Source organism: Ranitomeya variabilis, chromosome 6, assembly GCF_051348905.1.
Source record: "Ranitomeya variabilis isolate aRanVar5 chromosome 6, aRanVar5.hap1, whole genome shotgun sequence".
Taxonomy (NCBI): Eukaryota; Metazoa; Chordata; class Amphibia; order Anura; family Dendrobatidae; genus Ranitomeya; species Ranitomeya variabilis.
Window position 1 is genome coordinate 51,079,288 of NC_135237.1, and position 144,179 is coordinate 51,223,466.

Genomic DNA, 144,179 nt, shown 5'->3' on the forward strand with positions numbered 1-144,179 from the left:
CCCCAAATCCTAAACTCATAACTTAGGCTATGTGCACACGTTCAGGATTTCTTGCAGAAATTTCCTGACAAAAACGGGACATTTCTGCCAGAAATCCGCGGTTTTTTTCGCGTTTTTTGTGCTTTTACTTGCGTTTTTCCCCAATGCATTAAATAGAGGGAAAAATGCAAAAAATCCGCAAAATTAATGAACATGCTGCTTTTTTTTACCGCGATGCGTTTTTTTTCGCGGAAAAAAATGCATCATGTGCACAAAAATTGCAGAATGCATTCTAAATGATAGGATGCATATGTATGCGTTTTTTATGCGTTTTTATCGCGAAAAAAAGAGAAAACACCTGAACGTGTGCACATAGCCTTAGTCTCAAAAGGACAGCTCAAATCCATTTTGTTCAGACAAGGTGGCCTGCCAGATCAATGTGTTGTGGGAGTCCCTCCAGTCTGAATTGGGGCCAGCCTGCCAGAGTGTCAGCCGTGCCCGCTTGTCTGCCAGAATGTCAGCTGTGCCCACCTGCCTGCCAGAGTGTCAGCAGAGTCCACTCACCCTGATCTGTCTGCATTCCAGCCATGGTTGCCAGTACTTGCCTATGTATCAGCTGAGCGAAACAGTATATCTACAGTACTTGCCTGCACCTGGGGGTCAGCGGCCACGGCCAAATTCTGCCCTGGAGTGGTACATGGCAGAGACCTGCCGTACAAGCCTGACCTCACCACTAGAGGCTCCAGCGAACATCAAGGTAGCTGCTTAGTCACAACCCTCTGGGGTAAGCCTGGCTTATGGCACAGTGGGGCCACAATCCTCACTCGCAGCAACCAGTCTGGGTGTGAGTGTTACAGTGAGGACCAGGCACAATGCCCAATGTCAGTGAAAGGGGGGTTACAGCAACTATTGTGTCATGTATATCTAACTTATTGTTATGGCATTATGCTGCTATGTACATATGCATATACTGTGTGATTTAGGACTGTAAATAGTTAAACTTAGGAGGGGCCAGCTGTGGATAAGAAAGGAGTATCTCCTGGTTAGTGGTAGTGTAGCCAGGGAGCTCGGATAGGCCAGGAGGGCCAGAGAGCCCAGCCAGTCCCGTAGGGTCCGAGAGCCCGAGGCAACGCAGTGGGTCCCATAAGGTTCCAAGTGAGAAGCCCAGCCGTCCAGGGTCAGTGGGCCAGAAGTGCAGTAGTGACAGCAGCAGTGAAAGAAGCAGTGACAGGGGTAGCAAGAGCAGGAGCTACAGCAAGAGTCACGACAGGACAGTAACGCAGGTCGCTCCTACAGATGTGGCAGTTTGCTACTTGGGCAGATGCCCTCATGTCTGTGGCGAAACGGACAAGGGAACTCCTAAGGGTAGTCAAGCCAGACAGGGAGGACACTGCGGGACCGTGCAGGACAGGACATCCCAGGTACGAACTGGAGGACATAGGGACGAGCACAGGGAAAGTGAAGAATGTGAACGGTGCAGAACTCTTTATTGAAGCTGTAACTGATGTGGATGTGCTGCGATTGCAAACCAGTAAAGTTTGAAATGGACTCTGTCTCTTTATGCACCAACACCGGAGAAGAAATGTCTCTGTATTTAGGAGAGGAATTGGAGAATCAAGCAAGTGAGACAACGGGACTGTATATATGTGATGTGGCTGGTCAGGGCACGCTAAAGCAGACACCAATGTGGGCCATGACTGTGGCCTTTGCTGACACTCACATCAGGACCAGCCATAATGTACAATGCCTCATGTCAGGACCAGACACAATACTCCAATAAAAGGATTATACACCATGACCCTTCAAAAAATGATTATGAAACCTGGAGATGGAAATTATTCTGTTCATCCAAGGAGAAACGATACTTCTATGTCATTTATGACGCATCTGATTCATTTATCGTTATTCCATAAAAAAGTGATTTATAGTGAGGCTAATAGAACATCTTCAGTTTGCTAATGATGGTGAAATGTTTAACCCTAAGTGCAGTTTTTTCCTGCTCCCATGTATTATACATTTTATTTAAAATCTTCTCTATCTTACATGTTCCTTATATTATAGTAAGACTTCGTTCCAGCAGATAATGTCGCCATCTGCTGGACGTTAATGTAGCGTGCATATTGCTATACTGTGTACTATTACAATTTCTTTTCCAATGCAGTTGAACTGTTTTTATACAGCTTTTATGGGCTGTTACTTTACATGCACAAACCTGTAAGGAATATATAGTTGTGCAAACTTTATGCAGTAAAAGCATCAGCATTAAGTGTCATTTAGTAAATGCCTATATGCAAGTATGCAAATTGCCTCTTCTGAAATGCAAGTACAAATAATTGCTTGTATTAAAAAATACTAGAATACTTTGCTTGCTCGATTTCTAACAAATTGATTATATCTGCTTACAAAGAGGTATTCCAGCTTAAACAAGTTATCAGCTTCCCCATGTCTAGGTGATATCTGTTGATAACTGGTGAGGGTCCCACCTACATAACCCATACTGTTTTTCACAGTGAGTTACTTGTGACCCCTGTTCTTCCCTGGCTGCAAGGTTGTATGTGTAATGTACAGTGGGGCAAATAAGTATTTGATCCCTTGCTGATTTTGTAAGTTTACTGACATACAAAGACAGGAACAGTCTATATTTTTAAGGGTAGGTTAATTTTAACATTGAGTGATAGAATATCTTAAATAAAAACTAGAAAATCACATTGTATAAATTATATAAATTTATTTGCATTTTGTAGTGAGAAGTATTTGATCCCTCTGGCAAACAAGACTTAATACTTGGTGGTAAAACTCTTGTTGGCAAGCCCAGCAGTCAGACGTTTTTTGTATTTGATGATGAGGTTTGCTCATATGTCAGGAGGAATTTTGGTCCACTCCTCTTTACAGATCATCTCTAAATCATTAAGATTTTGAGGCTGTCGCTTGGCAACTCAGAGCTTCAACTCCCTCCATAAGTTTTCTATGGGATTAAGGTCTGGAGACTGGCTAGGCCACTCCATGACCTTAATGTGCTTCTTTTTGAGCCACTCCTTTGTTACCTTGGCTGTATGTTTTGGGTCATGATTTTGCTGTAAAACCCAGCTACGACCCATTTTTAATGTCCTGGAGGAGAGAATGAGGCTATCACTTAGGATTTTATGGTACATGGCTCCATCCATTCTCCCATTGATGCGGTGAAGTAGTCCAGTGCCCTTAGCAGAGAAACACCTCCAAAACATAATTTTTCCACCTACATGCTTGACAGTGAGGACGGTGTTCTATGGGTCATAGGCAGCATTTCTCTTCCTCCAAACATGGCGGGTTGAGTTAATGCCAAAGAGCTCAATTTTTGTCTTATCTGACCACAGCACCTTCTCCCAATCACTCACTGAATCATCCAGGTGTTCATTGGCAAACTTCATGTGCCTTCTTGAGCAGGGGGACCTTGTGGGCACTGCAGGATTTTAAACATTTATGGTGTAATGTGTTACCAATGGTTTTCTTGGTGACTGTGGTCCCAGCTGCCTTGAGATCATTAACAAGTTCCCCCCTTGTAGTTTTAGGCTGATCTCTCACCTTCCTCATGATCAAGGATACCCCACGAGGTGAGATTTTGCATGGTGCTCCAGAACGATGACCATTGACAGTCATTTTGTATTTCTTCCATTTCTTACTATTGCACCAACAGTTGTCTCCTTCTCACCCAGCGTCTTACTTTTGGTTTTGTAGCCAATTCCAGCTTTGTGCAGGTCTATGATCTTGTCCCTGACATCTATAGAAAGCTCTTTGGTCTTGCCCATGTTGTAGAGGTTAAAGTCTGACTGATTAATTGAGTCCGTGGACAGGAATCTTTTATAACGGTGACTATGTAAGACAGCTGTCTGTAATGCAGGTAACGAGTTGATTAGGAGCGTCTAACTGGTCTGTAGGAGCCAGAACACTTAATGGTTGGTAGGGGATCAAATACTTATTTCTCACTGCAAAATGCAAATAAATTTATATAATTTATACAATGTGATTTTCTAGTTTTTATGTAAGATATTCTATCTCTCAATGTTAAAATTAACCTACTCTTAAAATTATAGACTGTTCATGTCTTTGTCAGTGGGAAAACTTACAAAATCAGCGAAAGATCAAATACTTATTTCCCCCACTGTAAAGAAAATGTGTCATCTTTAGCTTTAGGCCTTTTAGAAATCATTTCATCTGCAACTTGCTTAACTGTTCACAAATTCACAATAACAGTAATTTTGACCAGGGGATTCCCAAACATTTACATGCCACTGTAACTCTACCTGTACATGGTTATTGGTTTACACATATGTGTGCGCATGTATTTGTGTTTTACTTTCATCCAAAGACGATACAAGAAATAGAATAACACATCCATGTCTTGCACTAGCAAGCATTATAAAGTCAATATGGGTGCAAAATTGTTCAGCTATAGCTGAAGCTAAAGATTTTGCAATGGCCCTCACAGTCCTCTGATATGAACATCATTGAAAATCTGTGGATAAACCTCAAAATGGCAGTGCATGCAAGACGACCCAGGAATCTCACAGAACTGGAAGAATTTTGCAAGGAAGAATGGATGAAAATCCATTAAAGAAGAATTGAAAGACTCATGGCTGGCTACTAAAAGCATTTACAAGCTGTGATACTTTCAAACGGGGGTGCTACTAGGTACTAACCATGCAGGGTGCCTCAACTTTTGTATCTGCCCATTTTCCTTTTTGTGATTTTTAAAAATGTAAATGATGAAAAAAATATATTTGACCTAAAATACAAAGGAAATGTGTCACCTTTAACCTTTAGCCCTTTTAGAGATTATTTCATCTTCAACTTGCTTAAGTGTTCATGATAACAGTAATTTTGATTTTTTTTTCGTGCACAAACTTTACATGCCACTGTATATAAAGATAACCTACATCATAAACAAACACAACCATACAGTCTGCTGCGTGTAAACTCTGGTTAACCCTCCAGGATAACCATTGTAAAACTATTTGGGTGCCACTGGCATTCTGCCTGCATGTTGCATTGTGAAAGACGCTTATCATGTGAGTCATTATTAATGGAATTTGAACATAAGTATTAAAATAGCTCACACTTAAAATTGTTAAAAGTTACTATTCTCTCATGACCCTACATTCTCTCCAGCTTCAGACTCCAGGCTGGAGACAGCATTAAATAAAAGTTTTCAGGAATTTTAGATGAAATATCTCAGGGCTTATTTACAGTCTGCTTACAAGTACGGTAGCCCAGACTTTAAGGCAAAACTCAGCCATTCAAGTCTATGTGTGTGTAAAATAAATCAGATTCCATACGGACCATCAGCACAGTATACGATGCTTCTTTAACACCCTGATCCTGGTTGAGAAAGACTTCTTATATTTTGAGATGAAACGTCGCCACATATGGGCTAATCAAATTTACTAATTTTGTAAATATTTTCTGTAGTGCTTCTATTTTGGGATTATTTGTATTGGAGCCAGTGGTTTTGTGATTAAAGACTTATACCTGTGCATATTACATATTTCTGCTATTTATCTATCTATCTACTTAATCTATCCTTTTTGTTTAGCTTTCTCATCAGGGAGTAAGTAAAGGGCTACAATAATTTTAGTTACCCCCCTTCCCTTTGGAAAATATACCAAAATATCCCAAAATATCCATAGTCATCAACTATTGTGTTTTATTCTGCTTAAACAATACAAAGTTTGTTCTAATGTGAAAACAACCAACCAAAATAAGCAATAATTGATCTTAAATTAAAAAAGAATACTCTCCTCCTCAGTTCCCTTTTCAGATCTGTTTTTTGCTGCTGTTCACACCTGGCCTCTGCAATCAAGGTAACGCATCTCTTCAAGAAAGTCTCCAGTTTGCCTAAACTACACTGCTATTTTGCCGTTAACTCACTGCAAGTCCAAATTTGCATACTGCACTGCTATTAACTATTGCCCAGAGAGAAGATACCAGAATACAAACCTTTAATTAACTGCATCTCTGCTGGTAGATGACAATTTCCAATATTTCCAATACAGTTCCTGTGTGTATCCACACAAAATGCTCTGCTTCATCTGTGCTACCTGTTCCGCTTATTTTTCTGATGCCCTGTACACACTGCTTTCCTGGTCCTTGCTGACCCACTTGACATCCGTCAATGTGTCACCTCTGGTGAGCAGTTAACCACAATACTGACAATATACTGTACATAGTGAGATAGCTTCAAAGTGCCTCACAGAATATGAATACATTTCCATGTAGTGTTTATGCTGTCAAATCTGTCAATTTTTTTCCTAGTATCTGTGGGCTAAAAATCTGCAGTGTATTACAGAACAATGGAAATCTTACCAAAGGTCATGCACGTGTTGCATCAAATCTGTTGCATTTTTGCTCTGCAGTTTTTGGTTATGATTTTCAACACTACAGAATTTCCGCTTCAAAAGATTCAGGTTTAATCAGTCTATTGGAAATATACCCTAAAGCACAACACTTGCCTGCACCGCTATGATCCTTCCTGTACTGTTATCATACCAAAGATTACAGGTTGAGTTACGTTACACAATAATAGCTACGAGTGATTGGCATATACTGCACGGCAAAAAAACCTCTAGCCATATACCCCAAATACATGACCCAGACGTGCACCATAGTTTCTCTTGTTTTTTTTTTTTTTTTTACAAAAATCCTAGACAACAGCTATCTTTTGGCATATCCACTCCATAGAAGCCTATAGATATTTAACACGGTACCAAGATATATTTCTTTCCTGTATAGATATTTATGTAATTTATGTTGGTAGCATTTACCAGCAAAAACACAAACATAGTGCAAACGAAGTGTGAACATAGTATAAGCTTATTAACAGGAGTTGGTACAGAAATCATGGAGTCCCATGGTAGAAGTTGTAATTGAGCCTACCACAAGAAAAATAATTACTACTCAGCAGGGACCCAGAAGAGCATATCCCACAACTTTGCAGCCATTATAAAGTAGTTTGCCTCCTACTAACACCCTAGATTCCCCTTTCATTGCACCCATAAATAATGATGCCAACAAAAGTGCCACACAAACACTGTGTGATACTCCCACACTGAATTCCTCCACAATACCCTCCACACGCACAGTATGATGACCCTACTATTCACTATCTCAACTCCCCGTATGGTGACCCAAACTCAGTATGGTCCCCCAACTGTGACCCCCAAAGAGCCCTACATGTAGTATAATGGCCTCACACCTCACCAAACTGCATAATGGCCCCCCAGTAGCCTTCCAAACAGTATAATTGCTTACACACAGCCATTTACATAGTACGATGGACCACACACAAATCTTCACACTGAACAATTACTTGCATACAGTATAATGGCCCACGCATAGTCCTCAATAAAGTGTAAAGTCTCCAAGATAGTATAATGCATAGTCCTCAATATAGTATAATGCACCTCCATATAGTATAATGCACTCACCATAGTCCTCCATATAGTATAATACTCTCCTAATGGTCCTCCATATTGTATAATGCACTTCCAGTAGTCCTCCATACAGTATAATTCACCTCCATAGTCCTCCATATGTTATAGTGCACTCCCCATAGTCCTCCATATATAGTATATAGTATATGCATCTCATAGTCCTCCATATAGTATAATGCTTCCCCATAGTCATCTATACAGTTTAATGCACCCTATAGTCCTCCATATAGTATAATGCACTCCCCATAGTCCTTGATATGGTATAATGCCCTCCCCATTGTCCTTTATATAGTTTAATACATTACTCATAGTACTCAGTATCGTATAATGCACCCCGTAGTTCTCCATATAGTATAATGCATACCCCATAGTCCTCCATATAGTATAATGTACTCCCCATAGTCCTGCATATACAGTATAATGCACCCATAGTCCTCCATACAGTCCATTTCACTCCCCATAGTTCTCCATATTGTATAATGCACTCCCCATAGTCCTCCATATAATATAATGCACTACCCATAGTCCTCCATATAGTATAATGCACCCCATAGTACTGCACATAATATAATACACTCACCATAGTCCTCCATATAGTATAATGCATCCCATAGTCCTCCATATAGTATAATTCACTCTCCATAGTCCTCCATATAGTATAATGCACCCCATAGACCTACATATAGTACAATGCACTGTCCATAATCCTCCATACAGTATAATAATGAGCCCATAATCCTCCATATAGTACAATGCACTCCCCATAGTCTTCCATATAGTATAATGCATGCCAAAGTCATCCATAGAGAATAATGCACTCCACATAGTCCTCTATATAGTATAATGCACACATAATCCACCATATAGAATAATGAACTCCCCATAGTCCTCTATACAGTATAATGCACCTCATAGTCCCCCATTTACTATAAAGCACCCCCATAGTTCTCTATACAGTACACTGCACTTCCCATAGTTCTCTATATAGTATAATGCACTCCCTATAGTCCTCCGTAAAATATAATGTGCCCCATAGTCCTCCATATAGTATAATGCACTACCCATAGTCCTCCATATAGTAAAATGCACCACATAGTCCTACATATAATACAATGCACATCAATAGTCCTCCATACAGTATAATGAGGAGCCCATAATCCTCCATGTAGTATAATGCACTCCCCATAGTCGTTCATATAGTATAATACACCCCATAGTCATCACAGAGTATAATGCACTCCCCATAGTCCACCATATAGTATAATTCACTCCCCATAGCTCTTCATACAGTATAATGCACCCCATAGTTTTCCATATAGCATAATGCACCCATAGTACTCCATATAGCATAATGCACTTCCCATAGCCTTCCATGTATTATAATGCACTCCCATAGTCCTCCATATAGTATAAAGCACTCTCAATAGTTCTCCATATAGTATAATGGCTCCATAATCCTCCATACATTATAATGCCCCCATAGTCCTCTATATAATATAATGCACTCCCCACAGTCCTTCATATAGTATAATATACCCCCATAGTCCTCCATATAGCATAATGCACTCCACATAGTCCTCCATATAGTATAATGCATTCCACATAGTGTCCATATAGTATAATGCACCCCATAGTCATCTACAGAGTATAATGCACTCCCCACAGTCCTCCATATCATATATTGCACCCATAGTCCTCCATATAGTATAATTCACTCTCCATAATCCTCCATATAGTATAATACTCTGTCCATATTCCTCCACACAGTATAATGTATCTCATAGTGCTCCATATAGTATAATGCACACCCCATAGTCCTCCATACAGTATGATACACTTGTCATAGTCTTCCATATAGTATAATACACGCCCCATAGTCCTCCATATAGTAAAATGCACCCATAGTCCTCCATATAGTATAATACTCTCCCCATATTCCTCCACACAGTATAATGCATCTCATAGTGCTCCATATAGTATAATGCACACCCCATAGTCCTCCATACAATATAATACACTTTTCATAGTCCTCCATATAGTATAATACACGCCCCATGGTCCTTAATATAGTATAATGCACCCCCACACAGTATAATGCATCTCATAGTCCTCCATATAGTATAATACACTCTGCTTAGTCCTTCATATAGCATAATGCAATCCCCGTGATCCTCCATACAGAATAATGCACTCCACATAGTCATCCATGTAGTATAATGCACTCACCATAGTGCTCCATATACTATAATGCACTGCCCATAGTCCTCCATGCAATATAATGCACTCCCCATAGTCCTCCATATAGTATAATGCACTCCTCATAGTCCTCTTTGCCATATAATGCAATCCGCATAGTCCTCCATACAGTATTATGGCCAACACAATTAAAAAAAAGTTAAATACAATACTCACCTCTCTTCCTCGTTCCCTCACTGCTCCGGTCTCTGCAACGAGCGCTCTGAAGCGCTACACATCTCAACGCTGAAGCGTCAGATGCCAAAGAAGAATGATGGAGGAGGACGCATCAGCTGACACTTCTGCTTTCATCATTGTTTTCAACTGTATTGGCATCCAAGATTCCGATACAGTTGAACGTGCAATGAAGGGCAGGGGCAAGGGAGGACCCAGCGTTTATGGTGGCACTGGGCACCTCGGCTCACGGGTCCCATAGTAGCCTTGTTGCCTACCACCATTGGTAGTACGCCACTGCTTCCTAAGGGATTATTTCAGGTACATGCCAAAATTCATCCAAATTTAGTAAATGAAGGGTGCTTCCTGGTGGAACATGCTCACCATGCCTCATGTTTTTTTCATTTGTCACTATGAATGAAGTATCTTTTGAATTAGGGTAGAAAAACGTTTGAGTGCTTAACTAACAAGGCTCATACTGTAGTATAACATTACAGGACACACAGAGGAAGCAATTTATGAGTAATCAATCAGGGAGGGAAACGCGTGGGCGCTTGTATTCTATCCTGGACTTCCAGCAAGTGAAGGAGTTGCTGTAGCATTTTATTTTTCTAAACTCAGGGCAATGTTAACTACCTGAAGGCATCAGAAGTTCATGAGTTCACTGCGGTCGGTGATTCCGTAGGTCTTCCTACTACAAATATTACATTATTATAACTGAGGACATCAGTTAGGGTCATGGGGAAAACTTAATCACATTCCTGTGGTTATATCAACTATATCAAAGAGGGCACCAGTAAACTTTATATGGTACAAAGAACAGAGGAAGAATTAATGTGGTTATATTGCATTGAAAAAAAATGGAAAGAAGGGAACTTGAAAAATAGTATTCATCATGACATCCATTCCATATACTGAAATAGGGGTGTAGGTCAGGGTTGCCAACTTTATTTTCTCTGCACAGTTTCTCAAAAATAACGGACTGATCTCTTTTTTTCCAGAGACATTGGATGATCACAATAAATCATTAAGACTGTAAGTGATACATGTCTACAGACCACAAACCTTATATCAAGACATCCGCTGCCTTCACTGTGAACTGTAATAGTGGGATAAATATGGTAATAATAATTATCTTTAAAAGACTCTCCAGCTTAAAAAAAAAATCATGAACACATATGTTTTTTTTACGGACATGGGAAAACTCTGGTGCAGATGTAGGGAGCGCAAAGGGGTACATACAGGGGGTGCAGAAGTAGCAGTTGTTCTTAATCCTGGTACCTAAGGGGCCCATAGGCTACTCTGCTACCAAATTAAAGGCCAGTGATAAAGTGGCACAAGATGGGGGGTTGTGACAGATTTTGCATTGGAGTGTTATAATAAATCTGCTTCTTAATCTATCTCTACTTATTCGCCTGAGGATTATATGTTGCTTGCTATACATTGCAGGGCATTTTGCTATCATGGCTAGTCATAGGCATGCAGGATAACATTTCACTTCCCGCTACAGAAGAGTCGCCCCTGCCCATAATACCTTTATATACACTGTTTCACTGTTTATGTTCATTATACGGTTTGTCTTTATAAGATATTTTATAGGTAGCTATACCTATAAACATGCACTCTCAATTTCACCAAGCATTCATGCATTTCTAGGTGGGAGAAGAAAAATAATCTGCTGCCAGACCGTTCGAGCGGAGATTTATCTTCTTTGAGAAAAGATGGATATTATACTGAAATTCAACATGCCGATTGTTCTTTCTACCTGACATCATCTGTTGCATTTGCAACATAGCGGGGGGCGGCAGCCATGGGCGAGGGTCTTGTCTCTTATGCCCTGGCATGTTTCATGAAGGTGGGAGCCCTGGCTGGGTGTGTGGACTTGTGCTGAGAGGGCACTATGCCTGTGCAGGCCGTTTGTAACCAATGTTGTTGGTTTGCCAGGGCCAGATGTTTCACAGTTCAATGAAAGAGATCATCATTCAAAAATAAACATTTCATTGAATGGGAACTTTGTAGGGAATATGTACAAGAGATAGCGAGTACACAGTTTCCTTTAAAACTAGAAGCAATTTCCACACAGTTTCCTTCTTTCTTTTCTCTATTTTTTTTTTACCTTGACCTTTCCTCTTTACTTGTCCTCTGTCTCCACTGTTTCTTTCCACTTCACCACAACCCAACTCAAAACAACAGTCCTGTTTAGCAAGAGTCATTTACTTAAGCAACAGCTCGGCATCTTCTTTCCCCATAGGGTGCCAATATGGACAATCCTCTATTACTGATGCTCTGGAACTCCCGCCCAGGCACTTTACTCATCTTACATACTCAATCCTGTTGAGGCCCATTACATTCTCTGTGCCTTTCTGCTATGTGTCCTCTCCCAAGACCTGTCTTCGGTAGATCACTCTGTCTATCATTCACTTTCGCTCTGGATCTTGCTATCTCTTTGCTTTGGTCTCCTCTCGCCTCAGGGACACCCCAGAATGAGTCTCTGCTCACATTGGACCTCAAGTCCTCTCTCTATGTACTCCAGTCAATATGTTACTCACTACCAGGAAGTAGTCTCTGATATTGTTACATTGGCCATCCCTCTCTGGGGTAGTCCCAACTCTTGACTCTCACTGTCCCTGTCAGCTGCCTGTTGCTGGGCAGAATACAGCTTCATCACTAAGAATGAAAATCAATACACATACAAACATCTTTAACGCATAACAATATTCACATTACACACCACAACATCACATAACATTATGCTTGATCCTTCAAGTGGAACATGGTGTCATGTCGGACGCTGTTCAGACCAGGTCGTTCGACAGACAGCGGTAATTCCGCTTTTGACCACTATGTGCTCTTTGGCGTCGGCTAGGTTTTATCTAGATGGTCCGGGGTTAATTTACCTGGTGCTCGGATTGGAAGCTGGGCCATGCCCACTGCCTTTAAATAGTTCTCCTGAACATTGGGCGTCGCCAATTATAGCTTCTGTCTTGTGCGTGGTTATCTCGGTCTGGAGTGGTGAGCTAGTAGTTGGAGTATCGTTGCTGGTGGTGTATTTCCCTTTGTCTTATTTGCTCCTTCCTATATTTGTATTTGTTTTGCTCTTTGCATTTATAGTGTATTCCTGAGTGACTGCGGCGTGGTGCTTACTTTTCCGTTATCCTTGTCTGTGCTAACTGTGGGTATTGGAGTGTGGACTCTTCACTGGGTGGTGGGTGGTAGTTTCAGCCTAGGGTTGAAACAGGAGATAGGGTGAGGGTGGAGGCTCAGACATGCACACCATTAGTGTAAACTCTGAGAGAGGGTCAGTCAGGGTTTCCCTAGTCTGAGGGAAATCGCAGGGGCCCAGGTTTTTGCTCTTTCCTGCCTAGGTCTCCCGTGACATTATAATCGGCCAACATTATTTCCATGGATCCCATGATTTCCATAACCCGCCATTTGGAGGCGCTGTCCAAACAGGTAACTGAGTTAAGGGGGGCAGTGCAGCAACAGGGACTAGCAGTGTCTAATGTGCAAGCCCGAGTTACAGGTAAAGTTGCTGAGCCTAAGTTTCCTTTGCCTGAAAAATTTGCTGGGGAACGCAGTAAATTTGTTTCTTTTTGTGAAGCTTGCAAACTGTATTTCTGTATGCGCCCGATCTCCTCCGGTAATGAGGCTCAGCGTGTGGGCCTGGTGTTGTCATTATTAAGCGGGGATCCCCAAGCATGGGCGTTTTCTTTGCCATCTGATTCTGCTACATTTAACTCGGTGGAGAGTTTTTTTTCTGCTCTAGGACACATTTACCACGATCTGGACTGAATGGCTCTAGCAGAATCTAAGATATGCACTATTTGCCAGGGGGAGCGTGTTGCAGAGGATTACTGTTCTGAATTTCGCCGCTGGGCGGTTGACACTCAGTGGAATGAGCCTGCGCTGCGGAGTCACTTTATTCATGGAGTTTCTAATAGGGTTAAAAAAGCCCTCCTGATGTACGAGACTCCTGCTTCACTAGATTCCGCTATGAGTCTTGTTGTCCGCATTGATCGCCTTTTGCGTCAGGGGGATCATGAGACGCGGCCTGTGGGTGAAGGTTTAGGTTCACGTGAAGTTGCTGCAGGTGAGCCCACAGAACCTATGCAAATCGCAGGGGTATCACATGTTAAGAATCAAGCCTCTGTACGCAGGAAACAGGGAGCCTGTTTTTTCTGTGGTAAAACTGGTCATTTTATTAATATCTGTCCTCTGCTGTTAAAGAAAAACACAACGGCGGAAAACTTCTAAGCTCAGAGGGTGTGGAGGAGTCCAATCTGAGCTTATGTATATCCTCCTTGATGGTTTCTCAGTGCATGCTCCCTGCCAAAGTTGTTGTCGCTGGCAGAGAGCTGTCAATCACTGTTTTTGTGGATAGTGGTTCTGCCACAAATCTCATTGATGAGGAATTTGCGTGCACTGCTGGTTTTAGGATTGAAAAACTGCCTCATCCTATCCGCGTGGTCACCATCAATTCTGCTCCTCTCCCACAGGGGGAGATTACTGAGTTTGTGGCTGAGGTTAAACTCCACATTGGGGTTCTTCATTTCGAGCAGGTTACATGTAAGGTGCTCAAGAGTCTTCCAGCACAATTGGTTCTGGGTTTTCCATGGTTGTCTACACACAACCCAGTTATTGACTGGAAAACTCAGGACATAATTCAGTGGAGTGATTTCTGTCAGGAGAATTGCTTAGCCACATGTGTTTCTGCTGTGACTCCAAGCGTTCCTGAGTCACTTCAGGATTTTGTGGATGTGTTCTCTGAAAAGGGTTGTTTAGAGTTGCCACCACATCGCTCCTATGACTGTTCTATCAGGTTTAAATCAGGGGCCAAGTTGCCTAAAGCAAGGATGTTTAACATCTCCGGTCCGGAGTGACAAGCGCTAAAAGATTACATTGCTGAAAGTTTGAGCAAAGGGCACATCAGGCCTTCGTCCTCACCAAGGCAGCAGGGTTCTTCTTCGTTAAGAAGAAAGATGGTGGACTACGACCGTGTCTGGATTTCAGGGAGTTAAACCAGATTACGGTTCGTGATCCATACCCTATGCCATTGATACCGGATTTGTTCAACCAGGTGGCAGGAGCTAAGTGGTTTACCAAGCTTGACCTCAGGGGGGCGTACAACCTTATAAGAGTCCGTCAAGGTGATGAGTGGAAGACGGCTTTTAATACCCCTGAAGGTCATTTTGAAAATTTGGTGATGCCATTTGGGTTGACAAACGCACCTGCAGTGTTTCAACATTTCATAAATGATGTGTTCTCGCATGTTTTGGGGAAGTTCGTTATTGTGTACCTAGATGACATCCTCATATATTCTTGTGACCGTGATACTCATTTAGATCATGTCAGGCAGGTGTTACAGCTTCTCAGAGAGAATAAGCTATATGCAAAACTGGACTGTATTTTCGGTACAGGAGTTGCCTTTCTTGGGCTATATTGTGTCTGCTTCTGATTTTAAAATGGACACCGCTAAGGTGCAAGCGGTGCTGCATTGGGAACGGCCTGATAACCTAAAAGCACTTCAGCGGTTCCTTGGGTTTTCTAACTACTATAGGAAGTTTATCAAGGATTTTTCTATCATTGCTAAACCGCTAACTGACATGACTAAAAAGGGTACCAATTTCTCCGTTTGGCCTGAGGCTGCTGTGTGCGCATTTGAATCTCTTAAAAACAGGTTTGTTTCGGCTCCCATTCTGGTGCAGCCAGATGTATCGAAGCCTTTTGTTGTAGAAGTCGATGCGTCTGAGGTTGGTGTGGGGGCAGTGTTGTCACAAGGCTCATCCTTGAGCGGTTTGTGTCCGTGCGCCTATTTTTCCAAGAAACTGTTGCCCGCCGAACGTAACTACGATATCGTCAACAGAGAGTTGTTGGCAATCAAATTGGCCTTTGAGGAATGGCGACACTTCTTGGAGGGGTTGGTTCATCAGGTTACGGTTATTACCGACCATAAGGATTTGCCTTATTTGGAGTCTGCCAAGCGTCTGTCCCCCAGGCAGGCTCGCTGGGCATTGTTTTTCACGTGGTTCAACTTTGCTGTCACTTACAGACCTGGTTCTAAAAACACTAAGGCGGATGCTTTGTCCAGGTGTTTTCCGGGGAAGAGCCTCGGGAAGATCCAGTACCCATCCTCCAAAAGGGTGTTGTGGTTTCGGCTCTCACTACCGAGGTTGAGGCTGAGATTGCCGAGGCCCAGGAGGAGGTACCATCTGAGCTTCCCGTCAACAAAACGTTTGTACCGCTTCATCTCCGCTTAAAGGTTTTGGCGGAGCATCATGATGCTGTCCTGGCTGGTCATCCAGGGGTTAGGGGTACCTTGGAGTTGGTGTCACGTCGGTTTTGGTGGCCCAAGATCCGACAGGACATGGTCTCATACGTGTCGGCTTGCACCACGTGCGCTAGGACTAAGACGACCCGCTCCCGTCCTGTTGGCACACTACTTCCTCTCGAGGTACCTAGTAAGCCATGGACGGAAATCTCCATGGATTTTATCACTGACTTGCCCTCCTCAGCTGGGAACACGGTCATCTTGGTGATTGGAGGAGGTATCGTTCCATTTGTAGACTCTATTCATAGAGTAGTCTTCCGTATACCAACAATTTTTCAGTTTTGGTTTTGATGGAAGTCCATTCCGTAGATATATGAGCCCTATACACGCCGCTGACACAGCAAGGCGCGGGAGCGCTGCTTATCCCCAGGCAGGATCAGGTAACCAATCTGTGCACATACTCTCACAGATACAATTTATGTCCCTATGGGCATTATGAAGAGCGCTTCCCTTATACAAATTCTACCTTTCATTTCTACATGGGTTTTCATCTCTTCACAGAATACTGCATAACCACTGGGCCACCACCCACATACATTATATGAGCAGTACTACAGCTATAGGTATTATATCACTCTACCAATTTACTCCCTCTTATGATATGGTTGGCACTTGTATTAATCACGATGCTATTCCTTGCGGCCATATCAGGGCTCTGCGGGATCTCTGTTCTATAATCTGCACTCCAATATCGACTGTGGAAAAGGTAATATACGTTTTCTTATGTGCATACTTAAAGTGATACCAGTCCAACATGATTCATATGATATTGTATATATATTCTGTACATATATGTCCTTTCACTATGTATCATTTTTTGACCACTGGGAATGATGTCATGGTTCTTATTATTTCTTATTTTTATTTTTATCTACACATTGTCTGTTCTCAATTGTTTTTTGATACACGCTCTTTGTTTTCACAGCGATGCAATGATTAAGGCTCTGGTGGAGCCGAAACGTCTGTACATATCGCATCCTACCTTATATTTCTGTTTTGCTCCCGATTATAATTTTGATTAAAATAAAAGTTTATAAGCAATTTATACGATCTCATTAGAGTGTGCGGTGAAACCATATTCAGTAGTACTTGGGATCAACTGATCCATTACACCAGCACCTCGCAACTCTGACCGAGTGGACGCTAAACTTTATCTTTAATGATCAGACCGAGCGTATGAACCAAAATTTGGAACAGTACTTACGCTGCTTTGTTTTGGATAACCAGGAGGAGTGGTCGAAGTTTCTTCCTTTGGCTGAGTTTGCCATCAATAATCACCGCCAGGAGTCGTCTGGGGAGTCTCCATTTTTTTTGTGTTTACGGGCTTCATCCTCAATTTTGTACTTTGAGTCAGGGGGGCTCTTCCGGTGTCCCGGAGGAAGACCAGTTAGGAGCACAATTATCATCAGTCTGGAGGAGAGTTAAACAGCGCCTGTTGAGTGTGGGTGCCAGGTACAAACGTGTGGCTGACAGTAGGCGTGTGCCAGGTCCGGACCTGAGTGTGGATGATTGGGTGTGGTTATCCACAAAGAACATAAGACTCAAAATATCATCCCTTAAATTGGGTCCACGGTTTATTGGTCCATTTAGGGTCACCGCTGTCACTAACCCAGTAGCGTACCGATTGGAGCTTCCTATGGTGTATAAGATACATAACGTGTTCCACAGGTCTCTTTTAAAGAAGGTGGTGAGTTCCGTGGACGCGGCGCCTATACCACCTCCAGTCTTGGTGGATGGTAATTTGGAATTTGAAGTCTCCAAGGTGGTTGACTCTTGTGTAGTGCGCCGCACCTTACAGTACTTGGTACACTGGCGTGGTTATGGGCCTGAGGAGAGGTCCTGGGTACCAGCCTCAGACGTTCATGTGGATCGGCTGGTCAGGTTTTTTCACCGCCGCCATCCGGACAAGCTGGGTCCTATAAGCCGTGAGGGCCCTGGGGTCCCTCGTAGAAGGCGGGGTACTGTCATGTCGGACGCTGTTCAGACCAGGTCGTTCGACAGACAGCGGTAATTCCGCTTCACTATGCGCTCATTGGCGTCGGCTAGGTTTTATCTAGATGTCCTGGGTTAATTTACCTGGTGCTCGGATTGGAAGCTGGGCCATGCCCACTGCCTTTAAATAGTTATCCTGAACATTGGGCGTCGCCGATTATAGCTTCTGTCTTGTGCGTGGTTATCTCGGTCTGGAGTGGAGAGCTGGTTGTTGGAGATTCGTTGCTGGTGGTGTATTTCCCTTTGTCTTATTTGCTCCTTCCTATATTTGTATTTGTTTTGCCCTCTGCATTTATAGTGTATTCCTGAGTGACTGCGGCATGGTGCTTACTTTTCCGTTATCCTTGTCTGTGCTAACTGTGGGTATTGGAGTGTGGACTCTTCACTGGGTGGTGGGTGGTAGTTTCAGCCTAGGGTTGAAACAGGAGATATGGTGAGGGTGGAGGCTCAGACATGCACACCATTAGTGTAAACTCTGAGAGAGGGTCAGTCAGGGTATCCCTAGTCTGAGGGAAATCGCAGGGGCCTGGGTTTTTGCTCTTTCCTGCCTAGGTCTCCCGTGACACATGGACAATATGTCCATCTCCTTACACATATATGTAGTTAGCTGATCCCACAGAATCTGCTGATTAGGATGACTTGTCTGTAAGTTCACTCCTGCCTACTATTATTATCTATGCACCCAAATTTTGCTCAAATCTGCCCAGATTGAGATTCAGCCGATTCAGTTAGATTCATCCAGGAAATTCTACTTATATTATAATATGTTATCAAATTGATTTAGCTCCTCACCTGTCTCTATTCTGAATCTATAACAAGGCTGTGTCGTGTTCTTGAGACAGCGCTTCAATGGATGTCTGTACTAAACCAGTACTCACACAATGAAACTTCATCAAATAGCTTGACTCGACTGCAGAGGAACGTATGAAGATTCCAGAAGAAGTTTATTCTCAGGCTGAATTCTTGAATTATGCATAATAGTAACAGCAGAAGCTGCAACAGCTGCAATAGGTAAAAAGACAATTCTGAAGCATTGATGTACCGGGATGAACCTCAGATGAAGATGGTTGACAAACACTAACTGAGGAAAATGGGAGGGGTTTCTTACATCGGAGCTGGGCTACAGGGAGAGAAACGGGACAAACTTCTAAAAGGCAAACTGATTGCATAGCAGAATATTAACAACAATACAATGATACAACACTGTATGATTCCCAAGTCATGGGACATGACAGTAACTGCCTGGTCAGCTGCTGCCCCAAAATAATACCTTTTTTGCATAGGTCCAATGTGCCAATCATGAGGAATCTAATGTACAAGCACTTGGAAGAAGTATTGACACCCCCTTGTGCACTTCCAGACAGATTTGCATATGGCTTCCATACCAGATTTCACATAACTGGCCCATCGGATCTCTATAGAAAACTTTTAATTTTTAATTTGTATTGAAGGACAAGCATCTACACAGCCATACCACTACTCCCAGATATAAAAATTAGCTGGAAATTATTAGTACAAGTGTGAATATTAATTTTATTAAGGATGATGCACATTTGGAGTGGTCCGTGGGGGTCATTCTGAGGTCCACAAAATGGTTAAATGATTTGAATATGTATTACTTCAGTATACATGGATCTGTACACATTACATAGCTTTTCTCTTCCACACGGATCCACCCACCATGTGCCAACCCTTCCCGGTTGACCACCCTTTAAGTTATTACTGTCAAGTCAGTAGCAGAACTACTTAGTATCTCATCAAGTCTTAGACTTGTAGTCACCCAGGCTTCACTTTATTGCTCCCCATAGCCGTATTTCCACATAAAAGTGGAGTCCTAGGAAGCAGAGATTAATATTTGTAAAAGCTTCCATTCATTTCTGTCCGGTTACTGGACGTGGCTTTTACCTCCCCATCCTGACATTGTTGGTGTGTTATTGTGAGGCTCCGCTCTACATAAATACTCCCTTTTAAGTATTTAAAACCTTTTATTTGCAGAAGCACTTAACGCAGCTAGAAAGTGGGAAACATTTGAAGTCTGATTTCCTGTTTCTTCTCAAAATGTTTTTCATTTTTAACAGATTCAGCCAACTCCCGTCCATCGCTGGAGCCGTGAAATGCTTAATCAAACAAACTGAAGCACAGAAGCCTCATTCTGCCCGAGCTGCCGCCGAGTATTAAACCTGACCGGCAAACATACCGAACTGTGTGTCTCATATTAAACACATCTCAGGGAAATGCCAGCTTGTCTCAAGACTCCGACCTCAAGAAGACGCAAGGCGCAGGAGACCGCCAGATTCTCTCCATCTATGGAAATTAAGAAATGCCTATTTTATTATATAAGGCATTCTTGTAAGACTGCGGCAGACATCCTTCCGTCGTTTTCTCAGAAATGTCTTGTGCTTTAATCAAGATTCTCCCCAAAAGCCTTTCTCATAGAAACAAACAAAATTCGGAGCTTTAGAGCTGATAATAAGTTTTCCGTTCATAGCAGGACAATAATCCGTATTATTAACCTTGTGCATGCCACAGATTTATTCCAAAACTGAATTTCTGATTCTCCACTTCGGACATTTCCTACTTGTCGGAAGGGATTCTCAACAACAAACTGATCACATAGTGTCTCGCTATAATCAAGTCGGATCCTCAGTTACTTTGCAGCTTCATAAAGGGGTCATGAAACATTACACAGTTGTAATTCATACGAATGGGTTGTCTGTGTAATGCATGATAAGGCCTCCAAAAAAGTAGATGATCATTGTAACCATTCTCCATTCTGACAACGAGATGAGGATCCTTTATTAACTATAAAAAATCTTCAGCATATTTTCCTCGACACCTTGCCTCATTACTCTATTATTCAACCTGGGAATGTATGATTACATTAACAGATGAGTGTTACAATTTAAGTGTTTAAATTGGACCTGGGTCCTCACTTGTATGTTGATCAGATGTATGGGCCCTTATAAAAACATGGATCTTCACAGTCCCCCCCATGTAATAATATCTTCTGTCCTGTCTCCTTCCTGTAATAATGTCCCATGACTTGGCCCCTTACAGTAATACAGCTCCCCTCCTGGCCCATTCCAGGAATCATGTCCCTTTTCTGTGCCCCTTTCTTTAATAATGCCTTCACATCCAATAACAATGTCACCCATCCTGGGCCTTTTCCTGCTGTAATGGCCACCATCCTGGATCCCTTCCTGATATAATGCCCCTCCCATTGTTCCCATTCCATAACAATGTCTACCTGATATAATGTCCCCCATCCTGGGCCCCTTCTTGATATACTGTAATGCCCCCCATCTTGGGTCCTTTTTTGATATAATGTCTCTCATCCTGAGTATTTTCCTGATATAATGTCCTCCATCAGTGGTCCCCTTCCTAGTATAATGTCCCCCGTCCTAAGCCCCCTTCCAATTATATAATGTCCCCCTACTGGCCCCTTTCAGTAATAACGTCCACTCTTCTGACCCCTTCCTGTAATTATTCCCCCTTCAATCCTAGACCCCATCCCATAACAATGTCCTCCATCCTAGGCATCTTCCAGTAATAATGTCCCTTGTTCTTCTCCAGGCAATGCATGTCATCATTTGGCATGGACCCGGTGCCGGTTGCACCCTCTGCGACCATGATCATTGCACCTTTTGGTGTTTCCCTACGGAGATTGACCTCAGTGTGCACATGAAAAGGTCTTAAATAATTAGGAGACCTATTGGGCAGTGATGTCAATAGTGGGAATCTCTGTGGAATATGTTGGTGCTGTATAACAATTGGGAATAAATAATACACCTGTTATTAAAGCTATTTTGTACTCGGATAGCAATAAACTACTGCTCCGTTTTTCCCCACTCTCTTCTCCATCTTTGGTGCCTGTTATCAGATAGCAATGACTTAAGGGTACAGCTGGCAGGAGACTGGTGGATCACACGCTTGGATGCCAAAAGGTGGACACCAACACACCATTTTGCCTTATCCATGGTATCTAGATACATGACTAGGGCACCAAACTATATTTTTTGCCCTGGGTATAAGAAATACAAGCTACAACTTTGCAAAAAAGCTGTGAAGTTTAGGGCTCATTCAGACATCAGTTTTTCATCATACTGTATTTCACAGATAGCACTCGTACCTATGATTGTCTATATCAGTATTTCTCAACTCCAGTCCTCAAGACCCCACAACAGGTCATGTTTTCAGGATTCCCTTAGTACTGCATAGGCGATGGAATTAATGCTTAAGCAGGTGATGAAATTATCACCGGTGCAATACTAAGGAAATCCTGAAAACATGACCTGTTGTGGGGTCTTGAGGACTGGAGTTGAGAAACACTGGTCTATATGGTAGTTCACCTGTCCATTTTTTTGCTCGGTCTGAGAAGTCTGCACAAAAGCATAGAGACTTGTTCGATACTGAGCCACCGAGTGTTGGATCAACCTTGCTAATTGTTAGTACATGGATCTGTGAAAAATCCGGACAGCACTCGGATGCCATCCTTACTGTCACGGGTTCCTTCTCCAGTATCACACAAGAGCGAGAGATGACTGAAAAGATCCAAGAACCTTTATTTACGCAAAAATACAAAAGGTCCATATATAAGATCCACCACACTGAGGATACACTAGTCCAGAACACAAATGCAGTTCAGTAACAGGATAAAAGTCCAACAATCCAGCAGAGGATAGCATAGTCCATATACCCTTCTTTCTCTCTGATATGCTCTTCACATCATGGTTCCACACATGATCTGATCTCTGTCTCACCTCCCTGATATTTACAAGTCCCTCTCCTCATTCACAGGTTAGGGGGGTTGGTCACTGGAGCTCATTGTTTCAACAAGCTAGGTCAACATGTCATTAGCATATTAGCAAACAACATTATTCACTGACCCTGTGGAGAGATAACAATACAGAACTGTGGGGAGAATATCAGATGGCAAATAACAACTCATCCTACAAGAGAACACCATGAAAATAAGTAAAATATAAATATACACAAAAATGATACCCACATAGCATATCACACCATCACACTTACCATGTCTGTTTTTCACAGGCTGATAGGAGAAACTGGAAAAACATTTTTCCCATTCCAAAAAATCTGATGTAGCTTGGATAATTTTTCTCGTTAAAAAAATGACTGACGTCTGAATGAGCCCTCATTCTGCACATCATTGATATTCGCTAATTACACCAACCGGAAATATAAAAATAATACCAGGTTACTGCATAAACTAGAAAGACTGATGGCCAAAACAGGGAGAAGGGGGGTGAATAATACATAGGCACATAAATTGTAGACCACAACTGTCTCCATTAGGACTAGTGGCACGTACACCAAATCTAGCCATAAGGCTGCAGTCTCCAAATGTAGTGCGAAAAGAGTACTTTTCACCTCCATTGGGGTACAATGCACCATATATTTTTTTTCTCTCTGTACAGGAAAATGCGGGCAATTGCTTCCTATACACTGGGCAACTGCAAAAGAGAAAAAAATCTGAATATAGCAAATTTTCACTAATTGTCAACTATTACTTTTCTAAGTCTTCTGCTCATTCCGTGATTAGTTGAATAAAGTACAATATGAAATTGTGAATTTGGACATTTACTCATGATAAGCTTTCCTCCTACATCCTGTCTTCAAATTTCCGAAGTTTTCTCTTACTGACTGTTAACTTATAAATTGCATTTTTGAAGGTTTTTGTACATTTTTTCCTCTGGTGGATGTGAGACATTAAGGTTGGTCTTACTCGTAAATACATGGCGTTGGAGTTTCCATCTTTATGAGCCTGTTGGGAGACACCCACTCAGACCCCACAATAAAATGTATATGTTTTCTATCTGTTCCTTCTTCCTGACACATGAAGATGGAGCCAAGAGTTACACAATAAGTGCCTTCATTTTGATTTTTTTTGCATTGAATTAATACCAGCCCACACAGCCATAGGTCATCCTGCAACAATAACGTGCAACCAAAATCCACATAGTTTTATAATATTTGGCAACGTGCTCCAATTGAAAGGATAATGTTGTTTTCTTATCTTTATTCATTCGGCATCTGGAACTATTTTGTGATGTTATTGTTTATTAGGACCGCACCACCCACCTTTTCAGAGATTTGATACAGTAGAAAAAAAAAAAGGATAAAGCCACTGTAATAAGTCGATTATTTTCTGGATTTAGCTACATATATGTGGAATGCTATACATAACAAAGAGGTCAATCAATACAGTATTACCAAACTGTAACACATAACACAGCACCATCTATTGTGCTAAAACAGTCCATAACACAAGCCTGCAGCTGTTGTGCATTCCAATATGCCCTTCTCAGGCCATTAGGTGCAGCTTCTTCAGCAGTTCCAAATGTCTCTCTCTGCAATCTATGGTTTTTCAAACATATTTATGGCCATGTCCTCAGTGGTCCTAATTCTTGGAGATTCCAAATGGAACTTCACATCAAAATGCTTGGTTAACTCTATTCATTAGTGTGAGTGCCAGACATTCCTGGCTGGATAGAAAGAAAGGAGATCCACAGATAAATTGCAGAGTTGTTTTGCATAGAAAAGTCTCCCAAAAGATATGGTGCAAAAGGAGAAATGCAGTGTATTGGGCCGACGCGTTTCAGCTCTATGTTCAAGACAAAACTACAGAAGACGCTAACAAGCAAAGTTGCCTGTTAGGCCTCTTACACACTTCCGTCTTTTAGCTCCCGTCAAAATCCGTCGATTTTTGAAAAAACAGGACCCTGCAAATTTTTCTGCAGGATCCTGTTTTTTCCCCATAGACTTGTATTAGCGACGGATTGTAACGGATGGCCATCAGTTTCATCCGTCGACCACTGGATCGGTCGGAAAATTGCTGTACGTCGGGCTGAGAAAACGTTCAGAGGAACGTTTTTTTCTTCACATCGGAAAATCGCTCAGCGACTGGTCCTGCGCTGCCCGTCGTCGGCTCTAATGGACACCTATGGACGCAGGATCCGACGCTGACCGTCAAAAACAGCAATCCAGCGATGTATCCCGTTTTTGTATTCTGAGCATGCCTGGAAGGATTTTCTAGTCAGGGGAAAATCTCTCTCTCTCCAGAATTTTATACATTGAAATTCAGGCAGCGCCTAGTTCAACGCATCCGTCAGGAGACTGGATGTGTTACATCCGTTTTTCACTATTTTTAAGACATCCGTCGATACGTTACATCGATGCATTCTGATGGCCGCCTGCCGATGGAAGTGTGAAAGAAGTCTTAGGGTACCGTCACACATTGAAATTTCCATCGCTACGACGTTACGATTCGTGACGTTCTAGCGATATCGTTACGATATCGCTGTGTCTGACACGCTACTGCGATCAGGGACCCTGCTGAGAATCGTACGTCGTAGCAGATCGTATGGAACTTTCTTTCGTCGCTTGATCACCCGCTGACATCGCTGGATCGTTGTGTGTGACAGCGATCCAGCGATGTCTTCGCTTGTAACCAGGGTAAACATCGGGTAACTAAGCGCAGGGCTGCGCTTAGTAACCCGATGTTTACCATGGTTACCAGCGTAAACGTACGTTTTACGTTTACGCTGGTAACCAGGGTAAACATCGGGTTACTAAGCGCGGCCCTGCGCTTAGTTACCCGATGTTTACCCTGGTTACCCGGGGACTTCGGCATCGCTCCAGCGCCGTGATTGCAACGTATGACCGCAGTCTACGACGCTGGAGCGATGATTATACGACGCTGCGACGTCACGAATCGTGCCGTCGCAGCGATGAAAATTTCAATGTGTGACGATACCCTTAGAGTCTTCTGTAGTTTTATCTTGATAAAGGAGCTGGTACAGCTTTGAAACGCGTCGACTCAAGCTTTTCTCCTTTTGCACCATATCTTGTGTGATGACTTTTCTATGCACAACAGCGCAGCAGTTTATCCATGCATCTCCCTCCTTCAAAACCATTGTTCTACTGAGGATTTATCTTTTACACATGGAGCAACAGCAACTGAACATACACACCATAGAGGGTGTATTGACTGGGCTTACGGTACATTGATTTTAGCTATTTTTTCAACGGTCATCTGGTCACTGTCCATTTTCTTTTCTGTTCTCATGTCCAGTGTTGCCATCATATTAAACTGAACTCAGGATTTCTTTTTTCACAGTGTATATGATGAGGCCTATACAAAGCTTATATCCAGCTATTAAGCTGTCACATCTTTACATCTGGAGCTTGAGTTTTGTAGACAAAATTGAAAATGGCCAAATAGTAGAAAAAATTTAAAATGGGTTATCTGGGAAAATTACTTAAATCATGGCCTATACTTTCTGATAAAAAAAATATATTTTCACTGTGAGACCAGAGACATTTTCTTTCCCTGATTTTTTCCATATTACTACTGATCAAATATCTATTCTGCATATATCAATCTATTCAACATCTGTTAAATAGTTTTCTAACTAGTGAACTTCCCAATCCATATAGATATCTATCGAATTAATATCTAAAAATTCTTGTTATCGGCAGACGTTTTAATATCTTTTTTTTTCTTTTTAATTTTCGCATCTAGTATTATACATTACTCTACTGCCATCTCCTGGTAGTAAATGTTCTTGCATCCACCATACCAACAGTTCAAGCAGATAAGTGTTTGGGTGTGTTCACGTGGACTTTTCTGACATGGATTTTGACGAGTTCAAAAATCCACTGTGAAAAAAAAAAAAAAAAAAAAATTCACTGCCACTAGGTTCTTCAAAAGCAGTAAATTAATAAAAAACAAAACAAAAAAAAAAAACATTCTCCCTCAACCTCACTCAGAGTAAATTAAAACTTTCTGTTAAGAAAACAAACGGGTTCTTTAAACCCTTCCTACCATGGCCAATTTCCTTTTTATTGTTTTAGTTTTTTCCTCCCCTTCTTGCAAGAGCCATAACTTTTTTATTTTTCTGTCCCCATAGCCGTGTGAGGGCTTGTTTTTCGCAGGACGAATTGAACATTTTCACTGACATCATTCATTGCATCAAGCGAAAAAAAAATTCCAAGTGTTTAAAAATTGAATAACGTGAGATTCCATAATCATTTTTTTTTCGGTACTTTAATTACCACAGGGTTCCCCAACCTGTAGCTCGCAAGGAGGAGGACAAGCCATGAAGAGGATAAGGCTGCCTCCTCCTCCATTCTGGTGACGACATCCCCTCAGTGTCGGGCTGGCTCTGCCCCCTGTGCCCTCACTATTGCAGCACAGTGAGGGCACACCGGCAGCCACACAACAGAGCAGAGAGCAAAGGGCCGAATATGTGCTGCCTCCATGGCTTATAAAGTGAGCGCAGACACAGACAGCCGCCAGCAGCAGCAGGCTAGTTCTGTCCATGACATGTAATGCTGCTGACAAGCTCACTGCCATCATGGCCACTAGGCCGGGGTCACACTTGCGAGTGTGATGCAAGAAACTCACTCGAGTCTCTTGCATCAATACCCGGCACTGCCGCCGGCACTCGGTACCGGAGCGTTCAGCTGCATGTATTTCTATGCAGCCGCATACTCCGGTCTCGAGTGCCGGCGGCAGTGCCAGGTATTGATATGAGAGACTTGCGCAAGTGTGACCCCGGCCTTACTAGCAGTCACTGGAAAAGCCCCCATTAGTTTAGAAAGACAATTGTATGTTCCTCATTAAATACAGCACTATTAAAAAGTAAAAAAATAAATAAATTAAAAAACTCAAAGCACTTTCCAACATTAACCCCTTAGTGACAGAATCAATTTTGTACTTAAAGACCAAGCTAATTTTTACAATTCTGACCACTGTCACTTTATGAGGTTATAGCTCTGGAAAACTTCAACGGATCCCACGGATTCTGAGACTGTTTTTTTTTTGTGACATATTGTACTTCATGTTAGCGCTAAAAGTTCTTCGATATGACTTGCGTTTGTTTATGAAAAAAAAAACTGAAATTTGGCAAAAATTGTGAAAATTTAGCAATTTTGAAAATTTTAATTTTTGTTCCCTTAAATCAGAGAGTCATATCACACAAAATAGTTAATACATAACATTTCCCACATGTCTACTTTTCATCAGCACAATTAAGGACACAATTTTTTTTTTTGCTAGGACGTTATAAGGGTTAAATGTTGACCAGCAATTTCTCATTTTTCCAACAACATTTTTTTAGGGACCACCTCACATTTGAAGTGAGTTTGGGGAGTCAATATGACAGAAAATACCCAAGTGTGACACCATTCTAAAAACTGCACCCCTCGAGGTGCTCAAAACCACATTCAAGAAGTTTATTAACCCTTTAGGTGCTTCACGAGAACTAAAGCAATGTGGAAGGAAAAAAAAGTAAGACCCTTGATCTCACAGGCCTCTGTACCCTGGAGTCATCACATGACCTTGAGGTATCATGGCACCTTTGATTACGATCGTGGGTGGTCGATCCTATCAAAGAGGGTCTTTTAACCACTTACATACAGAAGTCTCAGGGCCGATACCGCAGGGTGTCATGCACAGCTGTCACCGGTGGGAATTTCGCCCGTGGGGCTATTCACTTATTTCCAGATGCCGTTTTAAAATGGCGGTGAGAGAATAAGGTCCCTTAACGACCGCCGATACGCACTAAAATAGAGATTGTGAAGGGGTCTTATTCCTTTTTAAAACTGCATTCGGGAATAAGTGAATAGCGCATACAGAGAACAGCACCACCATCACTAGTGGAGCGCTCATCATCTGGGACTCTATAACAACGCCTTTGCTTCCACCCAACATATACTGTAAATAACGCGACGCGACATAACCCATTTTTACAAAACATAACATTCATTTTTGTCATTTTATGTTTGATTCTCATTAGAAGGAACAAAGAGCGAGAGATCCAGTCCCGATGTCATGTCCGTAGTGCTGGCCCGTTAATGGTCCTTGGATTCACAGTAACATCTGAATGTCCGCTCATGTGTCCTTCTCATGTGGGTCCGAGCTGTATTGTGGCCAGTGAGTGTTATACCCCCTTCATCTACTGACGTGACCCTCGTTCTACAATGTTTCCGTTCTGGATCACGGTGATTTCTTCTGCGTTCTGAATGGTGGACAGGTGGTGAGCGATGGCGATACATGTGCGACCTTCCCCAGCTTTGTCCAGAGCTTCCTCTACAACCTGAGGAGGGGAGAAACATTATATGGTTACAGATACAATGAACAGAACAAACAGATCAGGACAGAAAAGCATAAAAAATAACAGGGACATTTCAATTTCAACTATTGACCCAATTGTGGTGCTTTTACAGCTTTAATAACTCTTGGCCGCACCCTGGCTGACAGCTATTCTTCCTGCTGTTGGTTCATCGATTGACAAGTAGCTAAGAGTTTGGTCTTGTGTAGACAAAGTAACCAATATTGGTATGCACGTCTGGCAATACCAAGCGCACTTCCAAAAATTGGGACTGATGCATACTCCGACCAAAACTGATCGCTCTGCCCAAAAAAGCAGATCTGCCATCAGATTTCAGAATAAAAACTCTTTACGTTATCATCGCACCACTCCTTCTGCTGCTGGCTTCCTACAGCTGCGACTCTGCCACCTGTGAACACGCTCAACTGCCGCTGCTCTCCCCGGTAAACTACAATCGGACTATAAGACACACCCCCATACCCCCGTCCCAGTTAGCTGAGAAACACAGAATTGGTCTGAACATTATTACTATTATTAAAGGCCTTATCTGGGACTTTAGGTGCGCTGTGGCCCCTTTAAAAAGAGAACGAGTAGGATCTAACATTGATGTCTTAGCCTAAAAATAGACAATCATTTTTAAAGCGTACCTGTAGTTTCAGATAACTTTTCAAAATAAGCTGCCATGTGTGCATATGAGGAATAACAATTTCTGGCCATTATATATCCGACATTTTTCACTCATTTCCAGTTGTCTCTGAGCTACTGGGTGGAGACTAGCTGCTATGATGTCTCCTACACACAGCACACACAGACATGAGGGATTGATTTTTCCTTACCTGTCTCTAGGTAGCACATGTCCATAAGCAGCAGCTGCATGGAGGACATTATTTAGTAGTAGTGAGCAGTGTAGATGTGAATCCAGCATTGTCTTTCTGCTCTCTCCCTCATTCTTCTCTCCCCTTCATTTTCTCTCATTTTATAGCTGTAAATTGTAAACAGATAGTCCATCAACACAGATTTTGTTAGTTTTTAGAATGGATGGTGAATTTGAGAGGTGGGAAGAGAGAAGAAATTAAGAAAAAAGCTGATTTCTGTACTAAGATAAATTACAAAAGTTTCTTGTATTCACTTGTACTACTGATTTCTGTTTATGACATTACAGAATTATTATTTTAGAGGTTTTTGTTTTTTTTCAACTTGCAGAACTATACTGCATGTGTATGGCGTAAAAAAGACAGCAATTCTTTGGTATACCATACACACAATGTGTTCACAAGTTAAGGCCTTTACTCTCACAATGAAATGAATGCCAAGTATTGGCGACATGCAGCATGGCCTCAGGAGGTAGGTATATACAGTACAGGCGTAAAGCATATAGGCAATACATACCGGACCTGCATGTAGACACCGGCTTTGGTAGAACAACCCCTGCTGCAGAAACGGCTTGGAAAATTCCCTCCAGGTTTACTCTCCGGTAATTTCTCGGATGAGGACTGAAGTCACGCGTGTTGATCGCATCTCTTTTTGGACACAAAGGAAATTGGTTTCTACCATCTTCTTTACACTACAAGAATCAGGCAAAAAGATCCTTGACATCATCAACTGTACAGCAGCATTTCTCAGCGTTCCCCCACAACCCCTATGGGCTCTGATAGTATTTTTTGCTGCCTTGGATTTGTCTTCAATGTGATACACATGCAATCGTAAAATTTCAGTAAAAAACCAAGAGGGTCAAAAAGTCCTGGTCTCTAGGAGTACGGTCAGCACATCTGCACGGTGGATCTATGCAAGGCATACTTTATCAAGCATTACAGAAGAGCAGGCCAATAATAACTAATACTTACTTGTCATAAATACGGATTATAAAGCCAACTCATTTCTTGTGGGAAGACACTCTTACAGCACAATGCCCCTGAGACAGCCAAACTGGAGGACGCAGCGCCCTGTAATAGATACACAGGTACTACCATCAGTGATCTACATAGGTCGCCTACAGATTGCAGAGAGATTAAAGAGGTATTAAAATGGTTAATCAGCAGGAATCAGCACAAGCTCTGATTGCTGCTGTTAGAGGCAGGTGCTGGCTGTATTACAAGGTCGACACCCACCGTGAATGGAGTCGGGTCAGCTCCTACTGTGCACCCGGAATATGCTGTACATGTAAGGCGGATGCACAGAGGGGGCTGACGTAGTCTGGGACATTTAAAGTAAACATTTTTGTGATTAGTTTGTGCTAAAGATCAGTGCACTTAACGAGAAAGCATATTTGTATTAAAGAATAGTTTTGTGTTACCACAATCTGAGAGCCGTAACTTTATTTTTCCAGGTTATAGCGGTCTTGTATTTTGCGGTTTTTATTGGTGTCCACACAACTTTCTGATCTCTTTTCGTTCCAGCTTTTTTGGGGAACCGAAGTGACCAAAATACTGCAATTCTACAATTCGATCAATGTTTTACTTTAGCATTCACAAGAAGGAATAAATATTATACTTAATTAATTTTTAAAGCCAAAAGTTATAGACTCGATGATTCCAAATACATTCATTTTTTTGATATTTTTCCACTTTCAGGAAAATAGCGGGTGATCTGAACTTTTATTATATCTATTTTTTCCTCAATTTTTTTAGTCCCCCTAGTGAACTTGAACCTCCGATCGCTTCTCCAATAACATAGTATTGCAGTCTATTCTAAAACTGATGATCTCCTATGAAGCGCAGACGCTACTTCAAATTTGCTCCAAAAATACATCAAATCAGGGGGAAAATGAATAAAAACAAAACGCACAAAAAATACAATCATTACAGCACCTTGTTATTGTGTATTCTGGTATTGACACCTGTAGAAAACGTGCTGATAAAAAGCAGCTGAAAAAAATACAGTTTATAATGCAAATTGAAAATGCAATTTATAGTATGTGTGAATACGGATTTAGAAATTGTCAAGATATTGACTATATAACACATCTCTCGAGCCAGAACCAAGCACGTGGTCCGCGTAGATGTATGATTTATGTCATCAAGGGGACAATGTGCTTTCATTTAGATTTAAAGGGTCACTACTCACTTTCTTCTTGTTAGATCTCCAATTGTTTTACAAATAGAGGGATATTGGATAAGCTTCGCTTTCCAATGGCAAAGAGGTATGGCAGATAAGTCAGATGATGGATTCCGGCGGTGACCAAACAGACCCCAGTTACTTACATTAAGGCTCATTGAGGTTTACCAGGGTAGCCATTATATTGAAAAAATATTCTGGTCAAAAACAAACTAATCTACGATGGAAACTCTGACACCAATGTGAACCCAACAATCTCATTTCAGGGAAACCCCAGCTACTCGCCATTGTAAAACCTCCAGGGAAGAGTCGATGAGCAACATGTTGTCCACGTAATTCTCATCAGCAAAGTGTAAAGTTCTTTTAGCTGGACAGTGGATATACAACAAGAGAAAGATCGGCGTTACTACAAAGCCTGGACAGACATTACAGTAAATCAAGGATACAACAAAGAATACCCAGCTTTCCTGTAAACAATCCATAGGTAAAATCTGCAACACAGAGTCTACCATGGACGGGCCAGCAGTTCTGTACATAGATTAACCACATTGTAGATGTAGAACCTAATCTGGATTTTAAAACTCTAAAAATGCAGGTGTCAAAATACATTTTTAGTTCATGGCATTTACTCTATACAAAAGATTGAGCTCAGCATTGTCCGCTATGTTTGTGCTCCCTGCAACCACCACTAGATGGAGCTGACAGAATCAGTATGCAGTAAGCTCCCATGCTCCCTCTAGTGGTGGTTGCAGGCAGCAAGAATATTGCGTTTCTTGTGCAGCAGGATCTGAGCACCTTTGCTTCCAAATTATAAAAACGTAAGAGCCATAGAATATTTTTGATTGCATTAGGGACCACTATAGTTTCCATCTGGTGCCCTGTGTCAGACCCACACATATCTGGTATTGATGACCTATCCTAAGGAAATCTATGTACTGGACAGCCCTTTACGGACGTTCTACTCCTATGTATGCTGTATATGATAAAAGGACTGGACACTGCTACATCAATTAATGCAATGACCCAGGAGTTGGTGACTTACCACTTCAGCATTGCTCAGGTCTAACGTGTCCCACATGAAGCCCTGAAACAGAGCGTATGGCTCATGGTACCCTCGTCAGGGTCGAACGGACCATAACAAATTACAATTCCATCTAAAATGAAAAGGCCAGCATTAGAGAACAATATACACAGATCCACAATGTAAATTATAATGTCCTCACTCCAGCCTATGGCACATGTTCTCAGTGGCATGTAGTATATTTTAGTATAGGATATAAATTCCACTGTAAAACATTATGTCCTAAACTCAATCTTAAAACACATCCACCTGTGTAAACAAATAGAAACACCATAATATTTGTGTTTACAGTTAGTATCTTGAAAAAGGCATCTCCATGGTAACAGACTACAAACAAAGCCAGTGTAGTCTGATTTTGCAGTCACGGTGTAAGTTCTACAATGTGGTGGATAAACCCAAATGTTTCCTACCAGGGTGTTCGAGTTGTAATTTTCAGTATATTAGAGTACCAGCTAGGTGGATGAAATGTTACTAAACTAAAGTTTACTCTTTGCAGTGTATACTACGAAATTCAGAAAATATATTATACTTTTTGCTAAAGAGCGATCCGAGAATACACCAGACACATAATTTATGAATTCTGTCCAATTCTTAGATAGCGTAAACTTGGAATAGACAGTCTTAAAATGTGCCAGACTTATCATAGCTGCTATTGCGCCTTGATTAATCTGGTATTTTTACCCCCATCTTTTCTAAGTTCCCACCTCTTATTTTTTGGCTTTTTTGTTCCAGAGATTTGGGCCAAACTTTTTGAGCAGAGTGTTCAAGTGGTCCATCAAAATCACATGTTAATGTATGTAAAACACATAATAACAAGCAATGGATGAATTTGGGAGTCTCCTGGGGACAACTTACTTAGTTTTGGTACTGGTTGTGAATCCCAAAACTGGTTTTTGCATTTGCTTGCCTCGTCAAGGTTCTTCTCTGGACCCTGACAGGCGGAAAGCAGCTCCATGGCTCTATGAATGTCTTGGAGCTTGTGTATTGGAATAGCGACGTTCTGTAGAGATGACAATATTCAGAGGTAAAACACAGATACTCACAGTAATCGTACACCTGCTACATACAGCACTATGAAGCAAGCTTCGGGAGCGGGGTTCAGGGTTGCTAATTCAGTTAGTAGAGCCAGACGCTTTATTGTAAAGAGGAGCCGTCACCAGATCACAAGCGGAAACTTTTTGCTCTTATTTTATTCCTGAGTATTACATTCTTTGTTTTTTTATTTTTATAAAAAAAATCCATCACACGGTTCCGGAGATATAGGCGTTTTATTAAGTGCTAATTTTTATGGATTTTACTTTTGTTAACAGAGTAATAGAGCAGAGAAGTCTAAACACACCCCCCCAAGGAACTCTATGAGCGGCATACCCTTGGCAAAGACTATAACAATTAGAACTATATCAAAAAGCCCAAATCTCTGGGGAAAAAAAAAAACAGTACTTACTCATACTCATGTTGACAGTTTGTAATCCTGTATTGTTGTTTTTTTATATAGTGCATGTTTGAGAGAGGTCTGATTGACCGAAACGTCACATTTATATGCACAGTACTGGAATGACTGTATACAATAAATTCAAGATTTTCTATAATTTTTCAGTGCCAGATTCTTCTCTATATATACACTCAGGGGAGAAGCAGGAATACAATAAGAGCAAAAAACGGTCATTTTAAAGTGGTGACAGGTCCTCTTTAATGGTGTAGTTGGGGCAGGTGGTGCGGTAAATTTTGCCTATGCCCCTGATTGATTTGATAGAATTAGAGGGGTTCTCTCATATTTTTATATTGCAGTCCTCCACTGTTACTAGGACGTCCTTAGAAGCCCCAGTTGCAGGGGAATATGGTGAATAGTTTGTAACCCTTTTATCTATTTTTTTCTGAACTTCTCTGTGCTTATTTATAACCACAGATCACAGGCCACATGGAAGTTGGCCTGAACTTTGGTAAAGTCATAAATCAGATGAGTGAAGATCAGAAATTCTCCAATCAGTTTACAAACTTTTGTGGTGGAGGTTGAAAGTTCAATATCTTTAGGAAACTTACGTGATTGTGAGAGGAGAACATCTACACCCCATGCAGATGTACCTGCTCACCACAAGATTTTGCATTTTGGAATTAACAAGAGGGCAATCTACCTCTGAAGGCTGCTGTGTCCTAATTTCTTGAGACTCAGATGCATAGTCCGACTTGGTGTCCTCAGAATTTGGCTTTTCCCGTTATCAGTTTTTTTTCTTTACTTCTGTTTGATGAATATTCCAATAGAAAAATGATTATTACATGAAGTATTTATACAATGAAAACCACACAGTATAAAAAAATATATAAATAAATTATATAAGCTAAGGATACCTTTGTCTTGTCTGGGTGCAGAGACCCCACGGACCACTATAATTAATGGGCAGAAGTGACTTAATTTTTCCTCTTCAGACTTCATCCTTTGCAATGCGGTGGCAAGAAAACGTGCAGCTCGTACAAATCCTGATGTGCATCTGTAGGAAAAAAAATGGCAAAATTCGATTTTTCTTTTACTACAAGAAAAAAAATACAAGTAAAATACTGTTTTGTGCTGCGCCTGCCATATCTTTTTTTTCCATTGATAGAGCTTTTTTTCATTACAAACTTTAGTTAGTTTTTATTGGCACTTATTCTGGGGTGAAAAAAAGACTTTCCTTTTTTTTTTTTTTTTTTTTTATAAAGAAGTGAAGTGTTCCAAAAAAAAAGAAATTTTGACATTTATTTCACAGTATTAATAATGTGTTTTATTTGTTCGGACTGTTATGAATGAGGTGATAAGAAATAGCCCTTTTTTACACCAATTTTATGAATGAGGTGATAAGAAATAGCCTTTTTTTTTTTACACCATTTTTTTTTCTGGGTCAATAAGCTACAATATTGTAGAATTTGTAAAATTATTCACCCATGAGGCGCACAAACATGGATAGACGTCAGGAACTTCATTAGATGCCATGACAGTACCATCAGCATACTGTTGTGGAAGGGGGGGACCTGCACGTGATGGAACAGACATCTCTCCAACCGCCCATATGCTGCTGTCACAATTCACTGCATTATCTAAGGGGGTTAAACTACCGTGTTCACACCAAGCTCCAATCCCAGCAGTTACACACAGCCGGCACCCACAGAGCATGAAGTCTGCTCATCTCCTGACATAACCGGTGTATGCACGTCGTAAGTCACCAAGGTTTTAAAATCTGCACTGTAGACCAATTTCCGCATGGATTTTTTTTTCCACTCCATGTGGATTGAATTTGTTAAATCCTCATTCACTTTACTGTCATTTTTTAGGTACCACCCGCTAACCCAGATGTAAAATCTGCTACATATTTACCCCTATATTGCGCCCATGCAGGAAACATGGGTACATATAGATATAAAAAAAATTATTTCCCCACTTTGTTCATTAATATAGTAACATCCATGCATCCTGTGTAATATCTGGGGCTCTCCTGTGAGCAGTGAGCACAGAGCCATCTATATAAACAGATCACACATCATGAAGTACCCGGCACGTGACACCCAGAAGAATCCCATTACCAGCCACAGAAGTCCTCACGCCAATCATACTAACCCCAGTCATGCTTTCGGCAATGTGACAAGTCACAATAGATGATTTTTAGCAGACGTTCAGCCTCTAGCAACGATAATCCATCTACATCTAACAGGGTCATCCCATCACACAGACATAATCTGAGCGATCGAATAAAAGTCTCAGATCCGCTAATGAAAATCTCCAGCAATCAACTGATTTTGTTGGCGGAAGTTACTCTCAGCTACTTGTTTTCCAAGCAGCGGCCACTACAGGGGAAATGTGGTATTACATCCGGCCATTCCTATAGAAGGCACGATAAGCATACTCACATTCTCCAGTGATTACTTCCCTAGATAAAACCATTGGGATTTGCCAACTAAAGGTATTTAGGAATTCATTGCTAATGACAGTCTAATGTGTATAGATGATTGTCAGGGGAGTTGAGGATCCGGCACGTCCAATTTCAGACTGCAGATCATTTTACTATCTAAAGATAAGTCTCTGGAAACATCGGAGCATTTCAGAGAGAAACGTACCTGAGTGGAACCATGCAGTCAGGCTCCGAATCACAGGCTTCTTTTAAAACAATGTGGCTTCAGACTCTATATTCTGAGAGCCCCAAAAAATTTTCTTTCAATTTTCAGTCAACAGAGTTGTGTGAAGGCTGTTATACAAGCTGACATTTTTATTGGTGCCATTTTAGGCTTCATACAACTTTTTGATTTCAGTTTATTCCATTTTTTTGGGGGGGTGGGAGGTGAGGCAACAAAAAACAAAATGGAAATTCTTCCATTTAGATTTTTTTTCCCTTTTGGCGTTCGCTGTAAGGGATTATTATTTGTAATTTTTATTATTTTGCCCTGATACCAATATCATAATATATTTTATTTTTTAGATTTTGTTACTTGCTCAATTTGAAATGGGAGTGGGGTAATTTGAACTTTTACTTTTCTTTTTTTTTATATTATTTAAAACAAATATTTATTGATCATAAGAAGCTTGAACCTGCAGTCTCACCTGATCACTTATACAATACACTGGTTGTATATTAATATAGAATTATCAGTCTTCTATGAAGCCAAGACACAGGCTTAAGTAGAAAACCATAACCACCCTTCAGCAACCTGATAACATTTCGTGGCTGATAAGCATTGGAAATAGTGGTGAGCGAGCGTGGTCAGATAAGGTGTTATATGAGCATGCTCATGGGCTAATTGAGTATTTTTGGTGCCCTCGAAAAAATGCTTTAGTTGCCGTGGCTGCATGTCTCACAGCTGATCGACAGCCGCAACACATCGAGGGATTGCCTGGGATTGTCTCCCCTCCTATACACCCTCCACCTACCTTCATCAACATATAGTAACGTGTTTTTCCATATGAATAAAACTCACTTGTCACCACCCGACTGTTTATATGATAATTATTGAAAACCTATGATACGGATTAGATTTTGTAAATCTTAAAATCATTCAATAAAAAATTATTAAAAAAAAACAAAACTTACGTTTTCTTTCTTTTTTCCGTTTTTTCTTTACTCTAAAGTTTTTGTGCTGAAGCAACAAAAAAATGCTCTGAGGAGCCTAAGAGGAAGCCAAAAAATGATTAAATAGTGTATAAAATGGAGAAGAAAGGACGGGAGGGTTAGTGAGTATAAAAGTCAGGAACTGTAAAGGGAAAGGCTTTTCTCTCACTATGGGACTTATAGACATTTATATATTGGTTTCTTCCATTAAAAATATAAAATATAGTATAAAGATATAAAGGGAACACACAACGTTTATCTACCCCTGATATTATCAGCCTCAGTGTAACAACATGTCACATACAACAATGAGGGAAACTTTTCCTTACTTTGATGGACGGTTCAGTTCTTCTTCGTAGTCACTGCTGATGTAGGAAATATAGAAGAAATGATCAGAAATAAATAACATGTAAAATAATAACCAGGAACAAATCCTGGTCCCATAAGGACACAGACAATAAACATAATGTGTGACCCGTCTCATCGACTTCACTATATGATATAGATAGATGTCATTACTAGTTAGTAGCTCATTGTATAAATCTCACTGTCACAGGCATCTGCATGGGGACAGATCTCCTGACTGTGTAACTACCAGGACGGAACATTAAATACTTTTGCATCTAGAAGACAGAAATTAGGACATAACGTCCATTTGTGGGAAGAGGGTAAAGAACCTACATGTTTCTGACTTTGGTCCTGTTCGTTCTCCTGAAGAATTTCGGGATCCACCATTTACGTTTAGGTCTAAACAAAATCAAAACAAACAAATTGAGATACAGACAGTTCACATAACATTCTGAGGATATATACATGTTGTCCTGTGTAATGTCCGTTGCTTGTGTCACTGTATGATGTCATCGCTCAAAACTCCAAGGTTTCATTAGAGTAAATGCAGCCGTGATCGCTCTTATTACTTACTGGATTGGCTCTGTGTTGGCCCATGCTGAGATACTTAGAAAATATCATCTATTCTCCCCGAGAATCTGCTGTCAGAGGATATATTAAATATCTGAGCCCCAGTGTGTTTAAACCACATTTAGCGTCCACATGTCTGTCAGTACTGTAGTGGTGAGACCTTGCTTAATTTATGAAGTGCGTGCAGGGGTGTAACTACAATAGGTGCAGGGGATGCAAACCTCAGAGCCTAGGAGGCCCAAAAAGTATTTTTGGCCTGTATAAAAAGACCATTGCTATAAAAAAAAAAACTTGAATTAATTGGGGGTCCTGTTGAAGCTTTTGCATTGGAGCAAACGTTATGCCATTGGGTGCGTGTTTCCAGAAGTACAAGCTAGGCGCAATGTATGGGTACTACAACGTACTGGGCACTACAATGTGTGGGCCCTACAACACCTATAGATAAATCCCAGACTGGGGTCACTTTAGGCGGGGATTCTGCTCTTCTGGCCTTTAGTGGAATCTGCAAACTATTCTACAAAAATGTGTTCTCCAAGAGTCCAATAGCGCTCTTTCCCTCCCAAGCCTCTGAGCGTGACTAAGCAGTACTGTACAGCCACAGATGGGGTATTCCCAGGTTTAGTAGAAATTGTGTGACACATTTTTGTGTCTTTTCTACCCATTTCTTCATGGTAAAATATGTTTAACCATTTTAGAGTTATTACCATATAAAGTGACGCTGATCAGAATTCTAAAATTTGGCCTGGTCAGGAGGTGAAAACAGGCTTGTGGATCAAGGGGTTAAAGAAACCCTGTGGTCATGTTTTTACATATGGAAGTAGTGGTACAGCTGTGTAGACGCTTGTCTGCCGATGAAAGTCTAACATCCTGTGTGTGCGCTGCCATGATGACATACAGCGCGTTGGTCTGCCCGATTGAATCATCAGGATCTTGGATTTGGTGACTATATAATGTTTTTTATTTTCCGTAAAACTTTTGGTGTGACTGTGGGGTCATCATACAGTGGGGTCGACTTCCTGCAGTTAAGGCACTGGCTGTCAATCAGCATGAGATCAGCAGTCAAACCCATCAACAGATCAGAGCGGAAAAGAAGCCGCCGCTCTATCGACACTCTGTGACCGGTCTGTGCCAGCGAGGATTGGGATCGGGCACAACAGGCAGGTAGGTAGCACGTACCTTAATGTTAGTCTTTAGGCCTATAGTAAAAGAAAAGGCCCTATATGCCCTTTAAATGGTGGCACTTGGGCACTGATTAGAAATAAATGGCATATTTAAAGATGCAATAAATGGCAAAATGGTACATAGTTCAGTGCCTCCATAGCGCCCACTTGCCACTCATTGTTCATTTATTAGTGCTCTTAGACATTGGTGTGCTATGGGAACAATAAGTTAGAAATTGGCATCCAGTGGGCACCAAACAACATAATGATACTAAAGGGCGAATGGTCACTTAGGAAACATTGACTTCAGTAGCCATTTTCTATTTATTATTTTATGTTCTTCTCTTCATTACCTCTTTTCTGACCAGCTGATGTATAGTGACCCCTTTCGTGCCCTTCCATGACAGACAAGTGCCCGATGTGGGGCAATAATTGTCTGCTGGGCCCCAATGTGTTACGACACAAAAGGGCATTAAATGAGCAATGAATTAACACTTGTAACTTGATAATTCTCTGTCTCTTTTCTGAACAGAAAAAGTGTTAGAAATTATGGAAAATTTAGCTTCTCACACAGAATAAAAAAATATATATACATTTTTTTCCAAGATTCTCCCCAGTCCTGGTCTATGGGTTCCATTAATGCAAATTCTGCAATAAAAGTTCTAATATCTTACTTGATCGATTCTGTGCTCGCCCAGGCTGTTTTTACATATTTCATTGACCTATAAAAATTTTAAACTTTCATTAGAAACAGTGATACATAAGAAACCTACAGAAAACCTCATCTATATAGTGTGTCTCGTTAATAAATACAAAGACAAACGGTAACATTTAGGGGAATAACTATATAGAGTAAGTATGAAAAAAAATAGTTTTATGGGATCCGATGCTGCCAATTTTTAAACTTTTTAATAACTGAGGACTTCAAACACTGAAAGTCGTGCACCATGATTACCCCAATCACTTACACCAGTGACTCCTCACTAGGCCATGCCATCTTGATATCACATCCAAAGCGACTGAAATAAAAAAACACAGCTCTGGTTAGAAGAATTGATGGTTAGGAAGCCTACGGATAAAATTATCTGACTGTACACAACTGCTATATATTCAACTTTGAGTAACTTTTTCCAGGAGATTCGGATGTTCTGGGAGTGGGGTGAGTACGTTATAATCTCACTATTGCTACTTACAAACTGATGGATTTATTGCTGTCTTCTTCAGATGTTTCATCGAAATCCAATTCATCCTCTTCTTCTCCTTCATCCTCATCTTCCTCACTATTGGATATATAACATAGACTCTATGTAGCAATTCTCATAAATTACCTTTTTTATAATCACTCATTTTATACGAGAATTTTTTCTCATAAATTCTGAATTTCTATCCATCATCACTGTTATCTTCCAGTTTCCAAGCATTAGCAGAATGAAGGATGCATTTATGGTGGACCGTGTATGGAGGACATGAAGGGTTTCATAAAACTCCCAGACATGGTCCATGAACACTGCTCTAAGGCCACATTAACACATTCAGTATTTGGTCAGTATTTCTCATCAGTGTTTGTAAGCCAAAACCAGGAGTGGGGGAAAATGCAGAAGTGATGGTGTTTTTCTATTATACTTATCCTCTGAATGTTCCACTTCTGATTTTGACTTACAAATACTGATGTAAAATTCTGACCAAATACAGAATGTGTGAACATGGCCTAAGAAAAAGCCTCAGTGTTACTCACAGCAACCAATCAGATCATCTCTCTCATTTTAAAGGAAGCTGAGATTGTGAAATCTGGATTCTGATTGGCTGTGATGGGTCACGCTGATACTTTGTCTTAGAAGAGTTTTTATACGTGAGTGTCCCCGTGTCTGCTGATGGTGGCACAGTGACCTTGTGGGGATATGAAATCCTCATGAATTTCCTACAATCTTTTACATCATTCCCCCTTGTAGATGCATTAATTATGGAAATAAAAATATTGGGGAACCGTACTTATTACACGAACTTACAGAATTGTCTCCAGACGAGGCCAGCGGGACACTTCTCCAAATTTATTAGGCCTGTAATAGAAGATACAGCTGTGATTAGAATCATTAACACCTTGGCTAATATGAAGCCTATAGAAATATTGTCTACTGTATATAATCTGTCAGATAACAGCATGGACACAACCTCTAGAATCTACATAGCTCTACATCCGCATAGATTGTGCTGCACAGTATGATTATCCTTTAATCTGAGGCTCCAAGACAATAATTCGTTGGTCAGAAGTCCGGGTGAGTTTGTGGCATTACCGTAATTCGCTAATGACCTCATTGTTATCCTATGGGGAAAGGGATGAGCAACACTACGAAGAATTCAACGAGGTCTACGTTTTCTATTAATGAAAACAATCGTATCCTTCATATGGAAACAATCCATGAGTGAGACCAGTAATGCCATGATGCCATCATTATGGAGTCCTCCCCTTACTGGTGCACACACTACTCCTATATGAATGTGGTAGGGAAATGGAATAAGATAAATACCGGAATACTGGCTCTGCGTCCTTTACTCTCTGTATCCATCTGTTAAAGAAAAAGCCAAGGAAAACAGTGACTAATATTACACAAACATATTTACCAAAATGGCAGGAATATAAATGATACTATTGAGCCTTAATAGTGCAGACATAACTGTGTATTATTACAGGGAGAATATAGGAGAATCAATAATCCCAGTTATATCAGATACATACATCTCATCTGGATATTCCTCCTCCTCCTCTGCTACCTTCATCCTATTAAATAGTAAGGAAGACAATGAACGATATTACACATACACATTTACCAGAATAGTAGGAAGATAAATTATACTATTGAGCTTTAATAGTGCAAATATCTCTGTATATTATTACAGGGAGAGTATGGGAGAATCAATAATCCCAGTTATTTCAGATACGTACATTTCATCCTGATGTTCCTTCTCCTCCTCTGCAACCTTCATTCTATTAAATAGTAAGGAAGACAATGAGTATTGATTGTATCTGCTCCATAGCTGATAACAGAAGTGTTGTGCAATACAGGGAGCAACCACCAGAGGGCGAGAAAGGGAGCTTACCTCAAGCAGTGAAGACCTGTAGAGCCTGAGCAAACACTGCTAGGGAGCAGTAGAGTGGTCGTACAATCCAAGTCAGCAACAGCCGGGAACGCAGTCTCAGAGGGGAAGGCAGAAGCAAGGTCAGAAACAAGCCAGAGGTCAAAAAGCCGGTCGGGAGCGCGGTAACAAGAGGACGAGACGAAAGAACAGCCAGAAACACGCCAAAGGTCAGAGCCAGACAGAACAATCCAAAACAAGAGCAGAAGACGGATGGGTAGGTCAGAAGTCAAGCCGGGTCATACACTGTGGGGAAACAGTCACAAAAGAAAGTTAATCCCCGCCTGACCAGGCCGGGAAACCGAAAGCAAACCCCGACCTGGATCATGACAAGAAGATCATCAATGGTCACTAGAGGGTTTTTATAATCAGATATAAACAGTAGTTATAGAATAGAGATCCATCTTATAACATACTTGTCTATATTACAGTAGCCAAATCTGGGACATTTAATCCAGTAATGTCTCCCCAAACCGCCATGGAAAGCCCTCCAAACATGACCCCAAACACTGGACTTCGGCTGGATTTTGCCCCTTTTACAACACCTTCTGGTGCATATTATACTGTAACTATTCTGTTTGGCTTTTCCTGCCCTTCCACTAGGCCGCATATATGTTTTTGGAAAGTGTCAGGGCTGGTGTAAAAAAAGCCAGAAGGAGCTTAATTGTTTTTGGTACCTTGTGTTGCATCATGAATCCAAAGTTGTACATTTTATGAAAGATGAATTTCCCCTTATGAATGAATTTCCCAAAACTTGGACAATATAAATCAGCCATGTCTGAACTTGGCCTTAGGGTAGAGCCAGACGATTGTATAACTCGGAGGAGGATCACAGCACAATGCTCAGAGTGGCCGGCAGCTTTCCCGACCAGAGCGAGTATTTCTATGCAGCTGTCATGCTCAGGTCCGCAGAGCCAGCGGCCAGTCCGAGCATTGCATTGCGATCCTCACCTGAGTTATGCGGCCGTTTGATTCTTCCCTAAGGCTAATGTTCAATGGTAACACAGGGTCACCTGCCATTGTCCTTCCTCACACAGAGTTCAATGCTTCTCAATGGGCAGGAGATTATGGGTGACATGGAAGGTGACTCTCCGCCATCATGTGGCCCTAGTCTATCATAGAAATTGTAGATCTAGGTTAAGTAAGAATTTACCTTATTTTTCTCTCAAATAACTCTCACAAACTCACAAAATCCTAAAATGAATGGGGAAAAAGAAGAATTATAGTAGACATCAAATTTCATTTCTGTATTGATATTTGTGAGGAACTGAAGGGGGAACAGTCGGGTTCTGACACCTCATCTCATTAACTAAAGGTTCACTTTTAAATATCAGTGAAAAAAAATCTATAAGGGGGAAAAAGACATCCAGACATTATGGGGTTAATACCTAGAGATAAAGAAAAAAGTAACAGAACATAATAAAGCACATAAAAAGAGAATAATAAAACCTTTACATACACTTCACTGCCAACAGAATCCCTCTAGTGAGTGTCCCCTCGGCAGTTACCGTGATGTCACCGTGTGATGTCACCCCATTCCATGGATTACTAATCACTAACTACTAATCAATATTATGTAACTGTGATTAAAACGTTAGAAATAAAGATTTATAGCACTAACTTCTATATTTCTAATGATACTTTATCCATACATAACGATGTATTGTACCCATGTATGGATGGTGGATACAGGGACGGAAGGCCGGTTGGATACATGACACATTTTGCTTATCAGATAAAGAAAAGTTCAAATAGTAGAGAATGAGGAAAATGATGAGCGACAGTCACAGACACGAGGGAAATGATAGGACATAAATCAGGAGCTAATATAAGGATGATACTCACACTCCACTAACTGTAACCCTCAGAGGAGTTCCGTTCGGCAGCTGCTTATATATCACCGTCACAACATTCCGTGACCTCATAATCCGCAATCACCTGCAGCCAGTGCAGTATACATGGAATGCTCTTCTAACCCCTTGTGGACACAACTGGTTTTAGCCTTAAAGACAGACCATTTTATTTTATTTCTATTTTTAATCATTCCATTGTACTATTTTTCCTTTAATTTAGCATTATTATGCCTTTTTTGTGTGTTTTTGTTTTCTATTTGCTAATGAGGATAAACTAAAAGAATACTCCAAAATGTGTTAAGTGAATAATAATTCAGAAATAAAAACAAATAAAAAATAAGGATATTTCGTACCACAACATATGGAAAACGCCTGATCAAAATATTAAATAAAGTCAAACAGTAAATGTCTTAATTAAATATATATCAAAAAAATTTTTAACTTCTAAGAATGGAGGTTTTTTTTGCTCACATCTACTTACAAAAATGCAATAAAAAGAGATCATAAAATTGTAATTTCCCCAAATAGGTTTTATTTTTTTATTTTTTTTTTTAAGTTAGCATGCCACACTAAAGAAAAAAAAAAAAACCCTCATAGGGGTCAATTGATAAAATACTAAAAATAATTAAAAGTCGCAGACAATAGCAACACAGAACTGTTTTTTTTTTTTGTTTTCCATGAGTTCCAATTTTTTTTTCATTTAAGCTAAAAAAAAAATATTACACTTTTTAGGTATCTCTGTAATTGTACTGGGCTGTAGAATCATATTGCCAGGTTATTTTTACAATACAATGAACATCATAAATAGAAAACTGAAGAACAAACAATGGTGGAATCATTACATCACCGCTCATCATTCCCGGCTGTCGCGCTGCCCTGTGTGTAACCCAATGACTGAACTGCTGTAACCTTACCGAGGACACCAGCGCTCATCACAGCCGCCGGATCTCGCAGAGTGCGCTGTGAGACCTGGCAGTGGTTACTGTGATAATCTATGGAGCTTCATTCTATGAATGAAGTTCCATAGGTTTTGAACAAAAGAGTCGAGGATCGTCGTGGGACCTCCATGTGGACTATGGCTGATCAGCGTTTCTTTTTTTTTTATCTTAATAAATTGGAAATTTTCGGAGCTTTTCTTTCAAATAAATATTTTTGTGTGTGTTGTTTCAATCTTTTTACTTCCGTATCAGTAATGGGGGTGTCTGACAGACTCCTCTGCATTACTAACACCAGGGCTTGATGTCAGCACCGGCTACTGACATCAACCCCTAAAATCTTACCCCGATTGTCAGTGCACCAGGGCAATAGGAAAGAGCAGATGTAAAGCACCAAAGTTAGCCCATCTAGAGTGATGCGCCACTATTGGGGCGGCTGCGCACTTGTATTTTTAGGCTGGGAAGGGCAAAATAACCAGGGACCTTCCCAGCCTGATAATATCAGCCCGCAGCGATCTGCTTTACTTTAGCTAATTATTAAAAATGGAGGACCTTACGTCATTTTTTGTGTGTTTTCCTCCATTTTTTTTTTTTTTTATAACCAGCAAAGGCAAATCAGACAACTGAGAGCTGATATTATCAGATTGGGAAGGTCCATGGTTATCTTGCTCCTCTAAAGGAGGAGCAAGGAGTCTAAAAATACAAGCCTACAGCTGTCTGCTTTACCTTAGCTGGTTATAAAAATGGGAGGGACCACACTTTCTTTTTTTATTATTTAATACGTTAAAGGGAATATGTCAGGCGATTTTTTTTTAAAACTATACCAATAATATCCTGAAAGAGGTCTTTGGCAGCCCTTTCAAGATATGTAACTTTTATTGCTCTCACTTTTCTGATTTTCTTGCTGTCAGCACTAGTTGAGTAGATGTAAATTGAAAATGAACATTCCCTGCTCCCCACGGCCACCTCTTGGCACCGGGTCAGTAATATTAAAAATCTTCTCAGGCGCCGAGAGGTGGGTGGGAGGAGAGTGTACTGAGCATCGCGTCACAGGGTTTTCTTTAAGACCTGATGCAGCTGGCTAATCACAGTAACGCCAGTAGCCAACATGGCTATGGCATTACTATATGTGACGGACAATCACCACAGCTGCAAAACATGCGGGACGGGGACTCGAGCACCCGCAATACTCAAATCGAGTTAAGATCGTGAAGAGCAATGCCAAACACGCTCGCTCATCAGTAGTCGCCAGATCTCTTTACAGAAATGCAATAAAAAAGCAATCAAAGTTTTAATTTCTCCAAAATAGTATCATTGAAAAAAGTCAGCTTGCCACACTAAAAACAAAACCAGCCCTCATAGAAGTCCATTGACAAAAAAGTTAAAAATTTGCAAGTGGCAGAAAATATGAAAAGCAAAAAAAAAAAAAGTTTTGAGTTTCTAAGTTCCAATTTTTTTTTTTCATTTAAATAAAAAAAAATAAATAAAACTTTCTAAGTTTGGCATCGCTGTAATTGTACTGAATTGTAGAATCATGTTGCCAGGTCACTTTTACCACACTATGAACAGCATAAAAACAAAACTGACAAAACAATGGTGGAATTGCAATTCTTTCACAATTTCACTGCCCTTGGACTTTTAGTCCCGTTTTCCAGCACAATGTAAGTAAAAATAAATGAAGTTATTCAAACTGCAACTAGTCTCGCAAAAAACAATCCCACGCATGGTTTCGATTGACAGAATATAAAAAGTTATGGTTCTTGGAAAAAGGGGAAGAAAAAACATAAGAGCAAAAACTGAAAATTGCACTGTTGGAAAGCGTTAAAAGTGTACTGATCCTTTTACAAAAAAAAAAAAAACTATAGGAAAGCCTGCTGGTCTCATCCCTGAAAATTAAAATTGCTTTTGGTGCTGACAGTTGTCTACTATGTCCAGGAATGGTCAGATTCTCATCCTTTCTAACTTACCATCAACTTCTTTTGAGTAGATGGTTTCTCTTCAGCAGCATTCTGCCAGTACTATATGTGCCGGAACTTCCTAAACTTCTTGAAAGCCTCTCTGTGATCCATATTTAAGTAATATGCTTGTTTATTCATTATTAACAATATTATTAAACCACACACAATATTGTATATTAGAAGTTTTTATTATTTTTTGCAATCCGATACACAGATTCACTTAATAGGGTACACTCTAAAACGAATGGAACACTTTTCATATTCATCATACATAGTATGATCTCACTTTCCGCAGTGTCTGATCACTGTCTGACTTCTTTCCCATCAGTAAGCGATATTACCCTTCTACGTGTCATTGATGCGATCAACGCAACTCATGTCATCGCCATCCTCCATCATCCATGAGGATGTACTACATGCACGTTTAGACATAATATATCACATTTCACACATAACATTTATATTTAGGAACCTGCTCCTGTTCTACAATCATACGTTCTTTCGCAACCAGTTTTTATATATTACGGCAGGAAAAACACAAAAATATACATCATAATACAAGCAGTGCTGAGGATAATGGATGTGTTCTCATATACATGAATATTGAGTAATTTAGGCTCCGTTCACACTGATGTTTTAACACAGAAATATTTCCCATAAATCTCATTGACGGCAATTGTATTTCATGTCATCAGTTGGCTTTAGTTAGCCTCCATTTGTGCTTTACTATTTTACTTAAAATTTAAAAAAAATCATGACACATCCACTAATATTTCACATATTTCAGGCCTTCAAGGCATCTTTTAAATTATTTTTTACCCATGTTGGAGAGACTTATTATTTGGCCAAAATTGCGGCATTAGATTGGCGGGTTCGGCTGACTTTAGCGAACGTGTATGGGGGCTTTTAAAATAGAAAATGCACCAATATAATCAAACCGTGTGATAAATATTGGCCGTTTTAGCAAAATCAGACACAGAATTTTTTTTTTTTTTAGAGAAAAACAAACATAGCCAAACATTTTTAATGCACGGTCAATTTTTGAGAATTCCGCCCACACTTTTGTGTTAGACATATTGACCCTTTTCTTTTTTAATAGCTTATTATTATTTATTAGTATTTATTTTATTTCATTATTTTTTTTTTTTACTTCACATTTCCCCCTTTAGCAGGGGATGGTTAAAAAAAAAAGAAAGAAAACACTTCTACCTCCTCTTGCTGGTGCTCAGCTATTATTTTTTTTACATGACTGCAGAATAAAACCTCTTATAGGCAACAGCAAAAACACATAAGAACTGTCGTTAAAGTGGGATCCATTTTGATCCATTAACGTTGGAAAAAGAAAGTTTGGCGTAGATGTGAGCGGAGCTGCATGTAAAGGAATATATATTGTGTAAAAGTAGTAAAATGTTGGGTACAAAGAAAAACAAAGTTTTGTTTTTTTTCCGTATTCTTATTTCACACTTTTACCCCATATTCGTCGATTTTGCCCTTTGGATACAAAGCCGCTTTTAACAGTTTAATACGAAATATAACAGCAGAATTTAATCGATGTTCCTTCATTGCCTACGGATATCAGTCATTTTTCTCCTTCATTTACTGACATTCATAGTCCGCAGTAGGAGGCCCGCGCACAAGGTTAAAATATCCAGCAAGAGCGCCCAGGTCAATGGACAGAGATCGCTGTCTTCTCTGCAGATCCGACTCCTCGCTTGTGTACAAAGAAGAATCTATAGAGAAAAAAAAAAAGTGTCAAAAGAAAAATGGGACTAGACAGAAATAGATGAAACTTTCTCCATAATGATTAAAGTTCAGCTATACTCAGAATCTGGCAATGAAGGCATTACTGCAACGAAAATTTCTGCAGTCACTCCGGTGACAGCAGATTGCAAAATCAGGACAGTGTGTACGTGCACGGCCAGGACTCCCCACTATTGCCAGCTTTAGTGGTCGTCATTTAGCCACAATTATGTGATTTGCATAATTGCTGTCACCAACCAATTTACTGCTCATCTGCTTCTTTCAGTAGAAGATTAAGAGAAGCATGAAAAATGTATAGTTAGCACATGACCACCAGCATACAAATCACATACGTGTGGGCACATGGATGGCCACCAAAGCTGGCAATAGAGGAGAGTCCGACAGAACACAGGGGTTAATCTCCTGTCAATCATATCTGTCTTCAGCTGCTGAGAGGCTGCGACCTTGTCCCTTGGGGAGGGGCCTAGCAATCATTTATCCCGCCGCAAGCATGAGAGAGGGGTGAGGCTCCCGCCACAAGCACGGCAGAGAGGTGAGGCTCCTGCCGCAAGTACGGCAGAGGTGAGGCTCCTGCCGCAAGCACGGCAGAGAGGGGAGGCTCCGGCCGCAAGTACGGCAGAGAGGGGAGGCTCCCGCCGCAAGCACGGCAGAGAGGGGAGGCTCCCGCCGCAAGCATTACAGAGCGGGGAGGCTCCCGCCGCAAGTACGGCAGAGAGGGGAGGCTCCCGCCGCAAGCACGGCAGAGAGGGGAGGCTCCCGCCGCAAGCACGGCCGAGAGGGGAGGCTCCCAACGCAAAAATGGCAGAGGAGGGGGGGGCTCCCGCAACAAACATGGTAAAGAGGGGGTTCCGGCTGCAAACATGGCAGAGAGGAGAGGCTCAGAGTGTGTATATCAGGAAAATCGAACAGATTTTCTTGCATGAGAGAAGACCGGTCCTGTGACTCTAGCCTCAGACTCTCTCACCCTACAAAGACTTTCTATAAGGAAGTGAAATCCTCAGGTGCAACCAAAGACCAGGAGTTCTGCAATGTCTGGATACGGGAGTTACCAGCAGGATAACCAACATTTTCAGAAAACAAAATGGCTTTGTATCACACTATGATGGTCATAAAATAAAATTAAAAAAAACAAACAAAGCGCAAATGTATTTCTCTTGCATCTGATACAATCATTCTTTACTTCCCTCAGTGATTCCAGTAATACTACATGTTAATCTGTCAGCCATGCGCCTGATAAGAATAGATAGAGGAAGTTGTGCCTGCAAGTTCCTCTTTTCAGGCTTCACAAAATCCACTCAGGGGAGCAGTTCTCCATTTCTGTTACAAAGACTTAATATAAAAGTGGAAAATTGAGTTTCGGATGGGAAAGATCAAGGACGAGTCCCCAGGAAATATGCAAATATCTTTTCTACCCCTGTAAGTGATGTGACCTATTTTGCTGGCACAAGTTGGGCTTACTACATCAGAGGTGATACTCACGTGAGCATATTTTTGGTCCTAGTGCTGTCCGTAAAAAAATGGAAGACAAAACGGGCAGTACTAGGACCAATGTTATTTAACTGGGCTGTTCACGTGAGCATTTCATCCCACTGACTGAATTTGCAAGTGAAAAAAATGGATGCATCCACTAATTCCTTCCATATCACCTATTCAAGTCTATGGGTGTACAGAAAAAAAAACAAAAAACAGATCCATGCGGATCATTCATATAGCAGCCATTTTTTTACGATTACATTGCAATTCTATAAAATAGGAAACGGTCTGGTAAATGATTGATAGCTACTGATTTATAAAAATGGATTGCACATAGATGGCAAGGGAGAAAAAAAAAAAACGTTCTATGGATGAAACTGACTTTTTTATACCCTCACCAGTCGCCTGAGGCCAGTTTCAAATGGCAGATCCATCACCATCAGGACCTCCTGCATTTATACTGAACTTGGGCTTCAAAGGGTTCTGTGGCGATTTATATGCTGTTTATAAGAATCAATAGTTCTAGTCCAGGGACATACTGGGCCCTTCATGGAGCCATTATTGGCTAGAGTGAAGACTATGGCTCATGCACATAGCAGAGCTGTGTACAAAATAGTGAGTCAGGGGAGCACAGTCCCTGGACAAAAGGGCAGTGGTTAATCCATGAGCCTCTATATGGCGCTATATAAAGTGGAGGCCAAACACAATCTATGGATGCTGTATTATGTCTCTGTACTCTGCGTCCTTAATGAAGGTCAAGAAAAATCAACATAATCCGGTGTCATTGATCATACAAATTAAAATCAATTTCTATCCTATCTCCTTTAGGGCTGGATCACACAACCGTTTTCTCTCCATCCGAAAAAAAAAAAAAGTCTGATTATCCTGATCAGAGTGGTATTAGTTTTTCTTGGAAATGGAGAGAAAAAAAAAACGAGTTTCTCCACCTTCTCCTATGTGACAGTCCATGAAAATCAGAGCATGATCCGATGTATTTCCCTGACCCATAGACTTATATTGCCAATATTGATCCAATACTCAGATCAAAAATCGGACAGGTTTTAAAATTTTTTTTTTCACTTGGTTAACTCAAAAAAAAAAAAAAAAATCGGACAGGTGCACAGCCCCATAGAATATCATGGACTCTATTGCTATCCATGAAAACCACAGATGACACTTGTCCAGGATAATTGGTAGCGTGCACGAGCCATTTGGAAAAGTCAAACATTTTGCAAATTTTGTTTTGCTGTTATTCCACCTTTCCTAGGAATCACAACCCAATACGTCTTTCAGCTTCATCAATTTTGAAACTGGAAGGGCTGGGAAAACTAAAATGTAGATATTTACAGATGTAACAAGAAAACATGAGCCCTCTGGAAAATTGGTGCAAGATGTGCCATGAATGAGGAGAGACTGCCATCTGCTGGCCAGCCAAAAATCAAGCGGAACCAAAGTATGCTGGAAGATTTGCAGGGGGAAGAACCTTGTGTGCTGGACCAGATCAGGTGACCCTCTGTAAGAACTTCCCTGATATAAAAGCCCTGCGCACCAAACCACAGAGAGATTTGGGGCCAGGGAAGAGAGCGGGACAGACATGCTCCAGAGACTCCACTGAGACCAACATGACAGGCCTCAGCAGGAAATCTGTGCTACCTGGGTATCGGTCACCACCTGGCAAGGTCCGGATATCCCCGGAAGAAATCCCCGAGTACGGCTTACGCTGAACAGACGTAATCTGCGCCCTGCGCTGGTCAAGCCTCCAAGAGTTTAGGCCCAGTCCTCTCTGCCCTGAGCCTAACAGATCTTCGCCGACGGTCAAGCCGGAAGGGCCGTTCCGCGACTGCAATAGGAGAGGCATGCTTGCGAGAGATGAGGAACAGCGCAAGTGAGCAGGGCTGTCACTTCCAGCTATCACCTATGGTACCGGGACTGGCTGGGACGAGGATCACAGGTTGGGAGGGGGCCGGTTGGTGCGTGGGCGGCTCAACTGGCTCTAATAGACTACATCAGGAAGAGACTTGAGGCCTAGCGGGAAACCCGGTGAACCCCGTCAGAGCTTCAATTGAGAACTCACATGGTGTCTCCCAAGACTGGGCACACCACTAACGTTAAGTACTGAGAGACTTTCTAGCTTGTTCATAATCTGTTCTAATCCTCTATATTGTTAACTTGCACATTTACTAACCCTAGAAGTTATTGTTGCAGAAAAATACCAATATATCAACCCCTGGCTGTTTCCGCCTCGTGATCTCTGTACGTTGCATCCAGGCTCCTGTATTACACAGACAACGCAAAAAGAAAAATGGTAACATTTAGTACCTGTAATGTTTTCAGGGAGCTCAAGCTCCTTTTTCAGCAATCTCTTCCTTTCCAGCAATGCTGTGTCCAGGCTCTGGCAGCGAGGCTGGTCTTCTGGTGGTGGGTTCAGGGCCTCGTGTTTCAGTAGGTTTGCCGCAGTAGGTCGCTGAGTTGGATTCTTATCCAGCACTGAAGTCAAAAAGTCTCGCATGACGGGACTGCAGTCTTCAGCAATGTCCTCTAATGGGGGAGCTTGTTTGTGTATCTGGATGAAAATATTGAATACTAGAAATTAGATTTCACCTCCAGGATCTATTTTATGATTTTCCATGTTTCTATATAACAAAATAGATTTATAGTATTTGCATGATTCAAAATGTTGCAAACAACTTTCTGAGCAAAGACAATTTTTGCAGTAGCAGCTTGCATGAAAAGACTGAGTGATCTCTTCAGGGCGGACATACCATTGGTGCAACCTGTGCAGTCACTCAAGGGCCCGAGAGGTAAGGGGGTCCCTACCAAATAGACAGAATCGTGCATTATGATGAGGGCCCATATATTGTTTTTGCACAGGGGCCCTCTTCTGTCTGTGTCCGCTCCTGGATCTCCGCATTGGAATGGAACATGTGAATGATACTATGGCTTGTAGTGTATGTACCAAATCTGACCAACAATACTTATTCTACTCATGTATATAGCGCCATTAATTCCACAGCACTTTACAGACTACTTTAAATCCAAATTCAGCAATCCCCTCTCACCATTGTACAATAGCAGAAATTAGACTAAAGTTTTACATTGGAACATTATAAAAATATATATATATTTTTAGCAAATTAAACATTTTCGAAAAACTCCCATTAATATAAAATGAAGCAAAGAATAACTTACAATATACAGATAAGAGGGGTATGCTGATCGCGGATATCGCTTCACCCACGGAGGATTTCCTGTCTGCATGTGAATGATCGTAGCGCCCATACTATAAATATCAGCTTTAGTTGAATGTCCTCTGCACAGAACGACTTCAGGACTCATGTAAAACTGCAAGAAAACAAATGGTTGATAAATATCTACTACATATATATATATATATATATATATATATATATATATATATATATATATATATATATATATATATATATATATATATATATATATATATATCTATCTATCATCTAACCTCATTACTCAGAACCATTTAATATCTTACGGCAAACTTTTCAAACATTTCCCTGCAGAACAACCACAAAAACTGCAAAATAAGTGACAAAGAAATAGCCTTAATTTATAGGGTAATTTTTTTAGCTTTCACTATAGGTAAATTACAAAAAAATACTAAAAAAATTGTAACTTTGTAAATGCTGTAAGATGGCAGCTGGACAAGTCCTGGATGGAGCATATGTGTTACCGAGGTGTCTAGCCTCTGTGATGTAACACCTGGAGAGAAAGCACCAGCACTAATAGTGCTGAGAAGTTGGTGTAATGGGCCCAGATTTTGGGGCCAGGTTATAGGAGCAGCTGGGAGAGTTAGGTGGGACTGGCTGTTCCCATATCGCCAATTTAGGCCTGGCAGCCAATATAAAAGGTCAACTGAGCTGCTCCATAGTTGCCTGAGCGTAGAGGTGGAAATACCTCTGATATACTGGTCAGACTGACACAAGCTAACCAAGTATAGGCCTGTGTTGCTGGCGAGTCTCAACCAGTGACAAAAGATGTATGGATTGTACAGGAAAGACAGTCAGTGTTGCAGTCAGTGTGCCTTCTTATAAAGATGGAGTCAACTTCTCCCCTTTTTTTTTTTTTTTTTTTTTAATATCTGCTGTCAGGTGTGCTTTTCATATTGCCCACACCTGTTACTTGCCACAGGTGAGTTTTAAAGAGCATCACATGCTTGAAACAAAGTTGTTTACACACAATTTTGCAAAGGAGCCAACAATTTTGTCCGACTTTTTTTGGGGTTCTGTGAAATTATGTCCAATTTGCTTTTGGCCATGACTGTAGCCGTAAGAGGGCTCGATTTTTTTTATGCGGGACTAGTTGTACTTTTGAATGACATTATTGATTTTACCATATAGTTTACTGGAAAACAGGAAAAAAAAAATCCAGGTGCGATGAAATAGCAAAAAAAAAAAGTGCAATTCCCCAAATGGTTTTAGGATGTTTTATTTACCATGTTCACTATATGGCAACCCTGACCTGGCAGTAAGATTCCCCAGGTCAGTACAAGTATAGTTTATTAAAATAATTTAATTACATTTATTAAATATAGTTTAAAAAATACAAAATTTGTATAAAAAGGTTTTCCATTTGTCACCATTTTCCGAGACCTGTAGCGTCTCTATTTTTTCGGGATCTGCGGCTGTGTGATGGCTTATTTTTAGCGTCCTTAGTTAGATGATGGTTTTATTGCTACCAATTTGGGTTTTGATTGTCTCTTATTGCATTTATTTTATTGCAATGTTGAGGCAGAAAAAAAAAACAAAGAACACAAATTCTGGCTTTTTTTTCGTTATTTACCAATCTGATTTATTTTAGATTTTGATAGATCGAACATTTCTGAATGCAGTGATATCAAATGTGTAATTTTTTATTATTGTTTTATTTTCAGTGGGGAAAAAGGGGTGTGATTTGACCTTGTTTTTTATTACATTTTCATATTTTTAAAATCATTTTTTTAAAACTTTATTTCATAGTCTCTTTAGAAGACTTGAAGCTGCAATCGTCTAATTGCCTGTGCTAGACTAAATCACAAGTTCACAAGTTTATCATAGTGACAGGCACGGGGGTCATCAACAGATCCCAAATGTCATGGTGTCCCGCAATCATGTGACATGGCACCGATGGGCGGCCGGAATGACGAGCTGCCGGAATGACGAGCTTCCGACCTGCGCGTGTTAAATCCCGGTGTCAAGAGATTGAGATTAAATCAACTGTCATGTGGGGATAAAGATGCGTGCTCAGCGTCGGAGCCTCCATTAAAGTCAGGAACACGACAAATGACATGAATATACTTCATGTGTTGTGAAGGGGTTAAAGTGAATATGTCAGTAAGATCAACTTATCCACCTAAACCGCATACATTGGCATGCAGATCTATAAAAGCTAAATCCATGGACAGTTATATATTCCATCTATTACTGTATTTGCAAAATATTATCACTTTAATTCAAATGCAGATGAGGTGCTAAGTGCTCTACGTGTGCCAAAGCACTTCCCAAAGGGTTGTCTCCCAAAGTGGTTTCCTCGCCCAGTATCAGCCTCTTCAGCCTGATTAATAGCTCACCGCCTGCTTTCTTTGCCTGGCACCTGTCGTTACATAGACAGTGAGCAATCATTCAAGTTAAGAGGCTGTTTCTGGGTGGAGAAATGACCTTGTGAAGAAGAAGTTGGGAAGTGCTCTCTCACGCCCAGAGCACTTAATGTCTTTTTTGCATATCAATTAGAATGCTGATTTCTTGGGAATTCAGCAACAGGTAGAAGATATAAAAGGTGTCAATAGCTTTAACTTTCTAAAGACCAGTCTCCGGAGGATACATTCTATCCTGCAATAGACAGATTTGTAACCTGTGTATATGGTTCTATCTGAATATTAAGTCTTCAATCTGGAGAGCTAAATATAATTATTGTTTTGGAACTTTTTCAGCCGCTGTGCATGTCACAATGCTTGTATAAAAAATGACTAAACCCAAAAGGGGAAGGAGGAAAGTCAGGACCTGGAGCTGTGAGAAGCACCTAATATTCCTTCCTTCCATGCATAATATGATTTCTCGTCTTTCAGGAATACAGCAGTGCTCCGACCCACACATCAGCTGAATACCCGGTGGGTTCTCAGGCATCACGCAAAGATAATTACCTCCGTTCCCCTCAGGTCTTTTGGGTAATACAGATCACCAGTCATCTGAATGCTGAGGCCAAAATCCACCAGGACAGCTTTGGTTGACATGAACACAATGTTGCTGGCTGGAAGGAAAGAAAGAAAAGCTTTAGATGGAAGTTAGATTTAGATACTATTATGTATGTATACGATCACCCAAAAGCTAATGGCATATATAATATATAATAAACACACACGGTGGGGAAAAAAAGCATTTGATACACTGCCGATTTTCCAAGTTTTCACATCTACAAAGAACGGAGGTACACTTCAACTGTGCGAGACAGAATCTAAAAATAAAAACCAGAAACTCACATTCCATGATTTTTAAATAATTTGTATTTTATTGTATGATAGAAGTATAGGGTCATCTACCAACCACCAAGAATTCTGGCTTTCACAGATCTGTTAGTGTTTCTTTAAGAAGCCCTCCTACCCTGCACTCATTTCCTGTATTAGTTGCACCTGTTTGAATGTATTACCTGTATAAAAGACCCCTGTCCACTCACTCAGTCAATCACACTCCAACCTCTACACCATGGCCAAGTCCAAAGAGCTGTCTAAGGATATCAGGGACAAAATTGTAGACCTGCACAAGGCTGAGATGGGCTATAGGACAATAGGCAAAAAGCTTGGTGAGAAGGCAACAACTGTTGGCACAATTATTAGAAAAAAGAAGAAACACAAGATGACTGTCAATCTTCCTCGGTCTGGGGCTCCATGCCTCTTGGGGTAAGGATGATTCCTAGAAAGTTCTAGGCCAATTCCTAACTTACACAGGAGGATCTAGTCAATGACCTGAAGAGAGCTGGGACCACAGTTTCAAACATTACCACCATTAGTAACACATTATGCCTTCATGGATTAAAATCCTGCAGGGAATGCAAAGTCCCCCTACTCCAGCCACCACATGTCCAGACCTGTTTAAAGTTTGACAATGACCATCTGGATGATCCAGAGGAGGCATGGGAGAAGGTCATGTGGTCAGATGAGACCAAAATACAACTTTTTGGTATCAACGCCACTCACTGTGTTTGGAGGAAGAACAAGGATGAGTACAACCCCAAGAACACCGTCCCCAACCGTGAAGCATGGTGGGGGAAACATCATGCTTTGGAGATGCATTTCTGGAAAGGGGACAGGACGTCTGCACCGTATTGAAGGGAGGATGTATAGGGTCATGCATCGCAAGATTTTGGTCAACAACCTCCTTCCCTCAGTAAGAGCATTGAAGATTGGTAGTGGCTTGGTCTTCGAGCATGACAAAGACCAAAACACATAGCCAGGGCAATTAAGGAGAGTCTTTGTAAGAAGAGTGTCTACAGACATGAACCCAATAGAAAATCTTTGGCGGGATCTGAAACTCAATGTTGCCCAGTAACAGCCCTGAAACCTGAAAGATCTGGAGAAGGTCTGTGTGGAGGAGGGGGCCAAAATCCCTGCTGCAGTGTGTGCAAACTTTGTCAAGAACTACAGGAAAAGTCTGACCTCAAATAATTAATTAGCATTTTATTGCATGAAATAAGTACCGTATATACTCGAGTATAAGCTGACGCGAGTATAAGCCGACCCCCCCTAATTTTGCCACAAAAAACTGGGAAAACTTAATGACTCGAGTATAAGCCTAGGGTGGAAAATGCAGCAGCTACCGGTAAATTTCAAAAGTAAAAATAGATACCAATAAAAGTAAAATTAATTGAGACATCAGTAGGTTAAGTGTTTTTGAATATCCATGGGCCCCATTAAATGCTCCATATTAAAATATGCCCCATATAATCCTGCATAAAGGGTAATAAGGGCCCCATAAGATGCTCCATAGAGATATTTGCCCTATATAGTGCTGCACAAACGTTATGGCCCCATAAGATGCCAATCACTTGCCCCATTATAGTGCTGCACAAACGTTATGTGGCCCCATAAGATGCTCCATACAGACACTTGCCCCTTATAATGCTGCACAAACGTTATGGCCCCATAAGATGCTCCATGCAGTCACTTGCCCCAGTATAGTGCTGCACAAACGTTATGGCCCTATAAGATGCTCCATACAGTCACTTGCCCCATTATAGTGCTGCACAAACGTTATGGCCCCATAAGATGCTCCTTACAGTCACTTGCCCCTTATAGTGCTGCACAAACGTTATGGCCCCATAAGATGCTCCATACAGTCACTTGCCCCTTATAGTGCTGCACAAACGTTATGGCCTTATAAGATGCTTCATACAGTCACTTGCCCCATATGCTGTGGCTGCGATAAAAAAAAAAAAGTCACATACTCACCTCTCCTCGCTCAGGACCCCCGGCACTTTCAATATTCACCGGTCCTCATTCCGGTGCGGCTCTGTCTTCAGCACTGACGTTCAAGCAGAGGGCGCGCACTGACCACATCACCGCGCCCTCTGACCTGAGCGTCACAGCCAGAGGAAGCTGAAGACTGAGCCGCACCGGAACGAGGAGAGGTGAATATCGCGCAGCGCAGCGCCCCCCCTCCCCGTATACTCACCTGCTCCTGGCGCGGTGCAGTCCCTGCTTCTCCCGGCGCTGCATCTTTTTGCTGTACTGAGCTGTCACATGGTACGGCTCATTACAGTAATGAATATGCGGCTCCACCTCCCATAGGGGTGGAGCCGCATATTCATTACTGTAATGAGCGGTACCATGTGACCGCTCAGTACAGGAAGAAACTGCAGCGCCGAGAAGCAGGGACGTGCAGGGACCGCGCCAGGAGTAGGTGAGTATGATTAGACAGCCCCCGCTCCCCCTCCCCTGCCGACCCATGGGTATGACTCGAGTATAAGCCGAGAGGGGGACTTTCAGCCCCAAAAAATGGGCTGAAAATCTCGGCTTATACTCGAGTATATACGGTATGTAAAAATAACACAATGATTTTACATATAGTATTTATTTTTTAAGATTCTGTCTCTCTCAGTTGAAATGTACCTACGATAAAAATTACTAGCGTCTCCGAGGGGGGATTGTCACGGCTCTGTTGTCGGGCATCTCAGCATCAGGAGCTCCTTCTGTCCCTAACAGGGTGTCTCTAACGCTAGGGGCACCCTAGCTCGCCCTGCTCCCCGAATTACTTCTGATGGTGAAGATGCCGAGGCCAAGTACCTTGCCTTAGCTCCTGAAATCACCTTCACTCTGTACCGTTCCCCCTCCCAGGGAAGACGGGAGTAGTAGTGTACCAACCAGACTAACAAGGCAATATGAACAGGGGTAATGAAAAATACCAATTATACAAATATACTCGCACATATAACAGAGTGGAGGATGGGGTTAAACTAAAGTAAGAGAAGAAAGGGAACTATCACACACTCAAAACCTAGCAACAGTCACAGATAAATCCACCAAACGCCTTTTTCAATAATAACCAAGAACGACCTCCAGCTATGCAGCATAAGCTAACTCTGACAATGAGTGCTAGCCAGGAACCATTTTATTTAGGAGATGGCAGTGGGAGTGGCTAACAGTACACAGCTGAGAGCCTTAACGCTCCAGAAGGTCTCAACAGAGCAGATTAACCCCTGTACTTTTAAAAGAAATTTACACCGTTTAATATGAAAGTGAAGTGCTTCTAATCCGTGAAGGAGTAGGAGAAATCAAGCACTGTGGTCTTCTGGCACCTCTCTGTTGCGGTAAACTCGTGTCAAGAAATTGACATATTACGGCTCGTAAACCCGCGCCATATGTCAGTTTCCGCAGGTGATCCACAGGTGCACATACACACACAGTAGACATGGGATTTCTAGAAATCCCATCCACTGTGCTGTAACATCTGGCCGCTGAGTTTTTGACGCTGCATAAATACACAGCGTCAAAACCGCAGCAATTCCTGATCGTGGGCACGTACCCAAAAACACAAATACATGAATGTAAATTACATCTATGCATAAAGCTAGACATCCATTATTTAATGGGGGTCAATACAAGTAATATAAAAAATGTATTCTGATAACTTACGTTTTATGTCATGGTGGATCACATTTTTAGAATGAAGGAAATCAAGACCCTTTAAAATATGTTTGGTGACCCAGATAATTTCAAATTCCCGCAGGGGTCCACAGCTCTCCAGTTTTTCCAGCACAGATCCTCCTTCTCCGGCCTCCATGTATAGGTGAACCATGTTCTCGGATAGGATGGCGCCATACAACTCAGCAATGTTCTCGTGCTGGAACTGAACTTGAAACTCCACATCTGCTGGTTTGAACTGCTCCACCGGGATCTGGAATAAAGACACAAAAATATATATGCTAGCAAATAAAAACTATTGCGTTTTACTTAAAATGAAAGGGGTCAGCTTCTGGATAGAAAAACTTAAGGCACCACAGTGCTAAACCAGCAGAGCAGTCCCTTCATTCTTAGGATCGGAGAGGGTCCCGGTAAAAGGAGTGCCACAATTTACATATAAAGCGGTAGCCCAACTAAGGAATATCCCATTATTTCCTATGAGTGACAAAAGCAGCCTTTAAGAAGCATTCCCCATAAATTCCCCCCTAGAAATATAGAAATTTGAGTCATCCCCTTGTATGAAGTCGTTCTCTTCAGCTGTCCTTGGTCTTCTTTTGGTAGAGATGTAATTTGAACCTTCAGGCCCATATATAAAAAAATAAAAATCAGCCAATTTTAGAATTATTGGCAACTATGCCATGATAGGCAAATTCAGGCATGTTCTCCTCCAAGGTTCACATAAACCTCACCCCAGAGCAGCATTCCTACATAATTCAGCCGGTTCCTGGGTCTCTCCTGGAGGAAGGGCTTGATCATCCCAAGACCTCATTCACACGTCAGTATTTGTATGCCAACACCAGGAGTGGAACTCAGAGAAAAAAACTATAATTGTAAGATTGACACCTGTTCTGTGATTTGGAGAAACTCCTATTTTTGGCATACAAATACTGATGCAAAATACTTACATGTGAGTGAGGTGTTATAAAAGAAAGATAAAAAAAAAAAGAAGGGTTTGGTACAGTGTAAGCCAGTTGACAAACAAGATAATCTTGTAGTTATACCACCTTTTAAATGACTAACAAATATAAAATAAATTATTTTACAAAGCATGCCATTAAAAGGTGTCATAACTACAAGATTATCTCCCGAAAGCTTGCTTTGTAACATCATTTACCATATTTTATAAATGACTGACTGCTCTAACTGTAAAGAACCCTTTCCTATTTATTTGCCAGAATCGCCTTTCCTCCACCCGTAATGAGTGCCCCCTGGTCCTTAGTATGGTCTTTGGAAGGAATAAGTCATGCGCCGTCCTCTGTACTGACCACACATATTTACCGTGTATATATAAGGATCAGGGCTGTGGAGTCGGTAAGCCAAACCTCCGACTCCTCAATTTCCATGAAACCGACTCCACCAAAATGGGCCCCGACCACGACTCCGACTCCACAGCCACGATAAGAAGGTGACTTTTTTCTAAGCTAAACAAGCCCAACGTTTCCAAACTCTCATAGGGAAGGCCTTCCATCCTTTGTAATAATATAGATACCACCGAATATCCTTTTTTAAATGTGGGTCCCAAAACTGGATCCCATATTCTAGATGTGGCCTCATCGGCGGTTTATAAAGTGGTAACAATACATTGGGATCACTAGATTTTCTCTCTCTTTTTATTCACCCTAAAATATGGTTTGCTTTTGCAGCTGCTGCCTGACATTGACTTTTAGAACTGAAACCTATCAAAGGGGATAAAGGAATCAATGTAATAAAAAGGATTATATCAGCATTCTACAACAGAAAGTCTTCTGGGATTTGTATGTCCTCCTCTTGTTTTTAGGAGTTTCTTCCAGGTTCTCAAGTTTTAATCCGCAACCCAGAAACATATCAATATAGTAAAAAATCTTCCTATGAATTGGCCTCAGTACAGCTCTACAGAATATGTGGGCACAGAAGTCATTAAAATGGATTTAATGGTTATAAAGTTGGGATTGGAGCGCGTCATGGAACATATTGTAATATCTACAGTAAACTTCCCTGTACAGCGAACGAAAGGAACAATCATTATCCTGTTCACACAGAGGAAAGAAAATGTGCATGACGCATGAAGAATCCGATAGGATCTGATTTTAGAAACATTTCACAGTTGAACAGTCTGAAAGTTTAATTTTAGTAACTAATAAAAGGTCTAAAAATATCATAAAAACAACTAAAGATACCACAATTTCCATAATGTGGGAGCAATGTTATCCGGAACAAATAGCCCAGGGGACAGGGTTTGCCAACAACGTGACATTTGTTTTTGTTACTAAGATTGGTGGTTAAAGAATAACTAAACCTTCTTATTGTTTATTTTACATAACTAGTACCACTCTTAACTGTAAGCAGATATATGAGGGTCCTGGTCCTGAGACCCCCAAATCAATAGCGTCAAATACCTCTGGGAGATTCGATCAGCTCCTGTCTGAGTACGCACACAGACAGGGATATGGATCCCACAGATCATGCAGGTTTTTATAAAAGCCAAAATTATTATTATTTTTTTTTTTATATAGTTTTTTCAAACTGGTATACAAAAAATTATATGAAAAGACACTCCCCATCACCAGACCCCACTGCTCCTGCTTCATCAGTCACCCAGACCTCACCAGTCTCTACTTTTGACACACCCCAGAAACGCTCTCTCAACCCATCAATGGCTGTAGCAGTGACGCACCTCAATAAGTGACCGGCGGAGCGGATTCTATTGACCAAGTGTATCGAGCCAGGAACAGAATATGGAGGCCAGCAGAGACCGGGAGGCTATGTGGGATCAGTGAGGATAAGAATTGCTTAATTCATTCTTTTAAATATATTTTTAGCAGTTGGACTACCCCTTTATTTCAACTTGAAGAGGTTGTACCAAAAAAATTAAAAAATCTTCTAACGGATGTAATAAAAGTTAGGGTTGTGAGAAACGTTCAACTTGGTCACAACCAACTATGGAGATGGCTTCTCCTGTGTGGTCACATATCACTAAAATTAACTGATTTTTGAGGCTATGAAACTAAAGGGTTTATTTCCAAGGGACAACCTGTCTCCATATTTGTTTTGTGGATGCTACAAAAGGTGGATTCTCCATTCATTAACCTTTTTGAGGCAGAAGGGAGAAGTCGTCTGGTGGACCCAAAGTGTCCAAGAATTACATGGTTGGTCAATTCACCTGCCAGATCCAACCTGTGCATTATAAAGTGTCTAATGATGGATGGAGAGAGACTATTCTAGGATTCCCTCGGTGTTACATACCAGCTTACACGCCATTCTCTTCCTCGTCTGTACATCTTGTGCCAGATGAACTTTACCAAAAGCTCCCCTGGGAATGAATTCGGAACCGATGCTTTTATAGGTCATCTTCCACGGAAACAATAGCACATCAGTGTCCGTCTGATATCGTCCATTTCTTATCGTGAGCATCTGGAAACATAAAAAGAAAAAAAATTAATCGACATCCTATATCAATGAGTAAATGATATCTACCGAGAAGGTGGATGCCCCTTGTAGGGTTCTGTACTCACAATAGCAAAAATGGTGCTATTTAACTAATGCCAACTACTGACAAAATGAAAACATTGTTTTCTTCCAAAACAGCGCCACAGCTGCCTACAGGTGGTATTGCAGCATAGCCACACTCCCATCAACACAGTCAAGCTGCAATTACATTACTGGTGAGGCCATGAAACCAGCCAAGTTTGCTTAATCCTGGACCACCCCTTTAATCTGTACCCTGATGTCAGACGTATGACCTAATCTCTTAGCTGCGTAAATATCATCTGAGATCCCAAAAATCACAGCTCTGGAAGAAATAACAAATCGTATAGAAATATAAAATGGGGAAGAAAAACTTAAAAAGAGTAATGCTGGGTTCACATTAGCATCCGGGAGCTTTGCAGAGGGCTGTGCCCACCATCTGCACAAGACGTAGCTTGTTGCGTTCCCGTGCGGTTGACAGGAGCGTCAAAATGACACATCCACATATATCCGCATGTCCTGCATACCCAATGTTAAAGAGGTACACAGAACGCATGCAGAATTATGTGGAAGTAGGCGGGGCTTAGTGGAGGACGTACGCAGCCCTCCGCAAAGCCCCCGAACTCTAAATGTGAACTTAGCCTAAACGCTAAAGTATGTGAACTGTGGAGGGTCGGATACTGGTAATTACCACTTTAATGACATAGGTAATGTTATCTACAATTTTTGTAGTATATCTTGATGTATCTTGCGGTTTTCACCCATCTTTATTGTTATTTTGTACAGTAAAAAAAAAAAAAAATAGCACGCTGCTACGTGGAAACTGAAAGCAAGTTGCTGTTGATGGATCTGCATTCGACACTACTAATACTCTGAATACATTTTGGTGTCCTGCCATCTATTGGCGCTTACATATCTTTGTAAAACAATGATATATATTATATATATTTGTCTATGGCAATGATTCTTCAAACAGATTTTGCCAGAATTTTGTAGTAAAACCGTTTGAAATTTTGCAAAAATTTTTACGCAAATTAAAGTTGCACAAAAAAAATTGCGACTTTTGCCATTTTTACGTCAATCCCTGACAGTTCTGCTAACTTTGTAAAGTTGGTTGAGTTTCTTGGAGAAAGGTGAATGGCGGAATGCGGTCAGCAAGTTCAGTCTAAGCCGCAAAAGTGACATTCGCTGGCGCCCGGGTTGTGATTGATGAGTTTGGTGAGTTTTGACACTCTTCTCTAAGAATGGTGTCAAAACGGCAATCTAGAATAATCGGGACGAAGGTACAAAAGTCTTACCAAGAGTTTAAACACTAAAAACAGTCATTACAACATCTGCAAACAGCAGCTCAAGTCAGGCTTCCATAGACTAGCAGATCTTTCTACATTGCAGAGAATAAAAAAAAAACTAAAATGAGCAAAACTGTAAAAAGATAACAGATATAACTCTTACATTATCAGTAATTATACTGGTTCATAAAAACGGACTGATTTTCAGCAATATTTTGGACCCAGTTTTCACCAGTGTTTGGCCAGTGATTTTTCACGCATGGGGGGAAAAAAATAAATGTTAAAATAAATAAAAAAATAAAAATAAAATTTTTTTTTTAAAAAAATTGCAAACTGTTATTAGTTACAATGTTTAACAAAGATAGCGCACAGATCAAAAACTGATGTCATCCAGGTGTTGTCCATGATTTTCACAGACCCATAGACTTGTATAGGTAATTTTGATCCATAAAAACAGATGTCTTTATGTTTTTTTGAAGTGGGGTCCACAAAGAAAAAAAAAAAACACAAGTAAATAGCTCCATTGATTATAATGCGTTCATGTTTCATCCGTGAAAATCACAGCCATACGTCGCTCATGGACGTCTAAATGAGGCCGTAGAGATTGCAGGGGGGGGGGGATGGGTGGACAGCTTGTACTAAGGTCTGCGGTGGAAAAGTAGAGAAAGTGTCTCAGAGGGCACAGAAAAAAAAATTGTTATAGACAAGGAGGAAAGTACACAAATAATAAATTCATGCAGTATGAGAGCTGTGGTAAACATGAAAGCAAGTAAAGGCAACAACATCCTGGATACATGCAACTCACATCCAGCCTATATTACTGGTAGGGACACTCACAAGGAAAACCACTGACTTCCCAGGGTCTCCGCTGCTGCTCCTGATATGTGGCATTGGATGCGGTGCTGGCATCACGTCAATAACATGGCAGCCAATTTGTAAACTCAGCAGCTCTGAGCAGAGTACTCAGTATAGAGACAATGCCCAACTCTGGGCTCATTGATTGGCTGCAGCCAATGCAACATACCGGAAGCAGCGGTACAGACTCTCCAGCGGGCCCAGAAAAGGCGAGTACAGTACTTTCTATTGTTTTATTTTTTTTTTAATAAGATGTATTGTATTTTCCCTACCTGGGCTGTACACATGCAGAATATTAGTTGACAAAATGCCTAGTATCTGATCGTAATGAGTGTGATGTTACAAGGAGACTAACCGGTTGTTCTTCTATTGTGTGTTTACTACACGTTACCACCATTTACGCAATAAAGCGACAGGACTTCATATGATGAAGATAAGATTTGTGACCCGTCCTGCGGGAACGCCGCGGTCAGGCGTGGTGCACAAAGGATTTAGTCGCAAACACGACATAGAACGAAAGCTATGCTATAGTAACATGACCTCACATGTAGCTGTTACTACACATTCACATCTTCCTCAAAAGCTAATGACTAATAGAAACCAAGGTTCTGAATAAAAACAGAAACTAAACAGCATAAACATATAAAATTAAAAGAAAAATCCCATAGAATCAAACTTTGTATAGAAATTAGCACAGCTCCCTTGTGATGCTAAGGAGGAGATCATGTGGAAAGGACCATGAAACCACAGGCAGAAAAAAATAAAATCTTAGCATTTTTTTTCTTCTTAAAAACAGAACCCCCCCACGTCCACAGGTTTTGCTTGATATTGCAGCTCAGCCCCATTCACTTCTATGGACCGGTATGGCAAGATTTCTGGCTAAAAACAACTATGTTTGTCCAATTCTTGACAACCCCTTTGAAATAAAACCTTCATTTTCCTAGCCCTATTAGGTTTGAGGAAAGAATAGCATCAGTATGCTAGTAAAAATATCCTAAAGACCAACATTTGTCTGCTGGCAGTTTCAAAGAGATCAAAATGTGAACATGGCATGTCAATTTAGACTTTTCGGCAATTCTACCAAGAGCTAATCAAATACAGAGGTTCAGTTTGGTTTAGAGGGATTGTCCGGTGAAAAGAAGTCATCACCGACCCATAAGATGGGGGATAACTTGTTAGACCAGTGTGGGGTCTCACCGCTGGGACATGAACCAATTTACAGAACACGGTACTTTTATCCCCATTAGATCGGAGGGGTGTTGCCCACCCTCAACCACTGCTCCATTCATTCCCTACGGAGCTGAGGAGCACATATTCTGCCATCCCCATACAGAATGAATGGAGCGTTGGTCGCGTATCTTACCTGCCGCTTCATTTTGTCATGGGTATTAGAGTTCTCTGCCAATCACTGTGAGTCCCAGTGGTGGGACAACCACCCATCAACAAGTTGACACCTATGGGTGTTAATTTGTTTTCACTGGACATCCCTTTAATTCACATTGGTAACCAATATTTACCGTATTTAAGGAATCCCATGCTAATAGAGTTAGATGTTCCATCAAGGACTTTCAGATATTGGCCAAAAATGGAAACAACCTATTTATTTCAATGGGTACCGAGTGATGCAGTATATATTTATACAATGGTGCACATCAGCCATTGACTCCTATTGTAAAAAATAAATAAATATATACCGCATGGTTTAGTTTATTCCTATCTAGGAAAGCCCAGTAGTTATTTTTTTTTTTATGCATAATATTCTTGCATATGCCAGTAGGACACTCCTAGCAGTTCCTGGATTCATTGAACACAATATACAAGTTTGCTGTGTGTGTCTGGAACCATAAGGTGAACGTGGAAAAAAGAAAAATGTGAACAGAATCTAACTGGTGCTTAAAGGGATTTTCCATGAAAAAAAAAAATGGCTAAAGCTTTATGAAATGGTAAGATAAATGACGAATATATTCCAGTCCTAGAACATTTTTCTATGTAAACATACATAGTCTGTAGATGGATTACTGCTAGATATAGAGACGAGAGGGCTGGGTAACCTATTGCAATGAGCAGGCAGCCGGCTATTTTCACACACAGTTTCCCTCCAGTAATGACAAAGAAAGGACTGTCCTGTATCGGACACAAAGCAGAAGACGACCAACCTTGACCTGGGATTAGACCTTGTAGCTGACGATCTTGGCGCTTTTCAGATGTGACCCATATTAGTAAATTACTAAATTAAAGGGGTTGTCCAGGCTTGGGGCTCAAGACTGCGATCACTATGTGACTGTAGACTTGTGAACACTTCCATAATTTTCTGGTGGTGGGAGCGAGAAATCATGTTACTGCAATTCCGGCCACATTCCAACTAGACGTGTCCAGCCTCTCTCTATTCACTTGTATAGAGTGAGGCCAAGTCTAGTCGGCACGTGACCACAAGTGTATACATCCCGGAGAATCCTGACAGCACGCATACTGTTGTGAGGATTCACAGGACTGCAGTCACAAAGAGTAACCGCAGATTTGAGACCCAAACCAGGACAACCCCATTAATACAAGAACAATTTTGTTTTAGCTGGAAAACTTCTTAAAATACCCAGAAATCTGACAAGTAGTAATAGTCAAGTGTCTCTTTACCTTGTTCAATATAATCCCACATTCCTGCTCAAAGCATTTATGCAAATGTTTCGTTGCATCAGATACTTGGTTAGTAAAGCTGAGCAGCTCCTTAGTAGTTCCGTATTTGACCGATGAGAGGAGGGAAGTTTCTTGTCCGCTCAGAAACAGAGAGTCCGTCCTCTCCTCGTGGTTATAAGCTTCTTGCCCATGGGTGACCGCGTTCTTCTCCCCTGCAGACACTTCATCACGATACAGGTTTTCCATTATAGTCACCAAATCCGTAACATTTAAATAAGTGAGAAGCATCTCCGCATCCTCCTTCTGGTCACTGGTGGTGCTCATGAAATCCATTATGGCACTGCTTTCTAAAGCAACCCCTAAAAAATAAAACGGAGGCTCATGTTGTATCATACACCAAATTCATCTTCAGAAACAAGTACATTTTATTTTTTTTTATTTCATTCGGGTATTCATCTGGAAAGTGCGAGCCCAGCAGCCGCTGATTGGCTGTAGGACTCGCGAGGCCTAACAATATCACACAAGCCCTGGGAGATCCAGCGCAGATATCACCAGAGCAGTGGCGCCGCTGCAGAATGAGAGTATCTGTTATTTTTACTTAATTATGTGGACAATCCCTTTAAAGGGGTCTTCCAGGCTTGGGGCTCAAGTCTGCAGTCACTGTGTGATTGCAGACTTGAGAATGACGGCAGCACGTTCTGTGAGGAATCCCAAGTGCTGGCGCCAGGAGCGGGCGATCACATGATCGCAAATATGCGATTTGCTTACTTCCAGCCACATTCCGACTGACCCCTCCTTGTCTTGCGGTGGACACCACGACATAGGATTCTCGGCACATACCTAGTTTGGATCTTTGGCTACTGTTTGTGTTCTACTCACACTAGCATCTAAACATTAACCCTAGCACACTGATGAGGGTCTATCACGACCGAAACGTTTGTAACTAGTGGCTACTGTATGTATTAAATTTTGATTTTTGCACCAAAAATCCCTGCATGTTCCCAGTATTTGATACTTAGCTATAAGGTTTGGGAACCCACTGTGTGGCACCTCCAAGTTTGGCTGTGCTAACATTTATTCTTATACTGTGTGATTGCAGACTTGAGAATGACGACAACGCGTTCTGTGAGGATTCCCAAGTGCTGGCGCCAGGAGCGGGCGATAACATGATCGCAAATATGCGATTTGCTTACTTCCAGCCACATTCCGACTAGACATGTCCAGTGAGGCCGCACATGTCTAGTCGTCACATGATCTAATGTAAGCAAATCGCATATTTACAATCACGCTCCAAGCATTGAAGGATCCTGACAGCGCACTGTGAGGTTTAACAAGTCAGCAGTCACATAGAGAGACTGCAAACTTAAACGCAAAGGCCAGACAACCCTAACCCTTTTAAGCATGGCATGATCCCCTAGAACTACACAACTTTGTGGCTTCTGAAAAACCACATAAAAATCCCCTTCAAGACTAGATTTACATGCAGAGATAAGGGGCCATATCCCTTAAAGGGAATCTGTCATCCCAAAAATCGTATATGAGCTGCGGCCACTGGTATCAGGGGCTTATCTACAGCATTCTGTAATGCTGTAGATAAGCCCCCCGATGTAACCTGAAAGGTAAGAAAAACACCAAGGTTACTAACCGGTAGCCGGTTTTTCCGGAGCCCATGACAGCACACCTGAGAGAGGGATCCGCCCAGTCAGGACAGGAAACCTACTGAAATAAAAGGGCGGTACCTCTCCCTCGCTTCAGTTGGTTTTCCAGAGCATGAGAGGCCCTTTTGGTTAGTACATGGTAATCCATCACCACATTATAAATATAACAAAATACACCCAGCTAAAAAGTGCGCACCAAAGGGTGAAAAAGAAGGGAGGGAATATACAGGTGCTGTCATGGGCTCCGGAAAAACCGGCTACCGGTAAGTAACCTTGGTGTTTTCCCGTCTCCCATGACAGCACACCTGAGAGATTTTTGGAGAAAGAACACCTTAGGGAGGGACCACCGCTTGCAGCACCCTTCTACCAAAGGTAAGGTCAGACGAGGAGGATAGATCTAGCCGGTAGTGTCTAAAGAAGGTAGACGGAGAGGACCAGGTAGCGGCTTTACAAATTTGATCTATCGATACCTCTGCTTTTTCAGCCCAGGAAGTAGACACGGCCCTGGTGGAGTGAGCCTTGATGCCATCAGGGATCGGGGCGCCACAGGAAGCATAGGATAAGGAAATAGCCTCCCTAATCCACCTGGCAATAGTACACTTGGATACCCCATATCCTTTCCTACTACCCTGGAAGGCTATGAAAAGGGATTGATCTTTTCTCCACTGATTTGTCAAGGATATGTACTGCACAATAGCCCTCCTCACATCCAGTGTATGAAATTTTGCCTCCCCTGGGTTCCTAGGATTATTACAAAAGGAGGGCAACACAATCTCTTGACTTCTATGAAATTTAAGTACGACCTTTGGAAGGTATGCCGGATCTGGTCTGAGTACCACCCTGTCATCAAAAATTTGCGTGTAAGGAGGGGAGACGGACAGGGCCTGTAAATCACTCACCCTACGGGCTGATGTTAACGCAACCAGGAGTACCGTTTTAAGAGTGAGTATCTTTAATGATGATTCCTGCAGGGGTTCAAATGGACTATTGGTTAGAGCATTTAATACCAGATTTAAATCCCACGGGGGAAGTCTCTGAATTTTTATCGGTCTAGACCTACTACAGGATTTAATAAAGCGGGACACCCATCTATTGGAGGCAAGATTGCAATTGTATAAGGCACCTAATGCCGACACCTGGACCTTGAGTGTATTGGTTGCCAACCCCAGTTGTAAACCCGCTTGTAAAAATTCTAAGATGGTACCCACAGGAGCCTTGTCCCCCAAAGGTTGCCCCGAAAAATCCAGAAACTTTTTCCACGTTCTACCGTAAATTCTAGATGTTACTGGTTTTCTACTTTTTAATAAGGTGGAAACTAACCCTGGCGAAAACCCCCGCCTACTCAGTAATGCCCTCTCAAATTCCAGGCTGCAAGATGGAAGCCCTTCACCTGAGAGTGGCATATTGGGCCCTGGGTTAGAAGGTCCGGAATCTCTGGTAGGATCCACGGATCGGTTATAGACATTTGTCTCAGGAGGGAGAACCAAGGTCTTTTCGGCCAAAATGGAGCAATCAATATTACTCTCGCTTGCTCCATCCTGATTTTCCTCACTACTGCTGGTATCATTGCTATTGGTGGAAACACATACGCGAGACTGAAATCCCATTGAATCTGCAGGGCATCTACTGCGAAGGGATTCTCCCTCGGGTCTAGTGAACAGAACCTGTCTACCTTCCTGTTGATTAGGGTGGCAAACAAATCTATCACAGGTAAGCCCCAGGCCTGCACTATCTCTTGAAAGACCCGGGGATTTAAAGACCACTCCCCCTGCCTCAGTGTCTTGCGACTTAGGTAGTCTGCTCTCGAATTCTCGATTCCCCTTATGTGAAGAGCAGAGAGGGATAGCAGGTGGTGCTCTGCTATTTGTAGGAGGACAGACGCTGACTTCATTAGGGAAGGGGATCTCGTCCCCCCTTGGTGGTTGATATATGCCACCACTGCGCGATTGTCCGACATGACCCTGGTATGGTGGCCCTGAATGATGGGAAGGAAGTGTTTCACAGCTCTTTCTACGGCCCCTAATTCCCTTAAATTTGACGCCTGTTGAGACTCTAGATGGGACCAAGATCCCTGAACTGAAAGAGTCCCTAAATGAGCTCCCCATCCTGTACCGCTTGCGTCTGTGGTGATGACCTGTTCTATCGGAGTTACCCACTGGACCCCAGATGTTAAATGATTTCTTATGGTCCACCATTTTAGGGAATCCGTTACCCCCAATGAAAGACACAGTTTGCCCTCTAAACGCCCTTTTAACAGTTTTTGCGCCGACAGGACCTCCCACTGTAATAATCTTAGATGGAATTGAGCCCATCTTACTGCGGGTATACAGGACGTCAGAGAGCCCAGCAAGGACATTGCTTTTCTCAAAGTCATTACAGGGTGTTGAATTGCTGATTCCACCAGATTTTGGATTTTGACCAACTTGTTTTCTGGTAGAAGACAAAGCTGACGCTCGGAGTCCAGAACCAGGCCTAAAAAGGACTGAACCGGCTCCGGCGTCAACCTTGATTTGGCAAGATTTATTTTCCACCCCAGCAATTCTAGTGTCGTCGTAACCTCTTCTATTTGTGACCGGCAGTGCGCCGCTGAGTTCCCTATTATCAGGAAGTCGTCCAGATATGGAACAATTACCACGTCCCGTGAGCGGAGGAAGGACATGACCTCTGACATCAGCTTGGTAAAAATTCTTGGCGCTATTGACAGGCCGAACGGGAGGGCAGCGTACTGATAGTGCCTGAGACAACCTTGGACATAAACCGCTACCCTTAGGAATTTTTGAAAATCTTGATGAATTGGGACGTGATAATAGGCGTCTTTTAAATCGATAGCTGCCATGAAGCACTGTGGGAACAGGAGTTTTATCGCTGTATTTATAGACTCCATTTTGAAGGAACAGTTTTTTACCGATTGATTGAGGTTTTTTAGATTGACGATAGTTCTTAAAGACCCGTCTGGTTTTTTTATCAAAAAAAGAGGGGAATAAAAACCTTTTCCCTGTTCCTCCCGCGGGACTTCTACCAGAACACGTTTTGAAACCAGCTCTAGTACCTCTGTTTCCAAGGCTAGCTGCTCTTCCGGGGTTTTTCTTTGGGGTGTTGAAATAAAAGTCCGTCGCGGTGGATAAACAAAATCTATTTTTAGGCCGTCTTTGACCACCATCAGAGCCCAATGAGAGGGGGAGATGTTTACCCATGCTGGGAAAAAAGATGAAAGCCTCCCCCCTACTGGCCTGGCGTCATTGGGAGGGCTTTTTAGTTGAAGTTGAGGGACCTTTAAACATATATCCAGATCCCCTTTTGTCTCTGGAGTCCCAGCCCCTTCTGTCTCCCGGGGGGCGGCCCCTACTAAATTTGCCCCTCCGAAAATAAGGCCTTCTAAAGTCCACTGGAAAGCGAGGAAAACCTTTTTTCCTGTCACCGGCTTTTTCCAGAATGTCCTCCAACTTTTTACCGAAGAGGAAATGGCCATCACATGGTATAGAACAGAGTCTATTTTTTGAGGGCAGGTCTCCCGGGCACCCCTTTAACCAGAGAGCACGCCTAGCTGCATTGGATAAACCTGCAGCTCTGGCCGCCAGCCTTACGGAATCTGCTGATGAATCTGCTATAAAGGCGGCTGCCCCTTTAGCCATAGTCACATTAGATAAAATTTCGTCTCTTGGGGCTTTAGATGTCAACTGCTCCTCTATTTGCTGTAACCAGACAATAAGGGAACGAGACACACAGGTTCCTGCAATTGCCGGTTTCAGTGCGCCTGCGGTTGCTTCCCAGGTGTGTCTTAAGAAACCGTCCGCCTTTTTATCTAAGGGGTCCCTTAATACCCCAGAGTCCTCTAAAGGAAGGGATAGTTTTTTAGAGGATTTTGCTACTGCGCCATCTATCTTAGGTACTTTATCCCAAGTCTCTGAATCTTTTTCCTCAAAGGGGTAACGTCTTTTAGAAGCCGAGGGCAGATTACCCGATTTTTCCGGCTTTTTCCATTCCTTTTCAATAAGGGCTTTTATTTTGGAGTTAACGGGAAACGTACGTTTTCTTTTTTCCTCCAACCCTCCGAACATAATGTCCTCCAGGGATTTGGTTGTTTTCTCGTCTTTTAGGCCCATAGAAGTTCTAACGGCTTTAACCAGTTTGTCCATGTTCTCGGTAAGAAAGCATGGACGCCCCCCAATATCACTGTCTGAGGAAGAGCCAGGGGACTTAGAGGCGGAGGAGCAGGGAGACAACGGATCCTCCTGATATTCCTCTTCAGAATGAGAAACCTCCGACGCGGAAACCGGTTCTGGGTCTCTACTACCCTTTTTCTTAAGGGCCGCTTTAACAGAGCCTTCTACTTCAGCTCTAATAATTGCCCTAAGACTAGAGGCAAAGTCAGGGGTTTCTTCCTGGATGGTTTTTTGAATACAATCTATGCAAAGACTTTTTTGCCACTGGACTGCCAACGGAGCTCTACAGAGGGCACATTCCTTATTCCTGGTCTTGGAGCTAGCCTTCCTCGGCGCCTGCCAAGTAAACAGAAAATGTAGCCTATTACCACCAGGGTGACATTCACGTAGATCACTCACCACCCGCTGACCACAAACGGTACCGGAATCTGAGGCGGACTAGGAGCACGTTGGACGATTCTCCTGGGGGTAGAATCCTGAGACGACCGACCAGGGCGTTTGCCACTCCTTGCACTCGAGCGGCTATCTTTTTTGGTACGCTGGTGAGCAGGCGTATCACTTGAAAGGGGCTCACGCTGCTGCTGCTGCTGCTGTAAAGGCTGCTGCTGCTGCTGCTGGAGTTCCATACGATCCTCCATGTCTGGATAGCTGCATGGAAATGAGCGTTGTTCCAGCGTTATTTCTCCCTTAATAAAGGGTACTCGTGCTCCCACCTCTTCCGGTGACCGTTGCGCTCTTTTTCCTCCCCCTGGATACCGCCGGGTAGCCTGTGGCGTTACCGGCGTTCTTTGCATGGGCGCCGCCATCTTGGATCCGGCGCGCCGGTCTGACGTCACGCGGGCACGCCCACTCCCAGCGTACCTTGCGCGAAACGTCAGCCGCGCACCCGGAAGTGGCCCAGCTGAGGGGGAGAGAGCGGCGTGGTGGACAGAGACCGGCCCCAGGAGTCCGGACTGTGCCGGACCGACGCCCGCACGTGCGCAAGAGCCCTATGGGATCTGCGAACGGCGCTACCGCTTCCTGAAGGCCGACATACAGGCGCCCTGCCTGTGCTTCCAGTGCCGGGACAGGAGCGGGTAAGAAGATCTTCTATTAATAAAATCGAACCGCCGTTCTTCAGCACAAGGGGTTCCCATCAGGACAGGAAACCCAACTGAAGCGAGGGAGAGGTACCGCCCTTTTATTTCAGTAGGTTTCCTGTCCTGACTGGGCGGATCCCTCTCTCAGGTGTGCTGTCATGGGAGACGGGAAAACAGGTTATATTATAATCACCCAGGGGCGGACCACTGCGGTCCAAGTTGGATGGGTATAATATAACCTGTTTTTCTTCCCTTTCAGGATACATCGGGGGCTTATCTACAGCATTACAGAATGCTGTAGATAAGCCCCTGATGCCGGTGGCCTAAGCTCATATACGATTTTTGGGGTGACAGATTTCCTTTAAATGAAGAGGCAGAACAAAAAAATAATGCCATATTCAGGCGGGAAACAGAATTTACACCAAGCAAAAATAAAAATTAAGCCAAGTGATTAAATAAAAAAAACAAAACCCTATTCTCATCTTTGTAATCTACCACTGAAGCTAACCGTCGATCTCTGTTCACTTCTTACAGCAGTCACATACTGTATGTCTGCAGCGGTCACATGAATGATAATCAATAACCTCAGTAGTCAAATATTGTATGTGACGACATCACTGATTGGCTGCAGCAGTCACCTGAACGTTGTACTGCACATGATCACTGCAGGAAGTTAGAAGAGACCAAACAGAAATACTGAAACATCAGCACAAGACAGGAGAATCAGGAAGGTTGAAGAAGGGGAGTATAGGATTTCTTTACTTAACCCATTCCCTACATTTTTATACATAGTGGAAAACCTCCTTAAAATGTTACATAGAGGTCAAGCCCTATATCACTGATCCAATGCTGGGATTCCTATAACAAAAATATGGGTTCAGTGTTCCCCACTTGAATAAATTAGTTTTATAGGGGGTCCAATGCCCCCCATTTGGATGGTGCGGTAGTAGTCACGCATGTGCACTATAGTTACATTAAAAGTCTATGGGACTGATAAGTGGGCACTACATCTCCATCAGTCCCAAAGACATGAAATGGACTGGTTGTTAGCATGATAGACCGCCACATTGTTCAAATGGGTGTGCGTTCTTAGGATTTATGAGGGTCCCAGTGGTGGGATCGCCAGTGATTACACATTTATCACTTATCCTTTGATGCGGAGCTAAATGTTGTTCCTGGGCCAAACCCTTTACCTTTGCGTTATCGTCGCGTAACAATCTACATTTCTTTTGATGGCTGTCATAGTTATAATACGAGTATGATACAATGCACCTAAAGGCACCGCACGCAGCGGCCTCGTGTCATGCAGAACCGGCCCTGCCCAAAAACAGATGAAATCAGCTTCCAATTATGGATGGCATCTTACAGATGGGAAACAATAACTATTGTGACATTTACAATCCAATATCTGATCCTTCCATTTATTCAGTTTCCTCTTAAATTTCCATTAAATCCATTGTGCAATATACAGGGGAAAAGGGAAATTATTAATGCAATTTGGGTTCATTTGATTAATTGTACTGTAAACTGCAATGTACAGGATGATCTAATAGTTACAGCCTGTCTGTATGCTGGGAGTTGTAGTCCTCATGAGCCACTTGTTGCCGAGCATTACATTTTATAATTCAACTTTATGTAACTGTGTAATCTGAATTCCTGCAAATCAAGTCACGATTGAAGTCTAAGAATAGAAGGATGATGACCTAAGCCTTGATCCCTGTAGGAGACAACAAGACAATTTCTGGGCAAACATTATAATGTGACTTAAGAAGAAAAACATTCATTTTCCCAATCCAAATAAGGCAAAAAAAGGGACGGATTACAGGAAAACTTCAACACAGTTCCCAGTCCATCAAAAGGAAAAATATGTTTCCCAGCAGTCGGTAGTGGGGATGGAAAAGTAGGAAAAGTCCCCTAAGACATTTAGTACATCATCAATCATAGCGTGTGGCCTACTTGGCCCCTTAACTAATGCTGGGTGACTGCAGAAGTTACCCAAAACTGTGTCTACCGTTCAATCAGATGTCAGCATACAAAGAGTTAATATATGAAAATTGTATTGTAGTGTATCCGATGAGCTGATATCTTCTGGCCCTTTAACTTGTGCCCTACTTTGAGGATGACTGACAATGAAATATAGGTCAGATAGTGGTCTGTGGCTGAGTCTACGGAGGTCTGCCCGTAATCGCGGCCATAAGTTCCACCCTTCCATCCTTTCTTAGTAAACAAGTTCATTTCTCCTTATTGCATAATATAAACCAGTGCGAAGTGAGAAAGGTCTGGGGTCTAAACTTACAAACTGTGATCAGAGCTAATATAAAGTTACAATTACTGTTACCACTCTGGTAATTGTGCAGGGAAGCCAAGAAGGAGCCAAGTTTCCGGTTTCCCGATATATATTTTTTCCCCTCGCCTGTTCCCGGCTCGGTTATTACATTTGTAAAGGGAGTATTTCTATTAATAACTAGCCAGTTGGCCATATTGCTTTATGCCTAGTGCTGCTAGGAATTAAGCATGTAGAATCGCCACTCTCAATAAAGCTGGTGTTACCATCAGGAATCTGGCAAAGTCCAAAAAGTCAGTTGGCACCCATCGGTCAACACATGAGAAACTGACCAAGACTTAGGCTGAACTCAGAAGTCCAAAAATCGGCCTGAGGTCTCCAAAATCTCAGACATATATGAGGCAGTTGAGCTTGGATCAAGAGACCAGAAATCGGTCTGGACATCGCGGTCCATATTCAGTCCGTGTTTCACGGAAGTCCGAATGTGGTTTCCCCCTTTCAGGGATTATTGATTCAAGTACGGTATATTTTTTGGGTCCAAATACATTAAGTTTACATTTTCTACAACTACATGACTACACCAAGGCCCACAGAACCTGAATGTGGTTAGGGAGTCCTAACAAGACATTCAAATCATGAAGGTAAGGAGAGGCCAGCTCACCACAGTACTCCGTAATTCTCCAGAGCAGGGATCCCCAAACTGTAGCTCGGGAGCCACATGTGGCTCATGGTCCCATGAATTGTGGCTCGCGGCTGTCTGTCAGCTTGGTGCATTAGCTCCAGTTCTCGCAAACAGATATGAAGAGCACATCTGAAAATGGTGAATTTTGTGAGCAGCCCTGCACAGAAGAGCAGATCTGGATGTTGTCTTAGGGGTTTTGAGATGATTTAATTATGGTACGCTGGAGACAAGATGACACCACCTGTCAGCGGAGGTGTTTGAAGCTGGATGTGACAGTGTCTTGGGAGTGCTTTATAGGAGAAAACGGAATGGGGGTATTTTAGGAACCCCTGGATCTTTGTATACTGCTTTGGGGTGATTGATTTTTGTGGAAAAGCTTTGGTTACCATTATTCCTGTAATGGAAGCTTTGGTTGCCACTATTGTGAGGGGGCGGGAGCTGAATGTGGCTCGCGACCCTCTCTCAGAGCTGAATGTGGCTCTCAAGGTCAGAAACGTTGGGGACCTCTGCTCCAGAGCTCGGATCGACGCCACTGCTCAGGCGGGAAGACAGATGAAATAGGGATAGATCCAGCTACATGACCATGACTGAAAGTACTTAATGCACCCAAAACGCATCAGTGGTGGTTCACTTTTGGACTATAATGGATGTTTTGCGAAATTTTTAATATGAGCTAATAAAACTTCAGTAACTTTTATCCTTGCAGTTGGATCTATTCCTACTTTCTTCATTCAAATCATGACACCCCAAAACACCTTTCTCCAGGTGCCCACTAAAAAGTTGAGAAAACTGAAGAAAGAACTCTTTATCATTATGTTCATTGGCATATTTTTGGAAACTTATTCCAAAGTCTAAAATCCCCCATACACATTAGGTGGATGTCACCCGAACATGATGATTTTGGCAGGAGACACAAACTATCCAATGTATATAGGGCCCTCCTAACTCTTGCGCGACAGATAATTTAAGAGTGACAGAAGGATCGGGCATGTTGAACTACAGCACCTTGTGCACCCCTGTAGCCAAGACACTGTGATGTACAGTACAATGTAAATCAATGGGATAAAAAAAAAAAAGCTGTGCAGATGGTGCGGAAAAATCAGTACGGAATTGCTGCGGATTTCAAAGAAGTGCATGTCACTTCTTTTGTGCGGATCTGCAGCGTTTCTGAACCCCTTCATGATAAAAATCTGAAGTGACAAAAACCGCACAAAATTGGCACAAAATCCGCATCAATTCCGCATAAAAACCGCGGTAAATCCGCAGCTGCGGATTCTGCCAGGAGATGCGGATTTTGTGCAGAAAATTGTGCACCACTTTTCCTACGTCTGCACATAGCCTAATACAATTCCAGCGTTACTTACGGCAGTCTGTATTCTGCAGATTATATCCTAGGAAAGACAACACATAACTTCTATAAAAGCTGCTTTCATGGAATACAGGCTACAGTACACAGCCCCAATATTCTGCTGACGGAAACTGCACACACTTTATTATATGCCCTACTAAGACATCCTCAGCTAATAAACCCAAAAGCAGCATCATATGGAGGCGTGTGGACTATGGAAAGTTAGGCCCCTTTCACACATCAGTTTTTTGCCATCAGTCGCAATCCGTCGAATTTTGAAAAAAAAATAGATCTGGCCACCGGATCCGTTTATTTCTCAGACTTGTATTAGCGACGGATGGCCTCACATTTCATCCGTTCGCCAGATCTGTCGAAAATTGTTTGTCCGGTAGCCGGAGACAACGGACAAAGTAACGTTTTTTGTGGGAACTTTTCCCAGGCTCGAGTTCATATGAGGACATCCAGCAGAGGGCACATCACCGCAACTCAAGGTAACTACAGGTCATTCCCCTGCAATCCATTCATTCCCGGGGGTTTTACAGCCACTAGCACTGCTTTAGCACAGCTCCTGGCTGTAAAATGATTTAACCCCTTCAGATGGATTTACTTCGTGGGACTTGACCTGAGCATCGGAAGGTATGAGATATTGTTGTTTTTTTATTTTTCCTTTGTTACAGAACGAGGGTCATCAGGTGGATTACCAGTATAATAAAATATTACAACAACCTGTGTCTTTATTTCATTAAAATACTTGTAAAAAATGTGTGTGTGTTTTAATAACCATTTTGTACTATTGGATTAATAATGAATAGGTGTCATAATTGACGCCTCTCCATTATTAATCTGGCTTAATGTCACCTTACAATAGCAAGGTAACATTAACCCTTCATTATCCCATATCCCACCGCTACACGGGAGTGGGAAGAGAGTGGCCAAGTGCCAGAATAGGTGCATCTTCCAGATGTGCCTTTTCTGGGGTGGCTGGGGGCAGATGTTTGTAGCCACGGGGGGCCAATAACCATGGACCTTCTCCTGGCTATTAATATCTGCCCTCAGTCACTGGCTTTACCACTCTGGCAGAGAAAATTGCGCGGGAGCCCACACCAATTTTTTCCGCCATTTAACCCTTTATTTTACAAGCTAGAGTGCCCACATTTTGCACATACACACTACTAACATTAGTAGTGTGGAATATGCAAAAAAAAGGGATATGAGATGGTTTACTGTATGTAAACCATGTCTCATATCCTGTCGGGTTTGGGAAGGAGAAATGAAAAGCCGGCAATTGAATTACCGGCTTTTCACATATCTCGCGCTGAATTAAATATAAATACAGAATATAATATATATATATATATATATATATATATATATATATATATATATATATATATATATATATTTTTTTTTTTTTTTTTAATGAACATTTGAGCCCATAAATCCATTAGATGTCGGTTTTGCAAGCCTGCGAGAAAATATCGCAGTACGGATGCCATACGGAGGATGCCATGCACAAAATACGCCGCCACACCCTACCTACGGATGACATACGGATCACTATTTTTGGAACATTTCTGCGTATTACGGCCGTAAAATACGGACCATATTTTCATACACTGAGTGTGATGCCGGCCTATGAGTCCAAGAAAAACTCGGACAGCACTCTGATGGCATCCTAGTATCTTCCCAGTCTGTTTTTAATTGGCTGTTTGCTAGAACTTAGTTAGGAAGGCTCCGTGGGGCAGATTCATCCAGACTGGGGTAACGCACGCTCCCAATACACCTGTCTTCATAGAGTAGAAGGCAATGAATTAAGAGGGACACGCCACTTCTGTGAGGCGTACACCACATCAGAAATGCTATTCCAGTCAAGGACTGGAGTAGTATTTCTGGAGTACAAAATGCCATCACTTTTGAGGAATTTGATGGGCAGGATTGTCCATTTCCCTTTCCGGTTCCTCCCCAGCTCCACCCATCTCAGCGGAACCTGATCCAAAATGGCAAAAGTTTCATGCAACTCCAAGCTGTGCAAAAATTTTGCGACTTTCCAAAGCTTTTTCAACAGTTAAAAGCATAAAAGCTTTGATGAGTCAGCACCCCCCCCCCCTCCTCCATCATTTTATATATTTTTTTCCATGCAAGAAAAGTCACTGATCTTGAAACCTGACTCAGCACGCTGTTGAACATTGGTCAGTTTTTTTTCCACATGAGAAAAATCACCGACGTCTGAATTTGGCCTAAGAGAAAAACTTCTCTGCGGTGTCTTTTTTGGTTTCGAATAACTTGCTGTGTGTAAAACTGCGATCCACAATAACAGCTGATGATTTGGTCACATCTTATAAAGCGTTCTTGCTGCAGGGGCGCACAATTACTCATCAGAAGGCACAGAAGGAAAGTCCCTTTCAGAAGGGAAAAACAAGCCTGCTTATTTCCTTCATTGGGCATTTTGGTCACTACAAGTTTTGACATTTTTGCAAAAGTTTTTTCTCCAACAGAAACAGAATATTTCAGAGTGCAAATACTATAGAAATCAGTTGCAAAGTAAAAATATTGCACTTTTCTATCTTTAGTATCATAATTGGAGAACAAGGACGGTTTCGGTGACGCTACGGATCAGGAATGTATTTGTTCTGTTGTTTCCACTGACCAGACGGATATGTGACATTTGTCATCCGCACCTCACACAGGCAATTCCAGACAGGAATCCCAAAAATGCCACAGTCCATATACAGTCAGTGAATGGGGGGGATGGATCCGGGTGGGATTACACTTCAAGGCACAAACTACCAGAGAACTGTAATCCAGGTTACAAACATCATAATATTATGCTGGAGATGAACGCGGCCATGCTGCGCCGAGAATAGACCCAAGCGCAGCGGCGCCAGGAGACTTTATGGTCGTTCCTATGACACTGAGCTCTCCAGAGACAGCAGGTTACCCACTAGAGATCATCCATTAACTTTCCGGATGATCAGGCTGCTCACTAGAATAAGACACAAGCAAGATTATTCTGTAACAATGTTGCAGTTTATTCCTCATTGATTGCACGTTCCATTGAGGCTATGTTCACATGTTGCGTTTTTTTGCTGCTTTTTTAATGCAAATTTAAAGTCTTGTTTTACAGTACCAGCAAAAGCTACTGGAGTGCAGAAATCTCATGCACAGTTTTTTTTTTCCTGACTGATTTGGAAAACTGCAGCATGTCAATTCTTTCAGCATTATTGCAGTGTTTTTTTTCACCCATACAAAGCAATGAGTAAGTGCAAAAAAAAAAACAAAAAAAAACAAACAGGTATCGGATTTTGCTGCATTTTTGGTGCAAAAACTTTAAGGATGTTGCATCATGAATTTGGGGAGGGAACTAAACTTAATCAGCATGCACAAGACGAACAAAAAACGCTGAGAAAAAAAAAATGCAGTACAACTTGCTTTTTAATAAGCAGCTTCTTTACTGCCAAGAGAGCAGTTTTTGCCTGTGGAAAAAGACACAGCAAAAATGCAACGTGTGAACATAGCCTTAGGGTATGTGTCCACGTTCAGGAAACGCTGCGTGTTTGACGCTGCGCAGAGCCGCAGCGTCAAACACACAGCGTCCAGATGTTACAGCATAGTGGAGGGGATTTTATGAAATCCCGTCTCCACTATGCGTGGTAACCAGGGCCGGACTGGGACTAAAATTCAGCCCTGGCATTTGAAGTCACACAGGCCCACTTGTCGCACGGTGACTGTATAATATCTTTGTACACTTGTAGGCTACAAGAAGTGAGGGGAGAGTAACACGACTATATAACATATAATCACAGCTGTATCCAGCATTACAGCTCAGTCCCCATAGAATGTAATACAGCACAGCCCCCATAGACTATAATACAGCACAGCCCCCATAGAATGTAATACAGCACAGCCCCCATAGAATGTAATACAGCACAGCCCCCATAGAATGTAATACAGCACAGCCCCCATAGAATGTAATGCAGCACAGCCCCCATAGAATGTAATGCAGCACAGCCCCCATAGAATATAATGCAGCACAGCCCCATAGAATATAATGCAGCACAGCCCCATACAATATAATGCAGCACAGCCACCATACAATGTAATGCAGCACAGCAACCATACAATATAATGCAGCACAGCCCCATAGAATGTAATGCAGCACAGCCCCATAGAATATAATGCAGCACAGCCCCATAGAATATAATGCAGCACAGCCCCATAGAATATAATGCAGCACAGGCCCATAGAATATAATGCAGCACAGGCCCATGGAATGGAATGCAGCCAGCCCCATAGAATATAATGCAGCACAGGCCCATGGAATGGAATGCAGCCAGCCCCCATAGAATGTAATGCAGGCAGGCAGCCCCAATAGAATGTAATGCAGGCAGGCAGCCCCCATAGAATGTAATACAGGCAGGCAGCCCCCATAGAATGTAATGCAGGCAGGCAGCCCCCCATAGAATGTAATGCAGGCAAGCAGCCCCCCATAGAATGTAATGCAGGCAGGCAGCCCCCATAGAAAGTAATGCAGGCAGGCAGCCCCCATAGAAAGTAATGCAGGCAGGCAGGCAGGCAGGCAGCCCCCCCCCCCAATAGCTCCACAATCCAGTCATCACTCATTGATAAAAAAAAAAAAAACACACTACTCACCTCTCTCCTCGTGTCCCGCGCTGCTCCTGGCTCCGGCCTCAGCAGTCTCAGTCTGCCCGCCCGGTCACACAGCAGGTGCGCGATGATATGACGTCATTGCGCACCCGCAGTGTCAGCGGCAGGCAGAGCGGGGAATGATGGGAGAGGGGGCGTCAGCAGACGCTCTCTCCTCCATCATTGCATTCAACTGTACCGGCGTCTATGACGCCGGTATAGTTGAATGCGGGGCCGGGAGTGTACCGCGACAGCGTGGGGAGTGTGCCGACAGCGGCACACTCAAGCGGCCCACTACTGCCATCGGCCCTTCTGGCATTTGCCAGAACTGCCCTATGGCCAGTCCGGCCCTGGTGGTAACACGCATCCGGCGGCCCTGCGATTCCGGACATGCGGCGCGTCTTTTTAGCCGCAAGGTAAAACACAGGGCCCTATGTGTGGGGTGCGATGAAGCCGGCTGTGTGCAATGAACACATCCGGCATCATCGCGTCTACAGAAGGGGGCGGAGCAAGTTTGCCGCTCTGTCCAAACCGCCGGCCATCCTGAACGTGGACACGTACACTTAGGGTATGTTTCCACGTGGCCTATTTGCTGCGTCCAGATGTTACTGCTTAGTGGAGGGGATTTTATGAAATCCCATATCCACTATGCGTACAAAGACGCAGGTGGCAGACCTTTTGTTGTCTTAGGCTATGTTCACAAGTTGTGTTTTTTTCTGCAGGCAAAAGCTGCTCTCTTGGCAGTAAAGAAGCTGCTTACAAAAAGCAGCTTTTGTTGCGTTTTTCAAGATCTCAAAGTTCAGCTTTGCTTTCCACCACAGAAGCATGAACACAGGTCATCAATGCAAGACATATGTGAAACCAATAAACCATTTTTTATATAAAGGGCAATTTGATCCAATTATTTAGTGGAAAAAGATTTGAGTCTGAAAAAAGTGACTATTCTGAACAAAAAAAAGTTAACATGAGTTCACGAAAAAATACACAATTACAATTGTAACATCGGAGGGGGGGGGGGGTGAATTGGTGAGGAATAGTTTACCTAAGGCCGGTTTCACACGTCAGTGGCTCCGGTACGTGAGGTGACAGTTTCCTCACGTACCGGAGACACTGACACACGTAGACCCATAAAAATCAATGCATCTGTTCAGATGTCATTGATTTTTTGCGGACCGTGTCTCCGTGTGCCAAACACGGAGACATGTCAGTGTTCGTGGGAGCGCACGTATTACACAGACCCAATAGAGTCAATGGGTCCGTGTAAAACACGGACCTCACACGGACGTTCTCCGTCTGGGGTCCGTGTGCGTGCAGGAGACAGCGCTACAGTAAGCGCTGTCCCCCCCACATGGTGCTGAAGCCGCGATTCATATGTTCCCTGCAGCAGCGTTTGCTGCAGAGAAAATATGAATAGTGTTTAAAATAAAGATCTATGTGTCCGCCGCCCCCCCACCCCCTGTGCGCCCCCCAGCTGTTCTGAAAATACTCACCCGCTCCCTCGTTGGCTGTCACTCCTTCCTCTCTGCCCCGCGCGTCCTACTGTATGCGGTCACATGGGGCCGCTCATTTACAATCATGAATAGTCGGCTCCGCCCCTATGGGAGGTGGAGCCACATATTCATGACTGTAAATGATCGGCCCCACGTGACCGCATACACTAGAAGCCGCGGCCAGACCAGGAAGCAGCGAGGGAGGCGGGTAAGTATTTTCAGAACAGCGGGGGGGGCGCACAGGGGGTGGGAGGGCGGCGGACACATAGATCTTTATTTTAAACACTGTTATTCATATTTTCTCTGCAGCAAACGCTGCTGCAGGGAACATATGAATCGCGGCTTCAGCACGATGCAGGGTACCACACGCGTGGGTACCACACGCTCCGTGTGGTACCCACTCGCCATACGGGCGGCACACGTGTGCCGCACGTATGGCCTACGTGAGTTCCCAGGCACACGGACACGGATAACTCCGGTACCGATTTATTCCGGTACCGGAATTATCTAGACGTGTGGGACAGCCCTAAGACACTGGTAGTGCATTGAATTTGTAGGACACTTTACTTTCACACTTTGGTTGGCCCTTGAGTTTACGAGGTATTGTTCAATTTCACACCGTGGTCGGCCAATATTTACTTTACACATATTGTTAATTTAATTAGACTGTACTAATCCTAACTGCCATCTCAGGTGAGGAGACCAAGACATTATGACATTATGATTTCAACTTTGGGGGGGGTGAAATCACAAAAATAAATGGATTTCACGTCCTGATGTACCGGCCTTAGGCCTCATTCACACATCCGTGTTTAACCACGTATGTGAAAAACATAGTACCAGTGTCATCAGTATTTTGGATCAGTGTGTTATTAGAGTTTGGCCCATATGTCCGTCAGTGTTTTTCACAAATGGATAAATAAATGACAAAGCTTCTCCTATACTTTAGAATGTTGCTTACAGACGGCACACCGCTAGTACACGGATGCCATCCATGTGTTGCACATGTTTTTTCACGGACCCATAGAATTGTATTGTCCCTTTTCATCCATGCTGCCAGAAAAAAAATGTGAATAGCAACATAGATTATAATGGTTACGTGTTCTATCCATGAAAAAAATGGATACAACACAGACATGTGAATAAGGTCTTAGGCTGCTTTCATTTTGCGTTCCAGCACCCATTCGGTGGCCCCGTCGGGGCTTATGTCTGTAACTCCTGCAAAACGAGATTCAGATGTATGCGCTGGGGGGGGGGGTGAACCATAGACTATAATGGTGCATCACTTTCTCAAGCGTATGCCCACTGTAGGCAGACACTCAGACGTAGTAGTTGACTGATTATCCACCATACTTCTGAATGCCGTTTTGCAGGAGATTCAGATGTCAGACCCGACGGGGATATTGAACAGGTGCCGGAATGCAATGTGAAAGCAGCCTAGGCCGGTTTCACACGTCAGTGGCTCCGGTACGTGTGGTGACAGTTTCCTCACGTACCGGAGACACTGACTCACGTAGACACATTAAAATAAATGTGTCTCTGCACATGTCAGTGTGTTTTCACGGACCATGTGTCCGTTTGCAAAACACGGAGACATGTCAGTGTTTGTGGGAGCGCACGGATCACTAAAGTCAATGGGTCCGTGTAAACAAGTACTGCACATGGATGCTGTCCGTGTGCCATCCGTGTGCATTTTTTCCTGTCATAGGGTTAAAATTGAAAAAATAGTTTGCAATACACGGACACGGACAGCACACGGACCCTAAAAACGTACTCACGGACATCACACGGGTGGCCTACGTGAGCACACGGACACGGATAACTCCGGTACTGTTTTCTCCAGTACCGGAATTATCTGGACGTGTGAGACTGGCCTTAGGCCAAGTTCATCCAGGAACAAAAGACAATTTTTTGATCCAATCTAGTCATCCATATACCATCAGTATTTCGCCCATGCGTCGTCCATATGTCAAGTTTTGATAACCGTTTTTATACAGCAATAATTTTTTTACCAGTTTCCATATGCTAATAGTTGCAATGGAACCATTAAAAAAACGGATGTAATATGCATGGTGTCCGAATTGCATCCGTTTTTGTTTGCACCCATTGAAATATATCTGCGACTCTCATCTGAAAAACGGATGAAGCAAGTGCCTGCTGGGATGCATTTCACACACTGTTGGTCCGTGTGGAAAAAAAAAAAAAACACGTTCAGGTAAACTAATAACATACATCGGACCTTGCGCCGTCCATCCCACACATAAATGCAGGAATCGCGCTGCACTGTTCAGCTGTCTTTTTTTTTTTCTTTACTTTCAACAAGTGTCCATGTAAAGAAAATGCAGCCTGCACTATTTATTTTCTGGATTTCGGGTGCTCAAAAAAAAAAAAAAAAACCCCATGTGGATCAACCTTACAGCCTCCGATTTTCATGAATACATTTCAATTCTTTAACGCTAGAAACTATTTGATTTTGTTCAGTTTATTCACTGCTGATGCATAAAAATGGATTTGATAATACGGATGAAAAAAAAAAATCATCCATTTCTTCTGGATGAAAATCAGATTATTTGGTTTATACAATGCGTTCCTACAATAAGCTTTTGATGTTGTAGCTTTTCTGCACCCATTAAATAAAAATTATTTATCTGCATTTTTTTTCAAAAACTCACCAAAAACTCATCGTGTGAACGTAGCCTTAGCCACAAAGTAATGGCGTGCGTGCCCCGGCGTATTCCGCAGACATGGCTGCTAGGCGAGACTCCATACACAGCACAGGTAAAACCTGATGTAGTGACAAACAGTGAAGCTGTCTGGTGTCAGCTCCTAATAATGACCGTTCTGTGCTGTGTTGTGTATAAATATGTGATTCTTCAGAATTTGTTTTAGTCTTTGCCTGATGAAGAGACCTGAGTAGTCTCGAAAGCTTGCAATTTGTTATCGTCTTTTCAGTTAGCCATTAAAAGGTATCAACCACTGAGGACTCTATAATAATCCTGCCACTTACCTTTACACTCCATGTGGGCCAGCATGGCTAGGACAGTAGGGGTCACTTGCCGTCCATTCCCAGGCCAGCAGAGCCCCAGCGCACTGTCCCCATGTCCTGAGGTGATTGCTGCTCTCTGCCCAGCCTGCAGCTCAATGCTGGAAAGTCCAGGCAGGAAGTTTTTCTCAAGAAGCTGGGCAGTACTGTCAGGAAATGATGAGAAGGAAACAGAAGGAGATTTTAACCCTCACAGCGCCTGAGAGCACAAAGACACCAAAGAAGATCTTCACTCTACAGAGGCAAACTAAGAAGTGACCTCAGGTCTTAGGGCCACCCAGAGAAAACCCCCCATCTGCATAGACACTCGGGGAGGGCCTATAGTATTTACATAGAAGGTGGCGCCATGATGAATGGAAACTCGCTTCACAGGAAAAATGAGCGAATGATATCACGGTGACGTTAGTAATGGAGCAACGACCTGATAGAATGTACGTGAGCGAATAAAAAGGATCAGAATGTAACTGCCTCAGCTACCGGGAAATTAAGTCTTTTATCTTCCATTGTATCTAGCAAACGAGCGGTTAACCGGTTGTGTACGGAGAGAAAACCGACCTTGCATCATTTCCAGGATTTTTGGGCAAAACAAGGGAGCGACTGGAAAGCTGCAGATTAAAAGGGATTTAAAGGTTCGCTATTATTTAACGGGTTAATCCCATTTTCTGAAGTAAGAACATGCCATCAGTTTATAATTAGTGGTGGTCCGGCCTATGAGACCTTTTTCCCCCTTCACACGGCCGTATAAAACCGGTACCGGAAAAAAACAGTAACGGTGTTGTAAGGAAAACACACCTGAGAGGAGCCGGGGGATACGGATATCCCCCCGCCGTCACCAATCTGTGACGGAGCTTACACAGTCACAGCTCTCTGGCGCCCCCTTACCCTCAGGTCAGTCAGGTAACTGCACCCAGGATAAGTAGTCGCAAGAGAGGCTGCCCTGTCACGTACTGGTTATCGGTGCACTCTGCAGTGAGGGCGGTATATATATCACCAGTCCCAGGCTGGGAATCTATCTATATAATCGTCTAAGATCCACTTCCGTCTGTTTGTCTGTCCCGGAAATCCCGGGTCGCTGATTGGTCGCGGCCGGCTGGGCGCAACCAATCAGCAACAAGCACAGTCTGGACGCAAACTGTCCCCTCCCTACTCCCTTCCAGTCAGTGCCCCCTCCATACTTCCCTCCAGTCAGCGCCCACATAGCGTTTTAGCAGTCCGTTAACGCTGCCATTAACCCTGTAAGTATGACCAAGTTTTTACTATTGATGCTGCCTATGCAGCATCAATAGTAAAAACATATAATGTTAAAAATAATAATAAAAAAAAAAAATCATTATATTCTCACCTTCCGGCGTTCTTTCCCGCTCCTCGCGACTCTCCGGTCCCAAGAATGCATTGCAGCATCGACCCGTGATGACATAGCGGTCTCGCGAGACCGCTACATCATCACGAGTTATTGCTGTAAGGCATTACTGGGAACGGAGCGTCGCGAGGAGCATCACTCAATCCGGGGGCCACCGGAAGGTGAGTATATAACTATTCTTTATTTTAATTATTTTTTTAACGGATATGGTGCCCACATTGCTATATACTACATGGCTGTGCTATATACTACATGGGCTGTGTTACATACTGCGTGGGCTGTGTTATATACTGCTGGGCTGTGTTACATACTGCGTGGGTTGTGCTATATACTGTGTGGGCTGTTACTGCATGGGCTGTGTTACATACTGCGTGGGCTGTGTTACATACTGCGTGGGCTGTTATATACTGCGTGGGCTGTGCTATATACTACGTGGCTGTGCAATATCCTATGTGGCTGTGCTCTACACTACGTGGGCTGTGCAATATACTACATGGCTGTGCAATATACTACATGGCTGTGCTATATACCACATGGGCTGTGTTATATACTGCGTTGGCTGTGCTATATATACTACGTGGGCTGTGCTATATGCTATGTGGGCTGTGCTATATACTGCGTCGCTGTGTAATATACTGTGTGGGCTATACTATATACTATGTGGGCTGTGCTATATACTACGTCGCTATGCTCTACACTACATGGGCTGTGCTATATACTATGTGGCTGTGCAATATACTACGTGGCTGTGCTATATTCTACATGGGCTGTGTTATATACTGCGTGGGCTGTGCTATATACTACGTGGGCTGTGCTATATACTACCTGGGCTGTGTTATATACTGTTGGGCTGTGCTATATACTACGTGGGCTGTGCTATATACTACGTGGGCTGTGTTATATACTGCATGGGCTGTGTTATATACTACGTGGGCTGTGTTATATACTGCGTGGGCTGTGCTATATACTATGTGGCTGTGCTCTACACTACGTGGGCTGTGCAATATACTACATGGCTGTGCAATATACTACATGGCTGTGCTATATACCACATGGGCTGTGTTATATACTGCGTTGGCTGTGCTATATATACTACGTGGGCTGTGCTATATGCTATGTGGGCTGTGCTATATACTGCGTCGCTGTGTAATATACTGTGTGGGCTATACTATATACTATGTGGGCTGTGCTATATACTACGTCGCTATGCTCTACACTACATGGGCTGTGCTATATACTATGTGGCTGTGCAATATACTACGTGGCTGTGCTATATTCTACATGGGCTGTGTTATATACTGCGTGGGCTGTGCTATATACTACGTGGGCTGTGCTATATACTACCTGGGCTGTGTTATATACTGTTGGGCTGTGCTATATACTACGTGGGCTGTGCTATATACTACGTGGGCTGTGTTATATACTGCATGGGCTGTGTTATATACTGCGTGGGCTATGCTATATACTATCTGGGCTGTGCTATATACTACGTCGCTGTGCTCTACACTACATGGGCTGTGCTATATACTACGTGGCTGTGCAATATACTACATGGCTGTGTTATATACTACGTGGGCTGTTATATACTGCGTGGGCTGTGCTATATACTATGTGGCTGTGCTCTACACTACGTGGGCTGTGCAATATACTACGTGCTCTGCAGCTTCAGACTCTACAGCTTCATGGCGTTCTGTGGCCTCCCGTTCTACCTAGCGCTCTGCAGCTTCATGGCTTTCTGTTGCCTCCCGCTTTGCAGCTTCAAGGTGTTCTGTGGCCTCCTGCTCGGCCTGGCATTCCCACCTGCCAGGAGTTTGTCACAGGTGGCCTGGTTCTGAACATTGAGACTGGTCATAGCCGCTTGCAGGCTATGTATACAAATCACATATTTGTGGTCAAGCGCGACTGCACCGAAGAATCCTGACAGTGCGCACACTTCACATAGAGTGAATGCAGATTTGAATCCCAAGCCTGGATAGCCCCTTTAAGACCATATGCTATAAACATTTTTATTATTACGGGACTTTTTGTATTTATCGCTGTGTTCATTTTAAGTTAACCTAGAAAAGACAATTATTAGATCTTGTTATAACTTAATGCACCGTCCTGTAACTTACATCTTTCTATCCACAGCTGGATATATCCCATACAGCTCACACCATAAAACTTGTTTTCTAGGAAGCAAGTTTATTATTAATCTTTTAATTATTCCAGCGAAGCAGACGTTTAGGGACATGTACTGACAATGCAGAAAAGTTAACACTGATTACTTCTCAGTAGTGTTACAAGGTGTCACATTACTGTGTATAGTGCACACAAGTAGATTCCTTTGCTTTGGGCTAGACCTCGTTAGGCTACGTTCCCACGATGAGTTTTTGACGCTGCGTCAAAAATGTAGCGTCTAACGCTATGTGCACACGTTCAGGATTTTTCATGTTTTTTTAGCAGTTTTTTGGCTGTTTTCTGCAGAAAAAAATGCTAAAAAAAGCTTACATTAAGCATCCCATCATTTAAATGCATTCCGCAATTTTTGTGCACGTGAAAAAAAAACGCAGCATGTTCATTAACTTTGACATTATGTCCCCATACAGCCCCATTGGAGGCTGTCCCCCATACAGCCCCCCTACACAGTAATGTCCCCCACACAGCCCCCATGTACAATTCTCCGGGTTCTAACGAATGATCAGTGAGTGTCTCAAGACCTGGGCACCAAAACTCTGCTTGCAATTAAAATACCTGTAAAAAAAAAAATCTTGAAAGATTATTTACTCTTATATTAACCCTTTAAAAACAATCAAATTCACAATTTATTTCTTATTAAAATTCCTCTTTGTTTCCAAGGGCTGAGGATTTTTTTTATTTGATTGTTTACTGCCCATTGCTTAGGTTACCGGCCCCCTCAGCATGATTGCTTTTCCTAGGCAAGGAGCAATCACTTGCAAGTACTTTTCTCTAAAGCTTGCTGGATCACTGGTTCTGGCCAGTTTCAGTGCCCCCCATTCTTCGCCCTGGCAAAGATGCCTCGGCTAATGAAGTGGAGGGGTGATCAGTTCAGACCAGCATGTCACCATGCTGGTCTGAACTGATCACTCCTCCACTTCATTAGCCATGCTGCTGGTTCCAACTGCCAATCTTCAGGAGACAGGAAGCCAGGAGCTAGGGGAGTGGTGGCTCTTGAAGAAAGAAGGTGAGAGAAACCATTTAAAGGGAGTCTGTCTGCGGGTTTTTGCTATGTAATCTAACAGCAACATGATGTAGGGACAGAGACCCTGATTCTAGTGATGTGTAATTTAATTTACTGGGTGCAGCAGTTGTGATACAACCACTGTTTTCTCTGCTGCAGATATAGCAGAGCTCAAATGCAGGGGCTGTGTATAGCCCTGCCCACACAACTGATTGGCAGCTTTCTGTGTACACTATGCATAGGCAGAAAGCTGCCAATCAGTGGTGGGGGCATGGTAGGACTAGGAGGCATGAGACACCTAGTCCTCTAGTGATAATCTCCTGCTGATTTTATTGAAACACCAACACACAGTCTAGTAAGTCACACATCGCTGGAATCAGGGTCTCTACCCCATATATCAGACAGTGGTGTACATAGAAATCACAGGGATCTATAGCAAAAGTTCTAATTGCTCCCTACAAAAAAAAGATGTATATCCCTATTTAAGCTCCTTGCTGTTTCCCTTTTATGGCCATTTTAGAGTATGATGCTCCCAAAAATGGCACACAAACACTGAGTATAGTATCCTGACAGTGATTCCTTCCCTACAGTTGTACCCCACACATACAGTGTAGTACCTGTCAGTATGATGCCCCCGCACAATATGATGGCCCCTACAACCCCCTACTGAGTATAAGAGCCCCCACCGACCCCCTCCCCAGACTGAATGAGAAAACGGATTTGTCTTTCTTGTTTTTACCTTTGTGGCACTCAGCCCCCTGTCACTGACAGCCCTCTGTCATATGCATATCACTTAAGGGCTCTCGTTTAGAGAAGATCCCATGTGATAGAATGAAATTACTTTCTTTCAATACTAAACTATAGAACTTGATAAGTAGATGGAACCAGGTTAGTCCTATATGATGTGAATGTCTTCTCATTGCAGTCACTAAAGAGTTAACAAACAAGGAGTGAACCCCTCCTAGTGTTGTATGATAAGTTCTCACAGGGTGGGCAGATCTGCAGCTTTCCATCTGGAAATTCCAGTTGTATGTTAACATGTGGTGTAGATCCGGGATCCGCAGCATTTCAGTTTATGCCTTGGAATTAACTGTTGATCATTTCACTCTTTGCAATGCAAATCAGGAAAAGCCTTCAGCATTTCTCTGACAAAATCCACAGTGGATACATTCGACAGGAACAAACTCATACAATACTTTGCTCAAAGAAAGTGCTATTTAGGGCTTATATCAATCACCGTGAAAATAAAAAGTCCAATTTTGTTCCTGAAAAGTCGATTTTCATTCGAGTACAATCTGATTTCCATGCGAATGCGATCACATGATGAGCTTTTACATAGAGCAATTCTCTACGTAATTTACGAGAGAGTCTTAGCCTTCACCGGTTACTAACATTGGGGACCCCCCCAAAAAATGGCATAGGACCCCCTCTGTAATTAATAACCAGCAAAGGGTAGACAGACATCTGCGAGCTGATTTTAATAGCCTAGGAAGGGGCCATGGATACTGACCCCCTCCCAGACTCCAAACTAAAAACATCAGCTCTTAGCCGCCTCTGAAAAGGCGCATCCATAATATGTGCCAATTCTCACACTAAGGGCTCCTTCTCACTTGCGAGCAACTTGGATGAGTCTCGCATGTTTAAAACCCGGCTCTGCACCCGGCACTCAGATCGGAGCGTGCGGCCGCATAGCTATACATGCACTCCTGAGTGCCGGGTGCAGTGCCAGGGTATTGCCGTGCGAGACTCATCCGAGTTTCGCACATGTGAGAAGGAGCACTTCCTCTAGTGCGGTGACAAGTGGGGTGATAGTTGGGGGGTTGATGTCACCTTTGTATTGTCAGGTGACATCAAACCCAGAGGTTAGTAATGGAGAGGTATCTATAAGATGCCCCCATTGCTAATCCCATAGTGATAGTGTATAAAAAAAACACTCAGAATAGAGTCCTTTTAATTGAAGTAATGACATAGACTCATTTAACGAATCTACATTAACCAAACCAGCTCTACTTACGCCATATTTGTCACGGCATTACCGCGACAGTGTGGAGCCAGAAAACCGCAGCGTCTGATTGCTCCTACTCCGGCGCTGAGAAGAAGCGCTTCTCCTTCATTTTAAATATTTTTATTTCTTCCCCCATTTTAATAAATAGTAAGGCTAAGTATACAGCTGTGAGCTGATATTAATAGCCTGGGAAGTTCCATGGGCATTACTGCCTTCCCAGGCTATAAACATCTGTCCGCAGCTGTCTGATTTCCCTCTGCTGGTTAATAAAATGCCATTTTTTTCAGAAAATAATTTATTTCGTAATAAAATACATGTACACTAAGCTACAAAATCACTGTACTAATTATATAGTATGTCACTGACATCTTTATATCTATGTGTATATACTGTATCTATTTCTATCCTGTCACGCTGTGATATTATTGTACGCGGCAGATGAATTGCCGGCTTTTCAAAGGACATGAGTGTGTACAAATTGGACGGCAGTCACATAGTCCGAGTGCCTTGCGTTTTGTTTATCGCACCCATTGACTTGCATTGGTGAGTCTTGTCCAATGTACAAGGACAATCACAGCAGGCTGCAATTTTTTCTCATCCTGATCTGAGCTGAGAAAAAAAAAAATTCGCAGATGAGCAGATTAACATTGGTCAGAGTGCAATGCGATTTTTGCACTCGTCCGTTTTCCTCACAGATGAGTATTAGACCCCTCAGGTCTGCAAAGGTCATCAACAAAACCAAAGCCTGATGTAACCAAGAGAACAAAACAACTCAATTAATTAGTTTTCTGGAAGTTATTAATAGTTCAGGAGATAACTTAAAACATTTCACATAAGAAAAACAAACTATGACACATTAGACATTGCAGTAACGCCTAAGTCATGCATGAGAAATCCCAAAAAAGCAGAAGTGATGAGTTTTATCAAGGGAGGTACAGTGAGTATTGATAAAAAAAATAGTAAACACTATGGGGGCGATTCATAATTTGCTTTTTTGCAAGTCAGTTTCGTTTTTTTTCTTCTGATGTTAGTTGATGGTTTTTTTTAGCCAAATTCTTCAAAATGGAGGACGTAGTTCATGAATTTTATGAAAAGTAATTTTTGTCTTTAAACTTTTTTTGTGACATTTTTAGAGCAAAAGGGCGCACGTTCTGCTAAGATGACTCAAACTTTTTGCAAACATTTCAGACTGGAGCACATTTGTGTGAAACTTGATGAATAAGCCTCAAACATCTGCAGAACAAAAACCCTGCCCACAATCAAGACATCAAAACCGAATGCAGTGGTCCTGGTAACTTCTGAATAGAGCAGACACCATTTCCAGCGGCACTGCCTTCAATAAAGAGAGGGGGCGGCAGATTCGGCCGGTGTAGTAACTGAATTTGCGTCGTAGACACAGGTTCAGTTACTACTGTAGTCAAGGCTTCCAACCGTCCAGAAAGGCCGAATCCCCTCATCCAGCCCTTCCCGACTCATGTGACCGGTCACGTGATCGTGACATCATGACAGGTCCTCAACCTGCATCTACTGGGGCTGCTCATAGAAGGCTGTTCTGTGCGCACAGGACCTGTGACGATGTCACAGGATGGGAGGAGTCAGGGGTCACATGATCAGTGGCCTCAGTGTATTCAAGACTCTGCTGTGCTGGTTGTCATGGTGCTGGAAAAGGGAAAGCTTATGCGTAGGGTCAGGAGGGGTTTACAGTGTGGATGTGGTGGAGCTGTGTGTGTGCAGAGCTGTGTGTGTGCAGAGCTGAGCTGCGTGTGTACGAGGTGTGCGAAACTGAGCCGCGTGTGTACGAGGTGTGCGGAGCTGAGCCGCGTGTGTGTACGAGGTGTGCGGAGCTGAGCCGCGTGTGTGTACGAGGTGTGCAGAGCTGAGCCGTGTGTGTGTGCGAGGTGTGCGGAGCTGAGCCACGTGTGTGTGTGCGAGGTGTGCGGAGCTGAGCCACGTGTGTGTGTGCGAGGTGTGCGGAGCTGAGCCACGTGTGTGTGTGCGAGGTGTGCGGAGCTGAGCCGCGTGTGTGTACGAGGTGTGCGAAGCTGAGCCGCGTGTGTACGAGGTGTGCGGAGCTGAGCCGCGTGTGTACGAGGTGTGCGGAGCTGAGCCGCGTGTGTACGAGGTGTGCGGAGCTGAGCCGCGTGTGTACGAGGTGTGCGGAGCTGAGCCGCGTGTGTGTACGAGGTGTGCGGAGCTGAGCCGCGTGTGTGTACGAGGTGTGCGGAGCTGAGCCGCGTGTGTGTACGAGGTGTGCGGAGCTGAGCCGCGTGTGTGTACGAGGTGTGCGGAGCTGAGCCGCGTGTGTGTGTACGAGGTGTGCGGAGCTGAGCCGCATGTGTGTACGAGGTGTGTGGAGCTGAGCCGCATGTGTGTACGAGGTGTGCGGAGCTGAGCCGCGTGTACCAGGTGTGCGGAGCTGAGCCACGTGTGTGTGTACGAGGTGTATGGGGGGGCGCCATTTTACAGTTCACCTCAGGCAGCAGAGAGGCTAGGTTCACCCCTGCAGATGTAGCCTCCAGAATCCATATTGGTATATGTGCAATTTATACCAATGTATAGCAAATATAAAAGACATGCATGACTGCTAACCTCCTCTGACATGACGTCTTCCCTGGCATCTCTTCCAGTTAGTAGGCCTGGTGCGCCGTCATCACTGTGACATGATGCATGCATGACATTACATAGGGCCGACTAAACATAAAATCGATGAGGACCCCCAACTAATCAACTGTGTTCATCTCTGGCTGAATGCAAACAATGTATGGAGTGGAGCAGCTCCTGTTAAATAATCAATATCGTGGAAAAACCCTTAAACATCAGGAAACTCTTCTTTAAAAAAAAGTGACCATCCCGTGAGGATTTTTAGTATAACTGCAAAAAAAAAAAAAAAATATATATATATATATAGTCAGTCAGTTGCACGCGACAGATAGTATGCCAAACTGTTAAGATCAAATGATGTTGGAAAATCCCTGTAACTGCTAATCACTAAATGAGTAGATCAGATCAAAACGCCAAAAAAAACAACACAATAAAAAAAGATATAATAAAGGATCGGTATATCTGTCCCTGAGGGAAGGTGTAGTTTTCCACAAAGGACCTAAATCTTGTGGAAACAAGACCTCACACCACATCTGTCCGCTCCCGCTGTAACTCATAGAGATATGGATTATGTGGAGATTAAATAAAAAAGAAGGAACAACTTGAAATATTAGAATAATAATAATAATAATTAGAATTATAATCTAAAGTATGGTGGACAATTGGTGGATGACTGTTACAGAGTGGTCACCAGAGGTGTAACTAGAGGTTCAGCTCAGGGGGTGAGTGCCCCCATAACCGGTAACCCTGATTCCAACTATAGTGGCGCACCCTAATTGTGGGCACAGGGGAACCTCAGATGGCGGCTCTGTTACTGAAAATAACTCCCTATACAAAGACCAACATGGACACTACTGTCATATGGTGACATGTAGTAGTAGAAGATACAAGTGATCACAGTACAGATATAGATGGAGACTTACAGAGGACGTTCTTTCTGATGGAGTTGTTCACTTTTCAAGTCTTCTCCATCTGGCCCAGACTGACATGAACACTTTTTCCAGTCACAACATGTCAGCACAGATTACAACAAAGACACATCTGACTTCTCACATTTCCTGCACCGTCCCCATCTATTCCGAACCTGCATAAACTCCTCAACCCAATGCTGATCCACTGCTGCCATATGTGTCCCTATTACTGCATCGGCTGTGTGGTACAATAATAGTCCTCCTCTTAGTGCCCCGCTTAATAATGCCCACCATTGTGCCCCTTGCAAAGTAAAATGCCTCCTTTGTGCCCTCTATATGGTAAAATTGTCCCCTTGAAAATATTTATAACCCTGTGCAAGTGACCTAGAAAACAATGTCCACATTTTTCCCCTAGAAAGTAGTAATGCCCCATGTGTACCTTTGACGGCCACAATACCCTAAGTGCTCCTACAAAAAAATGTTTCTTAGGTGCCCACTTAACATTTAATAATGTCCTGAGTAGTGTTGAGCGATACCGTCCGATACTTGAAAGTATCGGTATCGGAAAGTATCGGCCGATACCGGCAAAATATCGGATCCAATCCGATACCGATACCCGATACCAATACAAGTCAATGGGACTCAGGTATCGGACGGTATTCCTGATGGTTCCCAGGGTCTGAAGGAGAGGAAACTCTCCTTCAGGCCCTGGGAACCATATAAATGTGTAAAATAAAGAATTAAAATAAAAAATATCGCTATACTCACCTGTCCGACGCAGCCGGGACCTCGGCGATTGTAAGCGGCAGCGTTGTTTCTTTAAAATTCGCGCTTTTACTTGCTTACGTGAATTCCCGGCTTCTGATTGGTCAGGGCGGCCATGTTGCCGGGACTCGGACCAATCACAGCAAGCCGTGACGAAATTACGTCACGGCTTGCTGTGATTGGTCCGCGTCCCGGCAATATGGCGCCGTGACCAATCACAAGCCGTGACGTCACGGGAGGCTGGACACGCGCGCTTTTCAAAATAAGCGCGTGTCCAGCCTCCCGTGACGTCACGGCTTGTGATTGGTTAATGGCGGCCATGTTCCTGGGACGCGGACCAATCACAGCAAGCCGTGACGTAATTTCGTCACGGCTTGCTGTGATTGGTCCGCATCCCGGCAATATGGCGCCGTGACCAATCACAAGCCGTGACGTCACGGGAGGCTGGACACGCGCGCTTTTCAAAATAAGCGCGTGTCCAGCCTCCCGTGACGTCACGGCTTGTGATTGGTTAATGGCGGCCATGTTGCCGGGACGCGGACCAATCACAGCAAGCCGTGACGTAATTTCGTCACGGCTTGCTGTGATTGGTCCGAGTCCCGGCAACATGGCCGCCCTGACCAATCAGAAGCCGGGAATTCACGTAAGCAAGTAAAAGCGCGAATTTTAAAGAAACAACGCTGCCGCTTACAATCGCCGAGGTCCCGGCTGCGTCGGACAGGTGAGTATAGCGATTTTTTTTATTTTAATTCTTTCTTTTACACCTTTTTACATTAATGTTGTTTCAATACCGATATCCGATATTACAAAAATATCGGATCTCGGTATCGGAAATTCCGATACAGCAAGTATCGGCCGATACCCGATACTTGCAGCATCGGAATGCTCAACACTAGTCCTGAGTCCTTCCTTGTACAACTCCCTATACACAGTTGGACGGGCCCACAGCTCCCCTATACATACAGCTCTGCCAAAAATTAAGAGACCACCATATCAAATCCCTGTCATGGGCAGCCCAATCTCCAGACCTGAACCCCATTGAAAACCTCTGGAATATAATCAAGAGGATGATGGATAGTCACAAGCCATCAAACAAAGAAGAACTGCTTACATTTTTGTGTCAGAAGCAGTGTGAAAGACTGGTGGAAAGCATGCCAAGACGCATGAAAGCTGTGATTAAAAATCATGGTTATTCCACAAAATATTGATTTCTGAACTCTTCCTGAGTTAAAACATTAGTATTGTTGTTTCTAAATGATTATGAACTTGTTTTCTTTGCATTATTTGAGGTCTGAAAGCACTGAGGGTTTTTTTTTTTAATTTCGACCATTTTTCTTTGTCAGAAAAAAATTCAAAATTTATTGCTTGGAAATTCGAAGACATGTTGTCAGAAGTTTATTGAATAAAAGAACAATTTACATTTTACTCAAAAATATAACTATAAAGAGAAAAATCAGACAAACTGAACATTTTGCAGCGGTCTCTTAATTTTTGCCAGAGTTGTAGTATAATAGACCATCAGCTCCCCTATACACAGTATAATGCTCCCATAGCTCCCCTATACACAGGATGATGGCCCCACAGCTCCTCTACACACAGTATAATGACCGCACGGCTGACATATATACCATAAAGGGGCCCAGCCTGGGAGACATAAATTCCAGGATGGGCCCAGTGTTGGGGCTATTTATACCAGGACGGGAGACATATATACCAGGATGGGCCTAGGATGGGAGACATATATACCAGGATGGGCCTAGGATGGGAGACATATATACCAGGATGGGAGACATATATACCGGGACGGGCCTAGGATGGGACACATATGGTATGTGCCAGGATGGGCCCAGGATGGAAGACATATATACCAGGATGAGAAGCAAATATACCAGGATGGGAGACATATATAAAAGGATGGGCCCAGTGTTGGGGCTATTTATACCAGGATGAGAGACATATATACCAGGATGGGAGACATATATACCAGGATGGGAGACATATACCAGGATAGGCCCAGTGTGGGGGCTATATACTGTATACCAGAATGGGAGACATATATGCCAGGAAAGGCCCAGTGTGGGCGCTATATATACCAGGATGGGAGACATATACACCAGGATGGGAGACATATATACCAGGATGAGAGACAAATATACCAGGATGAGAGACAAATATACCAGGATGGGAGACATATATACCAGGATGGGCCTAGGATGGGAGACATATATACCAGGATGGGCCTAGGATGGGAGACATATATACCAGGATGGGCATAGGATGGGAGACATATATACCAGGATGGGCCTAGGATGGGAGACGTATATACCAGGATGGGCCTAGGTTGAGGGACATATAAATCAGGAGGATATATATACCAGAAAGAGGCCAAGGATGGGTGATATTAGTATAGGATGGGGGCCATTAGCACGTACAAGATGGGGGATATTACTACAGTAGTGGGGGGGCAACACGTATGTCCTTATAGGATTTAGAACACTACTGCTAGGGTCCACACATCTGATCAACATGGGGTAGGGGGGACCATGTTTTGCAGCGGGGCCCATCAAACTCTAGTTATTCAACTGTGTCACATAACTAAAGGGTAGCAGGGAGAAGCTGACTGGGACCCGCCTGTCCGACTAGTCGTCGGTGCTGCTTGGTCTCCAGCAGCTTTTAAAGTATGTTTTTGGCCAGCGTCACACTAGCGAGTTTTACGGACGTAAGAGCGCAGAAAATACGTCCATAAAACTCGCCAAACGGCACAATTATTCTCAATAGGGCTGCTCCTATCAGCCGTATATTACGGTTCAGTATTATACGGCTTTCTACGGCCGTACAAAATCGCAGCATGCTGCGTTTGTCAGCGTACTGCGCAAAAAAATCGCCAATGAAAGTCTATGGGGGCGAGAAAAATACGGATTCCACACGGACCAGCAGTGTGACTTGCGAGAAAAACGCAGCGGTGTTAGTGAAAAGCCGGTAATTCAATTGCCGGCTTTTCATTTCTCCTTCCCAAACCCGACAGGATATGAGACATGGTTTACAGACAGTAAACCATCTCATATCCCCTTTTTTTTTGCATATTCCACACTACTAATGTTAGTAGTGTGTATGTGCAAAATTTGGCCGCTGTAGCTGCTAAAATAAAGGGTTAAATGGCGGAAAAAAATGGCGTGGGCTCCCGCGCAATTTTCTCCGCCAGAGTGGTAAAGCCAGTGACTGAGGGCAGATATTAATAGCCAGGAGAGGGTCCATGGTTATTGCCCCCCCCCCCCCCCCGTGGCTAAAAACATCTGCCCCCAGCCACCCCAGAAAAGGCACATCTGGAAGATGCGCCTATTCTGGCACATGGCCACTCTCTTCCCACTCCCATGTAGTGGTGGGATATGGGGTAATGAAGGGTTAATGCCACCTTGCTATTGTAAGGTGACATTAAGCCAGATTAATAATGGAGAGGCGTCAATTATGACACCTATCCATTATTAATACAATTGTTTGAAAGGGTTAAAAAACACACACACACACACACATGATTAAAAAGTGTTTTAATGAAATAAACACACCGGTTGTTTTAATATTTTATTGCTCTCTCAATCCATTTGAAAACCCTCGCTTGACAAAATAATAAACGCACAAGATACATACCCTCAGATGAACCGTCACGTCCAACATGGTAATCCATCTGAAGGGGTTAATTATTTTACAGCCAGGAGCTGTGCTAATGCACTCGCTGGTGTCTGTAATCCCCGGGGAATGAAGGAAATCTGAGTGATCTGTACTTACATTGAGTTGCGGTGAGGCGCCCTCTGGTGGATGTTCTCATGAACTGCAGCCTTGGAAAAGTTCCCACGCTCGAGTTCATATGAGTTCATCCACCAGAGGGCGCCTCACCGCAACTCAATGTAAGTACAGATCACTCAGATTTCCTTCATTCCCCGGGGATTACAGACACGAGAGTGCATTAGCACAGCTCCTGGCTGTAAAATAATTAACCCCTTCAGATGGATTACCTCATGGGACGTGACGGTTCATCTGAGGGTATGTATCTTGTGCGTTTATTATTTTGCCAAGCGAGGGTTTTCAAATGGATTGAGAGAGCAATAAAATATTAAAACAACCTGTGTGTTTATTTCATTAAAATACTTTTTAATCATGTGTGTGTGTTTTATTAACCATTTCGTACTATTGGATTAATAATGGATAGGCGTCATAATTGACGCCTCTCCATTATTAATCTGGCTTAATGTCACCTTACAGTAGCAAGGTGACATTAACCCTTCATTACCCCATATCCCACCGCTACACGGGAGTGGGAAGAGAGTGGCCAAGTGCCAGAATAGGCGCATCTTCCAGATGTGCCTTTTCTGGGGTGGCTGGGGGCAGATGTTTTTAGCCACGGGGGGGGGGGCCAATAACCATGGACCCTCTCCTGGCTATTAATATCTGCCCTCAGTCACTGGCTTTACCACTCTGGCGGAGAAAATTGCGCGGGAGCCCACGCCATTTTTTTCCGCCATTTAACCCTTTATTTTAGCAGCTACAGCGGCCAAATTTTGCACATACACACTACTAACATTAGTAGTGTGGAATATGCAAAAAAAAGGGGATATGAGATGGTTTACTGTATGTAAACCATGTCTCATATCATGTCGGGTTTGGGAAGGAGAAATGAGAAGCCGGCAATTGAATTACCGGCTGTTCACAGATATCGCGCTGAATGAAATCTAAATACAGAATATATATATATATATATATATATATATATATGTGTGTGTCTCAATGACATATATATATATATATATATATATATATATATATATATATATATATATATATATATATACTGTATATATGTTTTACCCAACATTTGAGCACATAAATCCATTAGATGTCGGTTTTGCAAGCCTGCGAGAAAATATCGCAGTACGGATGCCATACGGATTACATACGGAGGATGCCATGCGCAAAATACGCTGACACACCCTGCCTACGGATCACTATTTTGGGAACATTTCTCCGTATTACGGCCGTATTACGGCTGTAAAAAACGGACCGTATTGTCTTACGCTGAGTGTGACGCCGGCCTTTCTCAGAAACATTGCAGCGTTTCAGAGTCAAATGTGCCCGGCTGAGATCATGTATTAAATGATTGTTACTTTTGAAGTACAAGGCGCCATCACTGCTCTTACACAGGAGGCCTCCTCCGCCACCGCCTCCGCCGTCTCCTCCGCCACCGTCTCCTCTGCCTCCGCCACCTCTGTGTGTCAAAAGAACCCGATATTTCAAGCTATGGCCTTGTTTGTAGAAACTGAAAGTGATACCTGTTTGAAGTGGCCGTAGTTTCATTTATTTCTTCTGGGTTTCACTTTATAGCAGAAAACATCCTTAAACTTTTAACACGCATGCAGTTTTGAAGATACATTTTCCAGATTTTTTGCATGTACTGTTTGAAATGCTTAAAAGACTTTTACGTTTTAGGTTATTAAAGTGAATTTTGCAACAAAAAGGGCTTTTCTTTTCTGCAGAAATAGCAGTTGCTTTTTATCAATAATGGTCTTTCATGTCTGAAAAAGTTAAAAATAACAATTTGTTAACCATTTTTCATTTACTTAGACTGTTCTTAAGAGTCCCCTTAGGGAACTTGAAGCTGCAATTGTCCGGCCGTAGGCAGAGTTTCAAAGGAGCTTTGTGATGAAAAGCACAGAGGTTTTCAACAGACCCCCGGCTGTCATAGCAATCCACCGGTGACAGGCGTGCCGATGGGCACATGGAACGACGCGCACCCATGCTTATTCTTGGAAAATGCCGCTGTCAGAGAGTGACAGCGGTATTTAACGGGTTTACAGTCACAGACAGGACTCCAGGGCTGCATAACTGTACTCACCCCTGATATCCTTTTACCACTATAATTGCGGTAATTACAGTGACATACTGAGTCTGAGCTTCAGACTACCACTTTCTATCATTTGCTATATGGGGGGGGACAGTAGCAGGACCAATAGTAAATGTGTTTGCTTCATCCAAAAAATTGTGAAGATCTGCATAAAAGAATGTGCCCAATAAAATAATATGATGGACAACTGAAATAAAGCATAAAAAATAATTAAAGGGATACTGTCACCAGTTTTGTTCTGTATCAACTAAAACTATGACCTTAATCATAGTTATCTCCTATCCATAGGATGAGGGCTAACATTTAAATCACTGGCGTTCCAACTGCAATCCAGAGAATGGGCTCTGGAACTCAGGAACCAAGCTCTGTAGAGTCATCCTTGAAGAGAGCAGAGGTGCGTATGATCAATCTGTGCTCCATTCATTCGCTATGGGACTGCCAGAGAAAGCAAAGCACAGTCCTATAGACAATGAATGGAGTGGAGGTAAAACATCTGCATCTCTACTCTTTTGAGACACCATTTCCCAGGCTCCAGAGCCCTGCTACTCTTGGGATTAGATCGCTGCGGTCACAGCAGATTGATCCTCAGTGATTAGTGAGTTATCCAATTACTGTTTGAAAGTTTATAGCAGAAATCCTGCAGACGACACTAGGGTAAATTTCGTGATCAGTCCCCTCTTTACCTGGAGGACGACTGACGACCACCTCTTTAGCCAAGTGGGTTTGCTTAAAAATGGTTTGTCCTACTGCAGACCAGACAGAAGGGAGAGGCTTCTGCTGCAGCCATCTGTACTGCCACACCTGGGACGTTTCTCAGTATGAGAAAATAAATAGGATTGAAGGGAACGAGGAGATTATGGAAAGAATTGCTGGAATATTTTTCAATATCTGCTGTATCTGTGCTTAGTGTTCCTTTACATAGGAATTTAATCAGCAGAAAATAATCTACTGGGGAATTCCCTGCTGAGAACAAGTGCCCTTTTTTTTCTTTGCACAAGGATTTGCATTTTTTTGGACCCTGGGAAAAATGGATTTCTTTTTTTTTTAAACCATTTATTGTGTTTATTCAGATTTATGGGAATTAAAAAAAAAAACCAAGATAACATTTCAAACATTTCAACATTTCTAATAAACAGCGTGATGAAGGGCATAAAGATAAATTTAAGGACCCGTGCTGTGTAGTGCTGTAAGGCAAAGAGTAGAAGCAAGAATTATAGAAAAAAGCTAAATAAAAATGGTGCCCCCTGCTGGTCATTCTCACAACTTACTAAACTTATTTGCATGTAAGAAAAATAAAGGCACATACACATTGTCATATGGATCCACAATACTTACTGAGCTCTGGACTTGCACTAGACAAAATGTTATACCAAGGTATTAGTCTACCCAAACAGATTCTCTATGGCATGCTCCATCACATGGAAGGGAGTTTCTAAATGAAAATAAGTGTGTCCATACATCCAGAATACTGAAGCACAGCAATTCTTTGTGCCACTGCACAAGCTGCATTATTGCTCAAAAGTTACACTCTTAACCTTAGTTTTAAAGCACCACTCCAGCATTTTTTTTTTCAGCACTGGAGTGGTGCTTTAAGCATAAGTCCCCCACACCCAGTCGCATACTCGCCCTCCGGCATCTTCACCGTTTTTCGATGACGATCCAATCCCGTGGCGCCATCTTGTGAGTGTAGGCTCTGTCTGGTCGGAAGTCAGAAGCTGCGTCACAAGCTCTCAATGCAAGTCTATGACACCCAGAACGAGGACTGGAGCGACGCAGGAAACTGATGAAGGGAGCAGAAGGTGAGTATAAGACAGGGGACAGGGGAATTATATTTGAGTCACACTACCGTACCATATGGCCGAATGCTATGTGATAAAACATTGCTTAGCACTCTGCACAGTGTTACTCTGTGGTGCAGCTCAGATCTGCAATTATTTTCTAATGCCAATTCGGCATGCAAGAACAATCGCAGCATGCTGCGCTTGACAGCAAGGCTCTGATCATTCGCACCCATTTACGTTTATGGGTGGGTGTGAAACATCGCGCTGCACTCTGATGTCACCCAAGTGCAGTGCGATATACACTGATGCCAGCAGCAAAGGAGACGGAGAAATTAATTTCTCTGTCTCCTCCACAGTTGTGCCCTGATCCTCTCATGGGGGCGCATCGGAGCACAGACACTCGGCTCCCACTCACTGCAGAGCAGGAGCCGAGTGTCATTAGCATATCACATCCGATGCTCTACGCTAGAGTGACTCTGGCCTTAAAGCACCACTTCAACGGTGCAATTAAAAAAAACACTGGTGTGGTGCCTTAAGCTAGGGTCACTTGGTAGTATATTCTCTCATCAGAACATGGTCAATTGTGCAAACCACACACTGGTCAGTGTGATACGATTTTCTCAGATGGGGAAACAAATGTCATGGTCATATGACTGGATTAAATAAATGAAGCATATTCTAATGGCACATGCACCGTACATTGGGTAACTCACAATAATGGTATTCCGACTCATGGCCCAGTGGAATACAAGGTTATCATTGCAGGCATGAAGGCGACGCAGGCGTGCAGACTGGCCGGGACACCAGTGACACGAGAACAGTACATGTGCTCCGGGCAGGCACCATTTCTAATGTCATTCATACAAAAATATGATTCTAGAATGGAGATTTATAGATCTGAATAGAAGGAAAAAAATCTGTGACAAGTAAATGGGAATGAAGTGCATAGTGCTTATGTGATAACTGCAGTGTACTGATCATTAGATCAATTAGATTATGCATCATTAGGGAATAAAACTAAATCGCAAAGCCACAAAAAGAAGACTAAAAATCCTCCAAAAATGTAAGAATTAATGCACCAAAAACAGAGGCAGCAGTATCTACCTGCCCCGTTATCAGAACTAATGCACTATCAGGATGCAGCAAACCCATATAGTAAAGATGGCGGCAACACAGGAGCAAAATACTGATGAGACAACCACTCACAACCTACCAACTCATGGCGGGGGTGATGGCTTGATATTAAATTGCACAAAAGCGGCTTGTATAGGGCGCTGATCACACACAAGTAGTGCACAGTGTCTGGCTTACAGCCTATTAATGACGCCCATACTATTAGATCAGGCGGTCTGCCCAGCACTATCGAAGTGGAATCTCTTGGAATTTTTTCCAGTCCTTAACCCCTTCCCGACATTTGACGTACTATCCCGTCGAGGTGGGGTGGGCCCGTATGACCGCCGACGGGATAGTACGTCATAGCCGATCGGCCGCGCTCACGGGGGGAGCGCGGCCGATCGCGGCCGGGTGTCGGCTGCATATCGCAGCTGACATCCGGCACTATGTGCCAGGAGCGGTCACGGACCGCCCCCGGCACATTAACCCCCGGCACACCGCGATCAAACATGATCGCGATGTGCCGGCGATGCAGGGAAGCATCGCGCAGGGAGAGGGCTCCCTGCGGGCTTCCCTGAGCCCCCCGCAGCAACGCGATGTGATCGCGTTGCTGCGAGGGTCTTACCTCCCTCCCTGCCTGCTCCAGACCCGGATCCAAGATGGCCGCGGATCCGGGTCCTGCAGGGAGGGAGGTGGCTTCACAGACGCCTGCTCAGAGCAGGCACTGTGAAGCAGCCTGCACTTCAATCAGATCGGTGATCTGTCAGAGTGCTATGCAAACTGACAGATCACCGATCTGTATTGTCCCCCCCTGGGGCAAAGTAAAAAAGTAAAAAAAAAAATTTCCAAATGTGTAAGAAAAAATAAAAAAAAATATTCCAAAATAATGAAAAAAAAAAAAATATATTATTCCCATAAATACATTTCTTTATCTAAATTTTAAAAAAAAACAATAAAAGTACACATATTTAGTATCGCCACGTCCGTAACGACCCAACCTATAAAACTGCCACACTAGTTAACCCCTTCAGTAAACACCGTAAGAAAAAAAAAAAAAAAAACGAGGCAAAAAACAACGCTTTATTACCATACCGCCGAACAAAAAGTGGAATAACACGCGATCAAAAAGACTGATATAAATATCCATGGTACCGCTGAAAACGTCATCTTGTCCCGCAAAAAACAAGCCGCCATACAGCATCATCAGCAAAAAAATAAAAAAGTTATAGTCCTGAGAATAAAGCGATACCAAAATAATTATTTTTTCTATAAAATAGTTTTTATCGTATAAAAGCGCCAAAACATAAAAAAAATGATATAAATGAGATATCGCTGTAATCGTACTGACCCGACGAATAAAACTGCTTTATCAATTTTACCAAACCCGGAACGGTATAAACGCCTCTCCCAAAAGAAATTCATGAATAGCAGGTTTTTGGTCATTCTGCCTCACAAAAATCGGAATAAAAAGCGATCAAAAACGGTCACGTGTCCGAAAATGTTACCAATAAAAACGTCAACTCGTCCCGCAAAAAACAAGACCTCACATGACTCTGTGGAGCAAATGTGGAAAAATTATAGGTCTCAAAATGTGGAGACGCAAAAACTTTTTTGCTATAAAAAGCGTCGCTGGTTTCACACTTCCGTTTTTGTCTGCAGCGTTTTTTGCACAAAAAAACGCATGCGTTTTTTCCCTATATTTAACATTGAAAACGCATGCGGTTTTTTTGTACGCGTTTGGTCGCGTTTTCAAACGCATGCGGTTTTTTTCTGCATGCGTTCATTTTCAGAAATACAACCTGCAGTATTTTCTTGCGTTTTTAAGCACATGCGTTTGTTTGCGTTAAAAACGCATGCATTTTTATCGAAAAAAACAGAAAACACACTGAAAAGCCACCCACCACCATCAAGGTGATAAAGGGATCCAAACCCTAACCCTAACTCTACCCCTAACCTCACCCCTAACCGTTTAATGAACATTTTCTGACAGTCATAGTGCCACGTATTTCAGTGCCACGTATTTCAGTGCCACGTATTTCAGTGCCACGTATTTCAGTGCCATGTATTTCAGTGCCACGTATCACGTATTTCAGTGGCACGTGTTTCAGTGCCACGTATTTCAGTGCCACGTATCACGTATTTCAGTGCCACATATTTTAGTACCACGTATTTCAGTTGCACGTATTTCAGTGCCACGTATTTCAGTGCCACGTATTTCAGTGCCACGTATTTCAGTGCCACGTATCACGTATTTCAGTGCCACGTGTTTCAGTGCCACGTATTTAAGTGCCACGTATCACATATTTCAGTGCCACGTATTTCAGTGCCACGTATTTCAGTGCCACGTATTTCAGTGCCACGTATTTCAGTGCCACGTGTTTCAGTGCCACGTATTTAAGTGCCACGTATCACGTATTTCAGTGCCACGTATTTCAGTGCCACGTATTTCAGTGCCACGTATTTCAGTGCCACGTATTTCAGTGCCACATGTTTCAGTGCCACGTATTTAAGTGCCACGTATCACGTATTTCAGTGCCACGTATTTCAGTGCCACGTATTTCAGTGCCACGTATTTCAGTGCCACGTATTTCAGTCACGTTTAGGGTTAGGGGTAGGGTTAGGGTTAGGGCTAGGGTTGGAGGTAAAGTTAGGGTTGGGGCTAAAGTTAGGGTTGGGGCTAAAGTTAGGGTTAGGGTTTGGATTACATTTACGTTTGGATTAGGGTTGGGATTAGAATTATGGGTGTGTCAGGGCTAGGGGTGTGGTTAGGGTTACCGTTGGGATTAGGGTTAGGGGTGTGTTTGGGTTAGGGTTTCAGGTAGAATTGGGGGGTTTCCACTGTCCAGGCACATCAGGGGCTCTCCAAGCGCGACATGGCGTCCAATCTCAATTCCAGCCAATTCTGCGTTGAAAAAGTAAAACAGTGCTCCTTCCCTTCCGAGCTCTCCCGTGCGCCCAAAAAGGGGTTTACCCCAACATATGTGTTATCAGCGTACTCGGGACAAATTGAACAACAACTTCTGGGGTCCAAGTTCTCTTGTTATCCTTAGGAAAATAAAAATTTGGGGGGCTAAAAATCATTTTTGTGGGAAAAAAAAGATGTTTTATTTTCACGGCTCTGCATTATAAACTGTAGTGAAACACTTGGGGGTTCAAAGTTCTCACAACACATCTAGATAAGTTCCTTGGGAGGTCTAGTTTCCAATATGGGGTCACTTGTGGGGGGTTTGTACTGTTTGGGTACATCAGGGGCTCTGCAAATGCAACGTGACGCCTGCAGACCAATCCATTTAAAGGGACTCTGTCACCTGAATTTGGCGGGACCAGTTTTGGGTCATATGGGCGGGGTTTTCGGGTGTTTGATTCACCCTTTCCTTACCCGCTGGCTGCATGCTGGCCGCAATATTGGATTGAAGTTCATTCTCTGTCCTCTGGAGTACATGCCAGCGCAAGGCAATATTGCCTTGCGCAGGCGTGTACTTCAGAGGACAGAGAATTAACTTCAATCCAATATTGCGGCCAGCATGCAGCCAGCGGGTAAGGAAAGGGTGAATCAAACACCCGAAAACCCCGCCCATATGACCCAAAACTGGTCCCGCCAAATTCAGGTGACAGGTTCCCTTTAAGGCTGCATTCCAAATGGCGCTCCTTCCCTTCCGAGCTCTGTCATGCGCCCAAACAGTGGTTCCCCCCGACATATGGGGTATCAGCGTACTCAGGACAAATTGGACAACAACTTTTGGGGTCTAATTTATCCTGTTACCCTTGTGAAAATACAAAACTGGGGGCTAAAAAATCATTTTTGTGAAAAAAAAAAAAGAATTTTTATTTTCACGGCTTTGCGCTATAAACTTTAGTGAAACACTTGGGGGTTCAAAGTTCTCAAAACACATCTAGATAAGTTCCTTGGGAGGTCTAGTTTCCAATATGGGGTCACTTGTGGGGGGTTTGTACTGTTTGGGTACATCAGGGGCTCTGCAAATGCAACGTGACGGCTGCTGACCAATCCATTTAAGTCTGCATTCCAAATGGCGCTCCTTCCCTTCCGAGCTCTGTCATGCGCCCAAACAGTGGTTCCCCCCCACATATGGGGTATCAGCGTACTCAGGACAAATTGGAAAACAAATTTTGGGGTCCAATTTATTCTGTTACCCTTGTAAAAATACAAAGCTGGGGGCTAAAAAATCATTTTTGAGAAAAAAAAAAAAAATTATTTTCACGGCTCTGCGTTATAATCTGTAGTGAAACACTTGGGGGTTCAAAGCTCTCAAAACACATCTAGATAAGTTCCTTAGGGGGTCTACTTTCCAAAATGGTGTCACTTGTAGGGAGTTTCAATGTTTAGGCACATCAGGGGCTCTCCAAACGCAACATGGCGTCCCATCTCAATTCCAGTCAATTTTGCATTGAAAAGTCAAATGGCGCTCCTTCCCTTCCAAGCTCTGCCATGCGCCCAAACAATGGTTTACACCCACATATGGGGTATCAGCGTACTCAGGACAAATTGCACAACATTTTTTGGGGTCCAATTTCTTCTCTTACCCTTGGGAAAATAAAAAATTGGGGGCAAAAAGATCATTTTTGTGAAAAAAATATGATTTTTTATTTTTACGGCTCTGCATTATAAACTTCTGTGAAGCACTTGGTGGGTCAAAGTGCTCACCACACATCTAGATAAGTTCCTTAGGGGGTCTACTTTCCAAAATGGTGTCACTTGTAGGGAGTTTCAATGTTTAGGCACATCAGGGGCTCTCCAAACGCAACATGGCGTCCCATCTCAATTCCAGTCAATTTTGCATTGAAAAGTCAAATGGCGCTCCTTCCCTTCCAAGCTCTGCCATGCGCCCAAACAATGGTTTACACCCACATATGGGGTATCAGCGTACTCAGGACAAATTGCACAACATTTTTTGGGGTCCAATTTCTTCTCTTACCCTTGGGAAAATAAAAAATTGGGGGCGAAAAGATCATTTTTGTGAAAAAATATGATTTTTTATTTTTACGGCTCTGCATTATAAACTTCTGTGAAGCACTTGGTGGGTCAAAGTGCTCACCACACATCTAGATAAGTTCCTTAGGGGGTCTACTTTCCAAAATGGTGTCACTTGTAGGGAGTTTCAATGTTTAGGCACATCAGGGGCTCTCCAAACGCAACATGGCGTCCCATCTCAATTCCAGTCAATTTTGCATTGAAAAGTCAAATGGCGCTCCTTCCCTTCCAAGCTCTGCCATGCGCCCAAACAATGGTTTACACCCACATATGGGGTATCAGCGTACTCAGGACAAATTGCACAACATTTTTTGGGGTCCAATTTCTTCTCTTACCCTTGGGAAAATAAAAAATTGGGGGCGAAAAGATCATTTTTGTGAAAAAATATGATTTTTTATTTTTACGGCTCTGCATTATAAACTTCTGTGAAGCACTTGGTGGGTCAAAGTGCTCACCACACATCTAGATAAGTTCCTTAGGGGGTCTACTTTCCAAAATGGTGTCACTTGTAGGGAGTTTCAATGTTTAGGCACATCAGGGGCTCTCCAAACGCAACATGGCGTCCCATCTCAATTCCAGTCAATTTTGCATTGAAAAGTCAAATGGCGCTCCTTCCCTTCCAAGCTCTGCCATGCGCCTAAACAATGGTTTACACCCACATATGGGGTATCATCGTACTCAGGACAAATTGTACAACAACTTTGGGGGTCCATTTTCTCCTGTTACCCTTGGTAAAATAAAACAAATTGGAGCTGAAATAAATTTTGTGTGAAAAAAAGTTAAATGTTCATTTTTATTTAAACATTCCAAAAATTCCTGTGAAACACCTGAAGGGTTAATAAACTTCTTGAATGTGGTTTTGAGCACCTTGAGGGGTGCAGTTTTTAGAATGGTGTCACACTTGAGTATTTTCTATCATATAGACCCCTCAAAATGACTTCAAATGAGATGTGGTCCCTAAAAAAAAATGGTGTTGTAAAAATGAGAAATTGCTGGTCAACTTTTAACCCTTATAACTCCGTCACAAAAAAAAATTTTGGTTCCAAAATTGTACTGATGTAAAGTAGACATGTGGGAAATGTTACTTATTAAGTATTTTGCGTGACATATGTCTGTGATTTAAGGGCACAAAAATTCAAAGTTGGAAAATTGCAAAATTTTCAAAATTTTCGCCAAATTTCCATTTTTTTCACAAATAAACGCAAGTTATATCGAATAAATTTTACCTTTAACATGAAGTACAATATGTCACGAGAAAACAATGTCAGAATCGCCAAGATCCGTCAAAGCGTTCCAGAGTTATAGCCTCATAAAGGGACAGTGGTCAGAATTGTAAAAATTGGCCCGGTCATTAACGTGCAAACCACCCTTGGGGGTGAAGGGGTTAAAATTATGTTGCAATCATCAGTGTAAAATGACAGGCAAACCACACAGATCATGAATCTAGCAGCAGATCTGCAGATGCCCCGAGAAAAGAAAACATTGCGAAAGCTGCTGAAGTGACGTCAACAGGTTTGTAACCATCGTTCTGGGAAGTAGCTGCTCACAAAAGCAAGCAGATGGTTATGGACAAGGTTCAGTGAGCAGGGGAGCCCACAGGAAGCTGGTGGGTACATGATACTGGTACCATGAGTGGTCTGACAACATGTGCACACTCTAGATGCGTAACTACATGGACCTCCCCTAACAGCAAAAAGTAGTGTGTATCATATTAGCTTGAAAAGTAGTATTAAAGGGAATCTATCACCACATTTGACATGTCTAAACTATTAATATGGTGAAACAGGTTATAGATTGCTGAAAAAGTTCTACCTGTGTGTCTAATATCAGATAACTCGTTGAGAAATAATTTTTTATCACTTTATATAAATGACCTCTTCCAGGCTCCGGTGGGATGGTGCCTGGAGATAACTTTGTCTCCAGAGCTTATTTCACACACATGAAGGGGAAGTTACCAGTGTGAGCCAGGTAACTAACACAGAATAGGAGAAATTTGTCTTCTTGCAAACACATTTTTTGCAACTCTCTGAGCTCTGCTGTATTGCCACAATATTGCAACCCTGTCTGCCTGTGAGCTGGAAGCTGAAGCTGAGAGAAACTGGTAGATGTATCTGTTATTATCACGAACAGCTCTGCAGTGAGATCATGAGATCAGGAGAGCAGAAAACGGCTATCACGAGTGTCTCACATCCTCCAGGGAGATTTCAGGTTAAGAAATCATTACGGATTGTGAATCGCAGGTCTTCCATTAGCCCTGTGTGTTTTATTTTTCATATTAAATGGATTTTGTTTCCTTTGGTGCTCAAGAGGTTAACGACCCTTTCTATGCTGGTTAGAAACATGCAGCTCCATCTCACAGCTGCTCCTGACCTGTTCATTTCCTTTCCCTATAAAATCTGGCCAGACCTTCTTTTCCTCAGTTCCTTGGAGTTGCTGTGCTGGAGTTGGATATAGTTTTGCTGCTGAAGTTGGTTGCATGCTGTTTTTGGGTGTATGCTTTCCTCATTGTCCTACTCCTATTTGGTTTGTAAGTAAGGAGGTGAAGCACAAGAAGAGTCCGGAGGTGTTTACCTTCTCGGCTCCGTGCCTGGAACCATTGAGCTGTGCTACATGTTCCCCAGGGGGCAGACTTAGAGACTGGGACAGGAAGGAAGCCGGGCAGAGAGCGGGAAAGGCGTGCGCGCAAGGAGCAGGGCAGCGTGAGCAGCGGTCAGAGCAGGGCGCAGCTGCGCTCCGGGAGAGAGAGAGCTCCCGGTCAGAGGACAAATACAGGGAGATTGCCCAGAAAGACTGCATCTTGTGAGTACACGAAAGCAGACTCTACTGTGACTGGAGAGGGGGGCTTTGAGACCCATGCAGAGACATTGGCCTGTGCAGAGACATTGGCCCATGCAGAGACTGTGACCCCCTGGTACCCACGGTATCAGCACAGAGACTGTGACCCCTGGTACCCACGGTATCAGTGCAGAGCGCTTGATTTCTGGTGAGAGACTTAATAATAGACTGACCATTGTTTACCCGGGATAGGATGTGCTGTAAAAGCTAAAGACTCAGAGCCTGTGCATATCACATTAACTCCTGAAACCCCAGGCAGCGGGTTCCTAGAGACTACTCAGCCCACGGACAACAGAGGGACGACAAGTGCCGCTGTTTCTCAGTGCCTACGTTGGAGAAGACGACCCTTCAAGCAAGTCCTCATCAGACTGATAAGTGTTCTTTTTCTCAAGAAATCATGCTTGTTTCTGTTACACTGTTTGACTCCCATATTTTTGCACTGTTTTAGTGTTAGTTATATTCTACTGCTTCCTCCCTGCGAGGAGAACCTGATTCCTGTTATTAAATCCCTCAACTGTTGGTCTGTCTGTTCCGTGGTGACACACTCAGTACCTGCATACTATTACACTTGGCGTAGTCGGCAGGATGTCACACGGTAGCGCGGAAAGGGCAGATCAAGCAGCTGGGGAAGTTCCCAGGTCTAGCATTTCCCTGGGAGCCATGTTGAATAATTTGCCATGGTTCACTGGGAACAATGTAATGCTGTGGAGTTGGACGGAGCGTATCCGGGGAATGATGCGGATGCATCCCATGACACCAGTCCTAGAGGCGGAAATTGCATTGATGGCCCTGGAGGGGGAGGTGCGGGATTCTGTCATGCATAGGCCCCCCGGGAGAGAGATACCCTGGACAAAGTGCAGCGCATACTTGAGGAGACGCATGGGGACCCCACTGACGTAGTGGAACTTCGCATGCGACTGTTTCACTGGGTACAACGAGAGGGGGAGACTGTGACCCAATTCATGAACGCCCTACAAGAACTTCACACTGCTATCAGACAAAAGGACGGTGTAGGGGTTGGGTCAGTTGATGTGGTGCTCAGGGATCAGCTGGTGACGGGACTGTGTGACGCAATGATGAAACAGGCACTGCAAGAGCGCATGCGAGTAAAGCCAGACATGACTTTCTCTGAGGTTGACAGTGAGGCGCGTGTGCGAGAACAAGAACAGGGAGTGATGGGGCTGGTGGGAAGGGTGCGTAGCGGGGAGGTAACCACCACTGCAGACAATATCCCCTAGCGGGTGGAGGAACTGAGAATGGAGATTAGACAGTTCCGTGAAGAAATGGCGGCCTCCAGAAAAACTCTGGCAGAAGGGCCCGGCCCTCTGGTGCGAGACAGAGAAGCTGCCCCCCGATGGGAGGGTGAAACTACCAGGAGGAGAAGCCCTCTTGCATGCTACACCTTGTGGAGAATCCGGCCACATTGCTCAAAGGTGTCCCGGGCGGAGCCGACCATCCCCGTGCCCTCCTTTAAATTAGGTGGCTCTGAGCTCGAGGGGCACCGCTCGGAGCGTGAAGAACAGAGGAGGAGTAGTAAAAGTCCCCACGGCCTTGTTTCCACATGCCCTCTGGTCTGGGCAGAAATCAATGGAAGAGCAGTGTGGTGCTTGATAGACACCGGCTCACAAGTGACCACTATGCCTCAGAGATATTTCCGCCGTCACTTCACAGAGGCGCTACGGCCCGAATGGGGCCCTGTGATCAAACTTATGGCAGCCAATCACTTGCCCATCCCGGTCGCAGGGGTGGTATGGATGAACATAGAGGTCTGCGGAAAAGACCTCGGGAGAAGAGGAGTGGTACTGGTGGATGGAGAGGTAGCTAAAGACCATACCGTGACCCTGGGCATGAATGTGTTAAAAGACCTCAGAAGCCTGGTTTTCAACGAGTCCCCGGAACAGTTCCTGCAACAATGGAGCAACCAAACCCCCCAGAGAAGGGTCTTTCAACAACTGATACGGACCGCCCAGGTCCGGGACGCATACAGCGACGGAAAAGAACTTGGCAAAGTCATTGCCCCTGCCTCAGTCAATCGAATGTTGCCCCCTGGGCAGACAGTGCTTCCCTTGCCTATACGAGCTGGCATCCCGCTGGAAGGGGTTGAAGTCCAAATTGAGCCCAGCAGAGCTGACCAGCTGCCGTCAGGAATATTGGTCGCGCGGTCCCTGGCTACCGTGCGGGATGGAACTGTCCTTGTGCGCTGCATAAATTTGGGGGAGACAGATGCAACTTTGCCCCATAGAAGCGAAGTCGCCCAAGTCCTGGGCCTCACAGACAAGTTGGTCCCAACTGAGGCGGTACAGCTGACCGCAAGGCCAGAAGATCCGTGGCTGGTGACCGTCAAAGCGGAGGCAGCTCCGGACCCCAGATTAATGCAAGAAGGGTGCCAGATACTGGAACGCATGAGGGCAGAGCTCTCAGAACTTACTCCGCAGCAGGTACCTCAGGAGGAAGCCGTATTGGGGAAATTTCAGGAGGTGTTCGCCAAAGATGAAGATGACTTTGGACGTACCACGGCCATCACCCACGAGATACCCACCGGGGATGCGGCACCAATCCGGGAACGGTACCGCCAAATACCCGCACAGATGCACCAGGAGGTGAAGAGAATGCTGTCACACATATACGTTAGAGTCAGTGCCCGTGGGCTACCCCTATAGTCTTGGTGAGACAGAAAGACGGGTCCTTGCGGTTCTGTGTGGACTATCGTCGGCTCAACGCTTGCACAGTGCGGGACTCGTACCCACTGCCCAGGATAGAGAAGTCCCTGATGGCACTAGGGAATGCCAGATATTTCTCCACGTTAGACTTGGCCATTGGCTACTGGCAGGTGCCCATGTCTAAGCAAGACCGAGCCAAGACGTCCGATGGGACTGTATGAGTTCACCCGGATGCCCTTCGGCCTAGCAAAAGCCCCAGGAACATTTCAGCGACTCATGGAGAGGTGTCTGGGAGACATGAACTTTGAAGCCACTTTGATTTAGTTGGATGATATCATCGTCTTTGCCCCCACCTTTGAGTCTGCAGAGACTAGAGCAAGTTCTAGTTCTGAAGCTAGACTTGACTTTCATATTACTGCAGAGTACAGATAAGTGGAAGAACAATTTAAGGTTGGGTGGGACGACACATTTGGAGGCAGAGAAGACTCTGCTCCCTATACCCTACAGCAAGTATGGAAAGTAAAAGAATGCTTCTAGGAGAGAAGACGCTTGCCTCCCTTGCCCTATAAGCAAAAAATAGAATGCAAGGTGAGAAGATACCCCATGAATATGTGCATTTTGTGTTTAGGTTTATATTTTTTAATTGCATTATGCATCCACCATTGAGTCCTGTAGGGGATGATGTGTACTCTATGACAGTATTATTAATGAGTCATTAAAGGGACTCTGTCACCTGAATCTGGAGGGAACAATTTTCAGCCATAGGGCGGGGTTTTCGGGTTTTTGATTCGTAGTACATGCCTGCACAAGGCAATCTTGCCTTACGCAGGCGTGTACTATGGAGGACAGAGAATGAACTTCAATCCAATATTGCAGCCAGCATGCAGCCAGCGGGTAAGGAAAGGGTGAATCAAACACTCGAAAACCCCGCCCCTATAGCTGAAAATTGTTCCCTCCAAATTCAGGTGACAGAGTCCCTTTAAAAGTAATCTTCAACTAGTTTTGTGCCTTGTAAACCCAACTCACCTATAAAATCATGTAAATGGGGTTCCTGCAACCATTTTATATCCCCATAGGTGCCCCTGCATATGTCTGAAAAAGTGGCACACTTTGTATTGTGTCGTCTGGTCCGATGGGCAAATGCAGATAGTGCTCATCAATGCCCGAGTCCCTTCAAGCACTGTCTCTTCTATCTGGATGGAAGTGAATGACGTCTCTACGTCATCCACACAGTGCTCGAAGTCTCACGCCTGCACAGTGGAATCAGAGACCTGCTCAGGCGCGCTTCACTCGGCCCTATTGAACAACCAGGGAGCTGGTGACGTGGAAATGAAGCCGTGACATCGCGCTAGACTTAAAGCACTGCATGGATGACATAGGAGACATCATCTACTTCCATCCAGATAGAAAAGGTGTGTTTGAAGGGATGGGGGCGGCGCTGGTCAGAATCTGTATTCGACTATCAGACAGGACCAAGCTATTTGCACATGGCATTTCTAAAACATTTTTTCGAGGTATGCATGGGTACCTCTGAGGATGTAAAAGAGTTCTAGGAACCCCATTTACATGATTTTAAAGGAGATGGGCATGGTTTATAAGGCAAAAACTGGCATCAGGTTACCTTTAAGGTTTTACTTTAGAAAACTAGGTATCATGGTGATAATGCCCAAGTCATAGTTCAAAATGGTTTGCTGAAAATGGGACTGACAATAGACTTGTGGGCAGTTTATTCCATTTTCTTCAACTAAGTGGTCTACAGTTTAGGTGTGATCACTGACAGAGAAGACAATAATACCCCTTCATACACATGATTAGACTATCCGCGAGTTTGGATGACAGTCTAATCAGTATGGGAGCCCTACACGATTTGGTTGCTAGCCAAATGATTGTTCAGCCGACGGCCATCTAATTTGCATGGCGAGTTTTAACCTACAAAAAGGGATCTCCAGAGTGGACGCAAGCCCCAACAGAGGCACCTTCCCCCTAGCTACAGAGTAGTAACACCCAGAGCTGGTATGACAACCAAAGCTTTCCCACAGAAAGCACACAAAGACTTGTGTCTCCCTCCCTTGTTGTCAGTGTAATTATTACAACCAGGGGTTCCAACTTTACACCCATTCAGTTTTCTCCTATAAAGCATACTCCCCAGATGCATCCAACTTCAAGCACCACTCCGAATGGCAGTATTAGCCAAACCCCAACTTACCCTCCGCTAGTACATGCACATCCAAATCTAGTCTTCTGTGTGGCACTACTCACAAGTGTCACCATCTTTTCATAGCTATTTGCTTGACCTAGTGCTAATGTACCAATCCGGCAGACAGCGATGTGCAGCGCCCCAGAGTCCTGGTCGTTGCAGTACTGTGGCTCCGCCACTATGGGGAGCTACGGTGCGTCTGATGGCACTGAAGGAGCTCATCGGATCAGGTATCACAGACACCAATACATTTCACAGCTGGGCCTCCGGGGGGAGCTAAGGGTGCTATTCATTAGGCCACTCCCCACCATAGTGGGTAAACCGGGGGTCAGGCAGGAAGTTAGATGAGAAAGCTGACTGGATTGGACGAAGCAACACCTGGTGGCAGAGGGTGTTGTGGAGGAAGAGACAGTAGGGTCTCTGTCAGGGGTGGGATCCTGACAGAGGCTTGGCATTGGAAAGAACGTAACGGGTCCGCGCCAGCTCCGGGAAGCGGCGGGGCCCAAGAAAGGACTAAGAAGCGAGATAGATTGTGCTGAGTGAGAAACGAGATCAAGCGATAGGAGAATACCAGTAGGGGTCGTGCTGTAAGACCGGAGCAACACCCTACTGAGGCGCACTACCAGTGGCCGGAACGCCGAGGGAGTATCATAACATTCAGCTTCAAGCAATACTCTAAACAGCGGCAGGACAGTCAGTTTAAGGTGGGCTGTCTCACACAAATCACCTATGAAGTCTTGGGGGGCACCTTGTGGAGAGGGGCGACTCTAGGGTCCCGGAAGAGCTCCGAGCCTACCCGTCAAACGGGTGCCGTCCCAACCAGAACAACAGGGAGGGACGGAGGATTAGAAGAACATCATTTAATCGAGTTGTGAGGGAACTTAAGAAACAGACACAACGGTTGTGGGGACTTTCCGTAAGCACAGCAGGGGAGGACCGCAACACATAGCGCTAGAAGGAAGGCACCGATTTCCACCTGTGAAGTGAGCTCTGGAGGTGCCATCGGACCGGCCGGACTTGCGCAGCCTGGTGAACCGTATTCTGGACTGAGGACCCAGAGATCTTCAGTAAAGAGGTAAAGAGACTGCAACCTGGTGTCATCGTTATTTACTGCACCACACCACCACCACTAACATCATCCACACCTGTTATAGAACTGTGCGCCCCACGGCAGGGTCACGGACCGGGGCCTAGCCGCCGTGACAACCCCAGAGCAGAGACTCCGAGGCCCGGTACCGGGTCAACCCCTCGGCCCTGCGGCGGTGGGGGCGCTACAACTTGGCGTCACGAACAGGATCTACTTAAGCCTGAAGAGTCAGGTCATGTGTGCCTTAGAACTGTAATTTGTTGTGCTTGGACTGTGCTTTATTGCAAAGACTGTGCTGCGCCATTTACCGCCAAAAGTTCCCGCCAAAAAACCGCCGCCATTGCTACGCCAGAGAAGCAGGAGGGCGTGCCATGGGAGGGGACTACCAAAGTGGCGCCAGAAGCGGTGATCGCCCCCTGCGCCTCTTGTTGCAAAGCGGTGACCTGCCTCAAAGCAGAGAACCGCCCCCTGACTTGCGATGGCGGGAACGAGGTGAAGGAGGACCTCGACCTTGGAGAAATGGCAGAGTCAGATGCATGCATTGCCGCCGAATGCCGGACAGCGACGATGAACAGCAGGTGCCCGAACAACGGCGAGGTGATCCCGGTTTGTCCTCACCCATCAGAAGAGGACTCGCGTCCACCGCCGGTGAGGGACCTGGACTCCTTGGAGACACCAGTGGAGGAGCCGAGCCTGCCTATCCTAGTCGCGGAATCATGGAGGGCGGAGTTACGTCAAGAGATGACTCCGGAGGAGCCGCGGTCCGGGCTGCAGCCGATTCCAGTGTCCTTGTCAACGGACCTGAGCGACATCGGTGGAATCACATCAGGCGCAGGTATGGGCGACATCCCTACTCCCCTGGCCGATTCTGCTCTCCCGACCGATCCGGCTCCCCTGATCGATCCCACTCCCGTGACCGCTCCCCACCCCGGCAATGATCGTTCCTTCTTGGTGGAGCGGGTTATCCTCACCTCCAGCGCGATGGGGAAGCTAGTGCCGCCGCTACCAACCAAGATGGGAGAACCCATAGGTGTGGGCCTAGATGGGGTGATCCTTCGGTGGGAAACCCCCTGGGCAGGGCCGGATGGGACCCGGGAGGATGGCCTCACCCTTGCGGTACTTACCTGGGAGCAGTATAAGCAATGTCTGATCCAACACTGGAAAGATCGGGACGAGACCGAACCACCTGACACGCAACGTAAGAAGTCTGCTCCCGGCAGGAAAGATGTGGTAAAGCGGGGAACTGTACTGGCCTACCACCCGAAGAGGGGATGGGGCTCCATACAGGAACCGGGGCTACCAACTGATGTCTTTGTCACTAGCTATAATGTGAAGACCCCCTGCTGCAGTCGAAATGGTGATCCGTTACAAAGAGGGGATCAGGTGACTTACACCCGCCATCGAAGTGCACAAGGATGGTGTGCCCGGAACGTTCGACGGTGTGAGCCTGAGAGAGCGCCCCCTGTTGTCCCGATCATGACTGATCCCGATTTGCCGGACCTTGTTCCCATCACCACGGTACGTCTTGTAGCGGCTACCGAACTCGCAAGCAGGATTAGCCTTCAAATCCAGGCACCGGCTGATCTGATGGCATCTGAGAGACCAACTACCAGTACGGGTGCCACGTTGGCTGGGGGACAAAGACCGCCCCCAGACTTAGAAGGATAAACCTCGATACCATGAATCTGTAAATAGTTACTGTTTTCCTGTTGTTCTGCTAAACCCGTTCAGGGTAAACTCTTAAAGGGATCCCTTTGTTGACCCGGGATCCCTATTGTTTTTGGTTATTTTCTAATTTTTCTATGTTCTTCAAAAACTGCTGAAATCATGAACAGTGCATGATCCGAACTTCTTGTATATAGTTTGCACCTTATTAAAGGCGCTCCCTACTGGTTTTACTTAAAGAAGGACTCTTTGCGAAGATACCGCACTGGAACCTTTGCTAAGTATGGACTGGTAGCTTGAGAAGATATGCTACCTCGCAGAGACTTGGTCCCCTCTTAAAGGGGATGTTCATTTGCCACACTTCAATAGTAATATTGCTTAAGACAAGTAGCAATAATGTTGATGAGAGAAAAGTGATGATAATGTTTGTACGAGAAAGTTATATGTGTTCCACTGGTTAATTGTGAAGAAGTGTTAATGATGTTGTCTGAGAAGAAAAAGGTGAAAGATAGAAGAAGGATGCAGTGGACCCGTAGGGATAGATGTGGTGTCCAGCATGCATGCAAGAAAGAAAGAAAGATAATGAGAAGGCTTAATGTTTGAAAGAAAATGCTTGATGATGTAGATAGATAGTTAGGATAGAAGGTAAACCCTGAGTCCTCATAGGAGCCATGTAGAGATGGCTCAGTGCTCTTGAACTGAAAGTAATGTTATGTTCTATACTGTGTATAGTAGTTGAAAAGGCAGTAGGCCCTGGCTGAACGGGGCGGTCCTGTAACAGAAAGGAGAGGCAGTAGGTCTGGTGCCGATAGGACAGGCGGTCCTGCAGATTTAAAGAAGGAGAATGAAAAAGTTAAAATACCTTATAATGTGATTATAGGAAGGTCTTTAGTGGATTAAGAGTGTATGTCCTTAAAGGCAAAGTTAAATTATTGTTCAACAATTTTGCACTTAGTAGAATACCCGGTTGGGTAACAGGAGTTATTTATAGCCTGTAATTTATAATGTTAACCATGTTTGTAACGTTTAAGTGTCCTCACCTCCCATAAAGGGAAGCTCTGTTCAAATATGCTTATTGTTATTGCACTCAACAAAATTGTATGTCTTTTTGCTAACTTGTATTGTTGTTTTCTTCCCAGTCCCGGAGTACTGTGTTTAACCAGGGGGGAGTGCAGCGCCCCAGAGTCCTGGTCGTTGCAGTACTGTGGCTCCGCCACTATGGGGAGCTATGGTGCGTCTGATGGCACTGAAGGAGCTCATCGGATCAGGTATCACAGACACCAATACATTTCACAGCTGGGCCTCCGGGGGGAGCTAAGGGTGCTATTCATTAGGCCACTCCCCACCATAGTGGGTAAACCGGGGGTCAGGCAGGAAGTTAGATGAGAAAGCTGACTGGATTGGACGAAGCAACACCTGGTGGCAGAGGGTGTTGTGGAGGAAGAGACAGTAGGGTCTCTGTCAGGCGTGGGATCCTGACAGAGGCTTGGCATTGGAAAGAACGTAACGGGTCCGCGCCAGCTCCGGGAAGCGGCGGGGCCCAAGAAAGGACTAAGAAGCGAGATAGATTGTGCTGAGTGAGAAACGAGATCAAGCGATAGGAGAATACCAGTAGGGGTCGTGCTGTAAGACCGGAGCAACACCCTACTGAGGCGCACTACCGGTGGCCGGAACGCCGAGGGAGTATCATAACATTCAGCTTCAAGCAATACTCTAAACAGCGGCAGGACAGTCAGTTTAAGGCGGGCTGTCTCACACAAATCACCTATGAAGTCTTGGGGGGCACCTTGTGGATAGGGGCGACTCTAGGGTCCCGGAAGAGCTCCGAGCCTACCCGTCAAACGGGTGCCGTCCCAACAAGAACAACAGGGAGGGACGGAGGATTAGAAGAACATCATTTAATCGAGTTGTGAGGGAACTTAAGAAACAGACACAACGGTTGTGGGGACTTTCCGTAAGCACCGCAGGGGAGGACCGCAACACATAGCGCTAGAAGGAAGGCACCGATTTCCACCTGTGAAGTGAGCTCTGGAGGTGCCATCGGACCGGCCGGACTAGCGCAGCCTGGTGAACCGTATTCTGGACTGAGGACCCAGAGATCTTCAGTAAAGAGGTAAAGAGACTGCAACCTGGTGTCCTCGTTATTTACTGCACCGCACCACCACCACTAACATCATCCACACTTGTTATAGAACTGTGCGCCCCACGGCAGGGTCACGGACCGGGGCCTAGCCGCCGTGACAACCCCAGAGCAGAGACTCCGAGGCCCGGTACCGGGTCAACCCCTCGGCCCTGCGGCGGTGGGGGAGCTACAGATGGACCGCACATCATGGGCTCTAGAGCCACAGGTTGGGCACAGCTGGTGTAGAAATGTAGATTTATCTTGTGTAGCTTGAAATACCATATTTTCAATCAAAAAGTAGCAATCAAAAGTCAATGATTTGTGTAATATCTTTATTCAAAAATAAATATTCTGGGTAGAATGAAAAATTTTATTTAAAAGGTTAAAATAGAGAACAACCTGCAAGTAAGTGGGTCAGTCCTCAGGCTTCTGCTTCTGGTTGGTTGTTTTCACACAAAATTCCCTTGATCGTAAATCAGCCTGAAATAAAAACCAAACTGAGATGAACAAAGTTTTGCTCATAAATATAAAAACCCACTGAGTGCTGCATTGACAATTTGTAAAGGACATGACCACCTAAGAACACCAAGTTAACACCTGAGACAAACAAACGTAAAATAAAAAAAAACAACACAAATTTTCTAGACGCCTGGCACATTTTTCAAAATGCCACCCAGCTCTTTAGACTCTTTGATGCAAAAGGAGAAGTTGCAGGAATCCAAAGCATAAAGCACCATAAGAGATGCAGAAAAATCTTGCAACCCTCTTCCCCAAAATCCGAGAAACTTCCTCACTGAGCTGCAACAGGCACAAACATGGAGAAATTTAAAGGGCCAGCCACAGCCCTTGGATTTAAGAAGGGCCTACACTGTCCTGAAGCTAGACTTGACTTTCATAATACTGCAGAGTACAGATAAGTGGAAGAACAATTTAAGGTTGGGTGGGATGACACATTTGGAGGCTGAGAAGACTCTGCTCCCTATACCCTACAGCAAGTATGGAAAGTAAAAGAATGCTTCTAGCAGAGAAGACGCTTGCCTCCCTTGCCCTATAAGCAAAAAATAGAATGCAAGGTGAGAAGATACCCCATGAATATGTGCATTTTGTGTTTAGGTTTATATTTTTTAATTGCATTATGCATCCACCATTGAGTCCTGTAGGGGATGATGTGTACTCTATGACAGTATTATTAATGAGTCATTAAAAGTAATCTTCAACTAGTTTTGTGCCTTGTAAACCCTACTCACCTATAAAATCATGTAAATGGGGTTCCTGCAACCCTTTTAAATCCCCATAGGTGCCCCTGCATACGTCTGAAAAAGTGTTTTATACATGGCACACATTGTATTGTGTCGTCTGGTCCGATGGGCAAATGCAGATAGTGCTCAGGAATGCCCGAGTCCCTTCAAGCACTGTCTCTTCTATCTGGTTGGAAGTGAATGACGTCTCTACGTCATCCACACAGTGCTCGAAGTCTCGCGCCTGCACAGTGGAATCAGAGACCTGCTCAGGCGCGCTTCACTCGGCCCTATTGAACAACCAGGGAGCTGGTGACGTGCAAGTGAAGCCCCGTGACGTTGCGCTAGACTTCAAGCACTGCATGGATGACGTAGGAGACATCGTCTACTTCCATCCAGATAGAAAAGGTGTGTTTGAAGGGATGGGGGCGGCGCTGGTCAGAATCTGTATTCGACTATCAGACAGGACCAAGCTATTTGCACATGGCATTTCTAAAACATTTTTTCGAGGTATGCATGGGTACCTCTGAGGATATAAAAGGGTTCTAGGAACCCCATTTACATGATTTTAAAGGAGATGGGCATGGTTTATAAGGCAAAAACTGGCATCAGGTTACCTTTAAGGTTTTACTTTAGAAAACTAGGTATCATGGTGATAATGCCCAAGTCATAGTTCAAAATGGTTTGCTGAAAATGGGACTGACAATAAACTTGTGGGCAGTTTATTCCATTTTCTTCAACTAAGTGGTCTACAGTTTAGGTGTGATCATTGACAGAGAAGACAATAATGCCCCTTCATACACATGATTAGACTATCCGCGAGTTTGGATGACAGTCTAATCAGTATGGGAATATGTAGAAAAACTTGGCACTCAATAATGTTTGAAGAAGGATGAAGGTTATTTATTTCACATCCAGATAAACAGATCAGTTGCTAAACGCTTTCGGTCCTACATGGACCTTCCTCAGAGCAAGAGAATTTATCTAATACAAAGCAGATAATTTTTTAAAAAGAAAAAAGTGTGAAATAAAATTAATACTTATGGATGTGTAAAAAATATAATAAATACAATGTACATGAAACATATGTAACGGTACAATTAGGTCCAAGGGATATAAGGTCATTTGCAACAATATGAAGGAGGTTGCAGCAGCATATAATGTACCAAGGAAATAGGCTTAAGCTAATGTACAGTATAGAGTCCTATAAATAACAAAAGGTGAAAAAAAAGGATATTTTGGTGAAAAAAGGATATACGTGCTCCTTATTGGTCTAAGTGACGTGGAACTTTTCTCCTTCATAAATAGTAGTGCCGTGAAGTAAAATATAACGTGCCTACAGAGACAATGCTGTGATAGTGTTCTGGTACAGAGTGACTGTATCCTAAATTCAGGAAGAAAGGACGTGGTGTCAAACAGTGGATCAAGAGAGGATGATAACATCAGCCATGGAGAAATGTAGGAAAACACAGTTAATGCCAGTTGGATAAGGCCATGTGCACACGTTCAGGATTTTTCGCGTTTTTTTCGCGTGTTTTCGCTATAAAAACGTTTTAAAAACGCGAAAAAAAACGCTAACATATGCCTCCTATTATTTACAGGGTATTCCGCATTTTTTGTGCAAATGTTGCATTTTTTTCCGCGAAAAAATCGCATCGCGGAAAAAAAAGCAACATGTTCATTAAAATTGCGGAATTGCAGGGATTACGCACACCTAGGAGTGCATTGATCTGCTTACTTTCTGCACGGGGCTATGCCCACCATGCGGGAAGTAAGCAGATTATGTGCGGTTGGTGCCCAGGGTGGAGGAGAGGAGACTCTCCTCCACGGACTGGGCACCATATAATTGGTAAAAAAAAAAGAATTAAAATAAAAAATAGTCATATACTCACCCTCTGATGGCCCCCGGAGTGTTCCCGCCTCTCCGGTGCACGCTGCCGCTTCCGTTCCTTTAGATGGTCTGTGTGAAGGACCTGCGATGACGTCGCGGTCTTGTGATTGGTCGCGTGACCGCTCATATGACCGCTCACGCGACCAATCACAAGCCGCGACGTCATCCAAGGTCCTTCACACACAAACCATCTATAGGAACGGACGCTGCCGAGGAGATCGGCTGTCTGCAGGTGAGTATAACCTTTTTTTTATTATTATTATTTTTAAACATTCTATCTTTTACTATTGATGCTGCATAGGCAGCATCTATAGTAAAAAGTTGGTCACACTTGTCAAACACTATGTTTGACAAGTGTGACCAACCTGTCAATCAGTTTTCCAAGCGATGCTACAGATCGCTTGGAAAACTTTAGCATTCTGCAAGCTAATTACGCTTGCAGAATGCTTAAAAAACGCGAAAAAAACGGAAAAAAAAACGCAAAAAAAAAAATATGCGGATTTCTTGCAGAAAATTTCCGGTTTTCTTCAGGAAATTTCTGCAAGAAATCCGGACGTGTGCACATACCCTAAGAGCTCACAATGCCTAATCTATTCTGTTAGACTGGTGTTGTGAAGTAATCACCTGGAGTGTTGGGTTTAGCAGGTAATCCTTCAGAGTTTGTCTTAGCCAATGATGCTGCATTGAATAAGGGGGAAGGCGTTTTAACAAGAGAGATTTCCATATGGGAACAGAAGGAATAAATGCAGGCTATAAGCGGTGTGCAAAGTCAGTGCTGGATGACCATGAGTGCCAGCTTACCGATATGATGAGACTGTGGATACAAGCATACCTAATAGCTTGTCAATGCGGAAAAACCTGCACTACGCACTGCAATAATAAAAACAATGGTGGGTCAGTGTGAAACGTCCCAATAATGGAGAGGCGGTGTCCGGAATACTGCCAATATGCTTACCACAATGTGCGTGGAGCGCTGGTGGCTTGCTGTGATGCTGGGGAGAGCGCGCTGTAAGTGCGGCATATACTTCCGGGTTATGAACCCAAAGTGCGTACCATGTGATACCGCGGGTCATAGCGGTCACGTATATGCAGTGGCGATGTGCGCAGGCACCTGCCTAATAGAGCTGTATGCTCATCAGTGCCCCTTATGGCCCAATGTAAGGGAGAAGTCATTTGTAGACGTGGGGATGTAAAAGGAGATGGTGCTCCCACACTGTTGTGCACAGTGAAAGGGATGCAAGGAGGTGCATATGTGTAGAAGTGGATATGGTGAATGCTGGAATAACGTGAGCTGCTGCGGCATATAGCTGTGGTGTGACTGAAAGAAATATGGTATAGGAACTGAATAAGCTATACATTAGATACTATACCGTGGATAGCACGGGGTGCCCAAAGGGAGAGACAAGGTGGTGATTTAGCTATTCTAAAGAGAAAGGAAAATACAGGTTACAAATGGCACTAGAAATACAATGGCAAAATACAATGTAGGATAATGATGAAGGTTAATATGCCGCCAAAATGGCGTGGTCACAAGAAACTGGAAGTGTCATAATCTCTATTTAGTCCTCTAGGTTCCAGAGTCTGTAGGGTGAAGATCCAGTACGCTTCACGTTTCTTCAACAGTTTTATCCTGTTTTGACCCCTTTCTGCTGGCATCAATCTGCTCCAAGACTTGGAATCTTAATTGGGACACTTGGTGTCCCCTACTACGGAAATGATGCGGGAGGGGGAGATGGTCCCTGTTACACCTGATGTTTGATTTGTGTTGCGATATCCTGTCGCGTATCGCTTGCGTGGTTTCACCAATGTAGGCAAGGCCACAGGAGCACTTGATCATGTAGACCACATATGTTGATTCACAGGTGAAAAAACCTTTGACTGGATAGCTTTGACCTGTGTGAGGATGAAAAAAATTGTCACCCTTCTGGATGTTGTTGCATTGGAGACAGTTGAGACACGGGAAAGTACCCTGTCTCTGTGTGCGTAGAAACATTCGCTAGACCCGATGTCTGCCCGTACTAATTTGTCCCTGATGTTAGTAGGTCGACGGTAGCAGGAGAGAAAGGGTTGTTGGAATTCCGGAATGTTAGGATAACTTTTACTAAGAATGTTCCAATGGTTATGGAGTGAAGCCTGGACCTGCCTAGAATAGGGGTGGTAAGTGTTTACAAAAGGTATACATGGCACTGGGTGTCTACTTTTAGGAGTAGAGTATCTGGCCGTGGTTAGTAGCTTTGTTGGGTAGCCCCTAGTGGAGAACTTCTCTTCCATTTCATCTAATCTCAGGTTCCTGGTGTCTTCCTGGGTTACAATTCTGTTGACCCTCTGAAACTGTGATATAGGAATGGATTTTTTTACCGCTGGAGGGTGAAAACTGGTGTATTCTAATAGGCTGTTCCTATCCGTAGTTTTGGTGAACAGATCTAAGGAGAGAATACCCTCTATGTTCTTATCTATCATGGTGTCTAGGAAGCTAATGTTCTCGGTGCTATATTGCAGAGTAAACTTGAGTTCAGGCCAAATGTTGTTGATATGAGAATCAAAGAGTAGGAGTGTTTCTATTGGCCTGTCGCAAATGCAAAAAATGTCGTCTATGAATCTACGCCAGTTTAGAATGTTGGACAAATAACGGATGGTTGAAAACAAAGTCCTCTTCAAAAGCCGCCATGTAGGCAACTGCGTACGGGGGCGCTACATTGGACCCCATCGTGATCCCTTGTTTCTGGATGTAAAACGTGTCCTGGAACATGAAGTAGGGGGCGCTACATTGGACCCCATCGCGATCCCTTGTTTCTGGATCTAAAACATGTCCTGGAACATGAAATAGTTCTCCCTGAGAACAAGGTTTAGTAAGACAGAGCAAAAAATTCTGACCCTGTGATCAATATTGGCTTCTGCCAATAGTCGATCGGTGGCCAACATCCCTTTAGTGTGTGTTATGGACGTGTACAAACTGCTCACATCCCAGGTGGTTAGTATGGCTGTTGTGGATAACGAGCCCTGTGCTTTAATCAATCTGATGAAATCGCTTGTATCTAGGAGAAATGATCTAGTGTGTTTGGTTAGAGGTGTTAAAATCTTTTCCAGTGTCATGGTTAGAGGAGAGAGGATGGAGTCAGTGGATGATACTATGGGTCGGCCCGGCGGTTTGAGTACGGTAATCTTTTATGTATTTTTGGTAATACATAAAAAATGGGGATAATTGGATCAGTCCTAATGAGATAGTTCCTAAGTTTCTTGTCAATGGTGCCTTCTGGCAGGTGACGATCTACTGTTAGGGTATGTGCACACGTCAGGATTTCTTGCAGAAATTTCCTGAAGAAAACCGGAAATTTTCGGCAAGAAATCCGCATTTTATTTTTTGCATTATTTTCCCGTTTTTTTCGCGGTTTTTTTAGCATTTTGCAAGTGAAATTAGCTTGCAGAATGCTAAAGTTTTCCAAGCGATCTGTAGCATTGCTTGGAAAACTGACTGACAGGTTGGTCACACTTGTCAAACATACTGTTTGACAAGTGTGACCAACTTTTTACTATAGATGCTGCTTATGCAGCATCAATGGTAAAAAGATATCATGTTAAAAATAATAAAAATATTAAAAAATGGTTATACTCACCCTCTGCAAACAGCCGATCTCCTCAGCTGCGTCCGTTCCTATAGATGGTGTGGTGCAGGACCTTCGATGACGTCGCGGTCACGTGACCGCGACGTCATCGCGGTCATGTGACCGCGACGTCATCGCAGGTCCTTCACCACACCGTCTATAGGAACAGAAGCAGCAGCATGCACCGCTGAGAGGCGGGAAGACTCCGGGGGCCATCGAAGGTGAGTATATGACTATTTTTTATTTTAATTCTTTTTTTTTTTACCAATTATATGGTGCCCAGTCCGTGGAGGAGAGTCTCCTCTCCTCCACCCTGGGTACCAACCCCACATGATCTGCTTACTTCCTGCATGGTGGGCATAGCCACATGCAAAAAGTAAGCAGATCAATGCATTCCTAGGTGTGCGGAATCCCCGCAATTCCGCAAATTTAATGAACATGTTGCTTTTTTTTCCGCGATGCGATTTTTTCGCGGAAAAAAATGCAACATTTGCACAAGAAATGCGGAATACACTTAAAATAATGGGAGGCATATGAAAGCATTTTTTTTGCATTTTTATCACGTTTTTATAGTGAAAAAAACACGAAAAATACTGAACGTGTGCACATGGCCTCAATAGGATTTTATTAGCTATTGTATTCGTGGGGTTATGTGTAATGACTTAATATACCCTGGTGTCACTCAGTGGTTTCTGAATTTCTGCCATGTAGTCAGTACTATCCATGATGACTATAGCCCCGCCCTTATCAGCCGGTTTGATGGTGAGTAATTTATTGGTGGATAACTGTTCTAGCGCCAATCTCTCCTCAGGGGTTAAATTAGTCTGATAGTGAAACCTACCCTGGTTGACTTCACGGTTAAGTGTGTTTATGTCCCTTTCAACCAGGGAGATGAATGTTTCTACGGGGGGGTTGTCCTTAGGTGGTATGAAAGGACTGGGTGTACGTAAACCCAACTCATTCAATTTTAGCAGGGCTGGGTAATCCTTGGTGGTTGTAGTTATCGGATTTTTAGAGAAATGGGCTTTTAGCCTGAGATTACGGTAAAACCTCTGTATATCTAAACTATGTTCAAAAAAATTGAATTTGTAAGATGGACAGAATGAAAGGCCTTTCTGTAATAGAGAAAGCTGATGAGCATCTAAGTTTTTTGAAGAGATGTTTATGACTAAAGGAAGTTGCCTACCTGGGATCTGGTTGTTACTTGGGTTCTTGTGTCCCCGGCAGCATTGCACCCCTGCCTAGTCTTCCTTTTGCCCGGCCTCGGTGGTTCCCTAAAAAAGAAACTGTAGTGGAGCTGTTTGTGGAGCCGATTCGGCTGTCTTCTGTTGAGCCAGAAGAGCTTTGTGAGGAGCACCGTCTGAAGGAATGTTGTTTGTCCCTCCATTGGTATATGCGATTCTGTAGATAGTCTTCCGTGTCTCTCAGGATCTCTTTTTCTTTTCCAGCTCCTGTCGGTGGTTCTGTAAAAATTCTTGGTTTTTGGATTTGATCCCCTGGAATTCCTCCTGAGACATAGTACTTGAGAGTTGGTTCCCTATAGCGGATATCTGAGTGTTTACAGCGTCAAAGTTCTTTTGTAGGTAGGACAGAGTTAAGGTCATTAAGTCGAAGGAACATTTGTTCAATATGTGCTCGAATTTCGTGCAGTATTCCTTATTGTCTTTGAAAAAGGTGGGTTAGAGGGGAACTCGTAGGCCCCTCAGAATGCGCTGGACACGTAGGTATTCAGCTATGGTGATGGTGTGCAATTCAAGATTAATCGCCCTCTTGGTCTCTCTTTCCAGGTCCCTGTTTTTAAGTTCCTGGGTGGGGGTGTGGAGGAAGTTGCCTAATGCCTTAACCTTGGAAAAAATTTCGGCTGCTTCAGTAGCGTTTTAGAAAAACCTGTACTCATACTTTTAAAGAGTGCTGTGTATTTCTACATACTGTAATCAGTATGGGAGCCCTATACAATTTGGTTGCTGGCCAAATGATTGTTCAGCTGATGGCCATTTAATTTGCATGGCGAGTTTTAGCCTACAAAAAGGGATCTCCAGAGTGGACGCAAGCCCCAACAGGGGCACCTTCCCCCTAGCTACAGAGTAGTAACACCCAGAGCTGGTATGACAACCAAAGCTTTCCCACAGAAAGCACACAAAGACTTGTGTCTCCCTCCCTTGTTGTCAGTGTAATTACAACCAGGGGTTCCAACTTTACACCCATTCAGTTTTCTCCTATAAAGCATACTTCCCAGAAGCATCCAACTTCAAGCACCACTCCGAATGGCAGTATTAGCCAAACCCCAACTTACCCTCCGCTAGTACATGCACATCCAAATCTAGTCTTCTGTGTGGCACTACTCACAAGTGTCACCATCTTTTCATAGCTATTTGCTTGACCTAGTGCTAATGTACCAATCTGGCAGACAGCCGATGGACCGCACATCATGGGCTCTAGAGCCACAGGTTGGGCACAGCTGGTGTAGAAATGTAGATTTATCTTGTGTAGCTTGAAAGACCGTATTTTCAATCAGTAGCAATCAAAAGTCAATGATTGGTGTAATATCTTTATTCAAAAATAAATATTCTGGGTAGAATGAAAAATTTTAATTAAAAGGTTAAAATAGAGAACAACTTGCAAGTAAGTGGGTCAGTCCTCAGGCTTCTGCTTCTGGTTGGTTGTTTTCACACAGAATTCCCTTGATCGTAAATCAGTCTGAAATAAAAACCAAACTGAGATGAACAATGTTTTGCTCATAAATATAAAAACCCACTGAGTGCTACATTGACAATTTGTAAAGGACATGACCACCTAAGAACACCAAGTTTACACCTCAGACAAACAAAAGTTAAATAAAAAAACCCACAAATTTTCTAGATGCCTGGCACATTTTTCAAAATGCCACCCAGCTCTTTAGATTCTTTGATGCAAAAGGAGAAGTTGCAGGAATTCAAAGCATAAAGCACCATAAGAGATGCAGAAAAAATTTGCAACCCTCCTCCCCCAAATCTGAGAAACTTCCCTACTGAGCTGCAACAGCTTTTTTGACATTTTCTATGACATTTTGCACTGAACATGTGAGTCTGTATGCAGTGAGCAAATTTACAAGCTGTGCGGATTGGAGGGATTACCAGGGGGGCTAAACTAAAGTTCTATACAAGGAGTGTAATGGAAATATATATATCATGTAGATCTCACTTGCATGTATACTCCTTTATAATCATATATACTCATATAAACGCAAATATATCTATATACTCAGTTAGCTTATAATCAATTGCTCAACTTGACCACATGAGCTAGGCCAGATGGTTCCTCGGTACTTTCTAGACACCCAAAAACCGGAACTTAGGCCAGATTTCTTGAACTATTGTCTAAAAATCCTGCTGAATAGCAGGATAAATGTAACAGCTACATTTTAGTTGCTTAATCAGCATTCATATGTGCATTAATCACAATATTCCATATATATATATATATATATTTAGATAACCAATAACAGAGGAGCTAGACAATATGGTAATTAACTAACCACCCCTAACCACCTCCTTTCTATATGCAATTATGAATCCATGTATGTACAATAAATCATCAGTATTGGTGGAATGTTATTGTCACAATATTGTGCAGTCTCATTCTTGAGCACTCAAAATACTCAGTTTAATTGGGAACGGCCGCAGCACACACAGGGATAGATTTATCCAAACCAAATTTCCATAGCATCTGGCGCCCAACGTGGGGCAATGGACAAAATGCATGGGAACTCTGCTGACTGGAGAGACGGAGGTGTTGGCCACGGCCTTGGTTCACAGGACGGAGACTGCGCAGCTCCATAAGGTAAGAAAATGTTGTCATCTTACCTGAAAGTCCTCTGTGCCCAGTCCGGGTCTATACCTCTTGCCGGTCAGGTGTGGTAACCACCGCATTCCCAGGTAGTGTAAAAAGTCCAAGCCCGTATCCAAACCCTGGGATATAAGTCAAGGTGTCTGCTGTGTGCCGTGTATGTGTTTAATGTTTGTGTAAGATCCGGGAGAAAGGTGGAACAGTGACGGTTTTGTTTGTGGTTGCTGGGTAACAGATGGCAGGAAGTCAAATCGCTCGATAAGTTATTGCAGGATTCCCGTGCATAGGAGGGACAGGTAGTCCCGTGACAGGTGGTCCCAGGCTCCAGGCTCGGGTAGTGATAACTTAGAGGGCTACCGCAGATTCCCGTAGTGCCAGCGAGCCAGTTAGGATGACCGGACTGGGGTGGTAGGATTCCCGCTTGTTGTGTTTCTCACTCAGGTGGCCCAGGCACAGGTGTGCCCAGTGCGATTGGCAGTAGTCTGTTCCCAGAGCAACCTGCACGTGTCACAGAATAATAAAGAGGGCATCGGTTCTCCCGGACGTCTGTATCTGTTTATGTCCATGTCATGTACTGTTGCTTTAAGTGATAACAGTTGTCAGTGCATTCAATTGTAAAGAGAAGTTTTTTTCCTTCTCCACGCTTCTCCTCTGATATATCCATTGTAAATCACACTGTCACATCTGTTTTTGCAAAGTTTCCTGTTTCTGCATTCTGAGTAGTGCTAGCTACAGTGTAGCAATTTTTGAAGAAGTGAAACTAAGTGAGTGGTATCTATCATTTTTGCTGTGACCTACTTGTTTTCAGATACGTGATTTTAGTGACTTAGTGATACAGCAGCATAAGAAAGGAGAAGTGTGCGTGTCTGACTGCGTTTGAGCACAGACAAAGTTGTTATGACCCCAATGGCAGAGGGTCTCAAAAGTACATACCAAGTCTGCAAACACAAAAAAACCCAGCTCATAGGGCAGTGGTAACTGGGCTGACCATATATCTAATCCTAGCACCACAAAAAGCAGCAGCCGGGGAACGTGCCTACGTTGGTTCTAGACGTCTCGCGCCAGCCGGAGAACTAACTAACCCTAGAAGGGAAAAGATAGACCTTTCTATCCTCCAGAGAAAAGACCCCAAAAGTTGGATACAAGCCCCCAACAAATAATAACGGTGAGGTAAGGAGAAAAGACAAACGTAAGAATGAACTAGATATTTAGCAAAGAGAGGCCCACTGACTAATAGCAGAATATAGTAAGATGACTTATATGGTCAGCAAAAACCCTATCAAAATTTCCACGCTGGATATTCAAGAACCCCCGAACCGTCTAACGGCCCGGGGGGAGAACACCAGCCCCCTAGAGCTTCCAGCAAAATCAGGAATCACATTTAGTACAAGCTGGACAAAAAATAAGAGCAAAGCAAATAACCAAAAAACAAGGAAGCAGGACTTAGCTTAATTTTGCAAGATCCAAGACCAGCAGACAGGAGCAAACAGAAAGGAACTGATTACAACGATGCCAGGCACAGGACTGAGAAACCAGGAAGTTTATATAGCAACACCCCTGGACTAACGACCCAGGTGAGTGCCAAACTGAGGAAAGACAATCCCAGAGTCATATCACTAGTGACCACAAGAGGGAGCAAAAAAGTCTAATTCACAACAGTACCCCCCCTTTAAGGAGGGGTCACCGAACCCTCACCAAGACCACCAGGGCGATCAGGATGAGCAGCGTGAAAGGCACGAACTAAATCGGCCGCATGAACATCAGAGGCAACCACCCAGGAATTATCCTCCTGACCATAGCCCTTCCACTTGACCAGATACTGAAGCCTCCGCCTGGAGAGACGAGAATCCAAGATCTTCTCCACCACGTACTCCAACTCGCCCTCAACCAACACCGGAGCAGGAGGCTCAACAGAAGGAACCACAGGTACAACGTACCGCCGCAACAAAGACCTATGGAACACGTTGTGAATGGCAAACGACACCGGAAGATCCAAGCGAAAGGACACAGGATTAAGGATTTCCAATATCTTGTAAGGACCGATGAAGCGAGGCTTAAATTTAGGAGAGGAGACCTTCATAGGAACAAATCGAGAAGACAGCCATACCAAATCCCCAACACGAAGTCGGGGACCCACACCGCGGCGGCGGTTGGCAAAACGCTGAGCCTTCTCCTGTGACAACTTCAAGTTGTCCACCACATGATTCCAGATCCGCTGCAACCTATCCACCACGGAATCTACCCCAGGACAATCAGAAGGCTCCACATGTCCCGAGGAAAAACGAGGATGGAAACCAGAGTTGCAAAAAAATGGCAAAACCAAAGTAGCGGAACTAGCCCGATTATTAAGGGCAAACTCAGCCAACGGCAAGAAGGTCACCCAATCATCCTGATCTGCAGAAACAAAACACCTCAAATAAGCCTCCAGAGTCTGATTAGTTCGCTCCGTTTGTCCATTAGTCTGAGGATGAAGGGCAGACGAAAACGACAAATCAATGCCCATCTTAGCACAAAAGGATCGCCAGAACCTGGAAACAAACTGGGATCCTCTGTCAGACACAATATTCTCAGGAATGCCGTGTAAACGAACCACATTCTGAAAGAACAAAGGAACCAGATCGGAAGAGGAAGGCAGCTTAGGCAAAGATACCAAATGGACCATCTTGGAAAAGCGATCACATACCACCCAGATGACAGACATGCCCTGAGACACCGGAAGATCTGAAATGAAATCCATGGAAATGTGTGTCCAAGGCCTCTTCGGGACAGGCAAGGGCAAGAGCAACCCGCTGGCACGAGAACAGCAAGGCTTAGCTCGAGCACAAGTCCCACAGGACTGCACAAATGACTGCACATCCCTTGACAAGGAAGGCCACCAAAAGGACCTAGCCACCAGATCTCTGGTGCCAAAAATTCCCGGATGCCCTGCCAACACCGAGGAATGAACCTCGGAAATGACTCTGCTGGTCCACTTATCAGGAACAAACAGTCTGTCAGGTGGACAAGAGTCAGGTCTACCAGCCTGAAATCTCTGCAACACACATCGCAAATCCGGAGAAATGGCTGACAGGATAACTCCCTCTTTGAGAATACCAACTGGTTCTGCGACTCCAGGAGAGTCAGGCACAAAGCTCCTTGAAAGAGCATCAACCTTCACATTCATTGAACCTGGTAAATACGAGACCACAAAGTCAAAACGGGAGAAAAACAATGACCAGCGGACCTGTCTAGGATTCAGGCGTTTAGCAGACTCGAGATACATCAGATTTTTGTGATCAGTCAAGACCACCACACGATGCTTAGCACCCTCGAGCCAATGACGCCACTCCTCAAATGCCCACTTCATGGCTAACAACTCCCGATTGCCAACATCATAATTCCGCTCAGCAGGCAAAAACTTCCTAGAGAAAAAAGAACATGGTCTCATTACAGAGCAACCAGGGCCTCTCTGCGACAAAACGGCCCCTGCCCCAATCTCAGAAGCATCCACTTCAACCTGAAAGGGAAGTGAGACATCAGGCTGGCACAAAACAGGCGCCGAAGTAAACCGGCGCTTCAACTCTTGAAAGGCTTCCACGGCTGCAGGAGCCCAGTTAGCAACATCAGAACCTTTCTTGGTCATATCCGTCAAAGGTTTAACAACGCTAGAAAAATTAGCGATAAAACGACGGTAGAAGTTAGCAAAACCCAAGAACTTCTGAAGACTCTTAACTGACGTGGGTTGAGTCCAATCATGAATAGCTCGGACCTTGACTGGGTCCATCTCCACCGCAGAAGGGGAAAAAATAAAACCCAAAAATGGGAACCTTCTGTACTCCAAAGAGACACTTTGAGCCCTTAACAAACAAAGCATTCTCACGCAAAACCTGAAACACCATCCTGACCTGCTCTACATGCGAGTCCCAATCATCAGAAAAAAACAGAATATCATCCAGATAAACAATCATAAATTTATCCAGATACTTCCGGAAAATATCATGCATAAAGGACTGAAACACTGATGGAGCATTAGAGAGCCCAAAAGGCATAACCAAGTACTCAAAATGACCTTCGGGCGTATTAAATGCAGTTTTCCATTCATCTCCTTGCTTAATGCGCACAAGGTTGTACGCACCACGAAGATCTATCTTGGTGAACCACTTGGCACCTTTAATCCGGGCAAACAAGTCCGACAACAGAGGCAAAGGATACTGAAATTTAACAGTGATTTTATTCAGAAGCCGATAGTCAATACAAGGTCTCAAAGATCCGTCCTTCTTGGCCACAAAAAAGAATCCCGCACCAAGAGGGGAAGAGGATGGACGGATATGCCCCTTCTCCAGAGATTCCTTGATATACGAACGCATTGCGGTATGCTCAGGTACAGACAGATTAAATAATCTTCCCTTAGGAAATTTACTACCTGGAATCAAATCTATAGCGCAGTCACAGTCCCTATGAGGAGGAAGAGCACTGGACCATTTCCGAAATTTTTGGCAATACACTTCAGCTTCATCCTGACCCTGAGAAATAGCCAGCAAGGCTTTTTCTGCCTGAATTTCAAGATTGGGTTCCTCGTAAAGCAATCCGAGCGCCAGAAAAAACGCATCAATATTTGCCAATGCCGGATCTCCTGGCGCTAGCGAGAAGGCCCAATCCTGAGGGTCGCCCCGTAAGAAAGAGATAACAATTTTTACTTGCTGAGCTGAGTCTCCAGATGAACGGGGTCTCAGAGATAGAAACAATTTACAATTATTCCTGAAATTCCTAAACTTAAATCGGTCTCCAGAGAACAGTTCAGGAATAGGTATTTTAGGTTCAGACATTGGACTACTGGTAACAAAATCTTGTATGCCCTGCAAACGAGCAGCAAGCTGATCCACACTTGTAATCAAAGTCTGGACATTCATGTCTGCAGCAAGCACAAGCCACTCAGAGGTAAAGGGCGGCCTGGCATACTGTTATGACCCCAATGGCAGAGGGTCTCAAAAGTACATACCAAGTCTGCAAACACAAAAAAAACAGCTCATAGGGCAGTGGTAACTGGGCTGACCATATATCTAATCCTAGCACCACAAAAAGCAGCAGCCGGGGAACGTGCCTACGTTGGTTCTAGACGTCTCGCGCCAGCCGGAGAACTAACTAACCCTAGAAGGGAAAATATAGACCTTTCTTGCCTCCAGAGAAAAGACCCCAAAAGTTGGATACAAGCCCCCAACAAATAATAACGGTGAGGTAAGGAGAAAAGACAAACGTAAGAATGAACTAGATATTTAGCAAAGAGAGGCCCACTGACTAATAGCAGAATATAGTAAGATGACTTATATGGTCAGCAAAAACCCTATCAAAATTTCCACGCTGGATATTCAAGAACCCCCGAACCGTCTAACGGCCCGGGGGGAGAACACCAGCCCCCTAGAGCTTCCAGCAAAATCAGGAATCACATTTAGTACAAGCTGGACAAAAAATAAGAGCAAAGCAAATAACCAAAAAACAAGGAAGCAGGACTTAGCTTAATTTTGCAAGATCCAAGACCAGCAGACAGGAGCAAACAGAAAGGAACTGATTACAACGATGCCAGGCACAGGACTGAGAAACCAGGAAGTTTATATAGCAACACCCCTGGACTAACGACCCAGGTGAGTGCCAAACTGAGGAAAGACAATCCCAGAGTCATATCACTAGTGACCACAAGAGGGAGCAAAAAAGTCTAATTCACAACACAAAGTATAAGGAAAGCCGTTTTAACTTTTTAATTCTTTGAAGTTTTTCCTTCTGTCTCTTTACTTTTTAAAGTTTTTCCTTCTGTATCAAAATTTTAAGTTTTTTGTTGGTTTTGTACGAAGTTTTTGACGGTTTTCTTTTCCTTTTTTATATCAACTTCTTATACCAACTTTTTGAAGGTTTTCTTTTTTTTGTGTTTTTATATACCAATCTTTTTGAGGTTTTTGTTGTTTTTTTCCTTTTTGTTTG

At 43.3% G+C, this 144,179-nt stretch overlaps 2 protein-coding genes and 1 long non-coding RNA gene across 5 annotated transcripts; all 3 read right to left on the reverse strand.

Moving 5' to 3' along the window:
- Window positions 1–27,758: 27,758 nt before the first annotated feature.
- On the reverse strand, window positions 27,759–35,658 carry LOC143781717 (uncharacterized). Its single transcript, XR_013216798.1, has 7 exons — window positions 35,580–35,658; window positions 33,409–33,520; window positions 31,606–32,733; window positions 31,157–31,255; window positions 30,702–30,876; window positions 30,149–30,294; window positions 27,759–29,297 (listed from the first exon to the last, which is right to left on the reverse strand). It is a non-coding gene; the product is annotated as an uncharacterized LOC143781717 (long non-coding RNA).
- Window positions 35,659–35,793: 135 nt separating this feature from the next.
- Window positions 35,794–45,203, reverse strand: LOC143781716 (uncharacterized). 3 transcript variants are annotated; one of them, XR_013216797.1, is made up of 14 exons: window positions 44,880–45,203; window positions 43,691–43,972; window positions 43,536–43,577; window positions 43,329–43,370; window positions 43,120–43,158; window positions 42,601–42,651; window positions 41,788–41,874; window positions 41,563–41,613; window positions 41,269–41,316; window positions 39,198–39,263; window positions 38,846–38,881; window positions 38,499–38,574; window positions 36,362–36,516; window positions 35,794–35,933 (listed from the first exon to the last, which is right to left on the reverse strand). XR_013216797.1 is itself a non-coding variant. In XM_077268467.1 (13 exons), the coding sequence occupies exons 3-12, from the start codon at window positions 43,574–43,576 to the stop codon at window positions 38,526–38,528; spliced, it is 510 nt and encodes a 169-aa protein (XP_077124582.1). In that variant the 5' UTR covers window position 43,577; window positions 43,691–43,972; window positions 44,880–45,203; the 3' UTR covers window positions 35,794–35,933; window positions 38,499–38,525. The 3 variants fall into 3 exon arrangements, 2 of the variants coding, with proteins under 2 accessions (XP_077124582.1, XP_077124583.1); XM_077268467.1 differs by lacking the exon at window positions 36,362–36,516; XM_077268468.1 differs by lacking the exons at window positions 35,794–35,933; window positions 36,362–36,516 and adding an exon at window positions 38,381–38,425.
- A 3,440-nt stretch (window positions 45,204–48,643) lies between these two features.
- MAP3K8 (mitogen-activated protein kinase kinase kinase 8) lies at window positions 48,644–90,810 on the reverse strand. The gene is made up of 8 exons (XM_077268469.1): window positions 90,470–90,810; window positions 70,115–70,473; window positions 65,118–65,285; window positions 61,848–62,109; window positions 57,864–57,970; window positions 54,896–55,048; window positions 54,026–54,269; window positions 48,644–50,202 (listed from the first exon to the last, which is right to left on the reverse strand). The coding sequence occupies exons 1-8, from the start codon at window positions 90,492–90,494 to the stop codon at window positions 50,069–50,071; spliced, it is 1,452 nt and encodes a 483-aa protein (XP_077124584.1). The 5' UTR covers window positions 90,495–90,810; the 3' UTR covers window positions 48,644–50,068.
- Window positions 90,811–144,179: the final 53,369 nt, after the last annotated feature.

What these genes read in the sequence shown, in the direction of transcription:
- MAP3K8 (XM_077268469.1), bottom strand. Translation starts at nt 90,494, where the DNA reads ATGCTGGCCCACATGGAGTGTAAAG. An exon ending in GATCCACCATGACATAAAAC is followed by an intron (nt 57,971 to 61,847) that starts GTAAGTTATCAG and finishes CTTTCCTTCCAG; the next exon opens with CCAGCAACATTGTGTTCATG. An exon ending in AAGACCTGAGGGGAACGGAG is followed by an intron (nt 55,049 to 57,863) that starts GTAATTATCTTT and finishes GTTTTCTTGCAG; the next exon opens with TTTTACATGAGTCCTGAAGT.
- LOC143781716 (XM_077268467.1), bottom strand. Translation starts at nt 43,576, where the DNA reads ATGAAGGTTGCAGAGGAGGAGAAGGAACATCAGGATGAAAT. An exon ending in GACGCAGAGCCAGTATTCCG is followed by an intron (nt 42,652 to 43,119) that starts GTATTTATCTTA and finishes CTTCTATTACAG; the next exon opens with GCCTAATAAATTTGGAGAAG. An exon ending in GCGAGCACAGAATCGATCAA is followed by an intron (nt 39,264 to 41,268) that starts GTAAGATATTAG and finishes GATTTTGTTTAG; the next exon opens with ACCTAAACGTAAATGGTGGA.